The sequence below is a fragment of the Diceros bicornis genome, chromosome 8 (genome assembly GCF_020826845.1).
Source record: "Diceros bicornis minor isolate mBicDic1 chromosome 8, mDicBic1.mat.cur, whole genome shotgun sequence".
In the NCBI taxonomy this organism is placed as follows: Eukaryota; Metazoa; Chordata; class Mammalia; order Perissodactyla; family Rhinocerotidae; genus Diceros; species Diceros bicornis.
This window is the reverse complement of record NC_080747.1, coordinates 79,040,198-79,184,376: the sequence shown is the minus strand read 5'-3', so window position 1 is coordinate 79,184,376 and position 144,179 is coordinate 79,040,198. Positions and strand designations below refer to the sequence as shown.

Genomic DNA, 144,179 nt, shown 5'->3' with positions numbered 1-144,179 from the left:
TTAATAGATTCTGAGCAATAGACCTCAAATCCAACATAATTTCCTGTTATATATGTTTTTAACATGTAGAATTTTTCTAAATGTCTGTCCCCAAATATTGGAACTAAACTTCTACAGATAGCATGCTATTTCCAGAGTAAAGGAGCTGTTGCATTGCAAAATCATAAATTAATTTGTTACCTGCTTACCCGGGTAGCTCATTATGTACCTATCTGAAGATTTTATAGATTAACATAGTTTTATGTCTATTCTGTAATAGTCTGAACATAACCTTTAATTTCTTCTAAATGCGATAGCAATTTAATGGGCTTCCTATTGTGCTTAATCCCTTTGTTCTTATATAATGTGGAATACACTTAAAATGCCTCTTCGCCATTTCATTGAATCCAGAGCTATTCATAATGTGATTTCTTCATTCATCCTTCTGCTCTGCCCATTAAAGAGTGGTGTATACTGTGGGAGATTACTGAACAATTAAGGAAGAAAATCGTAATGATTTCTGAAGTTCCATGAGAGTAATGTATGCCCTTTAGATGAGTGGTTCCCGAACCTGGATGATCAACAGAATTACCTGTGGGATTTTTTAAAAATTCAGTCATCTGGGTTCCATCTTGAGAGACTCTGATTTAGTGGACTCAATTTTTTTTTTTTTTTTTACTGAGTTAATTCTGGTTAGGACCACTGCTCTATCTGAGAGGAATCTCTGAACACAGGGAAACACCACCCAGGTCCCCTTCAGAAACTGAGGATCAGTTTCCCCCAACTGCTGTCAATGCTGCCGGCAAAAAGGCCTAAACTGCCCCCTGAAGAGATTGTCTAGGCTGAAGTGGCTCTTCCACCCAAGAGCATGTGGCATCACAAGTACCAAGGCCCAGCCCCTCATCGCCCATGGCAACAACTGTGCTGGTCCATCTCAGCTTCAGACCTCCCCGCGGGGCTGGCTGGGGCCACAGTGAATCTGCATTACCACTCGAGGCTCCCTGAGCCTGGCTACTTCTAGGTGCCAATGCTGAGGGCACTGCCTGATAAACCTCCTGCACACTCTTTTCCCTTTCAGAGCCAGCTTCCCGGACTCCCCTGTGATGGATATTTCCCTTAGAGTTAGAATGCCAAAGGGGAGCCCTCTCTAACTATCCTAAATAAATTTCTCCTCAATCGGAATATAAACCCAATTCCAAGAAGGAAATAATCTTTTATCCCCCTACCCACTCCCCAAGAAACCCAGCTGGCTTAGCTGCTTCCTTTTGTCAATCATTTGCTCCCAGCTCCCTGCTCATCACTATACATCCTTTCCTACGATGAAATTCCCTCTCCTCTATCTCTCTAATCAAAACCCCCACTCTGTCATTGCCACTCATGATTACACTCTTCCTCCAAGCTCTGCCACCTAACTTGCTCAGTACTCATCCATAAATGTGTACATAAATCTCTCGTATAATTGTGAATTCCCTATATATTGGCTTGTAATCTATAGATAATATGTTTCTGGAGAGAAGGAACCAAGTCTTCTGTTTAGTTTCGTGTTTGTTTTTGTTTTGCTTTATTTTAACCAGTATGCCCCCTGAGTGAATGGCAGGCAACAGAGAATAGTGATGGATGCCCTAACATAAAACATTGGTCTCTCTTGCTGCTGTTTTTACCAGGCTCTCTGAAAGGTCTAGTGATGTGCACAGGCACACGCACACGCACACACACAGAGTACTGAAAAGTAACCCTCTTCCTATGGTAATGACTTACTGAAATGTCCACATTTTCATTGTCTTTATTATAACATACCTGATGCTTTTTTTCAGAACTTGTTACTCTGACTTCTGTATATGAACTGAAAAGGTTAATATTTAATGTTTTAATTTATTTTGTGTAGTAAATTAATTTTGATTTCTGTAATGTATTAAGAATGATTAACAGTTCTTTTCTTTAATATCTGAATTATAATCGCAGTTGTGTTTTTCCAGGAATGTGCATTGTTGTTGAATTGTATTGTCCCTTGTTTGGAAGGATGAAGGGTGAAATCTTTTTTTTCCTTTGGAAAAAAAAAGGTGACTTTGGAGTTAGACTAAGAGGACCTGAATCCTGCTCAACATTTATGAGCTTTGACACTTTGGACAGTTTTTGATCTCTCTGTTTCCTTTTGCTTTACTGAAACACGGGGATGAAGATAATGCTCACCACTCAGGGTTATTGAGAGGGATGAATACTCAGAATGCATATTCTTAGCAGGGCGGCACGCTCTGGTTTTGAAGCTTTTCTTTTTCCATTTTTCTTTTAAATATTTTTTTTATCCTCAATTAATTCTATTATTAATTGTAGGGGGTTTAATTCATGAAATAAAGTTACACACCCATTACTTAAAATACAACTGCCAAATGAAACAAAAAGATGAATGGAGAGGTTCGTGGAGGTAAACTAACCAGTAACTGGCACATGGTTACCTCATGGCAAAGGTTAGCTCTTGTTAGCAGTTAAAACTCTCTCCACAGCCAGCCCTTCATCACTGTTGATATGCTGTTTCAGTGGACGGTAAAGAAGGAACCCAACGACGGTGCTTTTCCTCTCACCTCTCAGAGGCGGAAATAGCTCAGGTCATGAGAGGCATATATCAGATGTGAGAGGCATATATCAGATGCAGCAGTGGGTTGGATGCTGTAGCAGATCAGAAAATCACACACCCTGGTAGTTGAGTCAAGTGTATAAACTAGTGATTTTAAACCACAGTGGTTCATCAGAATAACCTGTGGAGATTTTTAAAATATGTTTCCCCATTTCACTTTAACATTTGAATTTAGTTGGAATGCCATGAGTCCCAGGTATCTGTAGTTTTTTATTTTCTACGGGTGATTCCTCTATGTATCCAGGGTTGACAAACCATGGTAAAACCAGCAGGTTAAAAAGTGTCAGCATTATTCAGCCTCATGAGGAAACAAAAGTAAGGTGATGCTTGGTATTTGGAGTAGAATATTATCCTCTGAAAGATAAACTTCAAATGGACACATCGTGTATTGGGGCCAAGATGTGACTGTACCTTAATGAAGCCATTAATATCTCTAAAGAAAGTGTATATCTACTAGAAAAAGTGCTAATGATTAAAAGAAGAATAGAAAATAGAGAGTCATAGAAGAAAGGTATAGTGTTCTTCCAAGAACTGTGCAGGAGAGAGGAGATGTTTACCAGAGACATTTAGAATGATATTAGTAAGGACACGCCTTTTGGGAAAATGAATTTACAGGCTATCTTAACCCGAATCCGTTGAAAATTCTAAATCTGTACCCTCTAGTGTTCTGACTCTATGATCACCCGTAATCCACTGATATTTGGCAATGTGAGAAAGTCCTTATGTTGAACTGATGTGAGTAGTTTTTCCATTTGAGAAACTTCTCCCTGTAAATCAAGACACAGACACTCATGATGTATATAGTAACTCTCCTATGAACTTGGTAAATCCAAGAATCTCAAAGTCTAATCAAATTTAAGAAACAGACAAGGTGAGTTCTTAGGCCCGAAAAGCTGAGGACCATAACTCCGATTGTGGTAAATCTCAAGTCTGGGGTCTGAGCACAGACTGAGCTTCTTTGTGTACCAAGACACATCCCTCTGCTTTACAACCTCTGAATTTTGTTCTAAGAAATGCGTCAGAATTGTCAAGTAACTCCTGAAGCAATAGGAAAGAAAGCCTCACCTCAGTGTCTAATCCTTTAGGGCCGGAAGTTTTGCAAAATGATTGCATGTTTATAGCCTTCCCTCAATCTCTAAATTGTCTAGGAAATAATTGAAAATACATTTTTAAAAACTTCAATAATATTGTGTCTGACAGTGATGTGAGCAAAACCATTCACCCTGTCACCAGTGAGCAACAAAAGAAGCTGGTTTAATGGATCAGAAAAAGCATCCGTGTTGAGGATAGCCCACCCTCTGAAAAGCCCATCTGTAAGTGTTATCAGTAAAAGAAATAAAGGAGCTGAGTGAGAGGAAAATAGGAGACCCAACAGCACCATTTAGTAATTCCTTAGGTGACAAGTAACAAAAGATATGAAAAGTGAGAAAAGAATAGCTACTTCTGAAATATTTGGAGATTCTATTATTAAACACATCTCTTATGATAAATGTTTTGATAATGATATAAGTAAAGACAAAATCACATAAAAAATTCCCAATTCAAAATATAACTGAGTAAATAGAAATAGAGGCATCTGAACTGGGGTTCGAAGAATGTAAATAAGGAATAATATTGTTTCCAATGGAAAAAATAGAAACTGAAACCATTGGAAGGCCAATAACAGCTAAACCCGAAACCAAATAACTATTCATTTGGGTTGGAGAAGAGATAAAGCCATTTTAATACCTCATTTAGTCACTCACCTTTGTTATTAAGCGTTTTCTATAAGAGAAAATGTGACAGGCAATTAAAAAAAAATTATGGTCTTATTACTTTTTGTAAGGAATTTCTTCCTTTCTCTCAGCTCAAGTTGACAGAACTGTCCAAAGTTTCGTCTACCAGCATATATAAGCCAAGAGAAAGAAAATAACTTGGTGCTTTGCTTGCTTTCCCATATAATGTGACCCAAGGAACTATATCATTTTATGGATGGATAGACGCATAGCTAGATAAATATATACATATATATATAATTTTGTAGAAAATGAAAGAAATATAGAAAATAAAACTTATTATGTTCTCTTTGGCCAGATACTTTTGTTATTATAAAGAACATTGTAGTGAAATTCCTTCCACTTTTACTCACACACATATGTATACATACAAACATATATCTTTTTATACACAGATATATGTGTATATACATATTTTTGTTCAATTAATAGCTCTTCACACCCCACCCCACTCCCTGCATCTATCCTCCTAGCAGTTTTTAGTCAACAGACATCCACCTATATTTAGCATTTTTAAAAAAATTCTTAATATTTTCATTTTGTAAATGATAATTATGAGGATATAAATTATCTTGGGCTCAGTGAGTTTACACACAACTTTCTGGCAAGTTTTCCTAAATAGGATCACTCTATAAATAGAAGAAATTATTAGTTGTAAAGCTAAGAGCAATAGTGTGAACATTTAGAACATTGATGAAAATATAAAGTAGATCAGTTGTGGGACCTACTGTTATTAATGTGTTATTTCAGTTCAAATTCAGGAATTTGGAAATACCAATGACTATTGTGATTCTCTGCTTGGACTCTTACTTTGATAAAAGGGATAGTTTATCACTTATGACTTTCAGGGGTCTTTCTAAAAACAAAATTTTCTCACAATTGGAAGAAAATATAGAATAAATACAATTCTATAACTATCTTACATATTATATTAATTTTGTTCTATAGCTTTCCCCTTGTATGAGACAGTTGTCATGATCTGCAGTGTACTGCAGAGCTCCTCATCTTTGGGACTGAAGCCCTCCTTCCCTGACTGCTGGGAGTACTGATAGCTAATAGCTCTCAGCCCTTGTCTGAAGAGAGCCATTTTGCCCAAGTTTCTGTCCCCTTTCCAGGGACAACAGAATCCAATGACTCCTCAGCACAGAGGAATAACTGTGCTGAGGAGTCAACTGTGCACCAACTGTGACACCTCTTCAGAGACACCCCAGTTCCAGAGCACCCCGCTGGCTTGGCTCACTCAGGCCTTCGTTGTGACTGCACCACAGTCAACATCTTCCTCTGCCCTTCAGCTCCCTCCACTCCCGACAGACAGGCACTGAAGAGGAGAGAACTCCTCACTAACCTTCTGCATGCCCGTCTCCCTTTTAGAGTCTGTTTCCTAGGCAACCTGACTGAAACAACTATTACCAGACAGATTAAAGCACTCCAAAGTGGTCACTACATTTTGAGGGGAAAGTTTTGCAATCTGATTACAAAGCTAGGAAGTGCTGTCTTGTTGTTTAGGATTTTATCTTCCAGTCGCCATATGGACTTTTACTTTAAAGAGCAGCATTGGCCTTCAGGGTAGCACAAAGTTTGTGGTCACTGATGGATCATCCTCTCATCCCTATTTGATAAAAATGTAGAGAAAATATGCTGTAAAAATGGCACATTAGAATAAACCCTTTCTCAAAATTGATTTTCTGAGGAAGGATTTCAAAAGTCTGTATGACCCCTTTTTGACACAGATGAAAGATGCAAAACGCAAGGCTATTTTTAGCCCATTTTGAATATACAAACAACCCTCATATTACTTACTACAAACATCTACTTAAAAGCAGCTGCCACAGGAGAAAGCAATGCTGCTGCCCAACCCAAGACTACACTTGTCCTCCCCAGGGTTGATTCTTTAGTAAGAACTTTTATATTTCAATTAAACATCAGTTCTTACAGGCATACTGCAAAGTTTTGCACTTTAAAAATGGTAGAGGTAAGGGAAACATTTTGTCCGTAGGAGTGAAAACTAGAGAAGATCAATAAAAGATCATCTCTTAAGCTTCCAAATTCTTTTCTTATCATAAAGTATGAATGAGTCATAATCATCACCATAAAGTCTTTATTTTGAGGCAAATGTTAAGCACTGAACAAAATTCAGTTTGGTTTAAAAGCATTTGTTGAGTATGTATTACATACAAGGCACTATGTTATGTGGTATAAGGGATGTAAAGGATCTGACAGTCTCGTTAGGGAAGATAAAACAAATGCTCTATCAGTCTAATGCCAGGTAGTGAAATAACCAGGAGCATTCGGTAGAAGCAGAGAATGTCGTGGGACAACACTCACAGGATACTCCGTGAGGAGAATGCTATTTAATAGAAGATCAGGGGAATGGATTAGACTAAGAGAGTGGAGAGACTGGTCATTTCAAACCAGCGATATAAGTAAAAAGGCATGGAAATTGGAAGGAATGAGAGAGATGTGCATGGAAAGCAGAAATAGCCATTATTATATTTTCACCTTCTTCTTTGCAGGAAGCTTTGATTAGTCAATGTAGTAACTCACTCTTTTTCTTACATCACTTTAAACCCAATCTAAAAAGAACCAGATAGTAATTCGAGAGCTAGTATAATTTACTCCACCATGGCAATGTCTTCAAAAGCAAGATATGGAATCATTCCATTAAACATTTCTGGGAAGAGTAACAGTGATATTTTAAAAACTGAACCAGAACTACTTTGCTGGAAGTTGTAAGATATTGACAAAAAGGAATCTCTATCTATATCAAAAGGACTTAAACCTGATAATGCTAACAAAATTTACTGAGATCTGTTTCTACTGCCTTTGTGGGGTACTTAATAATTATATTTCATAGATTTTTAATTGATAGGCACCTTTTTGTTCCAGTGGAGAGTAAAAATAAAATTAGAGTTTCTTTAAGCTCGTGTATGATAAAGCTGGTCTCTAGGGAAACTATTGCTATTATTGTACATATTTTACATCTTTTTTAACTCTTGAAAAAAACCTTGCAATCATTTTATTAGTCGTATCTGAAAATAAATTATATAAGGTAAACTAGTGTTATTTTCTCATTTAAAAGTGAAGATGGCTGGGGTAGACTGAAGCAGCATTATTTACAGTGTACTTTTATAGCCTAGTGAAGTGGTCTATAGACAAAAGAAGTAAACTATAATTTTCCATTAGATCAAAGATTTTAAGAAGCAACCTGCTGTAATACGTTGTGGTATAATATTTTTAATAATAAAATAACGGTAAATTTGATGGAGACAGAAGGTGTTCAGACCGCAGCCCCTGCCATTCAACGTGGAGGAGTGGCTTGAGCTTGGATGGCTTCCTGTGGCTAACCATCTGCACAGTGGCTGCCCTGCTCCCTTTTATTCCCCAGGCACTCTGTTAGAATACCTCTGTTTAAAACAGGCCTCAAGCGGGGAGGAAGTTACAGTCCTCTGAAAGGAAGTCTATAAATATGAAGAATGTCTTTCCCTATCAACTACTGAAAATCTGATTTGGGGCTTTTTGACGCTTGTTACAAAGTGTAATGGAGTCTAGTCACGGCCTGTGTGGATTATTAGAGAACAAGAGTAGACTTCTTGCCATATAGACAGCAACTGTAGTGTCATCTATACTCTTGATGAGATGTGCTTCAGGTCCTGTCATCCACTCCTCTCTGCCTTCAACACGAACTCATACCTCATCATATGGATTCATGGATCCAGAGATATTTATTTGACATTTGATATTCAGAATATTTGATATTTAATTTAATATTTAATTTAATATTCAGAGATATTTAATTAGCACCTAAGAGATGCCAGGTACCACACTGGGCCCTCGGTGTTAACTTGCTAAGACCCAGCACTTAGCGAGTACATGGTCTAGAAGGAGATAGGATTTAAACAAGCAAATCAGTAGATAATATATAAATTAAAATATTGGTGAGTCCTCTGAAGGGAAAAGAAAGAGAGAAGAAATATTAGTGCAGGGTTCCTACTTTAGATCGAGTATCTGTGGAAGATGTCTCCAGAAAATATAGCATTTAAGCTGAGGTCTGAAGGATGAGAAGGAGCCAGTCATCTGAAGGTGGACTGAAGACTCTTAAGCTCAGAGCCATGGCTGTGGGCCTTGAGGTGGGAGGAGCTTGACAGGTTGCAGGCTATGAAAGAAGGATGTTGTGTGGGGATCACAGAATGTAAAAGGGAGATTCGGAAACCAGCAGAGCCAGATCATGCAGCAGTGCGGAGCCAGTCAACTGTGGGCAGCCATGCGAGGGTTTTAATCAAGGGGGCTACACAATCTGATTAAATTTTAAAATATTTTTCCCACTTAACAAAAATGAACAACCCAATTTTTTAAATGGCAAAAAATTTGAATAGACATTTCTCCAAAGAAGATATACAGATGGCCAATTTACACATGAAAAGATGTTCAACATCATTAATCATTAGGGAAATATAAACCAAAATCACAGTGAGATACCACTTCACACCTGTTAGGATCACTATCAGGAAAAAAAAAAAGTGTTGGTGAGGATGTGGGGATATTGAAATCCTGTGCGTTGCTGGTGAAAATGTAAAATGGTTCAGCCACAGTGGAAAACAGTATGGCAATTTTTCAAAAAATTAAACATAGAATTAGCACATGATCCAGCAATTCTGCTTCTGGGTATATACCAAAAAGAAATGAAAGCAGTTACTCAAAAAGATATTTGTACAGCAATGTTCATAGCTACGTTATTCACAATAGCCAAAAGATAGAAACAACCCAAATGTCCAACAGTATATGAACGGATAAACAAAATGTGGTATATACATACAATGGAATATTTTTCAGCCTTAAAAAGGAAGGAAATTCTGAAACATGCTACAGCTGGGATGAATCGTGAAGACGTTATGCTAAGTGAATTAAGCCAGACACAAAAGGATAAATATTGTATAATTCCACTTATATTAGGTACCTAGAGTAGGCACGTTCATAGAGACAGAAAATAGAACGGTAGTTGCTAGGAGCTGAGGGAAGGAGGGAATGAGAGTTATTGTTTAATGAGTACAGAGTTTCAGTTTGGGAAGATGAAAAAGTTCTGGACATGGATGGTGGTGATGGTTGGACTACAATGTGAGTATATATAATGTCACTGAACTGTACACTTAAAATGGTTAAATGGTATTTTTCATGTTATGTATATTTTGCCACACGTAAAAAAAGATTATTCCCAGAGCTACCTCCAGAAATTTTATGAGGTCAAGAATATTAATTGTATCATCCAAACTGTGTGTACCCTTATAGAATCTTTTTTATTTTCTGATCTATCAGTTGTTGTATTAAGCACTTTCTGCCAGTTTACTTAATATCTCTTTGCAACCTAAGATATATATATATGTAACCTAAGATATATATTTAATTTTGAATGTTTCTAATTGCTTAAATTTTTATTTCAACTTGCTCTTGATTAATCAAAAGGTTTTGTTTCATAACCTCTTGAGGAACTTAAACTATGCTTATTTTAATTGTTTACTTTCTTTTCCATTGCTCCAGGAAATTCTTCTCTCATTTATTGAGTCTGTGAGCTATGTTTTGATTTTTGTTGATTTTCTACCTCACTTTTGAAATGTTCATTTGCAAATTTATTTTGAGTGGGAATTGGGTTTTTGTTTATTTTGAAATTGATTTTTCTTTCTCTTTGCCCCATCCCAAGTCTGAATATTTTATAGTTGTTTCAATCTAAGATTTTGGGGACCTCCGTTCTAAATAACATTTTATTTTGCTCATTTTAGCCTTTCCAGCTCATAAAAAATCTCCTCACCCGTCAGCACGGTTGACCTGGCTCTCTGTTGTGCTGCTTTTTCTTCTGTTAAACTCTCTCCAGGCAAGGAGCTCTTCAAAGACCACAGCCCTGGGCAGTTATCTCAGCTCTTTTCAGCCTCTAATACAACTTGATAAGCCCCATCCTAGATCTGTTTCCATGTATTTACCCTCCCACCAGACCCTTACCTCATGTGGGCCCTCCCTTGGGCCATTGGAGTCCCTGTTTCCCCAGGAGTGAACTACCAGAAAGCCATTGGCTATTTCTGTCTCTAGATCCCAGAGATTTTCCTCATCTCAATGTGTTTTTAATTTTCTGGTATGTGAAAACATTTTAAAATATTTTTTGTTGTTCTTGCTTTTCAAAAATGTTGGGGCAATTTGTATTTTTTAAAAAACCTATATGCTCATAAATAGAAAAATCTGGAAGTATATGCAGAAAACCATAATGTTAATAGTGCTTATCTCTAGGTATTTTATCTAGATTACTATCTTCCAGCGACCAATCTCCCTCTACTTCCAGAGCCTTCTGGGAAAGGAAGTAGAAAGAGTGTAGGGCTATATAGTTCCCAACTTTCACCATCCAGTCTCATAGCCGTTATAAATTACAAGATTTAAAAAACTTCCTGCGTAGGACACTCACACTTGGACATCAGAGAGCAACGGTATCGACTTCTCCTGCTGTTTCAGGAGTTTGTTCAGGTAAATCAAGGACTTTTTACTCTCTGCCTCTTGTTGCTTTCTTCCTCCCATTTTTGCCTTCTCTCATTCTCATCTTTTTTGTTTGTGTTGCTTTAGTTTTTATGTCAAAAATATCATGTAAAATTTAAATGAGTTAAGCCATGAGGTAGCCAGAGAAATAAGTAAGGAAATTCCAGCAAACAATAAGAAATAGCGACCACAACACAAAATGGGATCTTTGATTGCTAGATCCAGGTTCCCGGGTTGGATCTGCAGACTGAAGAGAGAGATCAGAGAAAACAAAACCCCTACTATCCTCAGAGAAGCCATGATGGCGGGAGCCTCATGTCAGAGCCAAAGCGACTGAATTAGTTTTACATAGAACATTCTGGCAGTTTGGAACAGGCCAGTGGCAACACAAAGGCAGAGACATTCTTAGATCCAAGAGCTACCTGGAGTGTAGAAACGTTGGGATTGGGTGATGGATCGAATGTCATGAGACAAGAAGCCAGCAAGGGACAAAAGGACTGCCCCTATCTGGCAATATTTTGGAAGGTAAATGGAATTGATAGGGATAGTGATGAGAATATATTTTTAATTTAAGAGCGTATGCAATATGTGTTCATATTTATTATCAGAAGTGGCTTTTATATCTGAAAATAAAGAGGGTCAGAGGACCTAAGCTCAAGGAAAAGCCCTACTATTTAAAAACTCCACATCTCACTTGAATTTTCTCAGCCTTGTTCTACCAAAAAAAATAATATAAAAACTAATAACGCTGATTATATTAGCTGTTCTAATGTTCTCACAAAGTTTTTGTGATAATGGAATGAGGTAAGAATGTCATTCACAACACATTATAAACTCTCAGTAGTCTGCAATCTTAGTTATAATTGGACTATTATTATCATGCTCTCCCCACTCCATCCCTACCTTCCTTTTTCCTTCATGATAAATACTGCAGATGTGATCTGGGAAAAAAAAGACATACAGGATAAAGTTTATGGATATATGTATATTTCTTTAGGAATGACAAATTTAGTATAGTACAGTACAGTTTCCCTAAGCAGAGAGAGAAAAATCATCATTTTTTTAAAGACTTCAAGGAATTTCAAAACTAATGTGTTACTCTGATCAGATAATCAGAAATTTTTAAAAACTCAGCAGAGGAGTAACTTGGAAAAAATGTAAACCGCCAAAAATGGCTAACAGAAGGTATATATACTTTATTTTGCTGTTGCTGTTTATCTCATTTCCTTTCTCATAACTCTCAAATATTTTAAAATACTTTATTCACGCAACAACGATATCATTTTCTAACCTGTTGTTTCCAAAAAAAAAGTGATTGAAATTCATCCTGAGGTGAGCAGTTAAAACTAGAAATGTCCAGTTCCTAGTTACGTTTTCCTTCCAAGACAGAGCTGGCAAGTAAATTCAGAATGACTTCAGGATCTCTGATAAATCTAAAACAGTCAGTTCTCCATGGTTTATTAGTTTTCTTTCTTTTTTTTTTTTTTTTTTTTTTTGCTGCAATAATGCTGTATAACAAACCACCCCAAACCTCAGTGGCTTACAGCAAACAGCAAGCGTTTGTGCTCACGCCCACGGGGCTGCAGTGTGATAGCAGTGCAGCTCATCTGGACAGGGGAGGGCCGCGAGCTCTGGATTGGCTGGAAGGGCAGTCAGCTTAGCCCCAGACTGCAGTTCAGTTCAGCTCGGTTCCTCAGGTGCTTGTCTGGTCCTCACGTGAAGGGGCAGTGGCTTCCTGTGGCCTGCTCTTCTCATGGTAGATCACTGGAGCGCAAGAACCAAGCTACACTGCACAATCACATTTGAGAAGGACGCCTGTGTCACCTCTGCCAATCATCTCATTGGCCAAAGCCAGTCCCATGGCAACGGCCCACATCAATGGATCAGGGAAGTACACTCTACAGTGGGAGAAGAGGAGACTGAATATTTGCCAAATATAGTCCACGCTATTGTGTCTTGGTTGCAAAAACTTTGCTCATACTTTGTGAAAATGATAACTTCTGTAACTTTATATCAATCTATAAATCATAAAATGGAGTCCTGGTGTAACATAAATATAGTGTCAAAATAAGATCTATTCTGAAAGCTAAGGAAACCTGGTCCTAGAACACAGGTAGTAAAATGATCTTCCTTTTAAAAGATGTTTCAGGAGACAATGATATTGTTTTATATTTCATCAAGATCATATATCCAGAAAATACCCAGATAGTTCTAACAGTGTGTTATATTATATTATCCTCTGCATGTGAAATTAATGGTATATTAATATAGAATAAATATATTATAAATATATATTATATTTGTATATTATATACCATATATAAATATATATTATATTATATTATAAATATATTATAAATATAAATAAATATTAATATAGAATAAATGAAAAAAACTTTCATTATACAGTACACAGTTAGCCTGTGGGGTTGGTTGTCACAGGAGGTCACTGAATCGAATACTGTGGCTAGAATTTTGAAAGCTGTTGGACAATTTTATGATGACTAATGGCGTTCATCATTATTCATGCCAAGCTCCAGGTAATGAACTCTCGTACTTGAGGCTCTGACTGATCACCTTGGGGTCAAATGGAATGGTCACCTTTGTGGAGCTAAACAATAGACTATTCATTTGGGAACATTCATGAGCTTGAAACAGAGATAAAAACTAATATTAGAGACCTCCAAAAATAATAATATGCTTCAACATTTCCGTGTGGTATGGACGACCCTATATATCACTATCAAAACTATCCTTTATTGGTATATATTTGCCCCAATTGGCTTTGATCACTCTGAAGTGAAACAAGATTGAAATTGCAGCTATTTCTCAATTGTATATAAAAAGATCATCTATTTTTTAATGCAAAATTCCAAGCAAAATCTTAAACACTTGCAGACAAATTTTTGTTTTTTCTTGAAGATTTATATTCTTATTCTATGTAAGGGTCCCTATCCTAGAAGGCACAAAAAGGGAAGGATTGAAGACACTATTTCACTTTCTCCCGTTTTCCCTTACTCCCCAGTAAATTTTCCACTCCCCAAGGAAATGCAGGAAAAATGCAAATGCTAATGTGAGTCTTTAGGTTAAGAATACAATATTGTTTCTCCATCTGGGTTATGTAGTGGAAAGAGAGAAATGAGTTAAGCAAGATAGAGATAACTTACCAGTTCCTTCTAAATTGTTTTGTCACGGTGTTATTTCTATTCTTTTTATTTTTGAAAGATTGTATATTAGCAGAACAATAGATACATTCATATTTTAATACAAAAAGAAAAATCACCCACAGGCCAAAATAAACATGTTTTGGGAAGTAATCTGCTATTTTGAATCGTGTGAACTCCTATTATCTACCTTAGTCAGAGGCACAAACATCTTAAAATCAGTTTTATTCTAGTAAAAGTGTTTTTCATGCGTGGAGCAACAATTCCGTATTTTTTATATATAAACAAGGGAAGTACAATACACAAAATCCTTCAAGTTATTTGGAATCATTTAACATTATAAATAATTCCATGAAGAGAGAAAGGATACAAAAATAGTTGGGAGGATAATGGTTTGAGGTAAATTAGGAAGGAAACAAGATGAAGGAGAGAAAGATTGATGAAGTCTCTAGTCTTAGGCAAAGTGTGAAATACAAAACAGAGGTAAAGCCAGATCTCAAAAAGCCAAGTTGACATAAAGCTGAAAGTCTATGGAGATTCACAAGTCTATTCTTTACTTAGAAATATGTAAATGATTGTATGTATGTGATTATTTGCTGTTTCTTATTTTTCTGATGTAGTTCAAAGGCATTTACATTTTAAAACCTTGGCAGAAATTTATTTCTAGTTACATATTCCAGGCTGTTGACTGAGTTGCTTTTATCTGACAATATAAGAATCTATTAGGAATATTAGTTTAATATATTACTTTCATAAAAATGGAAAGAAACATAGCAGTCATAATTCACACTTCTATTGGAATAGAATAGATGCTTGGCATTTCAACAGATCTATTTTGATTATTCAAGTGATCACAAAAGTCAATGGACCAAAGTAGTTTGTAATTTTTCTGAGACACAAGTTTAGTAAATGGAGTATAGTGCAACTGGTGATTGAGTTACTAAGGTGCGTACAGTTACCTGGTGCTTGTATGTCTGGGTAGTCATGGTTGGAAGTGCCAAAGAAGTTGGAGGTTTGAGTCATAGTTGTTTTATGCTGCAGAAGAGCCACTAACAGAAGCTGGAATATGAAGAAAGTATCTTCTGTCATATCTACTGCCTATCCCAACTTCCACGCCACCACCTGGAAGTCAGCTGGAAAGGGAGTCCAGAAAGAAGACTTTGTAGAGACCCAGTCTCAGCATCACAGAAAGAGTAGTAGAATCTCATCATAGAAAGCAGGATTGGACGTAACAGATAAATAACAGCCCAAAAACTTGTTTTGATTTGTGGGGAAAAAAAAGAAAGCCTATTACGAAGACCACAGATATAGGAAGTGAATGCATGTGAGGAAGTAATGGTATTCAAAAGTGTGTGGATTTAATAATGTGTGCAGAGAGATATTACATAAAAATTTGAATTTTTGGTTAGTAATTGACTGTCCCCATCATATATCAGGTCACTTTGAGGTGTTTGGAGAATCATACTTGGAAGCGTGGGGACAATGAGGAAATTATAAAATCAACTATTACTTTCAAACTCAATGATCAATATTGACTATTAATATTAATAAAATAAAATATACTCGTGATATTTTGGGGAAACGTCTATTTTTCATAGAAAATAAAAAGCTGTAATTTCAGTAGATTGAAATAACTTCTGATGCATAATAGACACATTATTCTTTTTTTCTCCCATTATATTTTCTAATTGGTTATTGCTGATACACGGGAAAACTTTTAGGTTAGAGATGTTTATCTTACATCTAGCCACTTTATTGAACTCTTTTATTAACTCTGTTTATTCTCTGAGGATTCCAAGTAGAAAATCATACTGTCTATAAATAATCAGAATTCTGTCTCCTTTAACAAAATTATACCACTGCTTCTGCTTCATATTGTATTTAATTGGACAGAGCATCAACAAACATTGCTACTTTTCCTTACTATAAAATGACTTTTTGACTTCACTTTTATACATTTTTGCTTTTACTGTTCGAAAAGTTTTTAAATTACTGTCAGATCCTGATTTCCTACCACAAATTTCCAAATCTTTGGAAATTTTTGAGTGAATGATATTTTCCTTATCTACCTTACTGTTTTAAGCTCTGTAATTAAGAGTTTTTGAAATACGTACTTTGAAACACACTTGTTGAGTAAGATTCAGCTATCAGTAGCTAAAGTGTGCTTAAAATTGCACTAGATATGAGGGAAAAATGAGCGCACTAATACCAAAAAGTCATTGCTTTCAAGTAGCTTCCACTGCAGTTGGTTAGGCAATGAAAGCTGTCACAAAGGAGCCTGTGATAAAAATACTAAACAATTGTAATAGTTAATATTTATTGAGTGTTCATACAGTGATGGCCATTGGGCTTTTACATGGATTATTACTAAATCTTCCCTATTTTTCTTTGAGAATGAGTTTGGAATTATACAGATAATGAATTGCAGGCCCCAAAGAAGTTGAAGTACTTGCGTTAAGTCGTATTGCTAACGCCTAGCCCAGGTTGGTAAGAGTGTGGGTAGTCTGACCTAGAATCTTCTTAAATATTGTGATACATAGTCCTCTGAGAACTTAGAAAGGAGTGTCAATTAGGTGACAATAGGTCATGGCAGTTTTATGGAATTTTTAATTTTTAAAGATGATGTGCTATTTTGAGAATGGAGAACATTCCAGACAGAGTCCCTCTAATGGGATAGTGGTGTGAAGAGGTCAGGACTTGGGAGAAACAATGATAGACTAGTCTGACTGAAGCAGAGGGTTAATAGAGAAGAATCATGAACTTGGACAAAATTGGGGAAAATTATGCAAGGTAATCTAAAGACTTGTTTATTTTTTACCTTGAAAGTAATGGGGAACAATAGAGGAGATAGAACACTATGAAAGAGTAACCACATACAGCAGGCCTTCTAGATCTCTTTCAGCAGTGACATTAAAAAGGGAAATTAAGATATTTCAACCTAAGATATTATCAAGGAAAAGAGACCCCAAGAAATTACAAGCAACAATAATCAAGGCTGAGAAAAATATGTGACATAGAGAAACGAGCTACTTTGGATGTAGTGAATACATTTTCTTTAAGCCTATGGCAGCCCCAAAGAGGCAGTCAGAGGGAACAAAGCCTTGGGTTCAAAAGTGCTGATGCAGTTTCCGTCTTCAGAATTCTGTCAAACTGAGCTGGAAATATTTTTATCCAAATCCTCCTAAGATTTCAGGTAGCCTCCAGCTATGCTGAACCACTTTTCACACAGTTTCAAAACTTCCATTCCTTTTATGCCTGAAATAAGGGTTTGCCTTATCTTAAAACACGCATGCATGCATGCATGCACACACACTCCACCCGACAAAAAGCCTATGGAAAAGAAAAGTTACAGAAATCTTTAAGAATATCAGAAAAGATTAGCTTCATATCTTGCTGTGGGAACCTCATTCACACTTTATCTCACTGGTTTGTTCTTCCACAGAAATGACCTTAGAAACAGGGACTTGTTATAGTCTATGCTAAAACACATTTTAATTGACTTTCTAAATTTAGGATGGCTCTACTCTTAACCATTTTCAGACTTTTTTTGTGTATACTTTAAAGTATTGAATGTCTAATGATATTTCAGCAGCTGACACTTTACGGCTAGAAATTCCATCATGCCTTATTTAAATAGTCAGATGTGTGATGACTGGTAATAAAGCTATTTATAATTGCAATTACAAGTTTCCCTACTTCTACCAAAAATTTTAGCTGCCTCAATCCACGTTTCCATGTGAAAAAGGACATTTGCCTTATCAAATCTGAGAACCATATTTTAGTCATTTTACAAATGTTCACCAAGAGTAATTTAAATATATGTGTTAAATGCAAAATATTTTTGGATGATAGTGTCGAAAATACAGTGAGTGACGCATGCCAGGAAAAAAAGTGTAACTTTATAAAAATTCAAATTTTCTATGTATTTTAATCTACTTTGAATTTCTTTTCAGATGTATCATTTGAGCCTTTATTGAAAGCAAATAGAAGTTATGCTCTAAAGCATTGCTATCCAATCGAACTTTGTACTTGATGGAAATGTTCTATGTCTGTTCTATATCCATATCTGATACAGTTGCCACGTACATATTGACCGTTTGAAACGTGGCTTGTATGGCTGAGAAACTGAATTTTAGATTTTATTTAATTTTAGTTAATTTGAAGTTAAAATTAAACAACCTCACGAGACTAGTAGCTACCGTATTGGACAGTACAATCTAAGGTCTGCAAGTAGTTGAAATACGTTAGCATATATCAACCTTTTTGACAAGTAAGTGTTGCTTGTATATTTTTTTGCATTATCAATGAATCAATAAATATTAAATACAAAGGAAACTTAGCATTATAACTCCTTCATTTATATATATATATATTTGCTCTTTCCAATGCTTAAAGCAATTAGTATAGTATAGTAACAATCCATTGCCACTGAATGAGGATAGAATCTTAAGTGACCAGATACTTTCTACTAGGTGAGTTCTGCTTCTCCATAGACGAGTTTCTATTAAACGTTTGATTTGGGGGATCTACAAAAAAGGAAATTGTCTAGTACCTACTAATCTATCAATATATTTCCATAAACTCCCTATCAGCTTGGAGCTTTAGAAATGAACCATTCTCCTCTTTTCTGGCTAAAATTGTTGAAAAGATTCTCAACATGTTTTTTTGTTGGTTAACTATATGTCATTCAAACACCTTAGCTCTGTGGGTCTTTCAGTGTCTTAAAAATATCCCTGAGACCTATTTCATTTAGTAGAGCCCTACTTAACGTACAGTTATAGCTGATGCTGCTTGATACATGGCCTCACACAACAGAATAAACAAATGGTAGCTGTCACATGCAATTATCCATCCTCGATCTTTCCAAGAAGACTTGCTTTCCCGGTGCTATTATTGCCTACATTCCTTTCTTGTTTGTTTGTTTCCCCTACTTCGATTGATTTTAGATGTTTTTGGTATTTCACCCCCTCTAATGTATACCTATTTTATTCGAATATGTAGGTGGCATGTTTTTAAGTGAATCAATAATGAAGTGGTTGAGACCACAAGCCTCATCACCCTTTATATGCTATTAGTATTAGACTCCCAAGAGCCAGCTGTGCAGTGAACCACGGTAATGAGGTTGATAGTTCATGAAGGAGCTGATGTGACAAATTGCCAACCTGCTGCAGGGACAGCCTCCCTAACCCTCCAGAAGGCCAATGTTATTCCAATTTTCACCCAGTTTTTCTCTCGTTTTAAATGTGCCAGTGCTAACACAGTATTCAAATGGATCCACTCCCCACCCCCACCCTCCTTGCATAAGATAGCACCCCGTGGCATGCACATTTATAATCCCCTTTTCAGAGTGACATGCTCTCAGGGTGAATTTAATCAGCATTTGTCATACATTTTAAAGTACAAAAGGATGTTTCATTTTTCATGCCTTATTTTGGAGACATTTGTGAGAAAAAGTATCTTCATTTATTGCTGTTCTGGATCCATAAGAACTTTTTAGATCTATTATTTCCTCTCTGTCATTGACTGACTTTTGTTGTATTCTCTCATATTTGAATGAAACACCTTGTTGGCATCTTTTCACTCCTTTTTTTCCTGTCTGAATTTGTAATCTGGAAAAGAAAGGCAAAACTCGCAACTTATTGAAAAATGAGTATTGCTCAAGTACTATTGGATCAGGTGAATTTCTTTGTAGATCTTTTTTAACTCATTCTTTACTTTCCTCTTCATCGCTTTACCTTATTTTAAAGGTCTTTTTGTGTGTGTGCTTTTTTTTTTTACAAAGATGTTATTGTTAGCAAGTGGACAATGACAATGAGAATAGGAGTCATTCTGACTTTTAGGGAGAATTTTAGCCCCAATTGCACTGTCTATGTAGCTAGCCTTTTATAAGACATTTATCAGCATTTTTCAGAAAGTTTACACTTCAGAAAATGGTTCCCAAACCACTGCTGGCTTGTCCTGCAGAGAGGTGACTGGACAGTGTGTGCTCAATTTCTCACAGGGAAACTAAAGGGTTTGTAGAGACAAAGGCACCAAAATATATTTTTTATACCTGAAATGCTTCTAAAATTCCTTTTTTGGATTGGTGCCCTCCCAAGCTTAAGAGAAAATATTTAAATTTTGTAGCTTGGAACTTGGCTTCCTCAGCCCTAGGTTCAGGCTTCTGTGAATTATGCGAACACAGATTTGTTTTCCAACCTTAAGAGAAACCAACCAATTCTCTCATCACCACGTGAACCAGGCACCTCCAGTGCGTACATCTTGACCCAAATGCTTGGTTTACCTGGCATTTAACTGTGTAAAACACTGCGATGATTCTCATGCTATTTCTTAGGCACATGTTTTGTCTTCTCATCTCAACTCCTTCAGGCTAAGGCACACACGATGCCTCTTGTCTGACCCTGGCTGTAAGATTTTCAGTAAATGCTGGTTCATTGTATCCTGTATGTTGTTCTCAGTTGCCCTTATTATTCACACCGGGAATCTCATCATCTTGCAGGTTATTACCACGAGGAATCGCGTTTTGCTTTACACTACTCGGAGGGTACAAACCAGCAGTCCACTAACTAGATTTAACTGCTAGACTTGTTGTAATTGGTCAGCAAAGTGTTATTAAAACATTAAAGCTGGAATGCAGTTTTAGGTAGGCATTTCCAGTTCTAGTCAGCCCCTTGTTCTCCTTCCTTCTCACACTGCAGTAATCTGCTGCTCAGCTGGAGAGCGTATGTGAGTTTCAGATCCTTGTATCTATTTTATTGCCCATGTGGTGTCTTCATTCACTTCACACCTATCTGTTGACTGCCAAGGGAAGCCAGGCACTGTTCCAGAAAAACGTGAACAGACACAAATCCCTCTCCTCACCTGGAGAACTTTATTTTGGGATCTGATAATTTCTCAATAAACATTTGGGGAAAAAACGAATAAAGTAGGTGTGTTAGTCCAGGTCCTCTGAGAAGCAGATCCAAGATGAGATTAAACATGAAAGACTTTTATTAAGAAAGTTCCTACGTGGAAGGAAGTAGGGCCTGTCCAGATTATGACTTGGCCTGTCTACACCCAACCCAACACGCGTGGCTCTAGGTGCATGATAACTTGGTGCCCTGTGGTCAAGGGTTTCATCTCCACCAGCATCAGGTCTCAGGCCTTTGTTTTTCAAAGGAAGGGTAATCCTCTCTTGCTGACGGCCTAGCCTTGCTTCTGGTTCCCTGGGGACTGCATCATGGTTTTCTCCCTGGAGCTTACCATAAACTCCAAACTGCTTCACGTCCTCCTACTGACGCCGCCCACACCACAAGGACTACTAGGGAGAAGAGAAGGCCCAAGCAGCAGGGCTTATTGTACCCAGCATGGATCTCCTGCACTACCCTTTCCTGCACCAGGCCAGACTCAAAGCTGGCAGCCCCCCATGTCTCCTGGTATATAGGTATATAGTATGGAAAGTGTTGCCTCAAGAACCCAAAGTGGCCTACCAAACAATGTGTTGCTTTCTTTGCAGTGGGGGATGCAAGATGCAGCCATTTGTTACCTTGGAGGGGATATTCCAGTATGCCCCTGACCACTGGACCCCTGAAAACTTTACTGAACTGGCCAGTCACTGAGTCTTTCTAGGATTTATCTCCAACCCTCTGGAGCACATGTGTCTTACTAATGTTCTAGTATAGTAGCTGCCTCTTACTTCTGTTCAATGAGCATGATGTCGTCAATGTAATGGATCAGAGTGTTGTTCTATGGGATGTGCAGGTGGTCCAGATCTCATTTCTATATAATGACAGAGGGCAGGGAAGTTAACATAACCCTGATGCAAGAGTTTAAAAAATATTTTTGTCTGCCCATGTGAATGCAAACTGTTTCTAATCCTCTTTTCTAACTGGAATGAAATAGAATGACTGCATACCGTGTACCTGAGGTCTTATTAATTGACTCAAGCAATGATACTATGTCCAACAGAGCAGCTGTGATTGGCGCTGCTCCCTGGCTACACCTGCAGTATGGTCTGTAGTCATTCTCTAGAATCCCGCTGCTTTCTGCAGAAGCTAGAATTAAACAGATGTGATAACGATCACCACCCCTACATCTTTTATGTCTTTAATGGTGGCACTCATCTCCACTCACTCTCCAGGGATATGGTATTGGTTTTGATTTACTGTCTTTAGAGTATGGCAGTTTCAGAAGTTTCCACTTGGCCTTTACCAATGTGTTACCTCATATTCTACTGACCAAGAACCCAATGTGGGAGTTATTCCAACTACCAATTATGCACCCAGTGACTGGGATATTGATCATCCAATGTGTCTGGGACATGCGGGCCCATTGGGAGCCAGACTCTAGCCACTAACCCCTTATTACCTGGACCCTATAGCTTCCCACTCTGACAAGAGAATTATGACGAGGGTTTGGGTCTTAAAGTATCAATGTCAATTTAGACCCTGTGTCCAACAGTCCTCAAAATGTCTGCTTATTCCCAGTTCCCAATGTACAGTAGCCCGAGTAAATGGCCATAGGTACTTTTGGATGGATGAATCATGACAATATATATTTGCCATGTGTTTCTGTGTCCCTCCTCCTCGAGAATCAGCTATCTCTTTAATCAATGGGTTCTGGATCTAAAAATTGGCTCAGATCTTGGAACTGAGTAAGGGACAGTGACTTTTTTCTTGGGTTGACTGTTTTCAGCCTCCTACTTCCCCATTCTTGATTAATTTTGGTATTATAGATTTTAAGCAACAATTTAACCCTTGTAGGTTGCCCATATGTTTTACTTCTATTATCCATCTCTACAACTTCCTTTTGACCTTCCAAAAGGCCAAGCCCTACCTCCTATCTTGCCCAGATTATGGTAATTGCAGGATCCCAGCTTCTGGTGACTAAGCACTGCCATTTGGCCTCTATCACTTCTTCAGGGACTTTCATCCCCACAGGTGTTCATGAGTTCAGCTGCGTGAATGCCTCTCCTGCCCGCATGCCTGGCCTGCAGAGAAGAGCTGCCACTGAACTTCTTACTGATGCTGGTGCTCCTCTCATCACCACATTCCTTAGGGGCCCTCTCATGGAGCGTACTCCTCTAGTGGGTCTTCTGGCCTCATCTAATATATCTGGCTGGACCTAATAAGTAAACATTAGCACTTACTGTCCTCAGCCTTTATATTCCTCCCTTTATGCTCTGCTAGGGAAACTCAGGCATTTCTATTTCGCTGAGAGTTGGTCATTGTTTACTCCAGGTTTCTAAGAGCCAGCCAGCAGTGAATTTAACCCATCCCCTGGGGTCCTTGCTAGGATGTTAAAACTCTTGTTAGAGAAAAATGTCCCCAAGTCAATGAATTTTTGCTTTCCAGCCTAACATTTCAGTCTCTTGATCAAGCATTCTCAACATCTAGTCTCAGAGTACTTCCCTGGCTCCTGCTGGTAATGTCAGCTAGTAATTATTATTCTTTAGATGTAGGTCATGTGTTGCATAATGATGTTTTCGTCAACAATGGACCACATATACGATGGTGGTCCCATTAGATTAGTACCATATAGCCTAGGTGTGTATAGACTATACCATCTAGGTTTGTGTAAGTACACACTATGGTGTTCACACAATGCCAAAATCACCTAACAGTGCATTTCTCAGAATGTATCCCCGTTGTTAAGCAATGCGTAACTGTATGGTCTGTTTTCTCCTTTATCAATGTCAGCATGTCACCACTTGGGTTATGCTGGGATTTAATCCTATTTACCAACATGGCAGCTGGGAGAGGAAGTAGGAAGTTTCCTACTGGTGGAAGTACATGTGATTTGTGAGGGAGAAACTTCTGCAGCACTATCCGTCACAGTGGGTGTGTTAGCTCTTGTTAAAGAAAGGTGGGCCACCTCTGCAGGACTGGGAATCTAGAGGGACTAGAAACAACATCCTTAGGTGTGTCCTTCCAGGTGTGTCCATTCCTGTTTTCAGGATTCCAGGTTTTCCCTACCAGGGCCCTGACATTGGCGTAATAGACCTGCTTTGGCTGAGAGCAGAACTATCTGTGGAGTTCTGCAACTCTCACAATTAGATTTTCAGGCTGCCTTTTAATTATGTCTGCCCTGCTGCCACAGGTAATGAGGGACTCTTTATAAGGCACCACTTGGGCTTTCTGCTTTTCAAACTTAGCGATGAACTGCTAGTTAACAACTCTTGTTCTCTCATCATCCTCGCAGAGCATCAACACGACGTAGCAGTAACTGGCCAGCTCTACTGTCGTGGTAGGCACTGTTCTCCCCCTATTTTCCCAGTGACTGTCTCGTTGCACCAGGCACAGCATTCCCTCCACCAGGACATTTTCAGAACATATTGTTTCCATGTGTTTTCACTATAAATAGTGCTAAATCCTTATATTCTAGTATGTTTATTCCTATAGAATAGATTGCCAAAAGTAGTATTTTTAAATTAAAAGGTATTTTAAATTATATGGACATTGCTAGACTACATTCCTGCTCTATCTCTGTTCTAAGCATCCATATTTTCTCCAGCAATCTATGAGACCATGTACTACATACTCTCCAATATTGGATATCAATTTTTTCATAGCCACCAATCTGGTACATGAAAAAAATGTTCTCATTGTAGTTATAATTCGCATTATCCCGACTGCCAGTCAAGAAATATTTTTATTGCACATCTGGCTTTCTTTTTTCTCTTCATATCTTTTGTCCACTCTTCTACATTATTTGTCTTTTACTTATCAGTTTGTAGAATCTATTTGTATATGAATGTTAGAAATAGTTTCTTTGCATTTTGACTCCACGTCTTTTTCAATATGGAACGTTATTTAATGTGTTTATAGATATATTTAATTTCCTTACATCCTATGTGTTTTCAATCTTGCAGCTATCCACACTAGAAGATTATACAAAATTTCTCAAAATCTTTCTTCTAAAAACTTTTTAAAAATTTCTTAGACATTTTAACCTAAATTTTAAAATTCTAACGCATTTGAAATTTGTGCTCATATAAGGTAGAAAGAAGGTGTCTGGATTTGTTTTCTTCTATCAAGCAAGGCACTTATACCATGACATTCATTAAATAATCTTGTTAGCTATGTCCAAACTTAAGCATATCTCCTCTATTGAGGGGTTCTTTCCTTCAAAGACTACGTTTTTAATTTTTAGGACTTCTAAAATACTCTTTTTTCATATCTAACAATAGTTATTTCTTTTATGGCTTTTTTGGTTGGTTGTCCATTGTTTCCTTAACGTTTTATCATTCTCTATGAATGGTATTTGTTCTTTCACTATCCAACCAAACATTTCAAAATCACTTTTATTTTGTTCATGAACTTTGGAAGTTTATTTGACAAAGTTAGTTTAGCTGTTTGCCTCCACCCACTCCCCCAGGACCTCCAATCCATCAGTTCCTTCCTGTATGGAGATTGGAGAGACAACAGATCCACTCGTGTGTCTGTCTGCTTGCGATGCTTGACATCTGTGCATGAGGTACGGGTGTTTCCTCTGTGCAAGTTCACATAAACTCTAGCTCCAACTTTTTCAACCCGTGTTCCAGGAGTACATTTCAAGCCATGAGCCTAACTCCGGTCCCCTTGCTCAGTGGGGCATCCTGTGCGGTAGAACCTCCAGCCACCTTTGCTGGCTTCTGACACAGAGCCAAAAAGTCTTTTAGTTTCAGTCCTACTTCTTCATTATTTTCTCTTCGGTTTCTAATAGATAGAGATATTTGTTTAGTTTTGAACAAAACCATGTCTCCATAGTTTTCTCTGGTTACATTTTATGTATTCTTCCTTTGTCTTTGTTGTAGATACAAAGCCTGACACTGTTGTAACCAGAAATCATTCACTGGCACCAAATCAAAGTGACTCCCTATGTTCCCATGGAGTGTTGGATCTGCTAAAGGAAGTTATTTTGTTCCAATATACAGTTTGTAATAGAGTTGCTCTACAGTAAGTTATGTTTTGTAAATCACCCTCACTATGTATTTTCAAATTATTCTTGGTTATTACAGCAACTTAGATGTTCAATTCTAAAGTATACCATCAGGATACTGACTAGAATTGCATTAACTATATACCAATTTCTAAGTTTCACAACTTTAAGACATTATGCTCCTAGAGATATGTTATATCTCTTTATTGTAGAAATTCTGTTTATTTCCTGCTATGGGTATTTATAATGTCTATAGATTTTAGTTAACTTAATCCAAATACTTTTTTAAACTATTGTGAATGGATGTCGTTTTTGTTTCTATTTCTAAGTGATTACATAATGTTAATATAGAAAATAGCTACTGGTCTTTGTATATACATATTTTTTTTTATGACAGCAACGTTGCAGTTTTTCTAATTCTAAAATATTTTAATAGAGTCTGTTTTGGTGGAATCAAATTATAATTATATAATTCGGAGCTAAAAAATCATATTGACAATCCAAATTTTCCAATTTATTTAATTTTTTATTATTTTATTAAATAGGACCTCCCCTACAATGCTGAATAACATTAGTCATAAGGGTGTTACTGTCTTATTCCTAATTTTAATAGAAGGCGTTTTAGCATTTCACAATTTAATATATTTGCTCTTGATTTTTGTTAGAAAATCTTTATTAGGTAATTTTCCTCTATTTCTACTTCATGTAGAGCATCAATTAGAAATGGTTGTTCAATTTCACCAATGTCGTCTTAGCGTTTACTGACAAGTCATACATTTTTCCTTTTCTGGCACACTGATGTCATGAGTTATTCTGATATTCTACATAGTGGTGAACCATGCTTACAGTTTTGTACTTGGCCATTGTGTGTCAGCTTTCTTAATACACTTCCGGATTTGCTTTGCTCTTATTTTATAAAGAATATTTTCACTATCCCTATAACATCAGGAGTTTTGTATAGTATCTATCAGATTTTGGTATTAAGGTTATGTAAGAATTCTAAGGCATGAATTAAGGCATTTTCCATATTTTTCTATTACCTGGACTAGTTAAGTAACTTATGGAACATAGTTTTAAGATTTAAATAGAATTTAGCTTTAAAACTTCCTTTTTCTTTATTTTTCAATCCTTTTAGTGGTTATTATTCTCTCACAGTTTCTTTATTTTCTTGCATCAATACCTGTTTATTTTACCAAGAAATATCTATCTTATTCCAAATGTACTCCATAGATTTTCATAAAATAATCTCTTTTGACTTAAAAGATTTTTTCTGGCAAATATATAAAAACAAATTTTTAAAAATATTCCAAAAACAGAAGCAAATTTCTGGGCCGGCCCTGTGGCCTAGTGGATGAGTTCGGTGCACTCCACTTTACCAGCCTGGGTTTGGTTCCTGGGCGTGGACCTACACCACTCGCCATCGGCCATGCTGTGGCAGCGACCTACATACAAAATAGAGGAAGACTGGCAATAGATGTTAGCTCAAGGTGAATCAAATCCTCCTCAGCAAAAAAAAAAAAAAAAAAAAGGCAAATTGTTTCTAGAATATAAACATCTAAACATATCTATTGAAGCAAAATTATTGATTATATTATTCATCTAGCTCTTTTTGTCAACTTGATTTGTTGAATTCTGAAAGAGGCATTATATTATTATCACCTACTATAAATTAAATTTTTATACAGTCTTCTTTGTGTTCTTATGAGTTTATAGATTTGTCTGGTTCATTGTTTGGTGCATAAAGTTTTACGACTATAGGTTATCCTCAGCTTGTGCCTTTTATCATTAAATAATAAAAAACTTTGTCCTGTTTAAAGACGTTGTCCTTGAATTCTGTTCTGTCTTGTATTAGTAGTGTCATTTTTGCTCTCATTTTGTTTACATTTGCCTGGAATATCTGCCCATATCTTTATATTCAAACTTTCTTGCTTTTCCATCAGTTCTACTTCAGTAGAAGCCCACAGTCTAAATGTTAAGCCTAATCTTCCCTTTCAGCTTATTGAGTCATCTTGGATGAGTCATCATTTTCTTTTCGTGTTCAAACTGATTAAAAAAATAAAGCAATAAAACCCCAACAAAATTCAGGTGCACATTGATTACAAGAGATTAATTTAAAGAGATAACAGGGAAAGACTGTGCTCCTCAGCACTCGCACAGGATAGACAGTAGGGTCTCTCAAACGTTGGTAAATCAGTGGGAAAATGGAGACCACTGGGCTCCTCAGAGCCTCACACCTCAGAGGTGTGAAAATGAAACCTGTCTGTGGACAAAACTCTCTGAGTATCACAGGGTTAAAGAATCATGTACATTTTTCTAGAGAGTCTCTATTGTTATTCTCTCACCTATACAACCCTGGTCTGGGAACCAGATTCCTTCCTGTTGAAACCACCTAGTTCTACACTGAGATCTAAAGTAACTTCCAAATCCTGGGAGAAGCATCTTTCAGCTTGGTACAAAAACTGGCCTATAACTTTCAGAGAAACACGTTCTGCAACATATGAGCTGGTCTTGGATTTATTTATTTATTTATTTATTTATTTATTTATTTATTTATTTATTTTTAATTCACTTTCCTTTTTGGTCAAAACCTCTTACTAGAAAACTGTTCAACCTGGGAATTAAATCAGTGACCATGTGAAACAAAATTCCTAGGAAACTTCCAAGTTGTCCTTTAGTTTGTTATCCTATTCTGGTTTTGTCTTCGGGGGGAGCATAATGCAGAGAGCAAATGCTCCTTCCCTGCTCTCGTGTGTCCTCCTTGTGCAGGGGGCTCCATTATTATAGTAAGATGCCCGGTCAATTTCTACTCCCTTAACTCCTCCCCCTTTGGGGAAGAAACGAGTGTGAGACAGGACATGGACATGTCTAGTTCTGTCACTTCTGCCTTTTCTTCTTAGAAACCAATCAAAGAGCATGCATTCTGCTTTCTTCCTTCATGCCTTATATTCTAAGAGGTCAGGCTTGTCCCTGCAGGAACCAGGGGGTAAGGGATGTAGAGGTAATTTCATATCAGGAAAATGAAAGGATCTGGTACATTGGGTTTAAAACTAATATTTGGTAAAGATGTGAAATTTGGGGAGTATAATAACACAAATTCTGGTTGAAAGTTGGTGGTTTTCAGTTTAAATTTTTCTGTGTGGATGGCTTTTGAAGTTGACTATTAACTGCTATATCTAAGATGATTTTAAGTGCTAGGACACCTGTGATTTTTTTTTTGTAATTGAAAAGCCCTGGCTTGGTCCACTGGCTGTTATAGTTTAGTTACTAACTTCTGTGTCCTAGAAATAACACTTTAAGCCCTGGATGTTCTGGAATTTTTTTCACTGATGAAACTTTAGCTTGGTCTACAGGCTAGTGGCTACTTTAAATGAGCTAGTTAGCCTTATGCAATGATGCTGCGTCTTAGCAAATTCCAAGAGGACTCAAGGGCATCAACCAGATATATTCAGCCATGGCAGGCCTCTCTAGCCTTCCAAAGGCAGACCAGTCAGAGTCAGCAAATCTCAAGCTTTAGATGATGCTTTCTCTAAAGAGGAGTCTTCTGTCGTTTCCCTCGACCTGTGTGGGCCCAACATTTGCTAAACAGGTATGGAGCAAGGACTAAATTAAGGAAAAAGAGTCTTTTCTTATATAGACCTCTTAGAAATTAGGAGCAAAACACAAATTTTCTGTTTTTCCTGAGTTTTCAGCCTAATATTCAGGCTGGTCTTCAGACTAGCAACTAAAATCTATTTCTCCAAAAAGAACAAGTCTTGAACATATATAGGCCGCCCCCAATCACGTTATTTTTTTCTATATTCTAAACTGTATTTAGTTCCAAAGGAGAAACCTGAGAAAGGGCTAAATTCTTGAACTCAGGTGATTTTTTATAAGCTTTAAAAATTGTTTGCTTTACATAATTCAAACTTGGCTCAGGATGACTAACCTACACATGCTCTAACTATGGATTTTAGTTGACTCACTCACAGCAAGAGAGCTTTTATAAATCAGCAAAAAGTAAAAGGAGACCATGTTAGACACAGAATACGCCGCCTTCTCCGCTTGGAACACAAAGCCGACTCATTGAGATCGTAAAGAAAAGACTAAAAAGGCAATTCAAAAGTCTGCTCTTGAAATGCTGTCTGAGAAGTCACGTTTGCACTTGAAATTTAAAAAAGTGGAAGATACTTAAAAATGTGGGAAAAACAACAATGAAATACCACTATACACCTATTAGTATGGCCAAAACCCAGAACATCGACAACACCAAGTGCTGGTGGGAATGTGGAGAAACAAGGACACTTATTCATTGCTGGTGGAAATGCAAAATGGTACAGTCACTTTAGAAAATATTTTGGCAGTTTCTTACAAAACCACCATGCATACCCTTACCGTAAGATCCAGCAATTGCACCCCTTAGTATTTACTCAAAGGAGTTGAAAACATGTCCACACAAAAACCTGCACATGGATGTTTATAGCAGCTTTATTCATAATTGCCCAAAGTTGGAAGCAACCAAGGTGTCCTTCAGTATGTGAATGAATAAATAAACTATGGTACATCCAGACAATGAAATAGTATTCAGCACGACAAAGAAAGGAACTATAAAGCCACGAAAAGACATGGAAGAAGCTTAAATGCATATTACTAAGTGAAAGGAGGCCATCTGAAAAGGCTACACACTGTGTTATCCAACTATAAGGCATTCTCAAAAAGGCACAACTATAAAGAGAATAAAAAGATCAGCGGTTGTCAGGGTTATGGGCGAGGGAGGGATGAACATATAGAGCATAGAAGATTTTAAGGCCATGAAACTACTCTATAAGATACCACAATGGTATGGATACATGTCATTATACATTTGTCCAAACCCGTAGAATGTAAAGCACCAACAGAAAATCCTAATGTAAACTATGGACTCTAGGTGATAATGATACGTCAGTGTAGGTCCATCAATTGTAACAAATGTACCTACTCTGGTGGGGGATGTTGGTAATGGGGGAGGCTATGCATGTGTGGGAGCAGGGGGTATATGGGAAATCTTTGTACCTTCTGTTCAATTTTGTTGTGAACTTAAAACTTGTCTAAAAAATAAAGTATATTAAAAAAAAAGGTGGTAAAATATAGCTCAACTTTGCTTTCCAGACCACAGTGGTAAAAGGATGAAAACTAAATAAGGGAAGACAGAGCTATTTAGCTCCAGGTAAGGAGGGAAATTTCCTTACAAGAAAGGCTCACTTATTAGGATAAATGCTAGATAGTTATGAAGAGGAAACTTATACCTTAAAGGCCAAGATAGACAAATAGAAAACGAAGAGACATACTTAGCTGTAGCTTTTCTGAAAATAAGATATCTATAAGGGGGAGGGGGTTTAGTTGCTATTAAATCAGTAAATTTGTTAAAGAACTAGAAAAATCCCACAGAGGAAAAGCCGAGTCAGAAATAATCCCCCAGAGTGTGCCAGGATCTAAGCAAGCGTTCATGAGTAGCCTCAGGCACAGAAAGAGAATTGAGAATAGGAGCAGGTGAGGGACTACCCCCTGGAAGTTTGTCTCTACCAAGTGTTTGCAGAAAACCTGGCAAGATTTTAAGTGGGAAGCCCAGGAAGATCAGTGGAGAAGAAAAAGAAAAACAACAAGAGCAACGTATTATTATTTGAGTTTCAAAGTAATACAATCATAGTAAAGTGAAGATATAGATATTTATTGTACCTTATAAATTTCCAGAATTCAGACCTTAGGGCTTGGTATAGGGAAGATGAGACACAGGACAAGAGAGCAGAGGAGGACAATGAAAGATTACACCCAGTCCTGGGTTAAATGTTCCTGATGGCAGAATATCGCCTGCCTGGGATTACCCAATTCAAGAAGAGGAAGCACAAGATTTGAGTAAACCTGGACACTTTTATCAGATCCCAAACTTCTGGACATCCCTTTTCTCACTAAATGAGGGTACAAAACAAAATTTAGAGAACTATATTAGAAGGTTAAGACGTTAGAAGCTACCGAATATCCCTGAACGTAATATAGAAAGTCGAGTTGATTGGAAAAATAAATACCACTACTTCAGGAAAAGAAATAGCAGAAAGAAATGCTAACCGATACGTAGAATGTTCACGATCTGTGGGAAGCCAGTGTCCTGAGGAACAGACTGGAGTGCAGTGGGTGCTAGTTTCTTAGAACATCAACAGCCCCTGCTGAAGAACCAGGAGAGGGTGATTCTCCAAATGAAACAGAAGTGATGACGATGGAAAATATCTCCCTAAAAGTCGGATTTTATGTGAGTAGGTCCCGACAGCACATTGGAATCACCCGGAGAGCTTTTAGAACCAACGTGATCACAGACGTCCCACCGGAGGTTCTGAGATAATTAATTTGGAGTAGGACCTAGTCATCAGTGTGTCCTAGAAGCTCTCCGGTTGATTCTAATGTGCAGTGCTGGGTGAGAACTACCGTTTTATGGACCCAAGCAAGCAATTCTCAACCCTAGAGGTACATTAGAGTCCTATGGAAAGCTTTTAAAACATATCCATGCCTGGACCCAAAGCCAGAGGGTGGAATATTTTTGCACAGCTCCCCCACTGATTCTAAATCACAGCCGAACTTGAGGAACAAGGGCTCGATCGATCCACAGCAAGAGGCGTTAGTGGCGGTGCTGCTCACAGGCTAAAAAATGCCTGCTCACAAAACCTAGTGGAGATTTGCCCATGCTTCGTTGAATATGGAGGTGCCAGAAACCCAGTATAAATGCAAAATGGAAATTCAAAGGTCTTAAATATTCAAGAAAGACTGCTCAGCTAAGACCTAGAGGACTGAGAGTGCCAAAATGGTAAATTTCTAATCTTTGGAAAAACTCTGCAATATCCCAAATGCCATTCTTTGAGAGAATAGACAATTTATTTGAGTAGATTTCCACCAACTAGAGTACATCTTTGATGACTGAGAAGCTATTGTAAATGGTATATTTTTGTTCATTTTCTGACTGTTTGTTGCTGCATAAATACACTTAATTTGTGTATAATGACCTGAATTCAGTGAACATGTTAAGTACATCTATTAATTTTAATGGCTGCTTCTATGTTCAAAATCATATTATCTATGAAAATTGACATTTTATTTGTTCTTTTTCCATTCATTTATTTATTTATCTTGCTTTATTGTGCTGGCTGGGACCTCCAGAAAAAATGTTAATTAGAAGTGGTGATAATGGACATTTTTGTCTAGGTCCTAGTGTCAAAGTCAAAACTATTTCACCTTTAATTGTGATGTATGCTGTAGGTTTTTTGTTTACTTATTTGAGGGGAGCACAGTTTATCAGACTAGGTGGATTTGTTTTTTATTGATACATAACAAATTACCACAAATTTAGTGGCTCAAAATACCTCGCATTTATTAGCTCGCAGTTCTGTAGGTCAGAAGTCCATGGGGCTTCAGCTAGGTTCTCTGCTTAGGGTCTCCTAAGGTCAAAATCAAGGTGTGGGCCAACTAGGCTCTTATCTGGAGACTTTGGGGAAGAATCCACTTCCAGGCTCACTCAAGTTGTTGGCAGAACTGAAGTCACTGTGACTGAAGACCTGAGGCCCCCTTTTACTTGCTCAGAGCCAGCCTCAACTCCTAGCAAGGGCACCTTTGATTCTTCCTGACTTCCCTTTCTGCCACCAGCTCACGAAATTCTGTTTTTAAAGAGCTCTTTGTGATTAGATTACATTAGGCCCCACTCTTTTGCCATATAATGTAATAGAATCACCGGAGCGACATCTCATGAAATTCACAGGTTCTACCCACATTCGAAAGAGGGCATATTCTATGTAGGCTAGGGATATTGATGACCATTCTTAAAATTCTGCCTATGACATTGTGGAATTTTTTTATCTTTCTACTTTGCCTTCATTTTTATCGTGAATCCTTTCTAGCAAATGCTTTTTCTAAACTTTTGAAATGAACATACGCATTTTCTATTTAATCTGGTGAATTACATTGACTGATTTTTCAAATTTTAAACTAGACTTGCATTCCTGAAGTAAACAAAATTTGGTCAGATATTGTGTATGTGTATACACACACATATATACATATACACAAATATAATAATGAATTTAATTTGTTGAATGGATACATGAGTATTCATATTTTCCATCTGTTCTCATGTCACCTTCAGTCATTGTGTTTTCATAGGAATTTGTCCATTTTAATCTAAATTTTAAATTTGTTGGCATAAGTTAGTTATCATTATCCTCTTAATATTATTTTAATATCTATAGGAACTATAGTGATGTCCCCTTTTTCGTTCTTTATATAGTATCCCTTATATAAGGCATTTGTTCTCTCTTTCTCTCTCTTTTTTCCTTCTCTCAATTTTTCTCTATCTCTGGACAATATCACTAAGTGTTTGTTAGTTCCATTAGTATCCTTTTCTTCTTTCTACATTTTTTGTGTTTGGCTTGCTATTTTTTTCCTTATTTCTTGAGATGCATGATAAGATCATTGATTATCAGTCTTTATTCTTTTCAAATATATGCATTTAATGCTATAAATTTCCTTCTGTGCTTCAGTGAGTGTATTTTATACATTTGTAATACAGTTAGATTATCACAGTTTTCATTACTTCCTGGGATCCGCACCCCCACCTCACCTCTTAAATGATTGTTTTTTAAATTTGCATACATTAAGGTTTATTCTTTATGACTATAAATTTCTATGGGTTTTGAAAAATGCATAATGTTATGTATAAACCATTACAGCATTGTACAAAATGGTTTCACTTCCCTATATAGCCCCCTGTGTTTCGCCTATTCAAACCTCCTCCACTCCCCAGAACATTTGTCAATCTGAGATATTTTTGTTTCTAAAGTTTTGTCTTTTCCAGAATATCACATAATTTGAATCATAGCGTATGTAGCCTTTTCAGACTGGCTTCTTTCTCTTAACAACATGCATTTAAGGTCCATTCATGTCTTTTTGTGGCTTGATAGCTCTTTTTATTATTATTACCTAATGATGTTCAACTGCCTGGGTGCTCTACAGTTTGTTTATTCATCCACCTATTGAAGGACATCTTGGTTGCTTCTAGTTTGGGACAGTTACAAATAAAGCCTCTATAAACATTTATGTGCAAGTTTTGTGAGGACAGAAGTTTTCAAATTAGTTGAGTAAATATCTAGAAGCAAAATTGCTAAATCTTACCATGAGAATATGTTTAGTTTTGTAAGAAACTGTTGACATGTCTTCCAAAGTGGCTCTACCCTTCTTGCATCTCTCCCATCAATGAGTGGACGTTCTTTTTGCTCCACAACCTCACAAGCGTTTGGTTTTGTCAGTTTTTTTTTTTTTTTTTTTTTTTAATTTCAGCCTTTCTAATAGGCTAAATAATATAGTGGTGTTGTTATTTTAATTTGAAATTCTCTAATAACAGATGATGTTGAATATTTTCATAATTTTTTTGCCACCTTCTTATTGAAGTGTCTTTATAGATCTTTTGCCTATTTTTTAATCAGGTTGTTTGTTTTATTATTGTTGAGTTTGAAAGTTCTTTGTATATTTTGGGTATAAATCCTTTATCAGATATGTGCTTTACAAATATTTTCTGCAGTCCATGGCTTGTCTTTTTTTAATCATAAAAATATCTTTCACAGAGCAGACGTTTTTAATATTAAAACAGTCGAACATCAATTTTTTTTCATGGATCCTGCTTTTGATACTGTATCTAAAAACTCACGTCCAAACCCAAAGTTACCTAAATTTTTTCTTGTGTTTTCTTCTAGAAGTTTTATAGTTTTGCATATTACATTTGGATTTATGATCCTATCTGAGTTAACTTTTGTGAAAGGTCCAAGGCTTGTGTGCAGGTTCACTTTTCACATATTGATGTCTAGATATCTCAGCATCATTTGTTAAAAAGCTATCCTTTCTGCATTAAATTGCCTTTCTCCTTTGTCACAGATCAGTTGACTGTATTTCTGGGGGTCTATATCTGGGCTCTGTATTCTGTTCCGTTGGTTTATGTATCTTTTCTTTCCCCAGTATCATGCTGTCTAGATTACTGTTGCTTTATAGTAGACTGGAAGTAGAGTGGCGTGCCTCCTGCAACTTTGTTCTTCTTCTTCACTATTCTAGATCTTTTGCATTTCCATATAAACTTTAGCTCAGCTTGCCAACATCTACAAATGAGTCACTGGGGATTTTATATGGATTGTGTTGACTCTATATATCAAACTGAAAAGAATTGACATTCTAACAATATTTGTTCTTTGAATCTTTGAACATGGAATATCTCTCCAATTATTTAGATCTTCTTTGATTTCTTTGACAAAGTTTTATAGTTTTGCACATATAGATACTGTCCATGCTTTGGTAGGTTTATATCTAGATATTTCATTTTTGTGTGGTGCTAACGTGAATGGTATTGTTTTTTAAATTTCAAATGTTCATTGCTTGTATGTAGGAAGGCAATTGACTTTTGTATATTAACCTTGCACCCTGGAGCCTTGCTGTAATCTCTTATTAATCTAGGAGTTGTTTCTGTTTTGTTTTGGCTTGTTTTTTTTGGGGGGGGGGGGCAATTATTTGAGATTTTCTACATAAACAATCATGTCACCTGTGAACAAAGTTTATTTCTTCCTTCTCAATCTGTATACTGGTTACCTTCTTTTCCTCTCTTATTGCACTAGCTGGGACTTCCAGTACAATCTTGAATAGGAGATGACAGTGGGGACGTCCTTACCTTGTTCCTAATCTTAGGAGGAAAACATCCAATTTTTTACCATAAAGAGTTAGGTTAGCTGTAGGTTTCTTGTGGATGTTTTCTATGAATTTGAGGAAGTTCTCCCCTTTTCCTAGTTTACTGAGAGTGTTCATCATGAATGGGTGTGTGATTTTTATTTTACATGTGTTTTTTGCATCCGCTGATATGATTATATGATTTTTCTTCTTTAGCCTACTGATGTGATGAATTATATTATTTGATTTTTAAATGTTGAACCAGTCTCGCATACCTGGAATAAATCCCACTTGGTCATGGTATATAATTATTTTTATGCACTGTTAGATTCAATTTGCTAACATCGTGTTAAGAATTTTTGTATCTCTGTTCATGAGAGATATTGGTCTGTAGTTTACCTTTCTTGTAATATCTTTATTTGTTTTTTGATATGAGGGTAATGCTAGTCACATTGAATGAGCAAGGACATGTTCTCTCTGCTTCTGTCTTTTGAAATAGATGGCGGAGAATTGTTATTTCATCCTTAAAGGCATGGTAGAATTCATCAGTGAAGGCCAGGCCCAGTGCTTTCTTTTGGATAAGGTTATTAATTATGGATTCGATTTCATTAATAGACATAGGCCCATTCAGATGATCTATTTCTTCTTGTGAGAATTTTATAGTTTGAGTCTTCCAAAGAGTTGGCCCATCACATCTAACATCAAATTTGTTGGCATAGAGTTGTTCATAGTATGCCTTTATTATCCTTTTAATGTCCGTGGATGACTCTTCTTTCATTTCTGATATTGGTAATTTGTGTCTTCTTTCTATTTTTTCTTAGAGTGCCTAGCAGTTTATAATTTTATTAATCTCTTCAAAGAACCAGCTTTTGGTTCTGTTGCTTTTCTGTATTGTTTTCCTGATTTCAATTATGTTGATTTCTTCTCTATTTTTGTTATTTCTTTTCTCCTGCTTGCTTTATGTTTAAATTGCTCTCTCTTCTCCGTTTTTCAAAGATAGAAGTTTAGATTACTGATTTTAGATCTTTCTTCTCTTCTAATATATGCATTTAATGCTATAAATTTCCCTGTAAGCATTGTTTGCTGCATTCTACAAATTTTAATAAATTGTATTGTTTTCATTTAATTCAAAATACTTTTTAATTTCTCTTGAGACTTCTTTGACCAAAGTGTTGTGTATAAATGTGTTTAATCTCTAAATATTGGGAGATTTTCCAGCTGCCTTTCTGCATTGATTTCTAATTTAATTCCATTGTGCTCTGAGAGCACACTTGTATGATTTCTATGCTTTCCGATTTACTACAATATTTTTTACGGACCAGAATGTGATCTGTCTTATTGAATGCCCCAGATGATCTTGAGAAGAATGTGTATTCTGCTGTTGTTGGATGGAATAGTCCATAAATGTAATTATTTCAAGTTGATTAATAGTGCTGTTCAGGTAAACTATATCCTTACTGATTTTCTGCCTGCTTGATCTAGCAATTACTGATAGAGAAGTGTTGAAGTCTCTAACTATAATATGGTTTGTCTATTTCTCCTTGTAATTCTATCAGTTTTTGCCTCACATATTTTGTTGCTGTGTTGGTAGGTACACACACATTAAAGATTTTTATGTCTTCTTGGGGAATTGACTGCTTTATCATTATCTAATGCCCCTCTTTACCTCTAATAATTTTCCTTATTTGAAGTCTGCTGTTTCTGAAATTAATCTAACTATTCCAGCATTCTTTTGATTAGTGTTAACATAGTTCGTCTTTTAACTTATCCAATTTTTTTATATTTATAATCATTCCTTGTAGATAACATACAGTTGGGTCTTGTTTTCCCCTCACTCTGACAATCTCTATCCTTTACAGGCATACCTCGTTTTGCTGTGCTTAACTTTATCACACTTTGCAAATATTGTATTTTTTACAAATTGAAGGTTTGTGACAACCCTGCATTGAGCAAGTCCAGCGGTGCCATTTTTCCAACAGCATTTGCTCACTTCTTATCTCTGTGTCACATTTTAATAATTCTCACAATATTTCAAACTTTTTCATTATTGTTATATTTGTTACGGTGATCTGTGATCAGTGATCTTTGCTGTTACTATTGTAATTGTTTTGGGGCACCACAAACTGCACCCACATGAGATGGTGATTAATCAATAAATGTTGTGTGTGTTCTGACTGTTCCACTGATCAGCCATTTCCCCATCTCTCTCCCTCTCCTCAGGACTCCTTATTCCCTGAGACACAACAATATTGAAATTGGGCCAATCAATAACCCTGCAGTGGCCTCTAAGTGTTCAAGTGAAAGGAAGAGTTGCACAGCTCTCACTTTAAATAAAAAACTAGAAATGATTAAGCTTGGCAAGGAAAGCCTGTTGAAAGTTGATGTAGGCCAAAAGCTAGGCCTCTTGTGCCAAACAATTAGCCAAGTTGTGAAGGCAAAGGCAAAGTTCTTGAAGGAAATTGAAAGTGCTACTCCAGTGAACACACAAATGATAAGAAAGTGAAACATTCTTATTGCTGTTGTAGAGAAAGTTTGAGTGGTCTGGATAGAATATCAAACCAGCCACAACATTACCTTAAGCCAAAGCCTAATCCAGAGCAAGGCCCTAACTCTCTTCAATTCTTTGAAGGCTGAGAGAGATGAGGAAGCTGCAGAAGAAAACTTTGAAGCTAGCAGAAGTTGGTTCATGAAGTTTAAGGAGAAAAGCCATCTCCATAACATAAAAGTGCAAGGTGAAGTAGCAAGTGCTGCTGTAGAAGCTGCAGCAAGTTATCCAGAAGATCTAGCTAGGATAATTAATGAAGGTGCTACACTATACAACAGATTTTCAATGTCGATGAAAAAGCTTTATGTTGGAAGAAGATGCCATCTAGGACTTTCATAGCTAGAGAGGAGAAGTCAAACATTGACTTCAAAGTTTCAAACGACAGGCTGACTCTCTTGTTAGTGGCTAATGCAGCTAGTGACTTTAAGTTGAAGCCAATGCTCATTAATCATTCTGAAAATCCTAGGGCTCTTAAGAATCATGCTAAATCTACTCTGTCTGTGCTCTATAAATGCAAAAACAAATCCTGGAGGACAGCACATTTGTTTACAACGTGGTTTACTGAATACTTTAAACCCACTGTTGAGACCTACTGCTCAGAAAAAGATTCCTTTCAAAATACTACTGCTCATTGACAATGCACCTGGCCACCCAAGAGCTCTGATGGAGATGTGCAGTGAGATGGATATTGGTATTTTTGTGTGTGTGTGTGAGGAAGATTAGCCCTAAGCTAACATCCATGCCAATCCTCCTCTTTTTGCGGAGGAAGACTGGCCCTGGGCTAACATCTGTGCCCATATTCCTCCACTTTATATGGGATGCCTCTACAGCATGGCTTGACAAGCGGTGCATCGGTGCACACCTGGGATCCAAACCTGCGAACCCCGGGATGCTAAAGTGGAGTTCATGCACTTAGCCGCTACGCCACCAGGCTGGCCCCGAAAAGGATATTTTTTTTATACATGCTAACACAACATCCATTCTGCAGCCTGTGGATCAAGGAGAAATTTTGATTTTCAAGTCTTATTATTTAAGAAATACATTTTGTAAGGCTATAGCTGCCACAGATAGTGATTCCTCTGATGGATCTGGGCAAAGTAAATTGAAAACCTTCTGGAAAGAATTCACCATTCACCATTGCCATTAAGAACATTCATGATTCATGGAAAGAGGTCAAAATATCAACATTAACAGGAGTTTGGAAGAAGTTGATTCCAACCCTCATGGATGACTTTGAGGGGTTCAAGACATCAGTGGAGGAAGTAACTGCAGCTGTGGTGGAAATAGGAAGAGAATTAGAATTAGAAGTGGAGCCTGAAGATGTGACTGAATTGCTGTAATCTCATGATAGGACCTTAATGGATGGGAAGTTGCTTCTGAAGGATGAGCAAAGAAACTGGTTTCTTGAGATGAAATCTACTCCTGGTGAAGACACTTTGAAGATTGTTGAAATGACAACAAATTATTTAGAATATTATACTAACTTAGTTGATAGAATATTATATAAACTTAGTTGATAAAACAGCAGCAGGTTCCGAGAGGACTAACTCCAATTTTAGAAGAACTTTTACTATGAGTAAAATGCTATCAAATAGCATCACATGCTACAGAGAAATATTTCATGAAAGGGAGAGTCAATCAATGTGGCAAACTTCATTGTTGTCTTATTTTAAGAAATTGCCACAGCCACCCCAACCTTCAGCAACCACCACCCTGATGGTCAGCAACCGTCAACATCGAGGCAAGACCTTCTACGGGCAAAAAGATTACGACCTGCTGAAGGCTCAGGTAATGGTTAGCAGTTTTTTAGCAATAAAGTATTTTTTAATTGAGGTATGTACCTTTTTTTAGACAATGCTATTGCATACTCTATAGACTACAGTATAGTGTAAACATAACTTTTATATGCACAGAGAAACAAAAAACTTCATGTTACTTGCTTTATTGCGATATTCACTTTGTTGCAATGTTCTGGAACCAAACCCGCAGTATCTCCAAGATATGCCTGTAATTGGTGTTTTTAGATCATTCATATACAAAGTGATTATTGACATGATTGGATTAATATCTACCATGCTTGTAAATGTTTTCTGTTTGTTGCTCTTAAGCTTTTTTCTTCCCTTTTTTGTGCCTCCTCTAGTTTAAATGAGCGTTTTATATGATTGATCTCTCTCCCCTCTAAGCTATTCAATTATACTTTTTAAAACTTTTTTAGTAGTTGCCTTAAAATTTGCCATATACATTTAGAACTAATCTAGATCTATTTTCAAATGGCACCATACCACTTCACGTATAATGCGGGATCTTTATAACCAAGTGTTGTTGGTTGAATTGTGTCCCCCTAAATGATTTACTGAAGTCCTAACCCCTTTCTCCTTTTATTTTTTTTTAATTATGTTCCTTTTCTCTTTGTATTTAATTTTGGGAAGTTTCTATTGACATGTCTCCAAGCTCGTTGATTTTTTCCTTGGCTGTGCCCAGTCTGATCTCGAACCCATCACAGGCATCCTATTTCTGTTACAGTATTTTTTATTTCTAGCCTTCACTATGATTCTTTCTTAGCATTTCCATCTCTCTGCTTATATTATCCATCTCTTCTTGCATGTTGTCTGCTTTTTCCTTAACAGGTATAACCTTAACTTATTTATTAAAGGTAATTCATTAACCTTAGCATAGAGTCCTCAACATATTAATCATAGTTATTTTAAATTCTCTGTCTGAAAATCCAAAAATCTGTGTAATATCTGTGTCTGGTTCTGATGCTTGTTTGCCTCTTCAAACTGTTTTTTCTTATTTTTTAGAATGCCTTGTAATTTTCTGTTAAAATCTGGATATGATATATCAGGTCATAGGAATTTAGGTAAAGTGCTTTCCTGTGAGATTTTATGTTAATCTGGCTAAATTGGGCTTCTTTAATGTCTGCGGTGGCTGTAGGTCCCCAAGACTTTACAGTTTGTATAATGTCCCGGTGTCCCTCTTTTTGTCTCTCCTTCTGTCTTTGTGTTTCCTTATTCCTCAAATAGAGCCTATGCTTCGCAGCTCTTTCAGCTGTAATCCCCCATAATCTACTGTAATCAGTTTTGATCTGCTGCTGCTATACTGGGACCCTGTGGGTGTGGTAGTGAGGTGTGGGGGAGGGGAAACATTTTCTAATTTTAGGATTATAACTCAGACTTCAGTGTGCTGGTGTCCCTGGGCCTTGACAAGTGTTTCTTGCTCCATCCCACCATTTATGTGATGCCACAAGTCTAGAAAGGGTTAGAACTTGATACATGCCCTTCCATCTAGGTGAGGTAAGGCCTGGCAAAGTCTGTTTCCCTGGATAGCAGGCCTTTGCTATGGAAAGCACATATACATTTCAAAATGTTATATTTCCCTTCCTCCTGCTAGAGCCACTAGGAGATTTTTCTTGGCTGTTCACCAGGAGAACCTTGTGGGGCTCCTGGAGATAAAACCTATGAAAGTACTGGTCACCCCTACCCTAAGATCCTACTCCCTGTAGTTTCCTACTCTCATGCTTGTCTACCCCTCAGCTCCAGCAAGGCATCAAAATTACCATTCAAGTGTTCCTATCAATTTATGGCTCCTGGGACTTCTCCAGATCTTACAAAGTAGATCTTGGGTGTGATTCTTTGTATTCTCCTGTCTCTCCAGATTTCAGTATATGGTTTGCCTACTAAGCTCTTTGCATGTAGGATCTGAAACTGGAAGTCTTTGATTTTTTCTTTCAAAGAGAAGACTTATTTTGCCCTCAAAAATAGGGGTCCTTGAACTTCAATTTTTGTCAAACCATTTCCATGAGTCTGCTGGAAGCTCTGCTCAACTTTTCACCCTGTCACCTCAACTTTTACTTTATTGGCAATCTCTTCAACAGAAACATGGCAGTAAATGGTAGGCCCACTTCTCTTGGCTTCTCTCCTCATCTGTGTCTTTGCTCAGCAGATTCTCATTGCCTGATGACAGACTCTCTCCATCAAACTTTAGACAAGCTCCTCTGAGCCCTCTTTTCAACTAGGCCTCCTCCTTTCTTAGCCTGACTAAGCCAGTCTTAGCTAAGAATCCTTCTAAGTCAATCCCCCACCTTTGATATCTGATCACTTTTGACATCTGATCAAGTTCCTCATCCCCCACCTTTGTTGTATAAGTCCTTGGCCTGCATTTAGCAAGATCCTGTCAGGCCAGTTTAGCAAGAATCTCCCTACCCTTCATATCTCCTCATAGTAATTTTCCTTCCACTGGTCCCCTCAGTCTACTCTGTTGACTATAAATCCCCACTGGTCTTTGTTGTATTTGGAGTTGAGTGCCATCTCTCTTCCCTATTGCAGTGGTCTTAAACCCATATTGCAGTAGTTTCAAATAAAAGCTTCCTTGCCTTTTTTAACAAATATCAGAATAATTTTTCTTTAACACTAGTAACTTTCCAGTATCTTCAAATAGATTTTTAAAAATATATTCTGTCCAAGTTTTTAAATTATGGAATGTGGGAGAGTGGGTTCAAAACAACCTAAATAGTCATTTGTCAAGAACAATAATTTTTGAGGGCATAAGAGAATATAACAAGCAGTGAACTATGTTGCGTAAGGTATCTCTTTATATAACAGTATCATAAGAATATATATATAAGAATATTTATATAAGAATATATATATATAACATTGAAAAACCTTAAAATATTTTTATTATTTTTGTGTGTGTGTGTGTGTGTAAGGAAGATTAGTCCTGAGCTAACATCTGTTGCCAATCCTCCTCTTTTTGCTGAGGAAGATTGGCCCTAGGTTCACATCCATGTCCATCTTCCTCTACTTTATATGAGATGCCACCACAGCATGGCTTGACAAGCAGTGCATTGGTCCACAGCCAGGATCTGAACCCACAAACCCCAGGCCACCAAAGCAGAGCTCGTGCATTTAACTACTATGCCACCAGGTCGACCCCTTTAAAATATTATTTTTCAATTCTTATAATCATTTGAAGCAGATCCTATTAGTATTTCAATTCTACCTGTGAGAAAATAACGATTAAAAGAGATAAGTAATATTCCAAAGATCACAATTCTATCTGGAGGAACCAGGATTTGAACTCCAGTCATTTTACTTTGAAGCTCATACACTTAATCTCAAACTTATGTTATCTTCTTTGACAAGTAATTCTGTTGAACTTTTATTTTGACAGATTAATGATATAGTCATGTTTTCCCCAGTTATAAATTCAACGATTCATTTTAATCTCTTTCCTCAATGACTATTAATAGATAACAAATTCTAAGTTATTATAGTCATGGCTAACCTATTTATCCATACAAATAAAAATTATTACAGTTTATCTCACTACATGGTACACTTAGGGCTCAAGATCAGCCAAGCAGTTCTATTTCTGTACCATCGACACCCTACTCCCACCTTCAGCCCTAATCATCGTGTCCTCTTCTTAGGGTGACTCACTGATACATGTTAGTTCCATTTGACAGCTGTCACCATATCCTGGAAAATCCCAACATTTCCTTTAGTTATACTACTTAAAATATGCAGTACTTCACATTTATATTATATTTCTTACAATCCTGCCCCAATCTGGGATTGTCACCTCTTTAAGAAGAGAATGCATATTGTCATAAGGGAAAACTTGCATCCATGGGCTTAAAAAAATCGTAAGATGGAATGACAGCACTTTTGACAATTAAAATATGTTTGGCAATTAAAATATATGTTTATCAATTGTAAGGCACTTCTGGAAATATTTTAAGTGTTATTCATATATGGTATAGCAATTTTCAAATATATATTAAAAAGTTTATAATTATACAATATCAACTTTACAATACAAACTTATAGCAGATACAGATATTGCCTTGGTGGAAGTGAGTTATTTGTTTCTTCTTCATTTTTGACATTTTGTACAAATTTCTGAAATGCTAACTAAACGCTAAGAAGGGTTTAACTGAATCTTCAGAGAAGAATTCACTCTTGAAGGACATTGATAATGACATATGAAAATGTTTACCACTAAATGAATTATCACTGCACAATGTTGATTAGCATAGATTGGACATACAGGCATATTATAAAGTCAGGCAGTCACTGTTAATAGTTGGGATCTGCCCACACTAATTACTAAGCACTAGGAAACTTAGTAAGGAAAAATAGTGTTGTGGCCCCTATTCTTGAAATGTTTCAATTCTTGAGAAAATAGGTGGACTATGATGAATCAAACACTTTTAGGAAGAAGTAACACAGCAACAAATGTATATGTAGACACCTGAGCTGCTATTCATGCACGTCTAGCTCCCATATAATTTAACAAAATTATTTTAAATATGTTCTAAAATATCATGATCATTAAGGACAGATTTATTTATTTATTTATTTATTTATTTATTTTTTGTGAGGAAGATCAGCCCTTAGCTAATATCCACGCTGATCCTCCTCTTTTTGCTGAGGAAGACAGGCCCTGGGCTAACATCTGTGCCCATCTTCCTCCACTTTATATGGGACGCTGCCACAGCATGGCCTGACAAGCAGTGCGTCTGTGCGCACCTAGGATCCAAACCTGGGCCGCCAGCAGTGGAGCGCTTGCACTTAACCGCTACGCCATGGGGCCGGCCCCCAGGACAGATTTATTTTTAATGAATAAAAAAGAGGAAGAAACTATTTTTCCAGTACAAATTTATTTCAAATAGAAGTATGTTCATATGTTAAAGAGGAAAATGGGGTAAAATTGCTTATTGTAAAATAAGGGATGATGTTACCAACACATTGCAGATAAACCTCGATCACATAAAAACTAGTTCTCTATATTACAAGGAACAAAATATACTTATCCCATCTTCCAGATAAAGGAGAGACCACATGGGGTCTGGTAAGGAAATAAAGGAGGAAATTAACATTGATTGAGCTAAATGCCCGCCTCTGAGCAGCACACTTCACGTGTGTAATTGGGTGGTGTCTTCACAACATCACCAACTTCTTGGAGTCAAGAACTAGATGTTTTAAAATGTTATCTGACTAGTGCCCTTAAGCATTATTTCTCAGTAAATGTTGGTTAAATCATTTATTACATGAATGAGTGAACTAATGAATAAATGAACAGGCAAATACAGTTATCTTTGAAAGGAAGAAGTCTTTGGAATATGGAAACTCAAGTCATTCTTTAGAACAGGAAAGTTTTGTTTTATTATTTCTCATTTTTTTCCAAACTACTGTGCTACCACTTTTTCCATCTGTACCTTTTATTCTAAGATTATTGGATCTCATTTATATTCATATCATTTATAATTTTTTTATATTTTCCACTGCATTCTTGAAGAAACTTCCTATTTCTTCATCTAATTTAAAATGTCACGTGTCTAACTAACCATTTTCAAAAATTCTGTTTTTCTCTCGAGATTTGTTCATTTCCAAAAATTATATTTTGAGGGTTTTGTGGGTTTTTTTAATATTCAAGAAGTATCTCCTTTACAGTTTTACATTTTTATTATAGCATTCTTTTTATTAATGCTCAAATTTTATGGAAAATGCTAATGAGACCTTAAAAAATTCTCTTCTGCATTTCTTGTGTTTCAAGGGGAGCCATTTACACCAAGTGCTGAGTCTCCTCGGTTAGACAGTGAATTTCTCTTCATTGTTTGTATTTATGGATGAGGACACATCACCATGTTCTGTCTCAGTTTGCGCTGAAGACCAGAGACGTCACCTCTGGTGACCCCAAGTTCCTTTTCCCTGCCACGGCCTCACCCCTTTTCTCCTTCTCTTCACGCCCAAGGCCTCTTAAAATCAAAATCTGCCACTGTTCTGAGTGACTCAGCTCTGCCTTCAGCTCGAACATGTCTCTCCCTCAGCAAAACAAGCGTTCAAAACAAGAGCCCGGCAGTTTAGCCAAACAACGACTTGGTCAAGCCTAATCCTCAAAATCCTGCATCTACCACATCTCACACTAGTGGGGTTCTGAGCAAGGAAAATAAGTTCTGCTGCTAAAGTAAGTTTGACAAACACTCGTCTGAGACAAGGGACCCTTCTGCAGAGAAGTCTGGTGGACCCCGGCCCTGGGGCTGGGCGGGCACCGTGTGGAGTACGGAGTTCGCCACAGGTTCTGGCTTGCTTGCACTTGGATCTTGCTGCTGCTGTTCTGAGGAGTTGTGCCTCTTGGTCAGACAGTGGCCGAGTCCCAGGGGTGCAGAGCACCTGCACCTGTGTCTTTTCCCCAGCAGACATCTTTTGTTCAGGAAGTGAAAAGCTAGGGATTTTGCAACATAAATTCAAATCAACAAACACAACGCAACAAAACTCAGGGAAACAAAGATGACAACAGACAAGAGAAGACACTGAGGGTGGGCCTTGAGGGCTTTCCAGCTCGGAGCTGTTCTGGAATAGGCCTTCTTCTCTCCTGTTGCTGTTTCTGCCAGTGACAGTGGGGCTCCCAAAGGCTCCTCCTTCAATGTCCTCCTTCTCAACGGAGCTGTAGTTGACTGCGGCCTAACTACCCCTACCCCAAACACCTGGCCCCCACCCAAAATCCTACCGGCTGAGCAGAGAATATCTTTAAACCAAGATTCTGTTTTAATCATCATTTACATGGTCTTCTTCCGTGAAATCCATGCTCATATGCCTTCCCTAACCAACAAAGCTGTTAACATTGTCTTAAGGTAAAGCAGCTGTAAAATCAGTATTCAACTAATAAATTTATCTATACTCATCTTTCCAAAATAATTAATTAATTAATTTAAAAAACAGGAATTAAGTACACTCACATCATAAGTGAGTTGGGACAAGTAATATAAGCAGTAGTGTTTTCTCATTTCCAGTCTACAAAAGAATGGGAGAAAAAATTTATTACTGATATTGTAATTTATTTACTGTACTGAAGAAAGCCTTTTAACTAAAATATATCAGGAAAGCTACAGGACATATCCAAAATTTCATTCTGGACCGGGGGAAAACAGTCTGAAAGGACAATGGAGCAAGATAAAGCAGTTTGCATCCTACTGTGTCCAGATCATTAAAAAAATACAAAAGTTGATTACTATGAGTAGAATCTTAAAGTTGTGACTTTGTTGTTGTTTCTTTTCTTTTCTTTTTTCCATACTGGATAGCCTTACCTCTCACTGCTGAGGCAGACATGTCCCAAGTGTGCCCCCTCCCTTAGCATGCTCTGAGCTCCACATCAGAACTGGGAGATAAAGCATGTAGACTACTGCACGGTGTGATAGCTTTTAGCATCTCCTAAGACAAATGTTTCCTGTTTTTTCTCTCCAGGAGTCCACCAAGATGTCCCAAGATTTAAAAATATAGTGAAGGCCCTGCCTGAGTAGAAGTTTCATCTTCCAGCCCCGCTGTCCAAGCAGACGTCCAGTCTGGGACTGTCCTCCAATTTACCTTGTCTCTACTAAAGTCTGTTTTTAAGCCAATGGTTTTGACCTGATCCTGGGAACACAGGGTCACAAAGATTTCTCTTAATTTTCTATGAACTGATCAAAAAGTGCACAATGTTTTGGGAAGAGCAACTGCCACAAAGTTTTAGAGAAGTTAATTTTTCATTTGATTAAAGGCTATTTGCTGTAATTATGGATGCACCAACGTTAGGTTTCAGCCTCAGCTTTGCCCAAAAGCTGCTCTTAAAGTTTCAAAATCAGCTTAGGCCTTTATCCAGTCTGTCATTTTCACTTGTAATTTGTAATCACGTTTTGTTCATCATGATTTTTTAAATTTTGTAGACTATTGAAAGTTTTCTTCATGTTGGTCCTGCACATTTCTTATTGATTTTTCAAGCTATTTATTTTGTCCATGTTATATGTAGAATGGTTTCTCCATTCTAATTTTTACATTTTTTGTCTTTATGTAGAAAAGATAAATCCTTCAGAATATTCATTTTGAAGAAAGCAGCTTCTTGATTTCCATATTATAGCTTCCAATGGTTTTTCACTTTCTTTTGCACATAACACTTGTAGCAAAGTATTTCTAAGTATTAATATGTTTATTTTATTCTCCATCCCACATCACTAATTTGCATAATTCTTGCAACTGAACCCTGTGAGCCTCTTTATTATCACCACCATCTGCCCACTAATCAACAACAGATATCCACTGGGGAAACAGAATCGAATTTGGGGAATTCTGAGATAGAAAGATCAAGAGGCACATTGGAAAGTGAGTTTCTCCAATTGCAGAAACTAGATAAAGTGCAGACTAAAGACAAGAAAAAAACAGGGGCAGTGGAACGTGGCCTGGAGGAAAAGGAGTAGAAACACAGTGTTCTGAAGACTTCTCCACATTGGCATTGAGGTGAAAGGCCTGGAAACCATGGTGTCACATGAGGAGTGAGGAAGAGTCCTGGACTTTATACCCACTCTGATCAGATGTTCAGTAAATCCTTTTCTCACAAATGAGTGAATGATGTTCAGTAAAGAGAAAATACTGAGGACATGAGAACTGTCTTTAAAAATTTAGAAGCTTGTTTTGTGAAAAAAGAAGCAGACTTCTTTGAATGACTCAAAAGGCTACTCTTAGATTGAAGAGAAAGAAATTAACAATTTTATTTTGTTTGTTTTCTTTGGGGGGGAGAAGAATATCTTTCTAAAAATGAGAGATCTACAGTAATGGAAATCATTCGTTCACCAAATACACCTCCGGTAATACAGACAATAAGCAAGGTCTGGATTTTCAATGACACCGATATTAATCTTGAACTCCTGAAGATGGAGAGAGTAGATAGAAAGGAAGACAGATACTGGACAACTAATTACACTATACTTTAATTCCAATTCAAAAAATTGTTATGAAAGGGAACTACAGAATTCTATGAATATTTTAACTGGGGCACCTCATCTCGTCTCAGGGATTTAGAATTCCCTGAGGAAGTGATATCAGGGTTGTGAGTTTAATGCTGAGAAATTCTAAATAAGGGAAGTGTGGGGAGAGAATGATAGGCCAGCAGGTAGTAGGAAGAGTGTGTGAAGGCTCCAGGCAGGAAAGAGAACAGACGGTGTGGGGAACAAAGAGAAGATTAGTGTGGCAAGAGAGGTGAGTGAGATAGAGTACATGGTGCCTGATGTAGATTAGAAAAATATATATTCAGTGGTGAGTACCAGGGAGCTGGGTGGACACTGACACAGTGACCTCACACCTAGAAAGCCATCTTGCTGAACTCCAAAGAAGACTTTTTGGTCCATTAACCTGACTGAGTGTGTGAGTTAGAGTGAACTCGTCCATGTCCTAAGATCCTGTATATCCAGTCTCTCACATTACTTGACCCTTTCAACGTGGACACTATTAAGCTCCCCAGAATAGATAGTGCAAGATATGCACCTCTTGAAGGATGATTCTATTGTAAAAGGAAATCCTTGGAATTATATATAATCTGTACAAAAATGAAGTTTTCCTTCTTTTTCTCATATTTTATGTATATTTTTCTTTTCCAGTTGTAATGTATTGTAGTTCCAGTAGTTTTTGTATGATTTTAAATAATTGTATTGATATTGGACATTTTATATTTTCTCTGACTTTTAATGTGGCCAGTATTTCTTCATTAAATATTATGCTGGGCTTTGTCTTAAAGCACGTTTTTTTCCAAATGAATTAAAATGCATTTATTGAATTATAGCCTATTAAAAGTTATTATATTTTAAAACAGAAATGCATGTTTAATTTTTTAAATGGTTTTCCCATTGTGCTACATAACTTCTCTGAATTGTGAGAAACACTTCTCTATTTCTAGAATAAAAAGCATTCTGATGGGATTGAGGATGGTAAAAACAATAATGTGGTGTAATGGTTGGAGGCAGAGAGGCTGTGATACTTTTAACAAATATCTGCACATGTCTCTTTTCCAGGATTATTGCTATTTGTTAAAGAACAGTTTAGAAATACATGCCAGAAGTATGCAAGCTTTTCTAGAAGATAAGACAGATTTGATTCCCAAAGATTCCTCACTGTGGTGAGAACAGTCTAGAGCCCAGGATATAGACGTGTGCCTATCGGGTGCACTGCCTTTCCTCTAGGGAATCCCACAGATCCTGGCTAGTCCTACGTGTTGTAACTCTCAATGCTAACAGTTCTTGCTTCTTCTCCTGCATTGTTTTCTGGCTCCCCTACCCCCAAGATTCAAACTTGACCCAGTGGTAATGTGTTTGACCGTGAAGAATGATACCTTATTATCCAATGTGAGTTAAGTGGAGAAAGTAAGAAATAATCTCCACTCAGTTCCTTCTGCCCCACTTACCAGACCCAAAGACTATCCTGGAAGGGCATATGATCAAAACCACAGGCTTGGAGCTCTAGTTGAAAAACCTGCTATAAATCACATGTCTTCTCAGAGTAAAGTAAAAGCCAGTGCCACTTGTAGTACCTTTGTCTATATCACAGAGAGGTGATAAAATTATCTTAGGCAGAACTCCTCAGCTGGAGACCCTACCAATGTGGCATAATTTGAAAGAAGAAAGGGAGTTATAAATTATATACCATTGTAATTAAATGTGAAATTGTCACTCATCAGGTGGCAGTACCGTTCATAAAGACCTTCCCAGCTCATTGCGCTGGACTTCTTAATTTGGTTCTTGTGAGGCAGTTAATTTTCTCTATAATTGAAAGAATATCCATTGCAAATCATTTCTAGGAGCAAGTGAACATGATGATGATTTGCTTAACTGATCAGTGAGTGTTGAACTATTTTCGCTTATTAATTTACAGTGATTTCTTCTTGTCCTCTGAATTTATAACTCGAATCCGGAAAAGGTCATGCATTCAAAAAGGGGCGTTGTAGTTGGATGTAATCAGTCATCTTGCTGTCAGTTAAGGGAAAAAAAAAGGCTGGCAGATCAGACAGACAAAGAGGAAAATTAACTCAACATAACCTTAGGTTTATGACACTGAAAAGCTGGTTACTCAGACTGTGGACTGTGCACCGTAGTAAAACACACTTGTGAATTGTGAAGTAAGATAAAAGCTCTCCATGGAAGTGCTGCAATAGTGCCCAAAGCAAACCATTTTCTATTTCTCTTATGAGAAAATCATTATGATTAGATTTATAAGACACTTAGCGCAAGGAATATCATTTGATGACGTTTTCCGAGGCTATTGACAACAATAGTGATTCTCATTTAGAACTGCACATCAGTCATTTCAAAATTTCAACAAATATTTGAATCACTGTGAGTTAAAGTTTCCCAGTCCTTCAAATAATTACCTGACTCTTAGTATAATGATCCCTATACTGTTAGCTTAAATTTGCATAGCCCCTCTCTAAGGAGCACAAAGTGATTTCCAGACCATATCTCATCAACTCTTCTGAAAGCACTGCCAGGGGAGAAGGCCAAGAGAATTAGAAAAGACTGTTTCTGCTTAAAAAGAAAAAAATATCTTCCACGGTAAAAAAAAAAAAAACAAAAAAGGAAAAAAAAAAATCTTCCCTCCACATGTAGAGTTTCTGCATGTGTGACCATAGCTCCTGTTGATAAGAAGCCAGAGATCCCTCCAACGATATTCCTCAATCTTGCTTTTTATTTGTAAAAACAATTGAAAAGAAAAAAAAATTCTTTCTGATGTATTCTTTGAAGTAACAAGAAATTGAAAGAAAGTAGCCTTGCTTATATAGAGTAAATTAAAGAACATTTTACAAAGTCTTGAGGGGCTTATTCAAGCTGGTTTATGGGAGAACAAACTGCTACAAAAGAAGTTGATGGTGTTTCTTGTGGGAGTGGGGAAGGTCCAGCAGAGTTCTCAGCACTGCAAACACAAGCGAGGCTTCAGTCAGCTTGCTAAGGGACATGCAGAGCATCTGGACAGGTTCTGAAGTAGGTAATGTGCAAACGCAGTGGATGCTATCAAAGGCAATCTTTCCCAACATACTGAAAAAGAATGAAATGCAAGCAGGGGTTTTCAGTTTTTTTACATGTCAAGACGTTTATGGGGAAGAGATGGAGGCTTGAGGACAAATTCTTGATGGTCTGCCACACAACTCACACCAACTCAGTAAGCAATACAATAGAGGGACATTTAAATCTGTCTTGGAAACAAGTTCTGAGAGCCATCAAAGTGCCAGAAATGTTGTGGGCTCTCTGCTGGCTTCAATGCAAGTCCAGAACGACACCCAGGCTGAGTCATACAGCATCTTCCCGGTGGAATAGCGGTCCTCTCCCGAAGCCCTGGGGGTGATTCTGGACCCCAGGAACACCACTGAGCTTAGAGGATCAAGGGGTGGAAGTCAACAGAATAAGATAAACAGGAAGAAGGTTAACGAGACCCAGGGAGCGAGAGCCTTTTGAAATTCTTTTGCTTATTGATTAGACTGGACTCAGGCAGTGTTAACAAGCCGCTGAAAGAAGCAGAAAACAGGCAGGCTGAAGCAGCAGTAGCAACATCCTCTTACAGAGAGTTCCTGCTGTTCTTTCTCCCTGCAGGACAGGGAAAGTGGAGGCTAAGGTCTCGGTCAACCTGGAGCAGCAGGAGGGTACAGCTGTCCACAATGAGGTGAACAGCTCTTGTCTGGGTGCTCAGCCCAGGAGAACCACCGGGAGTGGCTGCTGCACGAGACCCTGGCGGTGGCAGCCACCATGGCCCTGAGAGAGGGGTGGGGAGGGCAGATCTGGAGAGGGGCTTCAATAGGGAGAGCGGTTCTTCACTGAAAAGACAGCTGGCAAACTCCGTCCCAAGAGAAGCGCAGGTCTGCCTGAGGTGGGACAGACGCCCAGCAATGCGGGACCGGCACCCAGCTCAGTGGCTTCACCTAAGCCAGAGAGAAACCATGCAGAAAACAAATTTCCTCTGTCAGCATCACCCATGGGCCAGCACCTTCAAACACAAATTAAAACAATAACTCAAATGTTACAGATGTGGAAAGAGCATAGACTTGAACATTAGAGGATCTTTCTAATAAAACTCCAAGCTTTTTATGTGTATAACTTTCTTTATCTTCAACATCCTATGAAATGGATCAAAGGAGCTTTTACCACCACTTTAAATGAAGACAGCATCATGGAGAAATTAATAAAACTGCTAATATCATTTATTTAAAATATCAAATGATACTATACATTATAATATTGGTTCCATGCATATCCCTTTTTCCTGAGCGTCTTAAATATCCCTGTAAACAGATTAGTTTCTCTTCCTACATCACTACAACTTGTAAATTATTGTAAAAGTTTATATTCACAAATATTTTCAACCTCTAATTAATACGGCTGCGACTGAACTAATCTTAGCCTTATCCCTCTAACCTCACATACTCCTTAACGAAGCCCCCTGCATCCACTATGAACCATGCTGTGGACTGGACTACAAAGATGAATCACAGCAAGTATTCCTCTTTAGGAATTCCTTATCCTTCCACTATTATCACATTTGAAACTAATATTGAAGGAGGCACACGCAGGTTTAAAAGGACTGTTGTAAGAATCGGTGTGATCAAAGCTTCTGTAGAATGGAGAAAGGGGGAAAAGGAAGTCTTAATTTCCTCCTCTCTGCGAAGGGGACACTATGTCCTAGTATGAGGGTAATTATGAAGATGTAGTGATATAGTGGGGCAGTGCAGAGCCCCTGGGAGGACCTCATACGTGGAGCTGCTACTGTTGCTGGGGTGGAGGAGAAAGAAAGCCAGGGGTCAGTCTGGAAAATTAGATTGTTGAATACTGATTCCCTGATCTGTATTGTGACATTAATATAACATCATATCTCTGTTAATTCCCTGTGCCTGAAATGCCTCTATTTTCATATGATTCTTCTTTTGAAATCCATGGTACTTTATGTGTACTTCTAGTAAATCAATCATGTTTCACCCTTTTTTGAATCAAGTCCAATTTCTCATCTCACTCTAATGGTGAGGTTAACAAGAGCACGTTAATAATCTTTACCTGTCTAAACAACTAATACAATGTTTAACAAATGGAAAGTGCCCAAACATGTTCATTTTTTGTGTTAAGATTTATACGAAACATGAAATGTAAGACTTTCTAGGCCCATATTAGCCCTAGGACCTATTTGTAGTACTCAATATATATTTGAATGAATGAATAAATGTGCAATACTATTTGTTGATGGATTGATGTGTTTGAAGTTCCTGAAGGTTATATTGGACAGAAAATATCTTATTTTGCATTCTGTTGTATGAGATATATTTGGAGGGTTTTGGCATACTTTTCTTTCAAAACAAAGTAATTTGTGTAAAGCATATTTGCAAGTGGATGACCCCCTATATTTAGTGTATGTATGAGCAGTTTTTTGCCTCAGCTGAACTCGTTAGGGTGCAGTCAAGAAACAGTATTTTTTCTCTCTCTCTTACAAATGTCTTTAACATGATTTATTAGATCTCCTTTTTTTCTGCTTCAGACACAACTTGGGCTGACTCCATAGGCTTTCAGTAATTTTCACCTCTTAGGAGAGTCTTTGAACAATTTCATTCACGGTGTTCAGAAGTTCAGTCTAACCTAAATAAAAATTTTAATCTCACAACCAAATTAATCTTCCTGCCCTTCACATCTGAAATGAGTGGTGGCTCAATGGCCAGCAGTGTAGAAGAGGGTGTTTGGTCTGTGTTTCACTCCCCTTCTTTTCCGTCTTTCTCCTCAGGGTCAGGTAAACGGGAGGAGAGATTAGAAGGCAAAATTTACGGGTTTGGTTACTTAGCTGGTGAGTATTTCTTGACTATAACACATCCTCTGTCACGGAAGGTGCTCCAGCAGGTTCTTCACGACCTACAGGAGTCGGGGAGGGCTCTTCATTGTACAGGACGCTCCCTGTTGCAGGGGATGCAATCTGGTTACTTCCCAGGATGTCCCTGAGCCGCTGCCTCTTTCTGCCCGTCCCTCTCACCCAGCTGGCGGGCCTCTTGTGCGAGACTTTCAGGTCTCTCACAACTGTTCACCCTTTTGGCCTATCGGCCCTTATTCACCTCCGTCCAGCCAAATGGTGAAAGCGTGCATAAAAACTCCTCCCTTCATTGCCATCTTTCCTCGTGCTTTCCTTACTGGCCGCCTCAGTCCACCGGTTATTACATGTCAAGTTCTCTCAAGAACTCTTTTTTACATGCCTTGCTGTTAACAGCTCGGTGCAGACCTGAAATTTCCTAAAGCTCAGCAGGCACTACACCTAGGTGTGGGTTGCCTCTCTCCTCTTCCACATGCCTCTCCCAGGCCCCAAGAGATTCTTCTGCACCACCTGTTCCCACCCCCCCAATTAACTGTCTTGATAGTTGGGGTGGTGGAAAATATACTCTCACAAATTCCTATTAAAGGGCCCTCCTCTCCAATAAGCCCATAATATCCTCTTTTATAAGGTGGGATGGACAATGCTTCCTATACTGCCTTGATATGTCTAGGACCCCACTTTAGAATATGCACACTTTTATCCCCCGTTTTCTCAGCTTTGTAGCTTAACTCAGAGACATAGAAGGAAGTAAAGAATGATGAACCAAAAAGTTAAATCCATCAATTGCACTAGATAGATAGATAGATAGATAGATAGATAGATAGATAGATAAATCATTAGAGAGAGAGAGCAAGAGAGAAAGAGAGATGATAGGTTATTGAAGACAGAAAAATTACTTGTTTACTCTCTATATTGTTGTTAGTGATTTTACTTGTGCATATACACAAAGTGAAAGGATCACTAATAAATGAAGAGACAGGGAGGGATTATAGACTTCTTGGGAATAGCATGAAACTTCATGGATTGTGAGGTTTTGGCTCTGAGTATTCCAGTCTTCTCAGGGTTTGGAGAATTGATGACAGTTGATTTGATAGTAGACCATGACCTCAGAGATGTTGACTTGAACATGAAGAGAGACATCCTCAACATCATCATGAGTCTATTATAGTTTACTTAAGAAATTCTAAATTAGGGCATCTGCATTGTCTTTTAATTGTGTCTTATTATAAAAGTTGCTTTAATAAATGTCTTTATAAAATTTTCACTAACCATAATCATTTTCTTAACATAAATTTTAGAAATGGAATTTATGAGTAAATACGTATGCCTATTGTAAGGGTTTTGATACACATCACCTAATTACACTTTAGAAAAGTACCAATTTACAACTAATTATAAGTGTAAGAGAGTAACATTTCCTCATACTCTTTCCATTTGATCCTTTTAAATCTTCTCCAACTAATACATGAAAAGTGGTACTGCATTTGTTAGATTCCTTTAAGATGAAATAACGATTTTCACATGCTTCACGGTTTTTCTTTATTTGTATTACTATACAAAACAGTATTATTTTGTTTCTCATAAACATTGTAGTTCTGACATCTGACGTTTGCTTTTGTTATGCTTTGATATACCAACTTTTATGTAGCAAATTCTCTCAAGCTTGCACGTCACTGTTTCTGCCCGTGCTAAGCACCAACAGTTTATGTAAGGGGAAGGTAAGCAAGGGCAATGTATTAGAAGAGTTGAGGAAGAAAGAGCAGCGTGTTGAATAACACATGTGTATAGTATTTGAGAACAGAAATTCAAAGGATTAGACATCATCCCCCCTCCTCAGAGCTTTCAAAACCTTCCTTACTGAAATCTCGTTTAAGAGAAGGCTCAGATATTATGATATTTTTTAAAGCATTGAACAATATCCTAACTCTTATGAATGGGTTATGATTTCTCCTAAGACAGCCATATTACATAAATAATTCAATTTTTTTTTTTTAGTTTGGTGGCGAAAGTACAGTCATTCCTTTGATTGTTTATTTTATACTGTTAACAGAGATCATCTTCAAGGCATAAGATGATGAGATATTTTATTTTCTTCTTTATAAATACATGAATGTTTTTATTTTTATTTTTAATAGGCATATATACTCATATAATCAAAAAATAAGATATTTTAATTTTGAATTAAAAAGAAATAGGCTTTTACTCTTAAAAACTTTGAAACTTTCCATTCTTATAATGAAATTATAAAAATTTCATTATTAAGAAAAAAATGACAACGTAGTCTAGAATATTTCTTCTCAAAATTTAACGTGCACAGAAATCACCTGAGAACTTGCTAAAATACAGACTCTCATGAAATATATTTGATGTGGACCCTGAGATTCTGTATTTCTAACAAGTTTCCAAGTGATGCTGATGCTGTGGATCTGCAGCCCACAATTTGTACAGCAAGCGTATAGAGATGATTATTAACTTTGGCAGCAGACAGAATTGGACCTGTTTCTGTTGGAATTTGTTATGTGTGTGAGTTTTGTTTTGCTTCGTTTATTGTCTTTTATTCTCAGTGACAATTAAATGAGATAGTGATTATAAAATCCTCAGCTGAATGCTTGGCAGTGGTGGAATCACGCAGCCTGTGACGTTAAAATTAATTTGTACGTCAAACAGCAACAAAAAGTTTGTTCTTCAACTACAATAAGGCAGAAGAGCCACATGACTAGTTAAAAGGAGATGATTTAATTATTCACTAATTTACCATATTTTGAAAACAAATAAAGCCAGTACAAACTTCCACAAAATTAGGATATTGATATTCTAACTTTTACCTTCCCTTTCTTTTACGATTCCACTGATTTGGTACTGAGAAGAAGTTTTTAAAGTAGTAATATTCTTTATGTAGTAAAATTCCATTATATTTTAGAACTCCCAAGGGTAGCTGCAATGGCAAAATATGCAATAAAAGAAAATTCTGATTACAACACACAGTCTTGGTAACCATTTTGCTCTTGAGAAGGAGTGAGGAGAAATGCAGGAACAAGCAAGAGGCCTTACCGTGAGCCTCGCTGATCTGGAGAGATTGTCAACCGTTTCGGAAGGAGAGTATATTCCCTTGTGCTTGGCAAAGCTTCAAATGAGCAGCTAAACATTGAGATGGATATCTGAACTGAACCTCTGAACTTTTGGAGGTTCCCCTGTCATCCCTGAATGTATAATCAGATCATCTCTTTCTCTCTCTGCCTTCCCTCTGGCAAAATCTCCAGCATTAATTCCTGCCATTTTCTCATCTTTCAGCAGTTTTCCCTACTGCAGGCAAGGCAGCCGCAGTCCAATCAAGTGATCATTTCCATTGTGAGTTCAGGGACATATGACACCCTATCTTATAGACTTGAAATCAAAATAGACTAGCCATCACCCTCCTCCTAGAAATAAAACAATCCTGCTATTCTTCTTGTGAGAATTAACATTTCTAAAGGGTTGAGCTTGGCAGGCAAAGTTTCTTGGCCTAACTCTTAACATATTATTATCTTCTCCCTGTAGGGTCATCCGGCATCCTGTTATGATAGCACAGGACTGACTCAGACTCTTCTGTTTATAGTTTTCCAGTTTTCCTTCCCTAATAAATGGGAAATAAAGTGAGGGACAGAGAGGTTTTTGTTTTTTTGCTATTTTTATTTGTTTTTTGGTTTTTATCAGGATCTCAAAAGATATGTTAATTCAGCAATTTTATCTTTGGATAAATCGATACAGCCTTCACAAGTTCAAACCCTGCTGGCTTCCTTCTAGAGCCTGGTCTTCATGAGCAGTTTTGTTGAGAAAATGCATGCAAGACTCCTGCTTCCTGCTGGGGACACATTCTTCAGTTGCATGGAGCTGGATAGCTTGATTTTTGTCTGTAGACTTAGAAACCTTGAAGAACCTTATTTATTTCTGAACTAGTTGTGCAGTGTGAAAAAGTGGAGGAGAGGCTATGCATTTAATGCTAGCTTTTAAAGTGATTTTATATTTCTGTTATTGAATTCATAACTTTTCCTATAGCAAAAAAAAAAATTATGCATGCAACTCCCTTTGAATGCATTGTAGAAGAGGGCCTTTGATACAGTGCTTAATATCCGAACAATTTGAAATGCAGATATTCAGGGGACATGTTATTTTAATTGCCTTGCAATATGCTTTGCCAGCGTTTTATGAGGGATCCTCAAGAGCAAAGCCTTTGCTCACGTGGGTGTCCCAGCACTGGGCCTAGTACATATGATATCCACCTCAAAATTCACTTTTTCCATGAAATAATTACATTGGGGAGTTATGAAGCCCTGAACAATGGGGTAGGTAGCAAAGTAGAGAGGAGGGAGACTGCTATGGAAGCTCTTGATTGAGATAACTAAACAAGTGTTATGAAACACTAGCTTCCTCATGGCTGCAGCAGCTCTAGCCACACGTGCTCTCAAGCTCAAGAGCAGCAAGAGAGCGAGCGAGAGCGGGTGTTCAGTCGCTGCAGCAGAAGCCTTGTGATTCTAATGCAGCTTGGTCCTTACTGACATCGCTTGCATCACAGGTTCGTTCCTGGCCAGGGAGAAAATAATGTCCTGATTCCATTGGGGCTTTGGACACATGCTCCGCCTGAGGGAGAGTGGGTGGACCCCTTATCAAACCACATGGGCTGAGAAGGGAGAGGATAGACTCTCTCCCCACAGGGTTTTCAGTGTTATTACCGTGTGATGACTGCATTCGGAGAGTCCGGAAGCACATGCGCATGCACGCACACACGCCAACTTCCACTGCAGTTACTCGACGCCGACTGCTGTTTAACTCATGTTCCCTCCACTCCAGTGAGAGACTGTGTGAAAGAAAACTCCAGTGCTCACTAGCTTCTATCTAGATTTTGGTTGACTGATCTATGATATGAGGAGAATATCTTATCTGTCTAAAAACAGTGAGCTATGTTTGATTTTAAGAAGAATGTGACAAATCTAGGTGACAAAATTCTGTATATCTGAGTATTTCTACTTAGATTTGCTGTGGCACCATTCTCCCAGTCACATTAAAAATAAATAAACTATTGTTTAGTATTCCCAACACTGTGCTAAGCATTGTATATGAATAATCTTATTTAATCTTTAGAGAAACCCCATAAGGGAGCGTATTTATTAGGATACTTTAGCTATAATTTGTTTCAAAAAGTACTATGTCAAACTAGCATAAAAAATAAAGCCATTTATTATCTGAAGGAGCAGAACGTAAGAAGGTGGAATGTCATCAGGTGTGCTATGAACAGGGCTCCAGGGATCCTCTTAATTTTCCTCTCTCTGGGCCAGCTTTATCTTCAAGCTTCCTGCCCTCATGGTTGCAGGATAACTGCCATCAGCCATTGAGACAATATCCATCCCTGTTTATTTCCAAAGGAGAGAACCTTCCCCAACCGTGAAATAAATCTTTCCTTTTATTTTCAGTCAGACAACTTAGATTACGTGCCCACCATTGGGTTTAAAGTGTCTGCAGGAGAATGCCATGTGCTGATTAGAGAAAGCACTGACCCAAATCAGTCACTGGCTTAGCTATATCAGGACCCACTCCTGGAAATGGAGGTGGAGTCACCTTCCCCTGAGACATTTGGGCTGCTTGGGAGATGGTGGGACCTGAAGAAAATCAGTAAGAAGGGTTTGAGAGCTGTGGCAATCATGTTATTTGTCATCAAAACTGGGACACTGGTTTTTTTTTGTTGTTGTTGTTTTTTGAGGAAGAACAGCCCTGTGCTAACATCTGCCAATCCTCCTCCTTTTACTGAGGAAGACTAGCCCTTGGCCAACATCCGTGCCCATCTTCCTCTACTTTATATGGGACACCGCCACAGCATGGCTTGCCAAGCGGTGCGTCGGTTCACGCCTGGGATCCGAACGGGCAAACCCCGGGGCCGCCTCAGCGGAGCGCATGCATGTAACGGATTGCGCCACTGGGCCGGCCCCAAAACTGGGACACTTTTGAGAGTGACAAATGCCAAACTAGACCGATGACATTATAGCAGGCATAAACTGACTTTATCCCATGCAAACTAAGATATATGATTACCATATTTTTTGTATTGAGTTAACAATAAACATTTTCTACTACAGGAAGTATTATTATCATAGCCGTTTTAGCAATTAAGACACAAAGTTTAGAATGGTCAAGTATATACTCAGAATTACTTAGTAAGTGGTGATCTGGGATTAAAACTATCACAAGTATTTCCTGTTCACTTCTAGATGACCTCATAGACCACAGAACAGGTTGTTCACCTTCTGTTGTCAGGAATGTAGATAAATGGCACTTTTATGTGGTAAGTTCCTCAAATGGATGTATTTTATTTTCATTTACTGTCTTCTATGCTAATACACTGTGCTAATAAGCACAGTTACTGCTAATATGCAACAATGTAATCCACACAGTGATCCCTTCTACTCTAGAGAACAAATACACCTCAGTGGGAGATTAGCAAAAACAAACCGAACTGTAGGCAGGTGACGTCATAAATGGCCCCTCTGAGACTGCACCCGTCCTCTTCAGCTTTCGGCCACATTGGCCCGCGGGCCCTCCATGCGTGGATCAAATATGAACTGACAGGTGTGTAAGCCCTGAAATGACTTGCACACCACATGCTAATAAAGTGTTTACCTTAGAAATCCAATTAGCAGTGAAATCAAACTCCTTTTAACCATTTGCAGGGAATGCGTCAGCCAATCTTATCTTCCCTCCTATGGGATATAAGACATTATTTTAAGATCCACAGTGTAAATTTCTAGTTTAATAACCTGGACTGCTTCCTTAGTGGATATTAGCAAACCAGATTTTAGAATTTCCCTTCAAATATTTACTCTCAAGTTTTGCCCATATAACAGCTATTTCCTACCAGACACAAACAGCAAAATCCCTGTAGTCGAGAGAAATTTCTAAACATTTCAGTACATTTCCCACTCTACCCTGAGCCTGAAAACTGTTATTTGAAAACACTTTAGAGGATAACAAGTGTTTCTCCAAATACTGTGGATGTCTCTTAGGTCCGCTTTTTTTTTTGTTTTTTGTTTTTTTTTTGTGAGGAGATCAGCCCTGTGCTAACATCTGCCAATCCTCCTCTTTTTTTGCTGAGGAAGACTGGCCCTGGGCTAACATCCCTGCCCATCTTCCTCCACTTTTGATATGGGTCGCTGCCACAGCATGGCTTGCCAAGCAGTGCATCGGTGCACGCCTGGGATCCAAACCAACAAACCCTGGGCTGCCACAGCAGAGCGCGCGCACTTAACCACTTGCGCCACTGGGCCAGCATCTAGGTCAGCTCTTTTTTACAAGCCATTGAACACACAACAAATGCAGACGTCCCTTCCCCCTGCAGCACATGTGATGGGTTATAAGTGATATATTGCAAAGAAGGCACCTCCCACTTGAAACTCTAAATATACCCTAAAGTTATATAACTAAGATGAAATAAATCTCTGACTATTTTCAAACCAATTGTCTGCAACAGTTAGTACTGCTGCCAATCAGTGTTACTACTCTAGTTATCTCTGGGGCCTTATCTAGAATGATGTGAATTTTCAAACTATTTGTGTATAGTTGTCATGACACAATTTATGTTCTCATGAAAGAAAGAGAGAGAGAGACAAAGAAAGGAAGGAAAGAAGAAGGGAGGGATGGAAGTAGGGAGGAAGGAGGGAGAAAGGAAAGAGAGAGAAAGGAAAGGAAGGGAGAGAGGAAAAGAAAGAGAAGAAGGAAGGAAGACACAAAAGAATATATGTTGACAAATGGAAATCCTGGTGCTCACTACACTGTTTGGAAACACCATTATCTTTCACCTGTCCACCACATCAGACTCTAACTATCTCTGGACCACACCCTTGATCCTCTCCTAATCATCCTTCCCACACTACCACTTCTTTGTAAAGCATAAATCAGATCACAACTCTGACTTTCTTAAATTCCATTAATGCTCTGCTATTACACTTGCACTTCAATGTTTAGGTCACATACTGACAAAGGCCCTAGCCTACCTCTTCTACCTCCCCCATCCTCCACCAGGGCATCCTCCCCTCATTTATCATGCTTCACATATCTTAAGTCTTCATTTTGTCCTTCAATCATTACCATGTACATTCCCATTCCAGGTCTTTTGCATTTGCTAATTGCTTTTATTTTTCTGTTTCTGTTTTCAGTGCTTAATCCCCAGATCTTCATGATCTTTATGCCACCCTCCAGATTGCTGGGATGATGATGGCATACAAGGACTCTGAACTCACCTCCTCCCGTGGACACAACAAATTTACAACTACTCTTGGAACAATTACCTCCAAGAGAGAACTGAAAACTGGATAAAAAGAACCCCCACAACAAGGGCCAGTGCTGACTGAGGTGGAAGAGGCAGAAACTCTTTTCTGGAGAGGAAAAGGCCACATTTCAGCTGCAGTACTTCACGGCCAGCCAGGAGGAATCTTAAGGTAGGAAGCTTTTCCTGGAGGAGCTGAGTATCTGAGCAGGAAAGATTTGCCACAATAAGCAGCTTTTGGACTCAGCACAACCAAGATGAGTGTCGTAATACCTGGCTTTGCTGGCTACTAACAACAAGGGAGAATACCCCTAGAAAAGCTATTGGACATAAGGGGAAAGAAAAGCCTGCCCGTAAAGGGCCTACACACAATTCCCCCATTTTAGAAAGCAACCTAAAATCACCAGAAAGAAAAGTGCACAGTCCTTTGGTGAAAAGAGACTCACCTAATAGGCTCTGGGAGCATCTCAGTGAGAAGTGAGACCTCCCCAGGCTGGGACCACCTGCCCAGAGATGGAGACATTGGTAGCAGCCATTATCGTGACCTAGTACAGATGTGCTGACACAGACACTGGCACATGCCTTTGGAATTCTTCTCCTGGCCTGTTAGCATAGGGGTCTGTCTCACCCACTAGAGCAACAATTTAATCCAGCTCAGCCAGAGCAGGAAGCCTACCCTAGCGACTGGCCCCACACATCTGCAAGCCCTCAGGCAACCTGTGGTCCCACATAGGTGGTGTGTGTGGAATCTCTGCAGAGGGGTGAGTGGGTCCACCTCTGTGGGGCAGGGCATGCCCAAGGGGCAGGCCTGCATTGGCAGAGTGTGTGGGGCCTCTGCAGTGGGGCGAGTGGGTCCACTTCAATGGGTCAGACATATGCATGGGACAGGACTGTGTTGATGGCATATGTTGCTCTATGGATCATGGGGCTTGTCAGCTGCAACAGACTTGTGCTTCTCAAACAGCCACAGAGTGGATTGGCCCCATCTTCCAACGCCTGAAACAATTGTGAGCAGCCACACCTGGAGCTGGACCCACCCAGCTGCAACACTGAGAGAGCTGACAACAGATTTGTAGGCCAGAGGCCTACAGCAATTGTAAGCCCTTGAGCCTAGCAACAAGCCACGCTGGGGACGTACTCACTTAACAGAAAAACTGCAACAGAAATGTGCTATTAGACCTTGCAGCCAACTCTGCTGGGACTCCCCACACCCAATAAAATGACCAAAGGGACCATAGCAGCCACATGCAGCTGAGCATTACAACCAGCTGACCAGGGGTACTGCCTAGCCTCCCTGGGCACGTGCAGCAAAAGCAACCCTGCTACAACAGAAGGACACATGTAGCGCACACAGGGGACACTCCTGGAACATTTGGAATGGGTGACGAGAGGGAAGCACACTGCTGGGCCTCATAAGGCATTTGTTACATAAGGCCAACTCTCCAAGATCAGGAGACGTAGTTGATCTACCTAATACATAGATACAATCACAGAGAAAGAGGAAAAATGAGGAGGCAAAGGAACATATTCCAAATAAGGAAATGTGATAAATCCTCAGAAAAAGAACTAAACGAAACAGAGATAAACAATGTACCTGATACAGAGTACAAAATAATAGTGATAAGGATGCTCACTGATCTTGGGAGAAGAATGGATGAACTCAGTGAGAATATCAACAAAGAAGTGGAAAATATAAAAAAGAACAAATTAGAAATGAAGAATACAAAAATGGAAATAAAAAATTCACTAGAGGGACTCAATAGCAGAGTAGATGATACAGAAGAACGGATCAGTGAGCTGGGTGAAAGACTAGAGGAAATCACCCAAGCTGAACAGATAAAAGAGAAAAAGAATTAAAAAGAATGAGGACAGTCTAAGGGTCCTCTGGGACAACATCAAGTGCACTAATGTCTGTATTATAGGTGTCCCAGAAGGAGAAGAGAGAGACAAAGGGGCAGAGAATCTATTTGAAGAAATAACAGCTGAAAATTTTCCTAACCTAAGGAAGGAAAGAGACATCCAGATACAGGAAGCACAGAGAGCACCAAATACGATGAACCCAAAAGAGGCCCACACCAAGACACGTCATAATTAAAATGTTGAGAGTTAAAGATAAAGAGAGAATCCTAAAAGCTGCAAGAGAAAGGCAACAAGTTACATACAAAGGAAACTCCAAAAGTTTATCTGCTTACTTCTCAGCAGAAACCTTACAGGCTAGAAGGGAGTAGTATGATATATTTAAAGTGCTGGAAGGAAAAAACCTACAGCCAAGAATACTCTACCCAGTAAGGTTATCATTTAGAATGGAAGGAGAGATAAAAAGTTTTCCAGACAAGCAAAAACTAAAGGAGTTTATCACCAACAAACCAGCCCTACAAGAAATGCTAAAGGGACTTATTTAAGTGGAAAAAAAAAGACCACAAATAGGAATAAGAAAATTATCCAAAAAAAACACAAAAGGGGCCGGCCCCGTGGCTTAGCAGTTGAGTGCACATGCTCCGCTACTGGCTGCCCAGGTTCAGATCCCAGGTGCACACCAACGCACCGCTTGTCCAGCCATGCTGGGGCAGAGTCCCACATACAGCAACTAGAAGGATGTGCAACTATGACATACAACTATCTACTGGGGCTTTGGGGAGAAAAAGGGGGAAAAAAAGGAGGAAGATTGACAATAGATGTTAGCTCAGGACTGGTATTCCTCAGCAAAAAGAGGAGGATTGGCATCGATGTTAGCTCAGGGCTGATCTTCCTGAAAAAAAAAAAATTCTAAACAAACCCCACTATAAACAAAAAACAATAAAATCACTGGTAAAGGTAAAGGTACAGTAAGAGTAGCAGATCAACTACCTATGAAGCTAATACCAAGGTTAAAACACAAATGTACTAAAATTATCTATTTCCATGATAAGAGGCTAATGGATACACATGCACAAAAAAGAGGTTAAATATGATATCAGCAACATAAATTGTAGTGGGGGGAGTAAAAAAGTAGAGCTTTTAGCAAGAGGTCAAACATAAAGACCATCAATTTGATATGGATTGCTATGTACATATGTTATTCTACATGAACCTCGTGGTAATCACAAACCAGAAACCTATAATAAATACACAAAAAACTAAGAGAAAGGTACCAAAACATAGTACTAAAGAAAGCCATCAAACCACAAGGGAAGAGAGAAAGAGAAGAAGAAAGGAATAGAAAAGAACTACTAAAACACCCCACCCCAAAAAAGATAACAAAATGGCAATAAGTACATTCTTATCAATAGCTACTTTAAATGTTAATGGACTAAGTCCTCCAATCAAAAGGCATAGGGTGGCTGATTGGATAAAAAAACAAGACCCATATAGATGCTGCATACAAGAGGCACACTTCAGACCTAAAGACACTCACAAACTGAAAGTGAAGGGGTGGAAAAAAAATACACCATGCAAATGGCAATGAAAATAAAGCTGGGGTAGCAATACTTATATCTGACAAAATAGCCTTTATAACAAAAACTGTTAAAAGAGACAAAGAAGGGCGCTACATAATGATCAAGGGAACAATCCAACAAGAGGATATAACACTTGTAAATATCTATGCATCCAACATAGGAGCACCTAAATATATAAAGCAATTATTCATAGACATAAAAGGAGAAATAGACAGTAACACAATAATAGTAGGGGACTTGAATACTCCATTTACACCAATGGACAGATCATCCAATCAAGATCAATAAGGAAACATTGTCCTTAAGTGACACATTAGACCAGACGGACTTAGTAGATATATACAGAACATTCCATCCAAAACCACAGAATACACATTCTTTTCGAATGCACATAGAACATTTTCTAGGATAGATCACATATTAGGCCACAAAACAAGTCTCAATAAATTTAAGAAGATTGAAATATACCACACTCCTTTTCACATCCAAGTTTCAACTTAAATATTACCCTTTCAGAGACATTGTCCCTGACTAACCAATACAAGACAGCCAACATCCCAAAGTACGCCTCCAGCAAACAACTCTATTTTATTTTCTTTGTAGCCCTTTTCGGTTCCTGAAATTATGTTATTTATGATTGCATATTACTATCTCCCCCCACAAAAATGTAATCACCCTCACGGTAAGAACCTGTTCACTGTAATACCCCAGTTCTTAGATTACTTGGCACAAAATAAGTTTTATAAAATACTTTTTGACTGACTATCAATTGACTACCCATTTCTCAGTCCAATTTGGTAATTACAGTATTAGTAATACTGTAGAACTGATAGTAATTGATTACTAATAGTAACTAATTAGTAATACTGATAGTAATACTGTAATTAGTATTTCAGAATATACCATATCAGTTCTTTATTTAGACATCTACATGCTTACAGATGGATTTTGTGTCTTTGCATCAAGAATATAGGACCATGTCACTCTATTTAACTGGCACATGCTCTGGATACACTATTTAACCATTCCCCTACTGATAAACATTTAGGTAGTTTCCAATACTTGGATACTGTAAAGAATTTATGCTACACAATTATTTGTAATATTAATTGATAATCTACTTTGTTTCAGTCACTATTCTAAGTATTGGGACAATCAGTAAACAAATAAAATTATCTACCTTCAAGGAGCTTACATTCTTGTGACGAGAAATATATGATAAATGTTAAATTTAATAAATATGTAAATTTTATGTTATGTAAGAAGGTAATAAGTGCTATGAAAAAATAAAACAAGGTAAAAGGAGAGTAAGCATTTTATTCCCACAATTAAAAGGTTTTTTTTTACCCATTTTTTGCCTCTAGTTTAAGGTCTGTTTACAGTAAAAATAGTAACAAATGGAGGAGCCTTTAGTTTTCCAAAATCTCCCTGGGAGAGACCTCTGCAAAGGTTTGGATGGTGTCCAGCAAAACTATTGTTTTTCATTTTGTTTCATTATTATTCTGGATGATTTTTGGATTTTCTTCTTTTCCTTGGAGTTACGATATTTTGTCAGGCTATTAGAGGCATCTGTCTCTTTCAGTGTTCTTGCTTGGCTCTCAACCTGAAAACTCTTTATTTTGTTTAATTGTTTGCTCACCCAGCTCAAAGATTTTTTTTTCTAGCATTCTTTATTTTATTCCTTCTATTCTCCACGTTTTGTCCAATCGGACAACTGGTAAAAATCTTACACAAACTTTGGAACTCTTAGCTTTATTCCCCATTTCTCCATGCTTTTCATCACTTTGCTCTTTCCATCCATGTTCTGGAAAAGACTCTTAGTTCAATCTTTCAAGTCACTTCTTTAATCTTCTGCTGTGCATCCCTCTGATATTTCACCTGTATATTGAGAGATTGTTCTCCATGCGGCTGCTTCTAGTTTTCAAAATTAGGTTATTTCTTATCATAACTGTTTGGCTTTGTTAAAGAAACTCTCTGTACATATTTAATTTTATGTATTTAAAATTTTTCTTTTTTTTTTTTTCCTTTTCACTGTTTAGTTCTTTTCCCATGGGTACTAATTTTGTCTGTGTTCATTTTAATATCTCTTTAATTTTGTTGAGTTTCCTCAAATGTTTGATAACTTCATGTTATTTCTTTATAACTGTAAATGGGGAATAGGATTGAAGAGCTTTTATAGAGGGTATTTCCTCAGCTTAATTTATTTTCTCAGCAAAGTTTATAATCTCTGTTTTCTCGGTAATGAATGCTAATTATAAAAGTTTCTTGCTTCCTCATGGCTAGATGTAGAAGTGAGTCATAACCAGGAGAAAACTCTGTCAATAGAAACATATCCAGAAATGACAGAGAAGATCAAGTTAACGAACTAGAATGTTAAAGTAACTATTATAAACATGCTCAATATGCTCACAGATGAAAACATAAACATAATGAGAAAAAAAATTAGGATATAAAATACATGCCAGATGGAACTTGTAGAGATGAAAAATACTGTAGAGGAAATGAAAGTATCACTGGATGAGATTAACTGCAAATTAGACCCTGCAGGAAAAAAAATTAGACAATTTGAATATATAGCAATAAAAACTACCCAAAATGACACACAGGGAAAGAAAAACTGAAAATAAATTAACAAAAAGGCAGTAACCTAAAGTGGTCTAACACACATAGAATTGGAGCCCTAGAAGGAGAAGAGAAAGAGAGAGGTAGACATAAAAATATATATTTGAAGAAATAAAGGCCAAGGTTTTTCCTCATTTATGGAAAACACTGAAAAGATCTAAGAAGCTCAACCCTAAGCAAGATGCATACATAGAAAATGACACTAAGGTAAATCTTAAGCAAATTGCTGATAACCAGTGATAAAGAGAAAATCTTAAATGCAGTTGGAGACAAAAAGAACATTATGCACAACAGAACAAAGAATTATTGTATGAAGAAAGATAATGGTATGACACCTTTAAAGTGCTAAAAAAAAATCAACTAGAATTCAATACCCAGCAAAAATACCCTTCAAAAATCAATGACTCTTTCAGAAAAACAAGAACTGAGAGAATTTGTCACCAGCAAACCTGTAATACAAGAAATGTTAAAGGGAGCTCTTCATGAAGAAGGAAAATGACACCTGATAAAAACTTGGATCAATACAGAGGGATGAAGAGTGCCAAGAAGATGGCAGATACAATACACATGTTCTCTAGAACTAACAGCGCATAAAGAAGATCCAAGTTGAATAGTCCCAGAATTAGAGAATTGCTTTCTGGGACTCTTGCCACTATTTTGGAAAAATGGAGTCACTGACTTCCTGTATGGCATTGGGAAACTTACTTAAGTTTCTGTGCCCCAGTTTTTTCATCTATAAAATGGAAATAAGAATTATACCTATCTCATATAGCTGTTACACGCCAGTAACACTCAGCACTCAGTAAATGTTAGATTTCTTTTTAAAAATAAAATTAATAACCCTTTGGCAGCTGACCGAAAATATTAAATTCCCTTTTGGTAGAAAACAAATCATGATGACTTCATATTTCCCTAATGTAGCAGTGAACACCAGAGAACACTTTGAAGAAATGCCGTTAAAATCCTTAAAGAAAAGTGACCCAGTGATTTTATTCCCAGCCATTCAAGCATAAAGACAAGACAAAATTGTTTTGACCTTACAACAACTCAGTTCCCATGAGTTTTCTGTGGAAACTACTAAAGAATAAAGTTCATCCAATGAGATTAATGGTAAAAATAGCAAAAAGACTATAAAGCTCTAGGACTAAAAGAAATGTAAGTAGTATAGTTAATACTATGATTAAAAACATTAACACTGTAGCACTCCTATAACTAACAAAGTTTGAGAATTGAAAGGTGACAATTTTTGCAGTAGTGTAGATATATCAAACTCCTCTTTTATTAGCCAGATTTTAAAAGATGTTTAAAGCTGATAAATAAAATAAATAATATAATAATAATAACTGTTACTATATATAAATAATAAATATATAAGGTAAAATACATATAAAATTAATATAATCTTATAAAATTAGGAAGTGAAGGGAGGAAAAGGAGGGGCAAAAAAAGTGAAAACATACAGAGTCAGAGTTGACTCATGGTAGGGAAACAGTTCCTTCTCAAGATAGTGAGATTTCAATGTATTATACATGCACATACTGCCTCTGCCACCACAGACAGGCCACAGTTCCTAGCGCAGCTAAAGCTCTGGATACCCTACTTGGTTACGGTGTGTTAGCTAAAGACTGCTGCATAATAAACATACAGAAATTAATGATTTAAAAAGAACTGTAATCAAGTCTCCATGGGGCAGGAATTCAGGAGCAGCTCCAGTGGGCAGTATGGGCTTGGGTTGCTCACGAAGGTGCAGTCAGATGTCACCTCCAGTCACAGTTAGGAGACTGGGTCTTGAGTCTCTGCTCTCAAGGTGGTTCAGCCACATGGCTTTCAAGCCAGTGTTGACAAGTTGGTTTCTCTCCATGCTGAACTCTCCATGAGACCACACTTGTGTTCTTATAGCAGGTGGCTGGCTTACCCACATCAGTTCTCCAAAAGCCCAAGGCAGAAACATAGCAAACTATGACCGAGTCTAGGCGGTCAGACACCATCTCTTCTGCCACATTCTGTTGAACACATAGGCCAGTCCCATTTCAATGTGAGAGGAACTACATAAAGGCTTTTAAAATATTGTGAGGTGAAGGTCACTGGAACCCTCTCTGAGAGAGTGAAATGAAGAAGCATGCAAGGCCTGTTGAGGTCTGTTCAAAACTGGAGTACAATCAACTCCACTGAATTCAATGGGCTAAACCAGATCATGAGGCCAGCCCAGATATGAGTTGTGGGGAATTAGACTCCACATCTAACGGAAGAGCATCCAAAATCACGTTACAGGGGATGTGAATATCAGGAAGGGCATTTATGGCCATTTTTCCCAAAAATCTACCATAATTTCCTACATAAACTAAATTAAAAAAAAAATTTAAGATAAACTCTTATGATGACTCTGCTGATAAAGATTTTATGAAAAGTAAAAGGGAGATCCAGTTGTTAGTTTGCACAATTGTCCTAGATTTCTCTTGTGTGACTTAGATTGTGCTTAACACATTATCATTTTTCAGTTCAAAAGTTTTACAATAAATTGACACTTTCGTTCTCTTCCTCACAATGCTGCAGGAATTCTCAATTTGCCTCTTTGTGAAATTTAAGTTCCTGATCACAGATTTTAAGGTCTTTCACTAATTTGAAAATTGACAGTTCATCACTTTCTAGTGGCCACTTAATTGACGTATTGTCATTTTAGTGATTTGAAAGTTACAGAAAAATAGAACATTATTAAAGCATTAATCCAATATGAATGCCAATCTTCCTCTCTGATATATAATAAAACTCAAGCCTTCACTGTTAATACCCTCTACCAATTAATGTAGACACACACACGTGCACACCTCTATATGTTTCTCTATTTTCTTTTCTAAGAGTTTGTGAATTTTAGTCACATATTTTCATTTTATGTTTTTTCTTCCTTTTGATTTCTGATTATTTGAGGAGTGTGGCTGTGTTTAAAACTCCCCAAAATGGATCAAAATGAATAAAAATCTCCCAATAAATATAGATTGATTTAAGATTAGGCTACATGTCTTGCAATTAAGATGGCAGGATTGAAGCATTGGGAGAATGGACAGATTGCTAACAATACAACTACCACTGGGTTTAGCACTCTGTCTTTACTCCACAGATTATCACTTGAGACAATTCTGCTATTTAAACGGACTGGGCTGATTTTTGTCATTTGGATTCACAGAGAAGAATTTCAGAATAGAAAACTAAATAATTTAAAATTTTTATCATAGTACTTGGTAGGCAGACTAAGATTTCTTTTCTATCAAAATCTTCTTGAGTGATAAACAAATACCTGGAAAGGATCTTATTGATCATCTAGTCCAGAATTGACAAATATTTTCTTAAAGGCAAAACAGTAAATATTTATGCTTGCAGGCTACACGATCTCTGTGGCAACTACCCAACTCTAATGATGCAGTGCGAGTGCAGTTGTAGACCATGCATAAACGAATGAGTGTGGATGTGTTTCAATAAAACCATATTTACCAAAGCAGGTAGCTGGTCCAAGGGCCTTAGTTTGCCTATCTATGACCTAGTCCAACATTTTCATTTTTCAAATGGAGAAAATGTGTTATACAATTGTAAATGAATTGCCCAATGTCACACAATACTTATAAAAGAACTAGAAAAAGAATACACGTCCTTTGGATTCCTACTCAGTACAGTTGTCAAAATGAAATGCCAGAATTTGTAGACAAAAAAAATTTATGTGGTGTATGTATATATATGTGCGAGTGAGTACACGTGTGTGTGTGTACACATGGTGGCAGCAGCAGCAGTAGTAATAGTAGTAGCAGTAGCAAAAGTAGGTGCCACCAGCAAAAGCAGACTCTAGGAGTATAATATAAAAGTAGCATAACCATGCAAGCTGAAAAATCATTGTCCTTCAGTGGAAGCTCTTTGGAGATATGTTGTAATTCATCTCTTGAGATTAATATAGATATTAACTTTTTTATGTTGGCTTAATTGGTATTATTTTGGGAAGTACTAATTTGTTCTGCACACTAAACTGAGAGAGTGAATGGCTCCGGAAGGGCTTCCATAGCTACTAAGAAACTAATCCTGAGCAGTTGGAAAAATCAGTTAGATTTTTTCAGAGTAAATGTTCAGATTAAAATTCTTTTAGCTCTATCCATAAAGGAAGGAGAAAAAAAAAAAAAAAGACCAAATCTACTTGACAGAGTAAATTCATCAGAGTCAATGATGAAGAGATTTTGGATCAAATACCTACTGCTGGTAAATCAAAGGGGAGAATGGCAATGATAACTTAAATTGGTGAGTATTACATAATGTGACTGTTCCAGAGTCATATAATTTGATCAAATTTTGATACTGAGTAATTTATGTTTCAGTTATTCAGTGAATGTGTTTATGCACAGAAATATTTATTATTATAATTCCCACTTTCTCTACAATTTGCTAGTAGAAACTATGCCATATAAATGAAACTGATTTCCCATGAAAAAGTTACAGTTAGATATTGCCTTCCTAATCAATGTCTTGGCATCAAATAAATCATATATATGCCCAACAATGTCATAAATCAAAAGTTATTAGATTTATAAAAGCCTTAATAATTTACAGAGTAAAATTATGCAGGAAATATTGTAAAATGGGCACAGGTTCAATGTGCATGTGTTGTTCAATGGTTCCTAATTTAAAGTTTGGATAACAGCCCATAAATACACAACTTGACTACATTGGACAGGTAATCCCAAACTATTTATTATGCTTCCTATAAATAACATTAAACATTCATTTAACTATTCTATTTGTCCTCACAGAACTTAGAAAAACTTTGTTGGAAAATTATTTGTTAGAGTTCTATCTCTCCAAATAAAATTGGTATTTTCTTTGCTCTCAATCTACATATAATCGTTAAAGGAGACACAATATTTTCAACAACTTCAGGGCTTCCATCATTGCTCTTGTTAAACATAATATTTCTTCGCCAAAATGTATTTTTAAATATAAGAACTAATCCAATTTATATCCTTTTTATCCTTTCCTACCTCCTCATTTTATGCAAAGCTGCTCAATCTCATTCTTATAGAAGGCCCCAGTGAACAGTAAGTGCTGCAAAGCTTTGGTTGGTTGAGCTGTCAGAAAACTTCATTCTTAAGCTACAAAAGCAAAGATCAAGTCATCATCAAGGTATTTTAAAACTTGAAAATAAATCTTACAGAATTGCTAATAGAGGAATAATATTATATTGTCATAGGACTGCAGCACTGCTTTAAAATTTGGTATTAGAGAAAAAGATAAATGAAAAATCCAAGTATTTAAAGGATGGATGTTAGGCATTAAGTGCAGTCCTTGCATAGCTATTAAAACCAAATCACTATGAAAATTAAATAATGTGGGACTTCTGGTCCACACAAGAGTGTATAAGACCTAGTTCTCCTAGTTCTTCCCAGCTAAGCACAGCTATAAATCCTGGAAATAATGTAACTGACAACCAAAGGAGAACTCTGAGAAGCAATAAGAAAGCAAACCAGTTTTGGACCCCAGGATTGGAGGAAAAACACAGTGGCAAAGTGTCTTATGTTCTCCCTACCCAACAGAAGAAGGCTACCCAGACTTGGCATTTGCCAACCTGGCAATGGAAGGCATCCCAGCCAGGCTCATTTCTCTTCTGAGATCAAATGAGAGACCTCTGAGAATATTAGGCAAGCCTGACATGGCAGAAAGGGAGATCAATAAGTAACCCCACCAACCAAAAGCAACCAGGGGAAGCACTCTCCTTTCCCACCAGACTGAGATTGCCCTCCCTCTCCAGGAGACACAGAACAGTGGGCAGAACTAGCAGGAAGGAGGCAGTCACAATAAGCAGCCTGGCCTGGGAAGACTCTTTGACCCTGAGACATCACTTTTCTGCCCAGCAACACTGGGTGTGCAAGAGAAACCAGCAAATCTAGCAAGGGGGATCAAGCCATAGCAGGCAGTCCTTCCGGGGAAGCTCTTGTACCCAATTGCCTCCCTGCTCCAGGAGGAATTAGGTCAGGTGGGCAAAATAGTCAGGAATGACTGCTATGGACTAAGTGTTAGTGTGTCCCCCAAATTCATATGTTGAACCCCTAATCCCCAGTGTGATGATATTTGGAGGTTGGATCTTTGGGAGACAATTGAGTTAAATGAAGTCATGGGAGTGGAGCCCCCATGGTGGGATTGGTGTCCTTATAAGGAGATGAAGGGACCAGAGCTCTCTCTCTGCCCTGTGAGGATACAGCAAGAAAGTAGCCATCTGTAAACCAGGAAGAGGATCCTCATCAAGAACCCAAAAATGCTGGCACTGATTGTGGGGCTTCCAGGCTCCAGAACTGTGAGAAATTAAATGTCTGTTGTTTAAGCCACTGAGTTTATGGTATTTTGTTATTGCAGCCAGAACTGAATAAGACAAACGACCCAACCACACTAATAAGCTAGGCCCAGAAAACCCCTCCCTGCCCTGAGGCATTAGGGCTGGTGGGCAGAATCAGAAAGATGGACCAAATCACAATATTCTGCTAGACCTAGGAAGTCTCTTTTACACTGCAGGCCTATGAATCCCATTTCCTTCCCAAAGAAACTGGGAAGCCAGGAGCCATGGGTAGGAGGATTACATACCATCCTTCTACACTGTGAGATACCCAGCAACTGGCCTGAGACAAGTGAGAATCCCAGCATCACAAGTAAACCAAGCAGACCAAAAATCTACCACAAAGGCTCTGAAATTTAAACTGCCATTGAAACTACAGCTCAAAAAAGTAGGCCAAAACTTAAACACGGTGACTGCCTGTTTAAAAAAACAACTCAGCTAAATAGAACCAAGAATTTCCAAACATAATTGGCAAAATTTCCAGGATACAATAAAAAATCACCCATTATACCAAGAAACAAGATAAATACAACTTGAATGAGAAAAGACAATCAACTGATATAACCACTAAGATGAAACAGATGTTGGAACTATCTGATAAGGATTTTCAGTCAGCCATCATTAACTATGCTTCAATATTCAAAGGAAAATTATCTTGACAAATGACAGGATAGAAAATCTCAGCAAAGAAAGAGAACTTATTCAAAAAAACCAAATTGAAATTATAGAAATGAAAAATATCATAATATTTAACAAAATAAAACCCTCACTGGATGGACACAATAGTAGAGTGGCAATGAAAGAGATTAGAAACAGTGAATTGGGGACAGGTCATAGAATTCACTCAATCTAAACAAGAGAGAGAAAGTAGACTGAAAAAGTTGAGCAGAGCCTCAGGGACCTGTGGGACAATAACAGAAGATCCAACTTTCATAACATGAGAGTCCCAGAAGGAGAAAAGAAAAAGAGCGAGTCTAAGTATTTGAAAGAATAACGACTAAAAACTTTCCAAATCTGGCAAAAGATGCAAACCTACAGAGCCAAGAAGCTGAGCAAATTCCAACAGAATAAACTCAAAGAAATCCATGTCAAAACAATCATAATTAAACTATTGGAAAATAAGGACAAGGAAAACGCTTGAAAGCAGCCAGAATGAGATGCAACATTCACCACGCAGCAACACCAATTCAAGTGGTAGATTTCTCATGTGGAACTTTGGAGACCAAAAGGAAGTGGCACAACATTTTTTAAGTACTGAAAGAAAAAATCTGTCAACCACCAATTCTATAGATGGCATAATTATCCTTCAGAAATGAAGAGAAATAAAGACATTCTCAGACAAAGGAAAACTAAAAGAATTTCTTACTAGCAAACCTTCCCTTAGAGGTTGGCCAAAGGAAGTTCTTCAAGGAAAAACAAAATGACAAAAGAAAGAATTTTGGAGCATCAAGAAGGAAGAAAGATCGATGCAAAGAGGAGAAAGATGAGCACATAACGTAGATGATCCTTTCCTCATGAGTTTTATAAATCATATTTGATTATTGAAACAAAAATTATAATACCATCTGATACTCAAGATATTGATATTTAAAACTGGGAAGGGGGCCGGCCCCGTGGCTGAGAGTTTAAGTGCGTGTGCTCCGCTACTGGCAGCCCAGGTCCGGATCCCGGGCACGCACCAAGGCACCACTTGTCCGGCCATGCTGAGGCTGCATCCCACATACAGCAACTAGAAGGATGTGCAACTATGACATAAACTATCTACTGGGGCTTTGGGAGAAAAAGGAGGAGACTGGCCATAAATGTAGCTCAGAGCTGGTCTTCCTCAGCAAAAAGAGGAGCATTGGCATGGATGTTAGCTCAGGGCTGATCTTCCTCCCCCCAGAAAAGGAAAAAATACTGGGAAGAAAAAGATGGTTAAATTGAAGAGAGGCTTCCACCTTTCATTAGAAGTAGTTAAACATTGATACCAGTAGGTTATGGTAAGTTGTATGTACGTGTGTGCTTGTGTGTGTGTGTGTGTGTGTGTGTGTGTAGTGATGCCCAGAGCAACCACAATGAAAACTATATGAAGAGATACACTTAAAAACACTATAGATAAATCAAGATGGAATCTTTAAAAATGTCCAAGTAACCAACGGGAAGCCAAGAAAGGAGAAACAAAGGAAGACTAATGAGAACCAAAGGTAACACACAGAAAACAAGCAATAAAATAACAGCCGTAAGCACCAACATATCAATAATCACCTTAAACGTAAATGGTTAACGTACACCAATCTAAGCACGGAGACTGCCAGAGTGGATAAAGAAACACAATCCAACTATACGCTGCCTACAAGAACTCTTCAAAGTCAACACAAGGAAATGGAAAGTAAGAGGATGGAAAAAGATGCATGATGGAAACGTTAATCAACAAAAGGCAGTAGTGGCTATATTAATATCTAATAAAGTAGACTTTAGAGCAAGGAGAATTACTAGAGACAAAGACAGACAGCACATAATAAAAATATCAACCTGCTGGAAAGACATAGTGATCCTAAATGTGCATGTATCAAACAACAGAGCCTGAAAATACACAAAGCAAAAAGTGATAGAGCTGAAAGGAAAAATAGGCAAATCCACAGTCATGATTAGGGTCTTCCACACCTCTCTGTCAGCAAAAGGTGAAATTACTAGACAGAAAATCAGTAAGGAAATAAAAGATCTGAAAAACATAATCAATCAGATATAATTCACATTTATAGAAAACTCCATCTAATAATAGTAAATACACTTTTTTTTTAACGCACCGCTAAAAGATTCACCAAGATAGACGATGTCCTGGGCCATAAAACAAAGTCCAACAAATTTAATTGCAATCCTACAGAGTTGACCAGAATGGAATAAAATTAGAAATCAATAACAGAAAGAAAACAGGAAAATCTCTAGACATATGGAAATTAAATAATTGACTTCTAAATAATACATGGGTCAAAGAAGAAATCTCAAGGGAAATTAAAAATAAGTATAAGTAAATAAAAACAAAAATACAACTTATCAAAATATTTCAGATGTAGCTAAAGCAGTGCTGAGAGGGAAATTTTTAGCACAAAATATTTACATGAGAAATTTTAAAAGATCCCAAATTGATAACCTATGTTCCTACCTCAAGAAATTAGAAAAAGAAAGAGTAAAATAAACCCAAAGCAAGTACAAGGAAGAAAACCAAAATGATAAGAGCAGAAATCAGTGAATTTGAAAATAAGAAAACATTAAAAAAAAAGTCTTTGGGGGAAAAAAAGCTGTTTTTTTTTTAAATCAGTAAAATTAATAAACTTCTAACAACACAGACAAAAATAAAAAGAGAGAAGACAAATCACCAATATCAGGAATGAAACAGGGGATATCACTACAGATCCTGTAGCCATTAAAGTGATAATAGGTAATACTACAAGTGAATTTTGCTCATAATTTTGACAACCTAGAAGAAATAGACCTAGTTCTTGAAAACTACCAACTGTTAAAATTCAACCAAGATGAAATACATAATCTCAATAGCCCTATAACTATTAAGCTAATTAAATTCATAACTTAAAAGTTCCCAAAAAAGAAATCTCCAAGACACATGATTTTACTGCAGAATTCTATCAAACATTAAAAAAGAATTAACACCAATTCTACATAATCTCTTCAAGAAAATAGAATAATAGAGAATGCATTCCAAATCATTTTTGAGGCAAGGATTATCCTGATAACAAAATCAGATAGTACAAAAGAAGTAACCTACACACCAATATCTCAAATGGAACGTATATAAAAATTCTCAACAAAATATTAGCAAACTAAATTCAATAGTATATAAAGAGAATTATACACTATAGCCAAGGGGAGTTTTATCCCTTTTGTGCAAGGTTGATTGAACTTTTAAAAATCAATCAATGTCATGCATCCTGTCAATAAACTAAAGAAGAAAAACATACAATTATGTCAATTGATGCAGAAAAATATTTGACAAAATTCACCAGCCATACATGTAAAGCACTGTTAGCTAGTTAGGAATAGAGGACCATTTCCTCAATTTGACAAAGAGCATCTACAAAAAATCCTACAGGTAATATCATACACAATGATGAAAGACTGAATTCTTTCCCCCTAAGACTGGATATAAAGCAAAAATGTCTGCTCTCACCACTCTTATTCAAAGTATTACTGGAAGTTCTAGCCACTGAAATAAGGCAAGATAAAGAAATGAAAGTCATACAGATTGGAAACAAAGAAATACAACTATCTTTATTTACATATGATTTGCTGTATTCATAGAAAATACCCAGAAATCTGAAAATGTAGTCTTAGAACTAATAAGTGAGTTCAGCAAGACTAACACTCAAAAATCAATCATGACACTACATAATAATAATAATCATACAACAACCAAAATTAAAATTACAATAGCATTTATTATGGCTCCAAAAAAATGAAGTATAGGTATACACTTACTAAAACATGGACATTATCTATATGCTAAAAATTGCAAAATGACTATGAAAGAAATCAAAGAATACCTAAATTAGTTAAGAGATAGGCCATGCTCATGGATTGGATGACTCATCACCGTACAAATGTCAATTCTCCCAATTTGATCTACAGGTTTAATGCAATTTCCATTAAAAAAAAAATGCAGGAAGTTTTTTTGTAGATACATACAAACTTATCCTAAAGTTTATGTGGAAAGCCAGAGGCTCTAGAATAGCTAAAACAATCTTGACTGAGAAAATTAAAGTGGAAAGAATTACTCTACCTGAAATGAAGGCTTACTATATAGTTACAGTAAGATGGTGTGGTACTGCTGAGGGTTAGATTAACAGATGAATGAAACAAAATAGAGAACTCAGAAACAGACCCACACAAACACGCCAACCGAATTTTGAAAAAGGCACAAAGCAATTCATTGGAGGAAAGATAGCTTTTATAACAAATGGTGCTGGAGTAATTGGACATTCATAAGAAAAAAAAGAACCTTGACATAAATATCACAGCTTATGCAAAAATGAACTCAAAATAGATGATAGACTTAAATGTAAATTATGAAACTTGTAGGAAAAAATAGTATAAAATCTTTGGAATCTAGGTCTAGGCAAAGAGTCCTTGGAATTGATTCCAAAAACACAACCTAGAAAAGAAAAAAATTGGTGACTCAGACCACATCAAAATTAAATACTTTTACTCTATGAAAGACCGTGTTAAGTTGATGAAAAGATGAGCTAGAGGCTGGGACAAAGTATTTGGAAACCACATACCCAACAAAGGACTGGTATCCAGAATACATAAAGAACGCTAAAGATTGAAAAGTAAAAATTCTACAATATAATTAGAAAACAAGCAAAAGACATAAACAGATATTTTACTGAAAATGATATATAGATGATAAATAAGCACAATATGTTAAACATAATTACCCATCAGGGAAATGAAAAATAATGACAATACCAAGGATGTGAGGATATGGAGAAACTGAATCACTTTATGGAATGCTGGTGAGAACGTGAAATGGCACAGCCACTCTGGAATACAGTTTGGCAATTTCTTCTAAAAGTAAACATGCAATTGCTATATGTTATAGACTGAATTGTGTTCTCCTAAAATTCATATACTGAAGCACTAAACCCCAATATGAATATGTTTGGAGACAGGGCCTTTAAAGAGGTGATTAAGGTTAAATAAGTCATAAGGGTGACACCATAATTCAATATGACTGGCATCTTTATAGGAAGAGGAAGAGATACCAGGAATGTGCATGCACAGAGGAAAAACCATGTGAAGTTTGCGTTCCTCAAAATTCATATATTAGAATCCTAACTCCCAAGGATGATAGTATGAGGAGGTAGGACTCTTGGGAGATGCTTAGGTCATAGGGGTGAAACCCACATGGATGAGATTAGTGTTCAAAAATAGACCTCAGGGAGCTCCCTAGCCCCTCCAGCATGTGAGACAAGTGAGAAGAAAAAGGTGTCAGCTGTGAACAAGGAAGAAGGCCCTCACCAGAACACAACCATGTTGGCACCTTGATCTTGGACTTCCCAGCCTCCAGGACTCTGGGAAATAAATTTCTGTTGTTTATAAGCTACCCAGTCTGTGATATTTTGTTATAGTAGCCCAAATGGACTAAGACATGAGGACAGAGCAAGAAGGTGGCCATTTGCAAGCCAAGGAGAGAGGCCTCAGAAGAATCCAACACTGCTGGCACCATGATCTTGGACTTCCAGCCTCCAGAGCTGTGAGAAAATAAATTTCTGCTGTTTAAGCCGCCCAGTCTTTTGTATTTTGTTATGCAGCCCTAGCAGGCTAATATATTGTATGACCCAGCAAATTTATCACTTATCCCAGAGAAATAGAAACTTATTTTCATGCAAAAACCTGTGCATAAATGTGCAGCTTTGCTTGTAGCAGCCAAAGACTGGTATCAGCTCAAATGTCCTTACAAAAGTGAATAGTTAAACAAATTCTAGTACCAATATACCATGGAATACGACCGAGCATTAAATAAGAGGAAACTTTTGATACAACTTGAATGAATCCTCAGGGCATTATGCTAGACAAAAAAAGCCAATCCAAAAGGTTACATACTGTACAAGTCCATATACATAACATTTTTGAAATAAAATTTTGAAGATTGAGGACAGATTACTGGTTAGGGGTTAGGGATGGAGAGCAGGCAGCAGGAGGGGGATGGGGTGGTTATAAAAAGACTATGCGGGGATACTTGTGCAGTTGTATCAGTACTGTAATGGCAGATAAACAAACCTACACATCTAACAACACTGTGTAGGACAAATTAAACACACACATTTCCACCCAAATGAGCACAAGTAAAACCAGGGAAATCTGGGTAAGATTGGTGAATTGTATTAACGTCATCATCCTGGTTTGATATTATACTACAGTTTTACAAAATGTTACCATTGACTGAACCCGGGAAAGCATACAAGGGATCTGGATTGTTCTGTATTATTTCTTAAACTGCATGTGACTCTACAGTTTTCTCAATAAAAATTTCAATCAAAAGAAGATACATAGGAGGGACTTCCGACCTCCAAGACAAAGGAGTAAAATCTATTTAATTTTACAGTAGCCAAGGAATTAATGCCGACCCTACCTTTAGTTCTGTCTCACTTGGATACTGCTAAGAGAAAACTGCAATTTACAAGCATGTCAATAAATAAAGTGAGAAGAATATTCTATAAGTAAATTTGAAAAGAAAAGTAGTATGCCCCCCCGCAATTTTTACTTCTAGGTAGGGATAGAGCAGAACAATAATAAAATCACAATGCATGAGTAACCCTGATTGCAAACTGGGAGCATTATAAATTCTTTATTTCCAATATCAACAGGCCCCTCAAAGTCCTTTCATATTTTCTTTTTTATTTTTTTTATTTTTTATTTATTTATTTATTTATTTATTTATTTTATTGGTTTATAACATTGTAAAAATTTCAGGTGTACATCATTGTACTTCTATTTCTGCATGGACTACATCATGTTCACCACCAAAATACTAATTACAACCCATCACCACACACATCTACCGAATTATCCCTTTCACCCTCCTCCCTCCCCCCTTCCCCTCTGGTAACCACCAATCCAATCTCTGTCCCTATGTGTTTGTTTATTGTTGTTTTTATCTACTACTTAATGAAGGAAATCATACGATATTTGACCTTCTCCCTCTGACTTATTTCACTTTGCATTATACCCTCAATGTCCATCCATGTTGTCACAAATGCCTGGATTTCATTGTTTCTTATGGCTGAGTAGTATTCCATTGTGTATATATACCACATCTTCTTTATCCATTCGTCCCTTGATGGGCACTTAGGTTGCTTCCAAGTCTTGGCTATTGTGAATAACGCTGCAGTGAACACAGGGGTGCATGTACCTTTACAAATTGGTGTTTTCAAGTTCTTTGGATAAATACCCAGCAGTGGAATAGCTGGATCATATGGTAGTTCTATCCTTGATTTTTTGAGGAATCTCCATACTATTTTCCATAGTGGCTGCACCAGTTTGCACTCCCACCAGCAGTGTATGAGAGTTCCCTTCTCTCCACATCCTCTCCAACACATGTTGTTTCCTGTCTTGTTAATTATAGCCATTCTGACGGGCGTGAGGTGATATCTCATTGTAGTTTTGATTTGCATTTCCCTGATAGTTAGTGATTTTGAACATCTTTTCATGTGTCTGTTGGCCATCTGTATATCTTCTTTGGAGAAATGTCTGTTCAGGTCTTTTGCCCATTTTTTAATTGGGTTGGTAGTTTTTTTGTTGTTGAGATGCATGAGTTCTTTATATATTTTGGAGATTAAGCCCTTATCAGATGTATGGTTTGCAAATATCTTCTCCCAATTGTTAGGTTGTCTTTTCGTTTTGTTGATGGTTTCCTTTGCTGTGCAGAAGCTTTTTAGTTTGATGTAGTCCCATTTGTTTATTTTTTCTATTGTTTCTCTTGCCCGGTCAGATGTGGTGTTTGAAAAGATGTTGCTAAGACCGATGTGGAAGAGCGTACTGCCTATGTTTTCTTCTAGAAGTTTCATAGTTTCAGGTCTTACATTCAAGTCTTTAATCCATTTGGAGTTAATTTTTGTGCATGGTGTAAGGTAAGGGTCTACTTTCATTTTTTTGCATGTGGCTATCCAGTTTTCCCAACACCATTTGTTGAAGAGACTTTCTTTTCCCCATTGTATGTTCTTGGCTCCTTTGTCAAAGATGAGCTGTCCATAGATGTGTGGGTTTATTTCTGGGCTTTCGATTCTATTCCATTGATCTGTGTGTCTGTTTTTGTGCCAGTACCATGCTGTTTTGGTTACTATAGCTTTGTAGTATATTTTGAAATCAGGGAGTGTGATACCTCCAGTTTTGTTCTTTTTTCTCAGGATTCCTTTAGCTATTCGGGGTCTTTTGTTGTTCCATATAAATTTTAGGATTCTTTGTTCTATTTCTGTGAAAAATGTTGTTGGAACTTTGATAGGGATTGCATTGAATTAATTTGATACCTAGTCCACTTCCCAGATAGCTATTTTAGACCTTATACTTCACAGAGGAAAATTCATCACCAACAACAAAAATCAGAAAGTAATTTCTTTGCTTTCTCTCCAATGAATATACAGACATTTCCGCATCTGCCAGCTCTCTCCTCATCGCCTTGGGAGGGAAGTGTTGCTGCTACCAGTTGCTCTTTCATCCTCTGGCGGCAGTTCTCGCCTCCCCTCTCATCAGTGAGTATTCTACTGTAAACAAGGGCTTCCCCTTATTTTTTCTTATTTATTTGATTGTTTATTGATTCACTACACACTCATTTATTTATTTCAGTATCAACTCACGGATTTTTATTTTATTCAATGGCCTAAAATTGATTTCTATCATTTATTTTGATGGTCAAATTTTCCTGGATTTGGCCAGTGTGAGTTCCTGTAATTGAATGCAGTGACCTTTGATTTACTCATTCTTTAAGCACTTTCTGTTTTTGAGGATAAGAGCAGAAATCAGAAAAAGAATTGAAGCATTCTTTAAGCACTTTCTTCCACAACACGATGTTCCTGGCTGACCTTGAAATTTTTCCTGTTCCAGCTTTGGAAGCAACTTTCCTCTAAGAAGTCCTGGTTCTCTTTAGAGAAAAATGATATTTAGAAACCAAGATCTAGGCACCCAATGTGTTTATTGCTTCTGCTGTGTCATTGTTTCCAGACCCTCTCAGCAGACAGAGCTAGGAAAATATGAATACGTGTATACAGAATTATGTATATATATAATGTCTATGTATCTATATGTTTACGTATGCCAACACCTATATCTACATTTGTTCAAGCCTGGAATACGTAGAAATCAGTTTCACAATTGCCAACTTCTATCACTGCAAAAAGCAAGCCTACCAGTTAGGACTCTATATTTATTAAGAGTATTTTTTAAGTAAAATTTATGTAGAGTGAAATGTACAAATCAAAAGTGTAAAATTTCGTGAGTGTAACCAAATGTATCCATCTGCATAACTCACGCTTCATTAAGAGATAGAACTTTTCCATTAGCCGGAAAACTTACTCGTCCCCCTTCCCAAGTATTCTCACCACCCCAAAGGCAACCATATTCTGATTTTTTTTTAACTGTTAAGTAAACCTGATGTAGAATTTCACATCAATAAAATCACATGTAGGCGTTCTTTCATGTCTGGTTTCTTTAGCTCAGCTTAATGACTCTGAGATTCATGCATATTTTTGTGTATATCAATAAATTTCTTTGCTTTTCACTTTTATTATTTTGCTGACTAGTATTCCATTGTATGAATATACCACTTTTATTTTAACCATTCATGTCTTGATGTAAGTTTGGGTTATTTCAAAATTTGAGCTATTATGAATAAAGGTGCTATGAACATCCTCATACAAGTCTTTTTATTTTTCTTAGGTAAATACAGAGGAATGAAATTAGTGGGACAAAGGTTAGGTGCATATTTACTTTCGTAAGAAACTGACAAAATCTTTTTTTTTCCAAAGTGCTTGAGAATTTTATATACCCACCAGCAATTTATGAGAGTTATGCTTACTCTATATCTTCACCATTTGTTATTGTCAATCTTTTTAATGTTAATCATTTCAGTGAGTGTGTAGAGGTATATCGTTATGGTGTTAAGTTGCATTTCCCTAATTATTATTGATTTTGAGCACCACTTTATGTGCTATTAGCTATTCATATATCTTCTTCTGTAAAGTGTTTGTTCAAAATTTTGCCCCTTTTTCTTGGGTTGCTTGTCTTTTGGTTATTGAGTTTTATAATTCTTTATATATTCTTGATACAAGTCCTTTATCAGGTATATATTTTGCAAATATTTTCTACTAGACTGTCCATTCACTTAATAACTGGTGTATTTGATAAGCATAAATTTTAATTTTAATGAATTATACTTTATATATTTTCTTTTCTAATTATTAATTTCAGTATCCTATGAATAAATATTTGTCTACCCGAAATCATGTTTCTTCTAGAGACTCTATGCTTTTAGCTGTTTTTTAGGTCTGCTTTTCTCTCCAATTAATTTTCACATGTGGTTTAAGTTAGGAATCAAGATTTATTTTTCACATATTTCCCAATTTTTTCAACACCATTTCTTAAAAGGCTACTTTTTCCCATTGAATTTCATTGGCATCTTTTACAATCAATTGGCTGTACAAGTGTGACTTTATTTCTATATTATCTATACTATTCCACTGATCTATAAATACTCTTTTCACATGTACCCACCCACCATACAGTTACCACCTAATGGTTCTTTGACAAATTACAGCTAAAATCCTTTATTCTCGTCTGCATTTCCTATCACTAGGCGCTCACTTAACACTCACATCTTATCTCACTGAATCTGGATCTGCCTCCACTGCTGCACTGAAACTTACTGTCCTAAGGTCACCAATAGGGTCTACATTATTATATCAAACAGGCGTTTTTCAGGCCTTAACTTTCTTAGATGTTTTGTAGTATTTGACATTGTTGATTTGACCACTTTCTCATTCTGAAAAGCGCTTTTATCTTGACTTCTGTGACTTCATGTTTTCTATTTTTTTTTCAACTCCCTGACCATTCTTTATCCTGCTTTTCAGGCACCTCTCTCTCTTCCCAGACTTTAAAGTTACTAGTTCTCTGTGTTCTTCTCCAAGTGTTTTTTCCTGTAAAATTCTCTACCTGAACACTTTTGTGTCCCTAATTGCCATCTGTATACTGATGCATATAGAAATCTTTACTTCCAGCCCAAATAACTCTCCAGTGCTTTAGTCATATATATATAGATGCCTACTAGACATCTCAGTTTGGATGACTCAGAGGCAGCTCAAAATAGACTTGATTAAAATTAAATTCATCATTTCCAACTTGTGCTCATCTACTGGTCTCCCTATATTTGCAACAAAACAAGAAACCCAATTTTTTCTTCCTTCACCTTCCTTCCTTCACATTCACTGATTGGAACCATTTAAATGAAACAATGACAATAATGCACTTGACATAGTGTCTGGTACATAAATGCAAGGTCAGCGTTAGTTACTCTCATTCGGAACAGCAGAGTAGCCTCAACATGCTGAATAGCTTAAACTCCAGAACCTGAATGCCTGGGTTTAAATCCTAGCTTTTCTGCTCACTAGGTATGTGAATTTGGGCAAGTTACTTAAATTTTCTGTTGCTAAGTTTGCTCATTTAAAATGGAGATTATAGTAGTAACTAACTCAGATATTTTCTGTGAGTATTAAACGACAATATCAGCAAAAACACTTAGAAGACCATAAGTATATAGTAGGTGCTATTTAAGAGTTAACTATTATTGTTATTGCTACTACAGAGGTCATTCAAACTTTCATGAAATTTTTTTTTTTGTGTGAGGAACATCAGCCCTGAGCTAACATCCATGCTAATACTCCTCTTTTTGCTGAGGAAAACCGGCCCTGAACTAACATCTATTGCCAATCCTCTATTGCCAATCCTCCTCCTTTTTTTTTCCCCCAAAGCCCCAGTAGATAGTTGTATGTCACAGTTGCACATCCTTCTAGTTGCTGTATGTGGGACGCGGCCTCAGCATGGCTGGACAAGCGGTGCGTCGGTGCGCGCCTGGGATCCGAACCCCGGGCCGCCAGTAGTGGAGCGTGCGCACTTAACTGCTAAGCCACGGGGCCGGCCCCCTCATGAAATTTTGATAAGTAAAGTTTCTAGACATTTACCAGGTCCACTTGCTCCTCCCCAGCCCTCACCACTATTTCGGTCTACATGTCCCTGCTTTTCTTCCTGAATTGCTCCAATAACCTCCTACATTGTCCTCTTGCCTTTAGTCTGACATCCTTCTCTCAGTTGCCTGTGCCCCTCAGTTACACTTCTTAAACAAGCAGGGGTCATTTCTTATCCCACTTGATATCCTTCAGTGGCTTCCTTTTTCCCTTGGGATAAAGTAAAACTTATTCAAAATTTTGTAAAAAGCCACTCACGATCTTGCCTTTGTTTACTTTTCCAGCCTCTTTTCTTGCTATCTTTGAAATTCCAGTCTGCATTCATATCAAAAATAAAAATACTTTATTTCAGTTCTTGAACACACCATGCTCACCCTTATATTATAAATTTTTTGAACACTCTATTTCTTCTGTGTGGAATAATTCTCCCCTTACATTTTTGTGTGGCTAACTCCTACTCAATCTTTGGGTTTGTGTTTTTTAAACATTATTTCTCCAAGACCAACCATGTGCCCCCATAGCAACATGTACTCCTCCCATTAGAGTACTTATCGTACGCAAGACAATTGCCTCTGTGTAGGTCTCTCTCTAAACTGTAAGCTCTAGGAAGGCAAGGCTCCTATTTACCTTACACACTTTTTGTCCCAGCTCCCAGTGCAATACAGGCACGTAGGGTGAGTTCAATGTGAATTGACTGGCTGAATGAATCCTTACACACTAAGAAGAGAAACTCATCTAAAGCTGCAATGAATCTGAAATATAACATAAAAAAAGAAGCCTTAATTTAGTCATGGAAAGTATGCTTACATAATCTACTCTTCTACATGAGAAGTGGCCCAGCCTGAAAAGTAAATTAAAGAAAGGAAAAGAAATAGATAATTTCCTAGAGAGTCATAATAATTTTTTGAAGGAATGATGTAATTTGAGAGGTATGTTAGTCAGGATTGTCTACAGAAACAGAACCAATAGGATATATACAGATATATTCAAGAGGAGATTTATTATAGGATTGTCTCATGCAATTATAGAGGCTGAGAAGTCCCACAATCTGCTGTCTGTGAGCTGGAGAACAAGGAAAGCTGGTGGTGTAATTCAGTCCAAGTCCAAAGGCCTGAGAACCAGGAGAGCTGATGGTGGAAGGCCCAGTCTGAGCCCAAAGGCCGGAAAAACCAGGACCACAGATGTCCAAGGCCAGGAGGAGAAGGAAGCCCCAGCTCAAGCAGAGAGAGTAATACGCCTTTCTCTGCCTTTTTATTCTACTCAGGTCCTCGATGGATTGGATGATGCTCACCTGCATTCGTGAGGGGGATCCTCTTTACTCAGACGAGGGATTTGAATGCTACTCTCTCCTGGAACACCCTCATAGACACACCCAGAAATAATGTTTTAACAGCTATCTGGGCATCCCTTAGCCCGGTCAAGTTGACACAAAATTAACAATCACAAGGAGATAATTGTAACAGTTTTCATTTTATAAGTGGTCATTTGTTCTAGGTCTTGTGCTAAATATAATCTTTTTACTCCTCACCACCTACCAAAAACAATTATACTATTATTGCACCACTTTTAGAGATAAGAAGACTAAAAAACAAGGTTATTAAGTAGTGGACCTTGGACACAAATCTATCTTTGGTCAATCGCAAGTCCTGCAGTCTTAACCTCCTTCTATAATTCACAGCAGCATCCAATACACTCCTCACAACAGCAACTGAGGACAGCCAGCGAATATTCTGGAGCCAACTAGGTTGAAAAATTGATACTACTGCCTAACCAATACACTAACATCCCCCGCAACTTAATTCTATTCTATGCATAACATCTGCCAAAGAGGATGGCAGGTAGAGGATGGAATGGCAAGAAACTCTACTGCATTTTTCACTTAATTTTTAACCATAATAAACAAAAGAATAATTTTTTCATAAAGGTAAACATGAAAATTTTGCTACATTTTAGTAAAAAATACAATTCTGTCCATTCCAAAAATTGTTTACCTCCTTGAGAGCTTGGCAATCACTCCAGAGTTCTTAGCTAGCCCTACCATCAAAATTTACAATCAGGTATTATATAAATGTATATGTATCTAAAATATGAAAAAACCTATTGCATAATACAGTTTCATTTAACTTTTCTGGTGACTGCTTTACGACAGTGACCTACATGGTCTGAAAATGTAATGTGACAAAGAATATATCTGCTTTCCATCCCAAGGACATTCTTGAAAATGAGATGTAATATTTCAAGAGTTTTATCCTTGTGAGTAAAATGTTAATAAACAGATAAATCTTTAACACTTGCCAAGTCATGAGCTTGTATTCAGTATAGCTAAAAGAACATGATGTCTTAGGGGATAGGGCTAGAATATAAAATTTTTTAATGTTGTCACCACTATAGTGTTTAGCCCAATCTGGGAAGTTATCCTTGGTCAAGTGTTGAAGGACGTCACAGTTGGAATAAGTTATTGGTGTGGATCCATTTAGAAAGAGTCAGACCAAATAAGCCACTCGTACCAATGATGCAATGTAAAATCCACGTTGGAATTCTCTCTAGAATAACCTAGAGAAATAAGGTGACCGGCTGTGAGCTGTCCTTCTCCTCAGACCCTTCCTCACACTACGGGACAGAGAATGTCAATGAGGCTAAAGAGAATATCTCAGCAAAGAGAGAAATACTCTTCTGTAAGCTTGCTGGTGGATTATTTAAGGGAAATTAGTCAATAAATATGATATTGTTGGTTTTGAAAATAGTTTTGTCTAAAAAATTGTATTGGTATTTATATTTACCTTCAAATGTGATTTTAAAATGTTTATATAGTATTTGAATTGTATTTACTTGGTAATAACAATTACTACAAAAGTAGTAAATAATATTTATTTACAGCATGCTGTGTATACTAATTTTCCTACATTTAATCCTCTCATCAACCTTATGAGGCAGGTACTATTAACATGACCATAATAAGATCTTTACCTAGAATGAATCTCCATAATAATCCCATGACACAGTCTTATTTTCAAAACCAGTGTTTCAAAGATAATGAAACTAGGTTAAAAATGACTAAACAACTTTCAGTAAGACTCTTAGTGAATAGTGAGGTAAGACTCCAACCCAAGATCACCCGACCTCAGAATTTCTGCTCTTAACCACACTGCTTTCCATCACTTCATTCTGTATATTGTTTAAATAGTGACATTTTCGAGGAAAATATTGATCACAAGGAAAACTAAGGGGCTGTACTATGGCCACTGCTTTATTCAGACAAACCAGTGCTTGTGTATTTCTCCTATATTGTTTGTAGGAACTCACTATTCATCACTCATGCAAACACACACACACACACACACACACACACCCCATACACTCTCAGAGAAACCACCAACACATAATTTAATTATTTCTAGTATGATGGTCAGTCATAAATCAAACCACCTCAGGTTAAATCCTTCTTTCTCAAAGTCATAATGTTATATATTAAAGTTACAGTACTAGAAGCCCGTTTGGAACCATTAAACATGCTTAAATTGTCCCTCCAAAATAAATGAGGGTGAAATAACACACAAATATCTGTTTTCAAAAACATTTTAGATCACACACTTAATATCATTGCCATGGCAAAATATTTCTTCATGGGCTGAACTGGTTCAGACTTCTTAAAATAGTAGTTCATTCAAGTTTGTTCTGATGACACAATCTTCTGATAAATCTTATAGCAAGTGTAAGCCTCTATTGTTCCAAGAACCAGCAAACCTTGTTTAAAATCAGCATCATCAGTTTTAAATTTCTTTTGTTTCTGATCCAGTGAATGTCAATGCATTTCTCTGAGTCTTTGAACAGTGAGTGTTAGAGTAGAAGTTATTTCTGTGAAGACGTATTGAATGATCTCTTCAAGGAAAGTTAGCTGATTATCCGCTGACTGAACCAGCTTCTCCTCGTTACCAGACACTGAGTTCACTTCACTATTCTGTTATTTATTCTAACACTTATTGAGCATCTACTGGGTGCCAGATACTATGTTTATGCTGAGAACACAGGGTCCATCCTTTTTATTATAAATGTTGTATTGATCATGGTCAGAAATTTGTAAATATGAGCTTTGGTAATACTATGAAGAGTTTTTAAGAGCCATCATTTCATGACTTCCTTTCTATTCCTTTTTGCCCAGTGCTAAGGTTATACTCACTCATTTACAGAAGCACACTTCTTAACAACTGCCCTATCTAAGGCAGCTAGAAGCTTTGCACAGCAGTATATGAAATGCAAAGAAACAAATCTGGGGGTAGTGGAATGGGGCAGGCATAATATCTGAGAAAAATCACTATATCATATAACTTTTTACAGTTTCAATAGCTTAATAAAAACCTATCTGAGCTCAGAGACATCTTTTTCACATCAAATTATTTAACTCTTGTTTTAGACAATCCATAGTTTAGTAATCACATATATCATCTTCATATCGTTGCAAAAGGTAAGGGGGGAAAATAATGTATATTCATAAGCAATAATTATTAGAGCAAAGATTAATTGCTACCAATAATAATTAGTCAAGTTGATAATTAATGACCATAATATACCTACCACAGCATTAAAAAGGCAATTATGTGACTTATTGCTACAGCTCATCTGTATCATCTAGCAAATTACAATTGTAAATGACAATACATATTGAGGACATTATTGCTGCATAATTAATCGAAGAAGTGTTCTCAAGCCATGATTCACCCACTGATTTTATGCAAAGGATGTAATGTAAATAAAGGATATAATGTAAATTTATTGCAGTAAATTTACTATGGTAAAATTGAACCATCTTACCTTATGTTAGGGAATTTATATAAATTTGCTTTTTAAAATTTAGTAGATGTAGCTTTTATTCCTTCTGGAATTTATAATTGCAGAGACTAGCAAGGGAATAATTCTGTGGAATTCAATTTTTTTCATAAAACCAAATATAGAAGCAAGTAGCATCTGAAAGCCAAGATCATTGAGTAGAGCAATATTAATTAAGTATAAAAATAATAGAACTCACTTTAATAAAATCTTATAAAATTAGTGAAAGTCAAGCACAAAAATAATAAAATATGTGATGATACTTATATCTCTTACACATTAACAAATACATATTTACCAGGAAGAGAGAGTAGAGTCCCAATAAACTTCAAAATAGAATGAACACTGTAAATACAAATTTTATTTGAAAATGCAGATATTAAGAAGATAGGTAATGAATAAGTGGAAGAGAATCTAACAAAGATGAGAAAGTAAACAAGATCACATTGTACTTTTTTCCTAAAAATATGTATTGTAAATAGACTTTTGGAGTGATGGAACGAGTACCTCTGTGAACTTGCTCTCCCACTGAAACTATGAAAATATGGACAAAATAACTAAAATCAACCATTTCAGAACTCTAGAAATTAACCAAAGCCACAGAACAAACAGCATCATCTATCCAAAGGAAGTTACTGAGACTCCATAAGGCAGCATAGTCTGACATTTTTTACTTGGGCCTTCTCCCATCCCCCTTCCCTCCCTTTCCCATCCCCCTAATGCGGTAGCCAAAAGCCAGCAGCTTTGCACAAAGGGAGACAACGGAGAGGTCTTACTTCTTTTGGAGCTCCCTTAAAAGCACCATCCCCCAAGCACAGTCAATATTTTGTTTGAAATTGCAGCTTTCTAGAAAATCTCTATCCCCAGGGTTTTGTGACCATTTGATTTGACTCATAATTCAGCTCAGTGGGGAAAGGCAAAGCCCCAGGGCATTACCAAAACAATAGCAATGCGCTGGCAACATCACAGCTGCCTAAGGCAGAGGTTCAGTTGGAGCAAAGAGGAGTCTGGAAGAGAGGAGATTTAAAAAGAAATCCTGGAGAACCAGATGATCACGGAGAACTTTGAAATGCTCCAACGTATTCATGGGAGTCTCAAAGGCTGTGCCTAAGCCCAGGAAAGACATGGGAAAGAAGAAGTTGGTAGTCATTCACATCTGACAGACCTTAAAACTATAGAAGCAAGAAGTGAAAGCTGGGGATGCCTTGTAAATTGCCTGAAGTTTGGATGTGCCTTTTCATACACACAGATCCCCTTGGAAAAGGTGGAAAATATGCAGGAATTGCATTTAAGGATATATTCTGATGGATCATTGTTCACCATTAAATTATACTGATCTAGAGGTGCCCTCTATGAAGCCAAACTTAAAAAAAAATAAATAAAAAAATTATATATCCAGGCAGAAAATCAATATGGAAACATTGGCATTAAATGACACATGAGCAGATGGACTTAATAGATAGATATATAGAACATTCCATCCAAGCACAGCAGAATTCACAGTCTTTTCAAATGCACATGGCACATTCTCCAGAATAGATCACATGTTAGGCCACAAAACAAGTCTCAATAAATTTAAGAAGATTGAAATTAAGCATCTTTTCCAACCACAACAGTATGATACTAGAAATCAATTACAAGAAGAAAAATGAGAAAAACACATACACATGGAGGCTAAACAACATGCTACTAAACAACCAATGGGTCAACAAAGAAATCAAAGAGGTAATCAAAAAAATAACTTGAGACAAATGAAAACAGAAACACAATGCTCCAAAATCCATGGGACACAGCAAAAGCAGTCCTAAGAGGCACATTTATAGTGATTCAAGTCTATCTCAAGCAACAATCTTGCTCTCAAGCAAAAATCTCAAATACACAATCTAACTTTACACCTAAAAGACCCAGAAAAAGAAGAACAAACAAAGCCCAAAGTTAGAAGGAACAAAATAATAAAGATCAGAGTAGAAATAAATGAAATAGAGACTAAGAAAACAATAGAAAAGATCAATGAAACTAAGAGCTAGTCCTTTGAAAAGATAAACAAAATTGCTAAACCTTTAGCCAGACTCATAATGTAAAAAAGAGAGAGGGCACAAAGAACTAAAATCAGAAACAAAAGAGGAGAAGTTACAACTGACACCATAGAAATACAAAAGACTGCTACAAACAATGATATGCCAACAAATTGGACAACATAGAAGAAATGGACAAAATCCTAGAAATATACAATCTTCCAGGACTGAATCAGGAAGAAATAGAAAATCTGAATGGACTGATTCCTGGTAATGAAATTGAATCAGTAATCAAAATACTCCCAGCAAAAAAAAAGTCCAGGACCAGAGGGCTTCACAGGTGAATTCTACCAAACATTTAAAGAAGAGTTAATGCCTATCCTTCTCAAACTATTCCACAAAATTGAAGAGGAAGGATCACTTCCAAACTCATTCTATGAGGCCAACATTACCCTTATATCAAAACCAGATAAAGACAGTATAAAAAAACAAAATCACAGGCCAATATCCCTGATGAAGATAGAAGCAAAAATCCTCAACAAAAAATTAGCAAACTGAATTCAACAACAGATTTCAAGGATCAAGCACCATGGTCAAATGAGATTTATCTCAGGGATGCAAAGATGGTTCAATAACCATAAGTCAATTAACATGATGTAACACATTAACAAAACAAAGGATAAAAATCATATGATCATCTCAATAGATGCAGAAAAAGCATTTGACAAAATTCAACATCCATTTATGATAAAAACCCTCAACAAAGTGGGTATAGAGGGAACTTATGTCAACATAATAAAGACCATATTATGACAAACCCATAGCTAACATCATACTCAATTTGTGAAAAGCAGAAAGCTTTCCCTCTAAGATCAGGAACAAGACAAAGATGCCCACTCTCACCACTCTTATTCAACATAGTATTTGAAAGTCCTAGCTACAGCAATCAGACAAGAACAAGAAATAAAAAGCATCCAAATTGGAAAGCAAGAAGTAAAATTGTCACTATTTTCAGATGACTTGATACTATATATAGAAAACCCTAAAGACTCCACTACAAAAATATTAGAACTAATAAATGAATTCAGTAATTTTGCAGGATACAGAATAAATATACAGAAACCAGTGGTGTTTCTATACACTAACGACAAACTATCAGAATGAGAAATTTAAAAAATAATCGTATTTACAATTACATAAAAAAGAATACAATATCTAGGAATAAATTTAACCAAGGAGGTAAAAGACCTGTACACTGAAAACTATATGACATTGATGAAAGAAATTGAAGGTGACACAAATAAATGGAAAGATATACCATGCTCATGGAATAGAAGGATTAATATTCTTAAAATGTCCATAGTACTCAAAGCAATCTTCAGATTCAATGCAATTCCTACTAAAATACCTATGGCATTTTTCACAGAAATAGAATAAAAAATCCTAAAATTTGTATGGAACCACAAAAGACGCTGAATAGCCAAAGCAATCCTGAGAAAGAACTGGGAAAGCTGGAGGTATCACACTCCCTGATTTTAAACTATACTGCAAAGCTATAGTAATCAAAACTGTATGGTACTTGCACAAAAACAGACACATAGATCAATGGAACATAATAGAGAAACCAGAAATAAACCCATGCCTATAAGGTCAATTAACCTACGGACAAAAGAGGCCAACAGTCTCCCCAATAAGTTGTGTTGGGAAAACTAGACAGATACGTGCAAAAGAATGAAACTGGACCACTTTCTTACACTATATAAAAAAATAAAGTAAAAATATATTAAAGACCTAAATGTAAGACCTGAAACCATAAAACTCCTAGAAGAAAATACAGGTAATAAACTCTTTGACATCAGTCTTACCACTATTTTTTTGGATATGTCTTCTCAGGCAAAGGCAACAAAGGCAAAAATAAACAAATTAGACTACATCAAACTAAGAAACTTTTGCACAACAAAGAAAACCATCAACAAAACAAAAATGCAACCTACTGAATGGAAGGATGTATTTGCAAATGATATATCCAAAAAGGGATTGATATCCAAAATATATAAAGAACTCATACAACTCAATATCAAAAAACAAACAGTCCAATTAAAAAATAGGCAGAGGACCTGACAATTTTTCCAAAGAAGATGTAGAGATGGCCAAGAAGTACATAAAAAGATGCCCAATGTCACTATTAAACAGGGAAACACAAATGAAAACCACAATGAGATATCACCTCACACATATTGCAATGGCTATCACCAAAAAAAACAAGAAATAACAAGGGTTGGTGAGGATGTGGGGAAAAGAGAACCCTCAGGTACTGTTGACAGGAATGTAAATTAGTGTAACCACTATGGAAAACAGTATGGAGGTTCCTCAAAAAGTTAAAAATAAAACCCCCATATGATCCAGCAATTCTGCTTGTGGGTATTTACCTGAAGAATACAAAAACACTAATTTGAAAAGATATATTCACCCCTATGTTCATCGCAGCATTATTTACAATAGCCAAGATATGGAAGCAACCTAAATATCCATCAGCAGATGAATAGATAAAGAAGATGTGGTGTATATATACATATATACATGTATACACACATATACACAATAGAATATTACTCAGTCATAAAAAAAGAATGAAATCTGCCATTTGCAACAACATGGATGTATCCAGAGGGTATTAGGCTAAGTGAAATAAGTCAGACAGAGAAAGAAGAATAATGTATGATTTTACTTATATGTGGAATCTAAAAAAACAAAAATGAACAAACAAAACAAAACAAAAACAGACTCATAGATACAGAGAATAAATTGGTGGTTGCCAGAAGGGAGGGTGGTGGGGGATGGACAGAACAGGTGAAGGAGGTTGAGCAGTACAATTTCGAGTCATAAAATAAATAAGTCATGAGGATGCAATGTACAGGATAGAGAATATAGTCAACATTATTGTAATAACTTTATATGGTGACAGATAGTTATTAGTCTTATCGAGGTGATCATTTCGGAATGTATATAAATGTCAAATCACTATGCTGTACACCTGAAACTAATACAATATTGTATGTCTACTATACTTCAATAATAATAATAATAAAGCATGTTAATGGAAATCTAAAAGAAAGAAATATTTGGAGAACTAAGCAAGAAAAGCCATCAGTTTAATTTCAGGTATACTCAGGAAAATCTCTCAGGCTTCCCAGCTAATGAGAATTAAATGGATGAAACCAGGGTAAGAGGTGGATTGAAAAGGTGGGCGCCATCTAGGATCTGAGAACAGATATACTTATTGGTTTGTAAAAGGCCTAAGCCATAAAATGTACTTGCCCAGATTATATAATGTAGTGCTGAAAATGTATATGAAGACACAATTGTGAGATAGAAAAAGAGATACAATTGTGAGATACAAAATACTAGTACTTGATTTGCTCAACCAGAAGCACTGTTTGACTTAGAATCTGAAATTGACACTACTCACAAGTTATATAATATTGACAGTACAAAGTTCCATGGTTCCAAATTTGAGAATTTTAGAAATTCGTGTAAAAATTCACAACAGTTCCAAAGTGAAGACTATTCAACTGGTTAGGGTCATCCACAAAATAAAAGAACTGAGCAGCAAATTTAGGCTTCTGTATTTAGCCAGGAAGCCAGCCTATTACTTAGAGATCCTCTTTCCAACCCAACCTCTTACAAGAAGTGAAACTTGGAAGAGATTGGTAACTTAAAAAATATTATATCCTTTTGGTGGAGCTTCAAAAACCTATTACAAGGATTTCTGAAATTAAACCAATCAAAATTTTAATCCTTTATTTTTTCCCTTTCTGTCATACAATCACAGACTATGAGGGACATATTTAGTAACACCTGAATGTTTAAACCCAGAGTTTTCCAAACTTATGATTGTTCAGTATCCTTTTAAAGGTAAATTAAGATGTTAACATAATTATTTTACTGTTACATTACTTCAATGTGTTCACAAAAATCTAGATATAAACTTCACACACTCATAGCTATAGCTTTTAAACAACTTTAAAACCAAAACCAATTTACAAAATACCCATCAACACAAGTGTAACCAGTAACATTTATACTAAAAACCTAATTCAATGTGATGCAAGATGTTATTTTCCAAAACATGACTATGGGACCAGATGCTACAGCATAAGTTCAACATGCTGATGTTACTGCGGACTCTGTGGAGTTTTTTTTTCTTTTTTATGAACCACTTTTCTCTGCTTAAACTCCTGCAAAACCATACATCAGCCCATCAAGTCACTGGGCTTTATCTAACCTTAAAATTTACGTATTCTTTTCTCTTTAACCCAAGACAATTAAGGCAGCACTACTTGGTGCCAATGTTTCTTGCTTTATTATATATGTTTTATAGTGATGGTAAGATGTGTTATTTTTATATTTCATAATTTTATACTTTATACTATATAATTATATACTTTTATATTATAATAAATAGTTTAATCATTTATACTTTATAATATTTATATATTTTATGATTCAATAAAGTATATTCAAATAAAAAAATAATAAAGTGAACAGAGCCTGAGAGAATTGTGAGACATCACCAAGTGTACCAAAATAAACAGAATGGTAGCTCCAGAGGAGAGGAGAGAAAGAAAGAGGCAAAAAGAATAATTGGAAAAAAATAGCTGAAAACTTTTGAAATTTTATGAAAAATATTAATCTATATGTCCAAGAAGATCAATGAACTCCAAGTAGAATGAACTCGGAGACCTACAGCTAGACAGGTCATAGTCAAATTGATGAAAGTCAAAGACAAAAAAATCTCTTGAAAACAGCAAGAGAAAAACAACTTTATCAATTAAAAGGAATCCTGAATGAGAATAATAAATATCTTCTCATGAGAAACCATGGAGGTCAGAAGATAGTGGAATGAGGTCTCCAGAGTGCTGTGAGTTGAATTCTAGATCCAGCTAAACTCTCTTTCAAAAGTGAACAGGAAATTAAAACATTGCCAGATAGTTTTTGTGTGTGTGTGTGTGTGTGAGGAAGATCAGCCCTGAGCTAACATCTGCCAATCCTCCTCTTTTTTTTTGCTGAGGAAGACTGGCCCTGGGGTAATATCCGTGCTCATCTTCCTCTACTTTATATGGGACGCTGCCACAGCATGGCTTGACAAGTGGTACATCAGTGCGCACCCAGGATCTGAACCAGCAAACCCTGGGCTGCCACAGCAGAGCGCACACACTTAATTGCTTGCGCCACTGGGCTGGCCCCTGCCAAATATTTTTAAAGGGGGAAGAGGAGGGGAGTTAATTTGTTGCGAGAAGACCTGCTTTACAACAAAAAAAGAAAGAAAGAACTAAAGAGGGTCTTTCAGGCTGAAATGAAAAGACACTAGGTAGTAACTTGAATCTACATGAATGAATAGAGACCACTGGTACAGAGCACTACACAGCTAAATGTAAAACACAGTATAAGCATATACTTGCTTGTAACTCTTTTTATCTTTTTTAAAAGATAACTACAGAAAGAAACAATTATAAAATTCTGTTGATAGATTTGTAATGTATAAATATACAATTTGTATGACAATAAAAGTACAAAAGAGTGGGGGAGAAACAAAAGTATATTAGAGCATAGATATGTATACTTTTGAAATTAAGTTAATGTTAACTAAGTTAGTGTTAATCCAAACTAAAATGTTTTAAATTAAGACGCTAATTGCAATCCCCTTAAGAAAAGCACTACTTAAACAACTTAAAAAATCTACAGTAAAAGAAACAACAAGGGAATAAAAATGTTACACTAGAAAATATCTGCTTAACATACAAAAGACACTAATTGAGGAACAAAAAAAAAGACATAAGACATATAGAATACAAATAGCAAATATGAGTTGTAAATCTTACCTTATCAATAGTGACATTAAATATAAACTGGTTAAATACTCCACTCAAAAGGCAGAGATTGGAGGGGTCAGCCTGGTGGCCTAGTGGTTAAGTTTGTGTGCTTCATTAGGCTGCCCGGGGTTCGTGGGTTCGGATCCCAGGCCTGGACCTATGCACCACATATCAAGCCATGCTGTGGCAGGTGTACAACATATAAAGTAGAGGAAGATGGGCACAGATGTTAGCCCAGGGCCAACCTTCCTCAGGAAAAAGAGAAGGATTGGCAACAGAGGTTAGCTCAGAGCTAATCTTCCTCACCAAAAAAATGGGCAGGGAGATTGGCAAAATGGACGGGAAAATATATGATCCAAATAAATCAATCTATAAGAGACATACTTTAGATTTAAAACACAAATAGATTGTAACTAAAAGGACAAAAAGATATACCACGCATATAGTATACATATGTTGTTAGGTGCATATATATTTATTAACAACAGAGTCCCAATATACATGAAGCATGTATCCAGCATACTCATGCTATATACACTATGTGCTTTGTAGTCACTTAGTAGCTGTCTTGGTTATCAGATTGATTGTGGCAGTATCAAGGTACTTGTGTTCAAGTGATCCTTATTTTATTTAATAATGGCCCTAAAGCACAAGAGTAGTGCTGCTGGCAATTTGGATACGCCAAAGAGAAGCCATAAAGTGTTTCCTTTAAGTGAAAAGGTGAAAGTTCTCGACTTAATATGGAAAGAAAAAAATCGTATGCTGAGATTGCTAAAATCTACGGTAAGACTGAATATTCTATCCATAAAATTGTGAAAAAGGAAAAATAAATTCATGCCAGTTTTGCTGTCATACCTCAAATATGTATGTATAGGAAAGAAACATAGTATATATAGGATTTGGTACTATCTGTGGTCTTAGGCATCCACTAGGAGTCTTGGAATATATCCCCCATAGATAAGGGGGGACTAGTATACATCTATTCAGATTTTCTATTTCTTTTTGAGTCAGTTTCATTAGTTTGTGGTTTTCTGTGAATTTGTTAATTTTATCTAAATTATCTAATTTTTGGCATACAATTATTCATAGTACTTCCTTATAATACTTTTATTTCTGCAAGGCTGGCAATATATCCCCTTTTCATTCCTGATTATGGTAATTTCAGTCTTCTCTCCTTTTTTCTTCTTCAATATAGCTAGAGGTTTGTCAATTTTGTTGATCTTTTTAAAGTATTAACTTTTGGTTTCCTTGATTTTCTCTATTGATTTTCAATTTTTTACTTCATTAATTTCTGCTCTTATATTTATTATTTTCTTTTCTATGCTTGTTTTTTGTTGAGTTTACTCTTACTTTCTGTTTTTTTAAGTGGAAGTTTAGGATATTGATTTGAGATCTTTTTTTTTTTATACAATATCTCTTTTAAATATGGGCACAAAATCCTCAACAAAATATTAGCAAACAAAATCCAACAACATATGGAAAGAATTAAACACCATGACCAGTGTGATTTATCTCAGGAATGCAGCATTAGATTAACATCTGAAAATCAATCCACATAGTACACCATATTTATAGAAAAAAAAGACAAAACAATGCTCATCTGAATAGATGCAATTAAAATTTTGATAAAATCCAACATCCTTTCATAATAAAAACATTCAACAAACTAGATATAGAAGGAAACTTCTTCAACTTGATACTGAGAATGCATGAAATCCCATATGTAATATTGCTTGAGATATTGAGAAAAACTGAATGGTTTCCCCCTAACGTCAGGAACAAGACAAGGATGTCCACTCTTGCCACTTATATTCTACTTTGTACTGAAGTTTCTAACCAGAGCAGTTAGGAAAGAAAAAAAGACTAAAAGCATAAGATTGAAATAAAGAATAAAAACTATCTCTATTGACAAATGTCATGATCTTGTATATAGAAAATCCTAAGGAATCCACTAAAAACTATAAAACTAATAAATGAGTTCAGCAATGTAGCAGGATGTGAGATTGATATGTAAAAGTCAATTGTATTTCTATGCAGTAGCAATAAACAATGCAAAAATGAAATTAAGGGGGGGCCGGCCTGGTGGCGCAAGCAGTTAAGTGCATGTGCTCCGCTGTGGCGGCCCAGGGTTCACCGGTTTGGATCCCAGGTATGCACCAATGCACTGCTTGGCAAGCCATGCTGTGGGGACGTCCCATATAAAGTGGAGGAAGATGGGCACGGATGTTAGCCCAGGGCCAGTCTTGCTCAGCAAAAAGAGGGGGATTGGCAGATGTTAGCTCAGGGCCGATCTTCCTCACAAAAAAAAAAAAATGAAATTAAGGGGCTGGTTCCATGGCCTAGTGGTTAAGTTTGGCTTGCTCCGCTTTGGTGGCCTGAGTTCTGTTCCCGGGTACAGACACAGACCACTCATCGATGGCCATGCTGTGGCACTGACCCACGTGAAAAATAGAGGAAGATTGGCACGGATGTTAGCTCAGGTCGAAACTTCTTCAGCAAAAAAAAAAAAAAGAAACTAAGAAAACAATTCCATTTAAAAGGTATGAAAAATAATAAACTTAAAATCATAAATTTAATAAAATAAGTGTAAAGTGTGTACACTGATAACTACAAATTATTTTAAAAAATGAATTATCTAAATGCAAAAATGTCAAATGCTCATGAATCAGAAGATTTAATATTATTTACATGACAACATTCCCCAAATTGATCCACAGATTCAATGAAATTCATATTAAATTCCCAGCTGCAATTTTTCAGAAATTGACAGGCTGATCCTAGAATCCATATGGAAATGAGAGGATCTCAAAATAGCCAAAATAATCTTACAAAAGAAGAATAGAGTTGGAGGGTTTATACTTCCTGATTTTTAAACTTACTACAAAGCTATGATAATCAAGACAGAGTGTATTATCACGAGAATGGGCATGAGAATGGGCATAGAGATAAATGGAATAGAATTGAAAGTCTGGAAATGAACCTTCACATTTTTGGTCAATTGATTTTTGAAAAAGTTGCCAAGACAATTTAGCTGGTAACGAATATTCTTTTCAACAAATAATTTTGAGATAACTGGATATCCACATGGCAAAATAATGAATTTTTCCCCTACCTTACACCATACACAAAAATTAAATCCAACTCAATCATAGACCTAAATGTAAGAGCTAAAACTATAGAACTCTTAGAACAAAAAGTAAGGATAAATATTCATGATCTTAGGTTAGGTAATACATTCTTAGATATGACGTCAAAAGCATAAGTGACAAAAGAAAAAGATAAACAGGGTGACGCCAGCAACATGGTGGAGTGAGCTGTTCCCTGTGTCTCTCCCCCTTCAAACTACAACTAAAAGGACATTCATTGATCAGCAGAGGATACCCACACAGCACATTAGGATGCCTGAGAGACCTGAGCAGCTATATATCTGAAGGTGGATGGACTACCCCCTAACCCCGAGGAGGTGGTGGAGATAGGTGAGCACCCTCTGGACCCCAGGCAGCCCAGCACTCATGTGCAACTACTTTCCCAGCTGGAGCAATCATAGCACTGCTGTGGCCCTGAGGGTGGGTGTGTTTCTCACTGCGACTTTGGAAACAGGTGACGGCAGCCCTGAGCCCCCTGTGTGATCACTTCCCCATCTAGAGGGAGAGCCCTCAGGGCTACACAGCCCACAGAGAACAGCAAAGGCTTGGACCCAATGGGGAAGCCCTGCCCACCAAGCACAAAGGCTGGTGCAACCTAGGAGCAGAGGGTGACTGAGATACCAGTTCTGGCAAACAAGCTCCGGGCTGCTGTGAACACCCGTAGTGCTGCTGCAGCCCCAAAGGGGGGAAGTGTGTGTCATCAGGACTGTGGGAGCAGGCAGCAGTAGCCTGGAGGCCCCGTGTGATCACTCTCTCATCTGGTGGGAGACTCGACAATCCCACCTGGGCCTAGGGAGTGGCTTTAGCTTGGTCCCAGAGGGGAAGTGCCGCCCACCAAGCACACTGGCTAGTGTGACCTAGGAACAGAGGGTGGCTGAGCTCCAAGTCCAGGTGAACAAGCTCCCAGCTGCCGTGAACACCCATAGTACCACTGTGGCCATGAAGGGGGGAGCACAACTCCATAGGTCTGTGGGAGCAGGCAGCAGCAGCCCTGAGCCCCCCACATAATTACTTTCCCATTCAGTGGGAGACCTCACAGGGCTGCTGCAATCCCAAAGAGTGACCCAGGCTCGGATAGCCACACCTGACAGGGATTGCAGCAGTGGGCTCAGATTACACAGCTCCTGCCACCCCCTCCACGTGGAAGCAGGTGGAACCTGTGTCCAGAAACTATCACTATGGATCCGCACAAATCCACACCATCAAATGGTATAAAGAAATATATTTATACTCCAGACCAGAAGGAGAAAGACAAACACCCAGAAACCAATCCTGAAGGCATGGAAATCTAGGATCTAAATGACAAAGAATTCAAGACAGCCATCATCAGAAAACTCAACAAGCTACAAGAGAATTCTGAAAGACAGTTCAATGAAATAAGGAACCAAATTACTGAACAGAGGGAATTCTTCACAAAAGAGATGGAAACTATAAAGAAAAACCAAACAGAGTTGTTAGAGATGAAAAACACAATGGATGAGATAAAGAAAAATCTGGAATCCTTAAACAACAGGGCTGACAAAATGGAAGATAGAATTAGCAATCTCAATCTGGAGGATAGGAACACAGAAATGCTTCAGATGGAGGAGGAGAGAGAACTTAGACTAAAAAGAAATGAAGAAATTCTCCAAGAAATATCCCACTCAGTTAGGAAATGAAACATAAGGATTATAGTATTCCAGAGGGAGAAGAGAGGGAAAAAGGAGCAGAGAGCTTGTGTAAAGAAATAATAACTGAGAAATTCCCAAACCTGGAGAAGGAGCTAGAATTAATTATAAAAGAAGCCAACAGGACTCCTAATTACATCAATGTAAAAAGACCTTCTCTAAAGCATATATTATTGAAGCTGGCAAAAGTCAACAATAAAGAAAAAATATTAAGAGCAGCAAGGCAGAAGAGAATAACCTATAAAGGAAGCCCTATCAGGCTTTAGCGGATTTTTCAGCAGAAACGGTACAGTCTAGGAGAGAGTGGAATGATATATTCAAAATTTTGAAAGACAAAAACTTTCAGCCAAGAATACTATATCCAGTGAAAATATCCTTCAGATATGATGGAGAAATAAAAACTTTCCCAGATAAACAAAAGCTGAGGGAGTTCATTGCCACAAGACTCCCGCTACAAGATTTGATCAAGAAAGCCCTCATATCTGAAGAAAAAAAAAAGAAAGAAAGGGTTTACAAAGCCTTGAGCAATCAGGTAAATAGGCAGACAAAATCAGAAATTGCAGCTCTCTATCAGAACAGATTAGCAAACACTAAATTATAACTCTAAAGGTAACTGGAAGGAAAACATCAAAAATAAATATTATCACTTCATTTTAACCACAAATTCACAACACATAATGGAATAAGTTGTGACAACAACAACTTAGAAGGGGAAGAGGAAAGAGATGAAACCTGCTTAGACTAAGAGAACAAGAGGCTATCAGGGAATGGACTATCTCATCTACGAGATCTTTTATACACACTGCACGGCAACCACTAAACAAAAAGTCAGGAGATACAAATGATAAGCAATGAGAGAACCATCATAGAGAGCCACTAAACTGAACTAGCAGTCCAAAATACACAGGATGAGAAACAAGGGAAATACATAACAACAGAAAAACAAGAGATAAAATGGCAGCATTAAGCCCTCATATATCAATAATCACTCTAAATGTAAATGGATTGAATTCCCCAATCAAAAGACACAGAGTGACTGGATGGGTTAAAAAACAAGACCCAATAATTTCCTTCCTCCAGGAAACACATCTCAGCTCTAAAGACAAACACAGGCTCAGAGTGAAGGGATGGAAGATGATACTCCAAGCTAACGGCAAGCAAAAGAAAGCAGGTGTTGAAATGCTTATTTCAGACAAAGTAGACAAAAGATAAAAAAGGTAATGAGAGACAAAGAGGGGCAATATATAATGATAAAAGAGATACTCCACCAAGGAGACATAACACTTATAAACATATATGCACCTAACACAGGAGCACCGAAGTACATAAAGCAACTATTAACAAATGTAAAAGGAGATATCAACAATGACACAATAATAATAGGGGACCTAAACACCCCACTTACATCAATGGATAGATCATCCAGACAGAAAATCAATAAGGAAATAGTGGACTTAAATGAAAACCTAGGCCAGATGGACTTAATAGATATATAGAGCACTCCATCAAAAAAGAGCAGATTGCACATTCTTCTCAAGCGCACGTGGAACTTTCTCAAGGATAGACCATATGTTGGGAAATAAGTCAAACCTCTATAAATTTAAGAAGATTGAAATCATAACAAGCATCTTTTCTGACCATAATGCTATGAAACTAGAAATCAACTACAAGAAAAAAGCTGGGAAAGTGACAAAGATGTGGAGACTAAACAACATGCTACTGAACAACCAATGGATCATTGAAGAAATTAAAGGAGAAATCAAAGAATATCTGGTGACAAATGAAAATGAAAATACACCATATCAACTCATATGGGATGCAGCAAAAGTGGTCCTGAAAGGGAAATTCATAGCAATACAGGCCCACCTTAACAAAAAGAAAAATCCCAAATAAGCAATCTTAAACTACACCGAACAGAATTAGAAGAAGAAGAACAAACAAAGCCCAAAGTCAGCAGACAAAGGGAAATAATAAAAATTGGAGCAGAAATAAATGAAATTGAAACCAAAAAAAAAAAAAAAGTAGAAAGGATCAATGAAACAAAAAGCTGGTTCTTTGAGAAGATAAACAAAACTGACAAACCCTTAGCCAGACTCACCAAGAAAAAAAGAGAGCAGGCTCAAATAAATAAAATTAAAAATGAAAGAGGAAAAATCACAACAGATACCACAGAAACGCAAAAGATTATAAGAGAATACTATGAAAAACTATATTCCAACAAATTGGACAATCTAGAAGAAATGGATAAATTCTTAGACTCATACAACCTCCCAAAACTGAATCAAGAAGAAATAGAGAACCTGAATAGACCAATCACAAGTAAAGGGATTGAAACAGCAATCAAAAACCTTCCAAAAATAAAAGTCCAGGACCAGATAGCCTTCTCTGAAGAATTTTACCATTCAAAGAAGATTTAATATCTATCCTTCTCAAACTATTCCAAAACATAGAGGAAGATAGAACACTTCCTAAAACATTCTATGAGGCCAACACCACCCTGATATCAAAGCCAGACAAGGATAATACAAAGAAGGAAAATTACAGGCCAATGTCGCTGATGAACATAGATGCAAAAATTCGTCAACAAAATATTGGCACACTGAATACAGCAATACATTAGAAAGATCATACACCACAATCAAGTGGGATTTATACCAAGGACACAGGGATGGTTCAACATCCTCAAACCAATCAATGTGATACCACATTAACAAAACGAGGAATAAAAACCACATGATCATCTCAAGAGATGCAGAGAAAGCATTTGACAAGATCCAACACCCATTTATGATAAGAACTCTCAACACAATGCATATAGAAGGAAAGTACCTCAACATGATAAAGGCCATATATGACAAACCCACAGCCAACATCATACTCAACAGGGAAAAACTGAAAGCCATCCCTCTGAGAACAGGAACAAGACAAGTGTGCCCACTCTCGCCACTCTTATTCAACATAGTACTGGAAGTTCTGGCCAGGGCAATTAGGCAAGAAAAAGGAATTAAAGGAATCCAAATAGGCGATGAAGAAGTGAAACTCTCGCTGTTTGCAGATGACATGATTTTATGTATAGAAAACCCTAAAGAATCCATCAGAAAGCTACTAGAAATAATCAACAACTACAGCAAAGTTGCAGGGTACAAAATCAACTTATAAAAATCAGTTGCATTTCTATACGTTAACAATGCACTAACAGAAAGAGAACTCAAGAACACAGTCCCATTTACAATTGCAACAAAAAGCACAAAATATCTAGGAATAAATTTAACCAAGGAGGTGAAAGACCTATACGATGAAAACTATAAGACACTATTGAAAGAAATCAATGATGACATAAAGTAATGGAAAGATATCCCATGCACGTGGATTGGAAGAATAAACATAGTTAAAATGTCCATACTACTTAAAGCAATCTACAGATTCAAGGCAACCCCAATCAAAATCCCAATGACATTCTTCACAGATATAGAACAAAGAATCCTAAAATTCACATGGGGCAAAAAAAGACCCCAAATAGCTAAAGCAATCCTGAGATAAAGGGACAAAGCTGGAGGCATCACAATCCCTGACTTCAAAATATACTACAAAGCTATAATAATCAAAACAGCATGATACTCGTACAAAAACAGACTGGTACAGATCAATGCAACAGACTTGAAAGTTCAGAAATAAAACCACATGTATATGGACATCTAATCTTCGACAAAGGAGCTAAGAACACAGGTTGGAGAAAGGAAAGTCTCTTCAATAAATGGTGCTGGGAAAACTGGACAGTCACATGAAAAAGAAGGAAAGTAGACCATTATCTTTCGCCATACCCAAAAATTAACTCAAAATAGATCAAAGACTTGAAGGTAACACCTGAAACTATAAAACTCATAGAAGAAAATGTAGGCAGAACACTCTTTGACATCAATCTTAAAGGGATCTTTTTCGAATCCCATGTCCACTTGGATAAAAGAAACAAAAGAAAAAATAAACAAGTGGGACTTCATCAAACTAAAGAGCTTCTGCAAGGCAAACGGAACAAGGATCTAAATGAAAAGACAAACCACCAGCCAGGAGAAAATATTTGCAAATCATATATCCAACAAGGAGTTAATCTCCATAATGTGTAAAGAACTCACACAACTGAACAACAAAAAAACAAACAACCTGGTGAAAAAATGGGCAGAGGATATGAACAGACATTTTTCCAAGGAAGATATACAGATGGCCAATAGGCACATGAAAAGATGTTCAACATCACTAATCATCAGGGAAATGCAAATCAAAGCTAGACTAAGATTCCACCTTGCACCTGTGAGAATGGCTGTAATCACCAAGACAGAAAATAACAAATGTTGGAAAGGATGTGGAGAAAAGGGAACCCTCATTCACTGCTGGTGGGAATGCAAACTGGTGCAGCCTCTATGGAAAACAGTATGGAGATTCCTCAAAAAATTAAAAATAGAAATACCTTATGATCCAACTATCCCACTTCTGGGTATTTATCCAAAGAACTTGAAATCAAAAGTCAGAAGAGGATTACGCACCCCTACGTTCATTGCAGCATTATTCACTATAGCCAAGATGTGGAAGCAACCCAAGTGTCCATCGACAAATGGTTGGATAAAGAAGATGTGGTATATACATATACAATGGACTACTACTCAGCCATAAAAAAGACAAAATCGTCCCATTTGCAGCAACATGGATGGACCTGGAGGGTATTATGTTAAGCGAAATAAGCCAGACAGAGAAAGACAAACACTGTATGACTTCACTCATATGTGGAATAGAAACCAACACATGGACAGAGAGAACAGTTTGGTGGTTACCAGAGGGAAGGGGGTTGGGGGGTGGGTACAAGGGGTGAAGGGGATCATTTATGTGGTGACTGACAAATAATAATGTACAACTGGAATTTCACAACGTTATAAACTATTATGACATCAATTAAAAAAGGAAAAAAAGAAAAAGATAAGAAAATTGAGCCTCATCAAAATTAAAGTTTTTGTTGCTTCAGAGGCAACCATCAAGAAAGTGAGAAAATACCTCACAGAATGGGAGAGGATACTTATAAATCATATATCTGACAAGGGACTTGTATCAGGAGTATATAAACAACTCATAACTTAATAATAAAAGACAAACCAATTGGGGCCGGCCCGGTGGCGCAAGCGGTTAAGTGCGCGCGCTCCGCTGCGGCGGCCCGGGGTTCGCTGGTTCGGATCCCGGGCGCGCACCGACGCACTGCTTGGTAAGCCATGCTGTGGCGGCGTCCCATATAAAGTGGAGGAAGATAGGCACTGATGTTAGCCCAGGGCCGTCTTCCTCAGCAAAAAAAAAAAAAAAAGAGGAGGATTGGCGGATGTTAGCTCAGGGCTGATCTCCTCACAAAAAAAAAAAAAAAAAAAAAAAAAAGACAAACCAATTGAAAAATGAGAAACATTTGAAGAAACATTTCTCAAAAGAAGATAAACAAATGGCCAAAAAGCACATGAAAATATCCCCAATGTCATTAGTTATAGATTCAAATCGAACCCACCCAAGATACCATTTCACACCTACTAGGATGGCTATAATCACAGAGGCAGGAAATAAGTGCTGGTGAGAATTTGGAGAAGTGGAACCCTCATACACTACTGATGGAAATGTAAAGTGATCCAATTGTTTTGGAAAACAGTCTAGAAGTTCCTCAAATGGTTAACCAGGGAGTTTCAGTGTGACCTCACAAGTCCACTCCTAGGCATATACCCAAGACAACTGAAACACATATTGACATAAAAACTAGAACATGAATGTTCCTAGCAGCATTATTGATAATAGCCAAAAAAGGAAACAACCTAAATATAAATCAGGGAATGGATAAACAAAATGTGATAAATCCACACAATGGAATATTATTCAGCAGTAAAAAGGAATGAATTACTGATGCATGCTATACGTGGATGAACCTTGAAAATATTATCCTAATTGAAAGAATCCAGTCACAAAAGACCACATGTTATGATTACATTTATATGAAATGTCCAAAATAGGCAAATCTTTAGATAGAGTGTAGATTATTTGTTGTCTAGAGCTGGGGGTTGGAGGAGAGAATGAGAATGAGAGTGACATTAACACATGGGGAATTTTCTTTTTGACATTAAGAAAATGTCTTCAAGTTAAATTATATTAATGGTTGTACAACTCTGTGAATATACTAAAAATCAGTGAACTATACATTTTAAATTGGTTAATTTTATGCTATATGAATATCTCAATAGCGCTTTTCAAAAAAACAACCAGTACCCCCCCAAAACAAGGAGAATAATATTAGGTAAAAACTCAGAGGAATAATTTTATAATACTGACAATGTTTTTAAAATTGAATAAATAAGTAATGAATAGTGTCATAAACCCTTTTGAGCATGAAAACTCGTATAGTTATCCATTAGTCCAATTCATCAAATTTGGTCACTTAAAATATTTACAAGGAGAACATACAGAAATTTAGAAAGCATGCCACTAAGAGAGAGACAATGACGGTAACAACTTGACTTAAGAAGAAAGCCCATTTGGTATTTGGTATCTGGCAATTTTAAAGAAGAATTTCATGCAAGAAAACTCTGATTGCTTTTGTGTATTGCATGTTGCTAAAATGCTGAGCAGTGAGGTTTTCCTACCCGTGGCTCGCTCTTTTCAGAAGCAGACACAAATTCCTATTTCCATCATCCTTGTGATGGGAGGTAGCCCTCTGACAATTTGATTGGATTCAGGACCATAAAGGACAAAGGGAAGAAAATCTGAAAAATGAAAGCCTTTTAGCTCCTGAAAATCATTTTCTATCTAAGTTCAGTATTGGGTCTCTAAGAAATTGTGATAAGCCACCAGTGAACCATTCAGAATGGGCAGGCATTGGCCTTATGCATAGATGATTTCCAGTTCAATTTAGTTTCCAAGCTACATTAGAATACTGCATATCTAGCCTTATGATAAATCCCTTCAGCTTCTGTAGTGTTTCCAGAAAAGTTTTCAAAGAACAAAGAACAGCAAGGTCAAGTTGAAAGTACCCTCACAATAAAAAATATAAGTGGGACAAGTGGGAGGGCTTGTAGATGTAATTTGAATTTGATATCAGCTGATTTGTATCCCCTGTTGGTGTCATTTACTCTCCTCATTCTTGCATCAACTTTGGAACTAGGTTCTATAAGTTCTTCCTCATACAAAAGGTTAAAATAATAAATTCATTATTCATAAATTAAAATAATAAATTCATCCAATTTCCATCATGCTAAATGACCCTAAATCTTTTTTCCAACCTCTTAGTGTCAATATACACCTGGGATTCTTTCATCGTGTTACTTAATACATTATGAAAATAACTGGGTTGCAGACTTTGTATAGAAATCAATTCTATATACAGATCATTTCTGTGGTGGTAACAGAGCAAGATAAGACATGCCTCTAATCCATAGTTCAACAATACACAAAAGAGAAATCTGTTAATGGTCACCAAAAGTGCCGCCCCCCCCAATAAATAATAACAAAAATGACTATAGCTAACATTTATTGGACATTTACTGTATGTCATGCCTTATCATAAGCTCTTTATAAGAATGAGTTAATCCTATAATAACCTTAGAAACCAGAAGGATACATAAATCAGGAACTGAGGCATACAGGGTTTTGATAAATTGTTCAGGTTACTCAGCATGTTACACAGCCAAGATTCCAACTGGAGCAGAGAGTCTGCTCAGACCTTGAGTTCTTAACCGCTCTATCTAATCCTGTACAATAAGAGCAGATGGTGTCGATTTCAAGAGAATAATGTTAATCTATTTTTTAAAATATAATCAGTTGCAAAGCTAAAGGTCATTCTATGCTATTTGCATTTTCATGGAGTAGTTGCAGAGTGATATATACTTAAATATATATGCTATTGAAAACAAATCAGATTTGGGTAACTTACTTAGCAGAAATAAATGAATACATGACCTACAGTTGTTAAAGGACTTAATGGAGAATAAAGAAATTTAACTTTTATCTATGCTTCTCTAGACTTCAGTTTCCTCATCTCTAATGAGAGAGCTGGAAGATTGGACTTCAAATACTCCTTAGAATACAATAGCTATAAAATTGTTTCTATAATCTATTTCAGTATCCTGCATTCATATCCTCTGCCTATTTTTCTAAGAGGCTCTTTTATTTCTTTTTATTACACATTTATAATAGCACTTAGAATGTTAAAAAGTAGAATTAGTTATTTGCGCTATGTGTTAAACATTTATTTCCCATTTTATTATTTTTCTTATGATGTATTTTGTGCTCTTTTGTCATTTAGAAATTTAAATACTTTTATATAGTCATGTATATCATTTATTTTCTTTAACTCTTCTGGTTATATTTTGACATATTTTCAAACATAAAATATAAAAATAAGTTATTCAGTCTTTTCTTCTACTTTATGAGTTGAATTTTTAAAAACATTTGGATCTTTTATCCATTCAGAATTTTTGATACAAAATGTAAATTAATTATAGATCAACCTTTTATTCAAATAGCCAGTTATCCCAACATCACTTAATATCACTTATTAAAGTTTCTACCTCTCTCACAATCGATTATCTATTAAAGAAATCCACCCTTGATCATAAATTACATTCCCAAATGAATTTAGGACATTTTATGAACTCTTCATCCAGTCCCACGGAATTGTGCATCTATTTCTGTACCAGCATCATACTGATCCATAAACGTATGGAAAGATCCTGAACCTCACTTATGGTAAAAGGAAAACAAATTAAAGTAACAATGAGCTTTTTCTTATCTATCAGATAGACAAAAACTTATACTTTTATTACTACCAATACTGATCAGAATGTCAAAACAAGTTAAACCAAAAATTTTAGTGGAAATAAAAATTGTACCACGGGGCAGTACCTAGAAATAGTCTAAATGTGCACTCTCTTGAACTTCACACCGTGATTCTCAATGGGTGCCTGGGGGTCCCTCAAAATCCTTCCGGGGCATTTGTGAGGCCGACCTGCTTTTCACCACAAGACAAGACATCATTTGCCCTTTTCACTGTGTAAACATTTGCATTGACAGTTTAAAAGCAATGATGGGTAAAACTGCTGTTGCCTTAGTCAGAATAAAGGCAGTGGCAACAAGTTATGTTGATAGTCATTTTGTTTTTTCCATCATGCAGACATAGTTAGACACACAGACTGTTTCATTCATAATATCCTGATGAAGCACTAAAGATTATTAATTTTATTAAAACTTTACTCAAGTATATGTTTACTATAATATTTTATATGATGAAATGTGAGGTATGCATTAAGCACATCTGTTGCCTGCTGAAGTATGATGGTGGTCTTAAGAGGAGTGCTCTTATATTAGTTGAACTAGCCCCTTATATCACAGAACACCATTTTTACTGGAAAGAATGACTGACAGAAAAACTACAGTTATTCAGACCTGAATAGTGGGGATACTTTTTGTAAAAGGAACAAGTGAATCTGTCACTTCAAGGAAAACAACTAACACTACTTGTTGCCAATGACAAAATCTGAGCTTTCAAGCAAAAACTAGAGTTTTGGAAAATTATATCCATCATCAAGACCTTGACAGCTTCCCGATACTTAAAGACTTTTCTACAGTGATATTAATACATATGGTTTTTGTCATAGTATATAACAAATGTGCCAACATTTGGAAAACCTTAATAACTCAGGAAACCAATGTTTTCAGAATGATCCATGAATGGGTAAAACAGCCATTCAAAATGCAAAACACAAAATAGATTTTAATGTAACAGTGTAGAAAATTAATTTGGCTTCAGATTCCACATTGCAACTAAACTTCAAGAAACCTCCATTTGTCCAGTTTTGATGTAGCATCAAAAAGGAATATCCATGATTTTCTGTAAAGGCTACTAAAATATTCCTGTCTTTTCCAAATTCCTATCTGTGTGAAGTCAAATTTTTTTCGTCTGCTTCATCAACATTACAATACTTTGAATGCTGAAGCGATGTCTGAATTCAGTGTCTTCTATTGTCAAACATTAAAAAGATACAAATATTTAAATAATGCCACTCTTCTCACTATTTTTTTGTTTTGTAAAATATAGTTATTTTTTCATAAAAATATGATAACATGTCTCGGGTTTGTTATTACCTTAAACTAAACAACAAATATTTTGAAAATTTCTCAGTTCAATTTTTAAAGCAGCAAATATTGATAGACATACCCTACATTTTAAAAAGCTCTTTGCTCTCCCCAATAACCTATAAAAATGTGAAGGAGTCCTGAGACCAAGAAGTTTGAGAACCATTGACTTGGAAAATACACTAATAGAAAATCACTTTGCATAAGTACACAAAATTACTCAGGAACTAGTAACCGCTAGATATTTCACATTCTGTCCTTTTCTCAGTGGAAGTTTGTATTGAGGTTGTCTAATTCCACTCCACAGTTCTACATTGGCACTGGGAGAAGATATCTTGTCTTCTGGTTTATAGTAAACTACAATCAGAAGATACCTTAGGATGAGAAGTTAGTATGTTACACAAACAGGGTTATATTGCCAAAACTTACACTAGTGACAGAGGCTACCAGTTGTCTCCCAATATCTGCTCTCAGCTTATTCTCAGTAAGAGACCCCATGAAGTTAAGCTGGGCAAACGGGCTGCCCAAAATATACTGTTTGCTAGCTTTTTTTGCAGCTAGATGTGACCAGTGAAATGTAAGCAAGGTGGTAACACAACTTCTGTGAAGACTGGAATGTGGATGCTCTTCAGAACTGGAGCAGATACTTCCACAACACGGTGGAAGCTACATGTTAAAGACGGTAGAGCACAAAAGGAGCTTGGGTCCCTATGGATAATAGAGCCAGCATATTAGTCATAGACTGCCAATATTTTTGTGAAAGTGAAACAAATTTTTATCTTGAATAAGCTACCATAATTTGAGATTTTCTGTTACTCATAATTTACCTTTAACAGAGAAGTGATTCAGCAGTTCTGTTAGAGAAATAGGACTCTATTTTATCTACTTATTTGTTCTTTTTTCCTGGTATCAATGATTTTCTATTAGCATTACTAATAGAGTTTTTCAAGATAGAAGATTACTACTGAAGGTAAGGGTGGCAACTCAAATTTTCTGGAAATATTTGTTAATCCTATTTCTAAATCACACGTCCATATAAAACTACTCATATTTTTTTAACTGGCTGGAAGATTTCAGAACTAATTCACACTCTAATTCACACACACACACACACACACACACACACACACACAAGCATGATACCTTATTTTACTTGATTCAATGAAGCAAAATATTTTTTATTTGTAAATGAATAATTACTCCAGCAGTAACTAAACTGAAATTATTAACACAGGAGATGAGCTGGAGTTAAATACTATCTCTCCACCATAGAACTATAAAATGTTTGAATTAGAAGACATCTTAGTAAACATCTAATTTAACTCATTCTTCTTTACAGATGAAGATACTTAGAGCTACAAGGAAAACGCAACGAGAGTCCACGATTATTTATAAAGCAGCGACACATAAAAGAACCAATTATTAATTCTCTAGCACATATACTGTAACAATAAGACCCACTTCATCAGCTTGGGGTATTAAATGAATAGTATTTCCTTCCTTTATTTATTTAATTACTGAAGACCCAATTGCCTTTATTAGCAGGAAAGCCATCAGCCTTCCTTCCAAGTTTCTCTAGAACTCCATGATCATGCTTAGTTCAGAGTGGTGGTGAGAGGATTAGAGAACCTGACCAACTCACCTACCAGTTTCACCGTTCTCTTTTCTGTTTTTGACACATAGATTCTTTCTTTGACATATAGCTTTTACGTTATGTCATATGGATTTCAGTGATATTAGTTTGTCTAAAAACACTGTAAAAAGTAGTGGCAAATCACAATTGAAAATGCAAAATTCATATTATACTTAGCAAAATGTAAGAATTCCATTTATTTTTATGTAATGCAAACATGATTCTTTGATTCCTCGATAAAATTAAGATAAAAAATAATTTAGATATTGTCTCAAGGCTGACTTTAGGAATCTTCGGAACCTTCTGGCATCTATCTTATCTAACTTCCCTAACTGATATCTTTCTAAGAGATTGCCTTACAATAAAATCTCTTATGTATTATGCACACAATCTTTTCAGTAGATGGCAATTATACTTTAATTTAATTCATTGTATCTCTGCCCACTGCATTGATCTTTTGTCTATTTCTACACAAGTTAACTTATTTTGATATTTTATGTCATGAATCACTATAGGAATTTAATTAAATTGATATATTAACTGTGCCATAATTGCCACTGAAGTATTGTAAATGTCAGGCCATTCTGCTCACATCCCAGATTTGCCTGGAAATAAGATGCTGCAACTCAGATTCTCTTCTTTATCAAGAGATGCATACAAAGATAAACAACCCAGAGATATCCATTTTGACCTAGGATCTGGAATTAGAATTTTACCTATCAGATAGAAATGATAAATGTTTTTGCAGAATATTTGATTAACTACCTGTAATTATTTGTTTCAAATTTTTCTAATGTTCCCACATTTAATGCACTTCTGTGTTCACAATCTGATCATTGACAAATTGCCTGTCAATATTAATGTTACTCACTTTTTTAGACTCTAATTTATTCAGCTTTTTTTAACATGTTAGTTTCATTACAGTAAACTGAGATTGTTTTCAAAATTTCTCCTGATAATTTACTTTAAAAAGTTTCATACTACATGTTATCAATATAAAATTATTATAAAAATAAAATACCTGATTTAGCAAATTCATCATCTGAACACATAGGAGCTATGAATATGCACCTTGAGATATTTATCAATATGGCAGCAAAGACACTACATAATGGAACTAAGTGGGCCAAAGTATTTAAGATAATTAAACTTGCATTTAATAAGGGAGAGCACTTCATACTCTATTGATACTTAGACTGAAACAGTAACATTTTATCATGTATAATAAACGTAAGTTTAAATATTTTGAATGTTTAATATTTTTGTTTGTTCAAAATTCATACTATTGCATGCAATCAGATACAAAAGTAAAATCAAATTAGGCAATAAGTTGTATTAGTTTGAATCCACTACCTATACCAAAGGTCATATTTACTTATCATTACATCCAAAATTAACTTAATTCCTTTCCAAAGTAGATGGAATATAAGAAAGTGACTTAGGCATTATTAAGCATTAATTTATATGAATCTTTAATTAACTTTTAACATCTTAAAACCATGTAATATCCTAAAATTTTAGGATATTTTTTCCTCTTCACCCTTGCAACAGGCCTATGAATCTGATAATGTTTCCTCTATCTTAACACCAAACACAATGTAATACATAATGTCATAAATAAATATTTGAGGTCAAATTAATTAAATACCAGATTAATGAATAAATACTTAAAATACATTTTTAAATGTGAGTTCTACAAGAAAGTCTTTCTTTAAATGTAGAAATCAATTTATTTTTAAATTATTCTGGAATTCTTTCAGTAATTTTTAATAAAATTCACACTTTAAAATAGTCTGAGGTTTACAGAAAAATTGTGGAGATAGTATATATATATATATATATATATATCGTTCCCATATACCTCACATCAATTTCCCCTATTGTTAATATCTTTCATTAATATGGTACACAATTAATGAATCAATATTGATGTATTAGTGTGTATTGTTAATATCCCACATTAATATGGTCACAATCAATACTGAAACATTATTATTAACTCACGCTCATACTTTATTCAGATTTCCTTAGTTTTTACCTAATGTCATTTTTCTGTTCCAGGATCCCATCCAGGATACTAAATTACCAGTCATCCTTTCTCTGTAATCTCCTCTTTGCAGTTTCTCAGACATTCCTTGTTTTGGATGACCCTAATAGATTTAGGGAGTACTAATCAAACATTTTGTATAACGTCCCTCAATAGGTATGTGATGTTTTTCTCATGATTAGACTAGGGTTACATGTTTTGGGAAAAGACTATGGAGTTACAGTGCCCAAGGTCAAGTTACTATACTCTCTAGTTTCATTCTATACTCTTTGGAAGGAAGTCACTATACATTGCCTACATTTAAGGAGTTATGCTCCACCTACTTGAAGGTAGAATATCTACAGAAATTATTCAGAATTTTTCTGCATAGAAGATTTGTCTATTCTTTTTATTTGCTTCTTCGTTTGTTTAATCATTCATTCATATCAGTATGAAGGAAAGTCTAATTTAAATCAATAACATCTAGTACCAATATAATCTATTGAAATGGAGAGATTGTTCAAAAATCCTTATGTTTAAAAAGGCAATATGACTTTCTGTATATGATTTTCTATCATATGGCTTGCCAAGTTGCCTCTGGTACTATTACATATTAATGATGGTTAAAATAAAATAGTCTTAGTCACCCTTTTCTTTGATTCTCTTTCATCTTTGAACAATATGTATCTTTACCAGTAAAGGAAGAAAAAAAAGTCTATTTTCAGTTCCTCTTTGGAACTCTTTAGGAAAAGCCAGATGGAGAAAGCCGGTTTTACCTAACTTTTCATTTTCTCTTTTTCTAACCTACAAAGTCAGTTTTTCTCTCTCTTTTAGTAAAACTATATATTTCTTTATTTACTCTTTATTTATGGAGCACTTACATGTGTTCCATGCAGAGGATAATCAGCAAGTTTGCTATGTTTGGTTCTCACATAACATTTATTATAGTTAACTTTGGTTCATTCGCAGTTTGAGGAAAGCAGAGATTAGATATAACCAAACCCTCTTCAATTTTTTTAACCATGTGGCCGCTAGGAAGTACATTTCTTTTTACAATTATGTAAGATACTCAGGTTCGAATACTACACATCTTCCAGGAGACCTTAGAAATGTTCAGTTCAAGATCCTAGAAGGTCATGGAAATCATAACTGGCCAGTCATAGGACAGAAATCAAGAGAATTTTCTTGGTGAGGCACAGATATTCCAATACTCCCCAATTGTAATACAGTTATATGGACCTTGATTTCTGTATTATTCTCACATATAAAAGATTAACATATGTATAAAATGGAAAGATAATGCAACGTTATGATTAGTTTTCATCTTGTATATATTTGCCACCTTCGAGAAAAATGGAAACCATAAAATTGATTGCATGTGATTACCATCAGAGACCTCATTTTTTTAGACAACAATTCAAGTCAAAATATTTATACATTAAATAACAATTTCCTGGAAGTCAAGATGGCAGCGTAGGCAGACTCTGAACTCACCTCCTCCCACAGATACAGCCAATTTACAACTACTCGTGGAAAAATTACCCCTGAGACAGAACTGAAAACTGGATAAGAGGAACTCCTGCAACAAAGGACAATCCTAACTGAGGTAGAAGAGGCAGAAACTCCCTTCTGGAGAGGAAAAACGCTGCCTTCACAAGCCGCCAGCTTCACGGCCACCTGGGAGCAACCCAAAGGTCCGCAGCCCTCCCTGGAGGAGTGGGGCCCTGAGCCGGGGAGCGCCCCCGCTGTGGGCATTTTGTGGACCCAGCACAATCTGGATGAGTGGCATAATATCTGACTTTGCCTGCTACTAAAATATAGGGGAGTACCCCCAGAAAAGCTGGTTCACAAAGAAATTAAAACCAGCTCTTAAAGGGCCCATGTGCAAACTCACCCATTTCAGAAAGCATCCTAAAATCACCAGAAAGAAAGGTGCACAGTGCTTTGGTGAAAAGAGACTCACCTGATAGGCTCTGAGTGCATCTCAGTGAGAGATGAGACCTCTCCAGGGACTGGGACATTGGCGGCAGCCATTGTTGTGGCCTGGTGGGCATGCTGACACAGATGCCATTGGAGTTCTCCCTGGTCCTGCTAGCCCAGGTCTGCCCCACCCGCTAGAACACGGATTTAATCCAGCTCAGCCAGGGCAGGCAGCCCACCCTAGGGACTGGCCCCATCAAACAACAAGCCCTCAGGCAACTTGTGGGCCTACATAGATTGGTGACTGGATGCTCTGCAGCCTGGCAACTGAGCCAAATTCAGTGGGGCAGGGCATGCACAAGGAGTGGGTGGAGAGTGTGGGGTGGTGATGGAGTGTGTGGGGCTCCCGCCGTGGACAGACTGGGTCCACTTCAGGAGGTCAGGGTGCACACACGGGGCAGGACTGTGTTGACTGTGTGTACACCTGCGGGCGTCAGGCCTTGACAGCTGCAGAAGACTTGTGCTTCTCAAAGACCCACATAGGGGGTTTGCCCTACCTTCCAAAGCCTGAAACAATTGGGTGCTCCTGTGCCTGAGGCCAGCCCCACCCAGCTGCAATCCTCAGAGTGCTGACAAGAGACCTAAAGGCTGGAGGCTTATAGCAATTATAAGCCTCTGAGCCTAACAACCTGCCATGCTGGGGGCCTACTCACTTAAAAGAAATACTGTAACACAAATGTGGTATCAGAACTTGCAGCCAACTGTGCTGGGGCTCCCCACACCTGATAAAGAGACTGAAGGGCGCACAACAACTACAAGCAGCTGAGCATTACAACAGCTGGCCAAGAGCATAACTTGGCCTCCCTGGGCGCCTACAGGGAGAGCAAACAGGCCACAACAGAAGGACACACGTAGCCCACATAGGGGTCACCCCTGGAACATTGAGAACTGAGGGAAGTACACTGGAAGCCTCCTAAGGTATCACTTACATAAGGTTAACTATCCAAGAGCAGGAGATGTAGCTGACCTACCTGATACGTAGACACAAGCACAGGGAAATAGGAAAAATGAGGAGGAAAAGGAATATGTTCCAAGTAAGGGAACAGGATAAAACTCCAGAAAGGGAACTAAGTGAAACAGAAGTGAGCAACCTACCCAACAGAGAGTTCAAACAAAGAGTGTTAAGGATGCTCACTGATCTGGAGAGAAGTATAGATGAACTCAGGGAGAATGTCAACAAAGAAATGGAAGATATAAAAAAGAACCAATCAGAAATGAAGACTACGATACTGGAAATGAAAAATTCACTAGAGGGACTCAAAAGCAGAGTAGAGGATACAGAAGAACGGATCTGCGAACTGGATGAAAGACTAGAAGAAATTGCCTAAGCTGAACAGGTAAAAGAGAAAAGAACTAAAAAGAGTGAGGACAGTCTAAGGGACCTCTGGGACAACATCAAGCACACTAACATCCGTGTTATAGGTGTCCCGGAAGGAGAAGAGCGAGACAAGCGGGCAGAGAATCTATTTCAAGAAATAATAGATGAAAACTTCCCTAACCTAAGGAAGGAAACAGACATCCAGGTACAGGAAGCACAGAGAGCCCCAAACAAGATAAACCCAAAGAGGCCCACACCAAGACACATCATAATCAAAATGTCCAGAATTAAAGATAAAGAGAGAATCCTAAAAGCCACAAGAGAAAGACAAGTTACATACAAAGGAAGCCCCATAAGGCTATCACCTGACTTCTCAGCAGAAACCTTACAGGCTAGAAGAGAGTGGCACGATATATTTAAAGTGCTAAAAGGAAAAAACTTACAGCCAGGAATACTCTACCCAGCAAGGTTATCATTCAAAATGGAAGGAGAGATCAAAAATTTCCCAGATAAGCAAAAATTAAAGGAGTTTGTCACCAAGAAACCAGTGCTACAAGAAATGTTAAAGGTACTGATTTAAGGGGAAATGAGAAGACCACAAATAGGAAAAATTATCTATTTCCATGATAAGAGGGTAATGGATACAAATGCACAAAAAAGAGGTTAGATATGATATCAAAAACATAAAAGGAGGGAGGAGGGGAGTTAAAGAATAGAGCTTTCAGACAGAGGTCAAACTAAAGAGACCATCAATTCTGTATAGAAGGAGAAAGGAACAGAGAAGGACTACTAAAACACTGAGAAAAAAAAAGGTAAAAAATGGCAGTAAGTACATACTTAACAATAGCTACTTTAAACGTCAATGGACTAAATGCACCAATTAAAAGGCATAGGGTGGCTGATTGGATAAAACAACAAGACCCATATATGTGCTGCATACAAGAGACACACTTCAGACCTAAAGACACTCACAAACTGAAAGTGAAGGGATGGAAAAAGATACTCCACGCAAACGGCAATGAAAAGAAAGCTGGGGTAGCAGTACTCATATCAGACAAAATAGACTTTAAAACAAAAACAGTAAAAAGAGACAAAGAAGGGCATTACATAATGATCAAGGGAACAATCCAACAAGAGTATATAACACTTGTAAATATCTACGCACCCAATGTAGGGGCACCTAAATATATAAAGCAATTATCAACAGACATAAAAAGAGAAATAGACAGTAACACAATAATAGTAGGGGACTTTAACACTCCACTTACATCAATGGATAGATCATCCACACAGAAGATCAATAAGGAAACATTGGCCTTAAATGACACACCAGAACAGATGGATCTAGTAGATATATACAGAGCATTCCATCCAAAAACCGAAGAATACGTGTTCTTTGCAAATGCACATGGAACGTTCTCCAGCATTGATTACATATTAGGCCACAAAACAAGTCTCCATAAATTTAAGAAGATTGAAATAATACCAAGCATCTTTTCTGACCTAACGGTATGAAACTAGAAATCAACTGTAGGAAGAAAATTAGAAAAGCCACAAAAACATGGAGATTTAAAAAAATGCTACTGAACAACGACTGGGTCAACAAAGAAATCAAAGAAGAAATCAAAAAATACCTGGAGACAAATGAAAACGAAAATACGACATGCCAGAATTTATGGGATACAGCAAAAGCGGTTCTAGGAGGGAAGTTTATAGCAATACAGGCCTATCTCAACAAACAAGAAAAATCTCAAATAAACAGTCTAACAATGCACCTAAAGGAACTGGAAAAAGAAGAACAAACAAAGCCCAAAATCAGTAGAAGAAGGGAAATAATAAAAATCATAGCAGAAATAAATGAAATAGAGACTAAAAAATCAATAGAAAAAATTAACAATACCAAGAGCGGGTTCTTTGAAAAGATAAACAAAATTGACAAACCTTTAGCTAGACTCACCAAGAAAAAAAGAGAGAAGGCACAAATAAGTAAAATAGAAATGAAAGAGGAGAAATTACAACAGACACCTCAGAAATACAAAAGATTATAAGAGAATACTATGAAAAGCTATATGTCAACTAATTCAACAATCTGGAAGAAATAGATAAATTCTTAGAATCATACAACCTTCCAAAACTGGATCAAGAAGAAGTAGAGAATTTGAATAGACCAATCACCAGTAAGGAGATTGAAACAGTAATCACAAACCTCCCCCAAAATAAAAGTCCAGGACCAGACAGCTTCCCTGGTGAATTCTACCAAACATTCAAAGAAGACTTAATACGTATCCTTCTCAAACTCTTCCAAAAAATTGAGGAGGGGGGTAAGCTCCCTAACTCATTCTGCGAAGGCAATATTACCCTGATAACAAAACCAGACAAGGACAACACAAAAAAAAGAAAATTACAGGCCAATATCACTGATGAACATCGATGCAAAAATCCTCAACAAAATACTAGCAAATCGCACACAACAATACGTTAAAAAGATAATACACCATGATCAAGTGGGATTTATTCCAGGGATGCAGGGATGGTTCAACGTTTGCAAATCAATCAACGTAATACACCACATTAATAAAATGAAGAATAAAAATCACATGATCATCTCAATAGGTGCACAGAAAGCATTTGACAAGATACAGCATCCATTTATGATAAAAACTCTGAATAAAATGGGTATAGAAGGAAAGTACCTCAACATAATAAAGGCCATATATGACAAACCCACAGCTAATATCATCCTCAATGGTGAAAAACAGAAACCTATCCCTCTAAGAACAGCAACCAAACAAGGATGCCCACTCTCACCACTCCTATTACTGGAAGTCCTAGCCAGAGCAATCAGGCCAGAGAAAGAAATAAAAGGGATCCAAATTGGAAAGGAAGAAGTGAAACTCTCACTATTTGCAGATGACATGATTTTATATATAGAAAACCCTAAAGAATCCACCAGAAAACTTTTAGAAGTAATACACGAATACGGTAAAGTTGCAGGATACAAAATCAACATACAAAAATCAGTTGCATTTCTATACACTAACAACGAAGTAGCAGAAAGAGAAATTAAGAATACCATCCCATTTACAATTGCAACAAAAAGAATAAAATACCTAGGAATAAACTTAACCAAAGAGGTGAAAGATCTGTACACCGAAAACTATAAAACATTGTTGAAAGAAATTGAAGAATACACAAAGAAATGGAAAGACAGTCCGTGTTTTTGGATTGAAAGAATTAACATAGTTAAGATGTCCGTGCTTCCTAAAGCCATCTATAGATTCAATGCAATCCCTATCAAAGTTCCAAGAACATTTTTCACAGAAATAGAACAAAGAATCCTAAAATTTATATGGAACAACAAAAGACCCCGAATAGCTAAAGGAATCCTGAGAAAAAAGAACAAAGCTGGAGGTATCACATTCCCTGATTTCAAAATATACTACAAAGCTATAGTAACCAAAACAGCATGGTACTGGCACAAAAACAGACACACAGATCAATGGAATAGAATCGAAAGCCCAGAAATAAACCCACACATCTATGGACAGCTAATCTTCGACAAAGGAGCCAAGAACATACAATGGAGAAAAGAATGTCTCTTCAACCAATGGTGGTGGGAAAAGTGGATAGCCACATGCACAAAAATGAAAGTAGACCCTTACCTTACACCATACACAAAAATTAACTCCAAATGGATTAAAGACTTGAATGTAAGACCTGAAACTATGAAACTTCTAGAAGAAAACATAGGCAGTACGCTCTTCGACATCGGTCTTAGCAACATATTTTCAAGCACCATGTCTGACCGGACAAGAGAAACAATAGAAAAAATAAACAAATGGGACTACATCAAACTAAAAAGCTTTTGCACAACAAAGGAAACCATCAACAAAACGAAATGACAACCTAACAATTGGGAGAAGATATTTGCAAACCATACATCTGATAAGGGCTTAATCTCCAATATATATAAAGAACTCATGCATCTCAACAACAAAAAAACTACCAACCCAATTAAAAAATGGGCAAAAGACCCGCACAGACATTTCTCCAAAGAAGATATACAGATGGCAAACAGACACATGAAAAGATGTTCAAAATCATTAACTATCAGGGAAATGCAAATCAAAACTACAATGAGATATCACCTCACGCCCGTCAGAATGGCTATAATTAACAAGACAGGAAACAACATGTGTTGGAGAGGATGTGGAGAGAAGGAAACTCTCATACACTGCTGGTGGGAGTGCAAACTGGTGCAGCCACTATGGAAAACAGTATGGAGGTTCCTCAAAAAATCAAGGGTAGAACTACCATATGATCCAGCTATTCCACTGCTGGGTATTTATCCAAAGAACTTGAAAACATCAATGCGTAGAGATATATGCACCCCTGTGTTCATTGCAGAGTTATTCACAATAGCCAAGACTTGGAAGCAACCTAAGTGCCCATCAAGAGACGAATGGATAAAGAAGATGTAGTGTATATACACAATGGAATACTACTCAGTCATAAGAAACAATGAAATCCAGCCATTTGTGACAACATGGATGGGCATTGAGGGTATTATGCAAAGTGAAATAAGAGTCACAGGAGAAGGTCAAACACCGTATGATTTCCTTCATTAAGTAGTAGATAATAACAACAATAAACACACACATAGAGACAGAGATTGGATTGGTGGTTACCAGAGGGGAAGGGGGGAAGGAGGAGAGCGAAAGGGATAATTCAGCACAGACGTGTGGTGATGGGTTGTAATTAGTATTTGGGTGGTGAACATGATGTAATCCATGCAGAAAGAGAAGTATAATGATGTACACCTGAAATTTACACAATGTTATAAACGAATATTACTGTAATAAACAAAAAATTAAAAAAAAAAAAGAACATAGCCGCAGGGAGGGCCACAGAGAATCAATGCAATCTAAAAAAATAAAATAAAATAACAATTTCCTTTAAACAATGAATTAAATGGCTTCTTAATGCTGGCCAAAGAAACTGGTCTTACGTTAAGAATTTATGTTCACTATTATTTAACTATATTTACAAAACCATGCTGTGATATATGGTTGTTAATGTTGACTTACACTTTCAAGAATCCTCATCCAAAATTGTTATAAAGATGAACAAATGTAGTAAGTTTTGCCTGCACTTCACTGTTCAAAACCTAATGATCAACCACTGGATGAACCAACCTACAGTGAATATAGCCTAAATTGAAAGAGCAAAGAAAAATTTAAGTAAAATTCTAGAAGACCCCACTTGAACAGAATATTTGTGAATCAGATTTTACTGCATGTTGTTGAAGCCCAAATATTTTGCTTCCTAAAACACTATCATAGATGAATACTCTGATCAGAATGTTTTGCCCCAAATCTACTACGTCTATACAACACAATTACACTTGATCGTCTTTGAAAATCTGTATGATTCAAACACGTAGGTGTCTCTTTTACTTGCAGTGTTACGGCCTTGAGTATCACTTTCTTTTGAAAAAATACTTTTTAAGAAGTTAGGTAAAGAAAATGCCAAAACAATTAATGATACTAAAAACACTTGATATTTGAATAATTAGGCTGAATTTCATAAAATATCAATGGAGAAGAAAAAACTTTACTTAAATATCCGTGTAATAATTGAGAAGCTTTGTGGGTGAATACAAAATCATAGTTTCTAGTTTTTATTACCAAGCTCTGGTAACTAAATAATGATAATCTTCCATTTACAGTAGTGTGTTTTTAAAGATAGTATGCAACAAATCAAGTAACAATAACAGCTGTTTTCATATCCTCAAGCTATCCTATGTTTAAAGAAAGATTTCCTAAATACTTATACTGTATTGCAGGCATGCACATAGGTGAACTTATAAAAGAAGAGGCAGCCTTGAATCAGGATATGATTGACTAAGAAATGTAATATCTATCTATTTATCTATCTGTCTATCTAAATGCTGACAGTTGTTTCATCTTACGACTTTTATATAGTGTCTCCCTAATTATAGCTGCAGAGAGAGAACAATTTACTCAGCAAACAAAGACTATAATTCTATGGGACAGAATGGAGCTAGCAGGTTGACATCTGTGAATTATGCAAATAGAGGAGTAGAAAACAACTAGGTCCTAATAAGCAACTCCTATTCAGATGGAAGAGGAGAGTGGGAGAAAGACTCTTCCCAGATAATTATTAAAGTTGGGAGGGCACTTATTCCCAGGGTGCGTCTCGGGGAGGACTAGTTTGTTTTGGCTTGCCTCCTCAAGTGGAAATTTAAGTGTGAATTAAAAAATGGCATGCTGAGTTTGAGGAGCGGCTTCTTCTCTCTCTGCCAGAGAACAGCATTGGGTAGAGGGCAACGTGTCATTGATTTTGAAGCTCCAATGCACCTTTTATACCTTTATGGCGAATAGTAAGTAGTTTAATGCTGTTTACGATAGAAACTTTATGAATAATGTTAATAAGGAGAGTGTTTGTACTGCTGCTCCTTTAACTTGACAGAATGTTGCCACCTGCTCCTTAGTATTTTTGATTAACACTAAAATAAAGTCCTTATTAAGGAATAAAAAGAGCAAATTTATTCTCAAAGGAAACATTTACACACATGTAAAGCTTATTGTGCCTATGACAAATTTCTTTCTAAATTAGCTAATATATGTAATGTTCAGAGCATTTTAGAGATTTGAAATGTTTCGTACTAATAAAATCTTTATGACAAGTGTTATGTTTCATACTAAAATTTGACAAAATAGAACGCGATAGGGTTATTGGAAAATGGGGTAGTTCAAAGTGGATAAGTAGTCTGAATAATAAGGATAGGCAAACCACACTCCTAGCAACTCATGCCTACACTACATACGCAGTAAACTCAATTTATACACCGGGTGACATTTAAATTTTCCACTGATGACTTGTATAATGTAATAAGAGCAATGCTTAGTGAGTTTCTGTAATCACTGAATAAAAATCATGACTAAGCTTGTGGAACAACGGATTCAAATCTACATGACATTTGTGAAAGGTAAGAGACAAATGGAATGTTTTTCTGTAAAGATATGTGAGAAAAATCAAGCCTTTAGCATAAGACAGGAGATGAAGGAGAAGAAGGGGAGGAGAAGGGAAGCCATAACTAGTGTGTGGAGGACCTGATCTGTGCCAAGCACTGAGGACTTGATGAGTGTTGTTTCCAATCCTCACAACAGCACTGCAAGGTAAGCATGATAGCCCCCTTTTAACAGAATAGTAAACGATGACTCAAAACGGAAGTTCACTCACCCCAAATCACACAGCCGGAAAGGACAACTGTCAACCTCAGTTGGATCTGACTGCAGTTATATTTGAAAGTTTAGTTGACTATGCTCTAAGAAGAATTCAGCTCTTTTTCCTCAGCAGAATTCAATGAATAAATAAGGAATCAGCCAATGTCAAAATAATGAAACTGTGTTTCTAATATCTTTAGACCTGTCAGAGTTTTATTTTTGTAGAGCTCTTGGTTCTAATCTCAACAATTCAGAAGGATATAGGAGATCACATAAAGGGTTAAGAAGAATATCAAAATATAGCAAAAGCACTGACAAAGAATTTTTGAAGATAAATTTGAATCACAAGAAATATGTTACCTCCACAAAAACCGACTGAGTTCACAATGTGCTTTCATACACTATAGTAGTAAACTCTGGTGCTTTGGTTCCAAAATATGTGATATTCCACATGACTTCTACATTCTTTGCCTAAGGGAAGCTACAGGATTTTACAACGTATCAGTGAAGGAAAAAGCTCTCCAATTCTTGGAATCTAGATATACTCCCAGACGTGATGAGCTGCTCACTCTGCAACGTTGTAGTCCATACGAATGGTGATGGAGAAGTTCTCTGGGTGCTGTTGGCAAGTTACTCTGAGTCTCTAATGGAAGCAAATTATATACTTTCTAAAGTGACAGTATCACTCTAGTAATGTGCAGATAAAGTGTTCCAGCGAAATCTAATAGCTCAAACTCGCCAGAAACATTAAAATAATTGCTTCCTCCTACTTTTTTCTTCTTTTTTTGGCAAAGTGCCACTTCACGTGGCAGTGGATTTTTTAAAAAGAAGGTAACATAAACTATAGCAGGACACAGAAACTACAAAGGCAGTGTTCTCCCCCTTTAATAATTCTAACATATGACTGCTGAAATAACACTGCTCCTAGAAAGTTGCCTTCTAATAGAACATTTGTGGATAATTGAACTCCTGCTCATTGTTCAAAAGGTCATGAGGTTTGAGTGGGCTCTTTTTCTTTTGGTAAATTATTCAGCTTGAGTATTTATTGGCCTGTCAAAAGAAAAGTATTGTATGAACTGTCTTTGTTGCTCTTCAGTGTTTCCTAATTTGATTGTGTTCTTTTCTGTGCATAACCTTGGCAGAAAATTTCCATCTCTCTTTCTCAAATTCCAGTACAGAGACTTCTCATCTTTGCTCTTTGCTGTATAGATCAGCCTCATGGATCAAATAGACATGAATTAAGTCAATGAGAAAAAATTATAATACTGATTGAATGGAGAGTTTCGGTTGGATTTTTGTTTCAAGCCTGATCAGATCATTGTTTTTATTAATATTTAGGAGCATTTCTTAAAAGGAATCTACAACAGGAAGATTGGGGCTAGTTTTGAAGGAATTGTTAGTATTAGATTACCTATAGTCATTTATATTACAACAGAATGGCAAGATCTGTATTCCCCACACTGATTCTACCAAAGTGGTATTTGCACAATATCTACTGGCTCTACTGTAGTTACCAGATCAATAGATCCCTATTCTGAACGAAATTTGGGTGCAAACTGGGGAGTTCCACTATGTCTACATCATCTTACTGTCCAAACTCGCTGGCCTTTCTTTACTGTTTTCCATGTCTAATGCTGGCTGAAGGAGAATTACTTAAGTCAAGAGTGAGAGGGTCATGAGAAAACAAAGAGTGGCTGAATTTGCAAAAATATATTAAACACACAGCTCTCATTTTCTTCCAAGCACTGCAATCCTTACGCCTAGTTATCTACATAAAACTGAAGGTTTCTTTACTGCTTTCAGATGACGTAGAGTCGTCTCTTCAAAATTTTGTCCTTTTTCTCAATGAATAGCTATCTCTCTTCTTATGGACCAGAAATTTCCATTTATTGATCACCTTGGGTGTACCTGGAACTAAGCTAGATGTTACTTGACTTCTTCATTTAACTTTTACAGCAGTCATATGGGTCAACTTTATTACAGATGAAGAAGTAAAGGTACAGAGAGTCAAGTCACTTTCTTAAGGTACCATTCCTCATAGATGACAGGGCCATGATTTGAACCCAGTCGTATACCTACCCATTTGGCTCAGTTCACATATTGCCTTGGCATTTCAGGTACTAGCTTTGACTCATCAAGGCCTGACACTCACCAATCAACATGAAAACTTCCATCTGGACTCGACAAGCATGAGTCAGTGACATTGCAAATAGACCCTGCAGTGTGTTTCTTGACCTATGGTTGACAACATTTTACTATAAAATCCTCAAAACCTAGTGTTGTAGTTACCACAGTTCATCTGAAAACCAGCCTCAGATGGTGGAAAAATATGTGTTGAACAGTTGTAATTTTGTTCCTAGGCTTTCTTGTTTCTACTGGAGACTTGCCTCCTCTCCCTTGCTACTTCTAAATTATGAACCTCTGCATTACATATCCTATGGACTTTATGATTCTGATTTGGTTTACTAAGCATCTGTTGTCCTGACATCCCTGGCTTGGACTAAGTAATAGTTCTCCTTTCTGCTGAATCTAACCTCACTGTCTATTCTGGTTATCTATTGCTATGTAGCAAAGTACTTCAACAATTTGACACTCAAAAACAACCACTTTGTTTCTCTTGCGATTTTGTACATTGAGAATCTGGGCAGAGTTTGGCTAGTGATTCCACTGTTCCTCAAGACATTGTGGTCATTTGTTGGCTTTCAGCTAGCAAATAGACTATCTGGAGGGTGCAAGATGGCCTTCACTCACATATCTGTTGTCTTTGTGGGTTTGGCTGGGACTGGTCATCAGAGTGCCTGCCTATACACTCTCTATTGGGGGTTCTCAGTGTATTTGAACTTCTTAAATGGAGGATTTCAATTCCCAGGGAGAAGGTTCCAAGAGACATGAAGCAAAACCTGCCTTTTCTTACCTCAGCATCATTTCTGCTGCTTTCTGTTGGTCAGAGCAGTCATAAGCCCACCAGATTCAAGGGGAAGCAACATAAACCCCACTTCTCATGGGAGGAAGATCACAGAATTTTTGGCTGTCTTTACTCTGCCTTACTTCCTAGTCCCTATGTGTGTTTCCCTCCCAATTCTAGTCTTGGTGTTTCTACTCTGAAAATCTGAACCCAGTTTATAGTAATTGATAAAATCTCTTGGTTTTAGTTTAATTCCATTCATTCATTTATTAATGCACCTTTTAATTCATCTATTACATGGTTGAGTATTACTAGAAGCAATGACTAGAAAGCAGTACAAAAAAGTAATTTTCAAAATATAGATGTTTTTGCCTGTCTTGGATCCTGCCTCCACCATTTATAAATTGTGAAATCTTGACCAACTTACTTAACTTGAGCCTCGGCTTCCTCTTTTCTAAAAGGTTAAAAATGCCTGTTATATGGATATTTCAAACATTAAATCAGATGATGTATAAAAAATACTAAGCATATTGTCTTGTGCTCAGAAGCAGTCTAGCAAAAAAGAATAGTAGCTCTGATTAACAGCTATCACTATCATTTACTGTGTGAACCTGAATTAGCCATTCAATATTTCTGGGACTTCTCTTCTATATATAGGTTTTTATTCTAAGTAATTAAGAAACTTGATTTTTTTTGTTTGTTATACTTGTAGTTATGGTTTATTACAGTGAAAAGATACAGATCAAAATCAGCAACAGGAAAAGACCCATGGAGAGCAGTGCAGGAGAAGCCAGGCACAAGCTTGCGGGTGTCTCCTCTCCGTGGAGTTACATGGGGACACATTATTAAGATGAACTTATCTGGACAAACTAGTACAGCATGACCCAAAGCCTTAGGCATACAGAAACATTCTTATCAGGCAGAACATCCCAAGAGTTCAGAAGTTACCTCCCAGGAGTGTGAAGACAGGCCTGTCTTTGGGCTGTGCAGGATTTGAGCAGCCCGGCCTGCTGTGATTACCCTTCCCTCACCACACACTACCATAAGATATTAATAATAGCGGAGACTGGGTGTGGGCACATGGGAACTCTGTACATTGTTCTCAACTTTTCTGTAAATCTATAATTGTTCTAAAAATTAAAGTCTATTAAAAATCAAAATCTAATTGGAACAACATGTTATATAAGCTGATAAATATTGAGGCTGAAAATATTTTACCACTTGTCCTCAAGTTATTTTATCTAATTTGGACTATATTATAAGAGATTCTGTTGCACTGTCTTGGCCTAGTATTTTTAAATTTCTATTATCTTTGTGTTTATAAGGAAAGTACTGAATTTTTCTCGTCAACACTAGCTTTTATTGTTCACAATAGCCAAAAAAGCGGAAAAAATCCAAATGTCCGTCAGCTAATGAATATATAAATAAAATGAAACATTATTCAGCCGTAAAAAAGAATGTAGTACTCATATATGCTATAGCAAAACTTGAAAACATTATTCTAAGTGAAAGAAGACAGAGGTAAGAGAGCATATACTGTATGATTTATATGAGATGTCCAGGATAGACAAGTCCAGAGACAGAAAGTAGATTAGTACTTTCCAAAGGATTAAGAGACTGGGAAATGGGGAGTGACTGATTTGGGGTGTGGGTTTTCTCTTTAGGGAGATAAAACTGTTCTGGAATTAGATAGTGGTCATGATGGCACAACTTTGTAAACATACTAAAAACCACTGAACTGTACACTTTTAAAAAGATGAATTTTATGGCATGTGATTTATATTTCGGTTTTTTTAAACTTGCTCTTTCTCACAAATGAATTATCAGGTTATCTTTCACTAACAAGTGCTCTGAGTTTTGTACACTAGATTGTCAGACATATCAATTTTTTAAAACAAACATAATTCTAATGTATCTAAGTATTCCCTTTAAATATTTTTCTCTTTTTTTGTTTGTTTCTATGGGAATGACTGTCAATCAGGAAAGTGTGTTTCTTTTTTTTTTCCTCCCCAAAGCCCCAGTACATGGCTGTATATTCTAGTTGTAAGTCCTTCTAGTTCTTCTGTGTGAGCCACCGCCACATCATGGCTACTGACAGATGAGTGGTGTGGTTCCGTGCCTGGGAACCAACCCTGGGCTGTGGAAGAAGAGCATGCTGAATTGGAACCACTAGGCCATTGGGGTTGGCCCTGTATACTTTTCTTAACCTCCTTCTTTTCTCATTCCATTCCACAGATATGCACACTATCCTTTACATTTATAGAGTATCATAAAGATTAAGATATTAGGCATTCTTCTTTCTCTCAGATATTCTAGCATTGTTGCAACAGGGAAATTCTTCTTATAACCATCATGGCTTATTCGGTCTTCTAATATGTGGGTAAAACAGACTGAGTAGCATAGTGCTCCAAACAGGAAATAGAATCCAACTGCTGGATTTCTACACCTCTCTGATTTACAGCTTGATAAATAATTGCTATTATTAATTTATTGCTTGACCTAATTGACAATAATAGGGGTTTTGGTTTTTGTTCTTTTTAGTTTTTTGCATCGTTACAGAATTGTGTGCAACCAATGATATGATTATAGTTCCTGAATGTATTCACAAAAGCCTTAACATTTTTTAATATAGAAAATATTGAAAACTTCCTGCTTTGATGGAATTTGATAATGTATATTGTGACAAATGTACATTATTCCTCTAACAGAGTAAGATTGGACTTTTTTCTGAAATGAAGTATCTGTGTATCTTGGTTTAGTGATGGTTTCTTTTCTAGCCAGTTATTAGTATATTAATTTTTACTGGTATTAAAAGAATACACAATATTAACAAACTTTTTAAATGATTTCTGTATATTGTATACAGAACATAACTTTAATTGAACAGCTTATCTTCCTCTTGCAAGTTTATGGAAATATAAGAATGTCAAAATAAATAAAAAGCAGAAGAATTCTTTGTCATTCAAAGAATGTGATTACCTTGACTTACTTATGAAATAGTTTTTTGTTTTTAATGAAAGGAATTCAATCAACCTACCTCTGAACTGAAACTGCATAACCAAAACATATTAGCTAGCAATATCACTGATTTATAGACAAACCAATGCTTGTCTCTGCTTTCTGAGTTGAGAATGTTGAGGTTATCTTACTTGTTTAAACCTGGTTAGGGGATGGTATAGAGATTAAACCTTCACGTTAAGTTCATGTATTCACAGGCCTCTAAGCTTTTGGTTTTCTGTTGAGTTCTTAGAAATTACCTAGCTTTTATTTGTAGAAGTAGATACTGTAAAGAAAAAGGTTTTAACGTTCTTTTAAAATTGAGATATAATTGACATATAACATGATATTAGTTTCAGGTGTATGACATAATGATTCTATATATGTATATATTATGAAATGATCACTACAATAAATCTAGTTAATATCTATCACCATGCATAGTAACAAATTTTTTTTCTTGTGATGAGTTTTAACCTTTAACTATTGAATCTGTTGGTGCTTTCTATGAACTATTTCTTAAATCACAGGCAAATTCTGATTTCTGATTTCAGTAAGTCCACCTCAGAGGAGTAAGATATGCCAAACATCACAGTAAGATTTTAGGCCATTAGTCAGATATAACCAAGTAAAAATGTTTTCACAAAGCCATGACTTGCTAATCGACATGGTATTGGACTGCAGAGAAAACCAAACCTGTATGATCCAAGTTAGATTTTCCTTTGAAAAATGTTATCTGTGAATAATTGGTTCTAGCTAGGGCCGATTTTACTTTCAACTTTTTATTAATATCATCTCCTCTACTTAACTCCTTTAATGTCACCATATCTGTTCATTCATTTTTCAGTCTGAAATTTACCTAGTTTTTTAAAATATGAAACTCATTTGGTACAAAAGCATTGTAAAATAAGAGTAGTGTTAACTTGAATGTTAAAGCAAAATGCAGTTTTTCCCTAGATTTTAACTTTGTTTACATTTTTCCTTCAAATTGATACACTAAAAATATTACAATAAAATACAACATGAAAAAATGTCCTTGTCCTATCTCCCCCTACCCTGTTATATGTCATGTTTCATTGGAAAAATGGTCAGTGTTGACTGGCTTCAGCATCAATATTGACTATGCATGCACATGCATGCTATGACAGTAGACCGTGTTGTTGGTTAAGTCAAGTAAACTATTTTAAGTGGCATAGCAGTAGGGGTCCTGATACCTTGGTGTCACTTGAAATTTCCTCTCTACCCCAGGGTAGGGACTTTACACACAAATCCCTGCAGAGTGGAGTAGGAATCAAAGAGCTATTTTTCCTTTAAACAAGAGTATTTACTAAAATAATATAAAGTGAAATCAAATACAATTATTATAGCAAATAACTTGGGAATTTAAATAATTCTTTCTCTGTTTTTCCTATTTTAGACTCATATAAATTTAAAATAATCTTTAAGATATTCACATTGTTTAAGTAATTAAATAAGAAAACCATCAGACAATGTGGCTCCAATGCCTTGGTAGCCTACATAAGTAACTCAAAACTTAAGCCAGAGTCAATGCACTCAAATGGAGAAAATGAAACTTAAGAACAACGAATCACATGCGGCCATCCCCGTGGTCCAGTGGTTGAGTTTGGCACACTCTGCTTCATCGGCTCAATGTTCGGTTCCCAGGTGTCGACCTACACCACTTATCAGTGGCCACGCTGTGGCAGCAACCCACGTACAAAATTGAGGAAGACTGGCATTGGTGTTAACTCAGGATGAATCTTCCCCAAGCAAAAAAGAGGAAGATTGGCAACAGATGTTAGCTCAAGGTGAATATTCTTCAGCAAAAAAAAAAAAAAAAAAATCACAAACAGTCAACTAGGCTTTCCCAAACAGCAACTGCTTAAGCTATAGCCAATCAAATAATTTCTTTACTTTGTTTCTTTATAAAAACCTCTCCCCTAGCTCCTGTTGGTGGAGCACTCCTAACCACCTTCAGTTTGACACTGATTGTATGCTCAAATAAACTTTTGAAAGTTTTAATGTAGCTCAGTTTATCTTTTAACAACACTAAATGATTAACTGTATAGTATCTTTTAATGCAACAGCATACAATTGAATGTAATATCCCTTTCTATTGAATGTACATCTTTCAATGATCTCTTTTAATAATCTTTTAATGTTCTCAAATTCTTTTAATAAAAGTTTACAAGACTTTTGTTTTATGGGTTTTATTCTTCCTTAACAAAATTGGTCACACAGTTTCCTAAAGTTACCCATGAATTTTCCTTTGAAGGACAAAAAATAATTGACATACAGTCTTCCTTTAACTTATGGACTTAAACTTGATCCACTGATTTGCACCACGAACCTCAAAAGGTGGATTATTGCTGTAGACATGATGGCCTAATTCTTCCAAAGGTGGTTCAGGATCAGTTGTAGCAAATTGGGCTGCATCATCAATTTCTTTCCTCACTTCAACATCAATTTCCTTCAATTCTTCAATACTGGCAAGCTTGTTGTTTACCATTCTATCTTTGAGAAGCATGATAGGATCACTCTTACTTCTTACGTTCTGAATTTCCTCTCGTGTACGATAACTGATTCCAGGATCACTCATACTGTGCCCGTGGTAACGGTATGTCTGCAGCTCCATCAGTATGGGCCCCCTTCCAGATCTACAGTAGTCAGCTGCAAACTTAGTTGCCTCCCGAACACATAGAACATCCATTCCATCTACCCTTAGTCCAGGGATAAAATTCCCTCTCTTGTAGTAATCAGTGCTGGCTGATGCTCTCTCAACAGATGTTCCCATTCCATAACGGTTATTCTCACAGATGAAAACACAAGGTAGTTTCCACAAAGCTGCCATATTGTAAGCTTCAAATATCTGACCCTGATTAGCAGCGCCATCCCCATACAGAGTCAAACAGATCTCATCGTTTCCCTTATATTTACAGGCCAGAGCAATACCAGCTCCCAGGGGTACCTGAGCGCCAACAATGCCATTGCCCCCATAGAAGTTCTTGGTATACATATGCATCGATCCTCCTTTTCCTTTAGCACAACCTCCTCTTCTTCCTGTCAGCTCTGCAAGAATTGATTGGACAGCAAGTCCGTAAGCATAGCATAAGCTGTGAGCCCGATAGGCTGTGATAATGTGATCGGTGGGATTTATCCCTGCCTTAAGGCCCACATAGCAAGCTTCCTGACCGTCACACAAGTGGCAGAAACCACGAATAAACTTCTGTTTATACAGCTGATCTGCCTTCAGTTGCATTCGGCGAACAGTCTGCATCATCCTGTAGTATTTAAGGCCATCCTCCCGGGTGAGCACTGCTGTGACAGGCGGACCCTCTTCCAACCGGTGAAGACCGCATCTCTTAATTTCGAGGGTAGCATCATTTGAATAGTTATAGGATGCCACCAGCACTCTGGTAGCGGGCTTCTGGGCGACTCCCGACCACACGCGGGAGACGGCGGCGGCGAGCATCTTCTTCGTGGAGCGAAGCCCGGGGCAGCGGCGCCTCTCCGCGGGCCAACTGCCGGCGCGTCCCCGCTTCTCTTTCTGCGTCTCCTTCCGGCCCAACACGCGCGACGCCACAACGGTGGCGTTGGCGACAGAGGCCGCGTCAGGCCGCTGGGCGCGGGCCGCCAGTCTGCGTCAATTGATCTTTACGGTGCCTTCCCGCCGTAAAATTAAGAACACAGGTTGTTTCTTTTGCTGGAAGACTTGGCTGAACTACGCCCTGATCCTAAATTAACGCCATCATCACTGCTAAAACCTCATACTCTTGTCCCTTTTCCCGGCTGAACGCTACAGCAGCGCTTCTCCAACGTGTGTCAACGGGAGAGAACAAACGGAGTCCCTAAGGCACACGGGAGTTCTGAGAGGTTAGGCCAAAGAAACTCTTACCAATATTTCTTTAAAGTCGGTTTTTTTAAAAATATGTATGCATAGTTTACCCCACTCTATAATGTATAATATATATTTTAATGTAGAAAAATTATTTGTAGTTTAAATATTTAACTTTAAAAACAACAAAACAAAATACTTTTTAAAGAAAAGTTAGTGCTCCAGAAGCGTATGCCACGTTTATCCTATTGCTTCTAGCACCTGTGTCACCTGAGGGAGGGGCCAGGCCAATGATGGTATGCAAACCCCAGCCTGAGAATAACAGTCTAAACCCAATAATAAGCTTTGCCTCCATGGGAAAATTGGAGGCAGGGCTGAGATACAGATTGTGATAACAACTAACAAGTTTTTGATTATGGCACCTTCCTTTACCCTTTCATATAATCCTGAATCCTGTCCAGTTTTATGCCTATTTTCTGACTAATTTACTTTTTTTTTATCTTTTCTTTTAATATCTTCAACAGATTTCCATAGAAAACATCAAGATTCAGGTGGCTTTGCTTTTTGCTTTTTTATCAATCTAAATGGAACCAGTCTTAGTCTGGGAAATCGAGAAGCATGTTCTTATAATACCTCTTTATATAGTAAACATTAGGAAGCATAACTTCTTATAAAGTGACCCACTAAACAATATACAGTTTGGACTAAAAGAGAGCAATAGAGTTTGCTTGAGCTGGTGGTAATAGTCTAGTCATAGGACAAAAAAAGTCTGAGGGCTAGGGTTACAAAGATAGCTTATCATTTTCCTCGTTTGTGCTTTTAGTAGGAAGGTGATTTTGTACCCCAATTAACCAATCCTAACCAGGGATCTTGTTCTTTTTAGATCATTAGCAATTCATCTTAATACATATTCTGTTTTATATCCATTGCCTGTTTGTAAATAAACATACAAATAAAATACTATAAAATCCCTGTTTATAAATAAATTTTTACCCACATTTCTCTTATGACATGTTCAAAGCAGCTGCTTTCTCTATATCTAGTTGCAAGTGTTATTTTGGACACTTCTTTTGATATTCAGGCAGGAAGAAGAAAATAGCTTGTTAAAAAGTTATGATCTCTCTTAAAACTCGATCCTCCCCCACCTCCCCACCCAGCCATCACAATAGGCCTCATCTTTTCACTCAGTTTAAGATTCTGCTGTTGGAACTCGAGGTCTGGCTGTGTTGTTTGCTCGCTCTTTGATAGTTAGCCTGTCTCTGCTGTTCTTTTTCATTCCTGCAGGTATTGAAGGTCTCCAGGGAGCATTATCTCCATGAGAATGAGAAAAATGACACTGCAGGATGGAACAGTAGTGTTAATGGGTCACTGAGTGACAGCTGAGCCTTCTCTCGGAGGTATCAGCCAGGCTAGCACTGCCAGGAACACAAGAGCTGTACAGTAAAGTGTGCCAATTTAATCTTGTCACATGTACCCTGGGCTGCAAAGATAGAGTTCCCCTTAAAAGCCCAGTATGACAAGGCTGAACCCCATTCATGCCAGAGGAGAATATGCAAAGATTCTCATTGGAAAATATCAGTGCTACAGGTTGCCACATAAGATGGCCATTTTTTGCAACAGGCTGTGGTTAAGACAATAAATAATAAAATGTGAAACTTCTGGGCACCTCTTGGACATCAGTTACCCTACACATCCTAAATTCAGCTTAAAGATAGACTGACAAAATCATATTTGCAGAATATGATGCCAAAGTATTTCCATTAAATTGATTAGTCCTGATAATTTTTTTAACTACATTTTTTGAAATACCAATTTTTTGAAATAACATTTTTATTGTTACGATCTTAAACCCATTCACATTGTCAAAACAAAAGTGAAATTTCCAGATGTCAGTGTGAAAGTTTAAAACTCGCAGAGGAGATCTTGCACTTTGAGCTTCTCTTCCCTGCCTGAAGCTAGATAGGATTCAAGCCATGCGTGGACGGTAGAGCTGATGACGGTGTACTTTCTTCAAATGATTTATTTTTTTGTCTTGTCATTGTTCAATAACATGTTTATTACCAAACAGAACCAAGAGTCATCTACACGCTCACCAGTGAAATGTTGTTTGCAATTAAAATCCTCATAAATTCTAAGTTTTTAATTAACATCAAATCTCACTTTTAATCTATTTGAAATCAAAGGAAAACAGATGAGCACTTTTATAAAGCCAATGGTAGATTTTACCTTTAATTAATAAAAAACCTAATAAAAGAGGAGGCAGTGATTACAGTGGCAGTCATTCATGTCAGTGTGACAGAATTTTGCATTTCATTTCTAATGGTTGATCCTAGAGAGGCATTTCTGAATTTATCTTAAAAGTGTCACCCCCGTTGCATCAATAGCATATAATATATTTTTAAATAAGTGACAAGGAAATGTAAAAAAAGAACAGTATGCTTGAAGGATATTTAAATTCCTCCAGTAATAATTGCACTTTTTTACCAAATGTTAAGCAAACAAAGCTGTTAAAAAGTGAATATATTCTAGATAAATAATATCAGATCTCATTATATGATTAGTTGCAATGTGTTTTTTTCATAGCTCTAAGATTTGGCAATTAAGAGTGATGAGTAAGAACTTGGTGAAAAAAAGTGAGTTATATATAACTCAGAGAAGAATTTTTCCCATTTGGTCTATTACTTTATCTCCCTTGGAGAAAGAGAAAATATCAGTACCATATATTCTGCAAAATAATGACAACCAAGCAAGGTTCCTCTCTAATGCTATAATAAGTGAAGTTATTTCAGAACAGTTCAAAGCCCTTGGCAAACAATTTTGTTTTCTTCTCCTCACCCCCATCATAATTATGAAGTATCATTAAATAAAAATTCAGGACAAATTAGCGTGAAGAGAAGACTTGATTGCAAAGGAGAGGTAAAGTGAAAGTCCTCCTCATTCCACCTAGATAATAGTGGTGTAAGGAAAGGAAAGACGTTATGGGTTAATTTTTAGTAGCAACTGATAGATCCACCATCTTTCTCCTGCTGGATGACCAGCCCTCTGAGTCATCATGCCTACAGTATCCAACCCTCTAGTCCCAGAGTTTGGGACCAAGTTCTAGCAGATAACGATAAAAAAGAGCATAATACAAAACTGTAAAAGAAAACTTTCCAAACATTTTAATAAGCTCCCTACAATGAGAGCTGTAATTGAATGTGGCCAGGTGAGATAAGAAATAGAAATTCATGTATAATCTGGTGTCAAGATTTGCTGTGGCTAGTGTCTCAACTAGTAGGGGACTAGCAAAGTCAAGAGTTGTGA

The 144,179-nt window shown here is 36.8% G+C and overlaps 1 protein-coding gene across 1 annotated transcript; it reads right to left on the bottom strand.

Moving 5' to 3' along the window:
* Nucleotides 1-139,346: 139,346 nt before the first annotated feature.
* Nucleotides 139,347-140,534, bottom strand: PDHA2 (pyruvate dehydrogenase E1 subunit alpha 2). The gene has a single exon (XM_058546463.1). It carries the CDS (start codon nt 140,511-140,513, stop codon nt 139,347-139,349), a length of 1,167 nt encoding a protein of 388 aa, XP_058402446.1. The 5' UTR covers nt 140,514-140,534.
* Between the last annotated feature and the right edge of the window lie 3,645 nt (nt 140,535-144,179).

Excerpts from the sequence above, each read along its gene's own strand:
- PDHA2 (XM_058546463.1), bottom strand. The coding sequence starts at position 140,513 with ATGCTCGCCGCCGCCGTCTCCCGCGTGTGGTCGGGAGTCGCCCAGAAG.